The 143,661-nt window shown below is 39.2% G+C and overlaps 4 protein-coding genes and 1 long non-coding RNA gene across 15 annotated transcripts; 3 read left to right on the plus strand and 2 right to left on the minus strand.

The window, feature by feature from the left end:
* Positions 1 to 4,026: 4,026 nt before the first annotated feature.
* DCUN1D2 (defective in cullin neddylation 1 domain containing 2) lies at positions 4,027 to 30,045 on the minus strand. 7 transcript variants are annotated; one of them, XM_051623822.1, is made up of 7 exons: positions 29,939 to 30,045; positions 27,154 to 27,370; positions 23,597 to 23,765; positions 20,735 to 20,865; positions 7,739 to 7,821; positions 5,289 to 5,385; positions 4,027 to 4,577 (listed from the first exon to the last, which is right to left on the minus strand). In XM_051623822.1, exons 1-7 carry the CDS (start codon positions 29,939 to 29,941, stop codon positions 4,498 to 4,500), a joined length of 780 nt encoding a protein of 259 aa, XP_051479782.1. In that variant the 5' UTR covers positions 29,942 to 30,045; the 3' UTR covers positions 4,027 to 4,497. The 7 variants fall into 7 exon arrangements, with proteins under 7 accessions (XP_051479782.1, XP_051479803.1, XP_051479821.1 ...); XM_051623843.1 differs by having other exon boundaries at positions 27,154 to 27,550; positions 29,939 to 30,014; XM_051623861.1 differs by having other exon boundaries at positions 27,154 to 27,523; positions 29,939 to 29,955.
* A 589-nt stretch (positions 30,046 to 30,634) lies between these two features.
* Positions 30,635 to 64,852, plus strand: TMCO3 (transmembrane and coiled-coil domains 3). Of its 2 annotated transcripts, XM_051623729.1 has the most exons (13): positions 30,639 to 30,958; positions 33,366 to 33,908; positions 38,505 to 38,684; positions 42,319 to 42,510; positions 43,067 to 43,195; positions 45,049 to 45,141; positions 46,329 to 46,515; positions 47,449 to 47,566; positions 48,120 to 48,315; positions 53,955 to 54,105; positions 60,216 to 60,295; positions 60,765 to 60,914; positions 62,972 to 64,852. In XM_051623729.1, exons 2-13 carry the CDS (start codon positions 33,462 to 33,464, stop codon positions 63,083 to 63,085), a joined length of 2,037 nt encoding a protein of 678 aa, XP_051479689.1. In that variant the 5' UTR covers positions 30,639 to 30,958; positions 33,366 to 33,461; the 3' UTR covers positions 63,086 to 64,852. The 2 variants fall into 2 exon arrangements, with proteins under 2 accessions (XP_051479695.1, XP_051479689.1); XM_051623735.1 differs by lacking the exons at positions 53,955 to 54,105; positions 62,972 to 64,852 and having other exon boundaries at positions 30,635 to 30,958; positions 60,765 to 60,853.
* Positions 64,853 to 70,171: 5,319 nt separating this feature from the next.
* Positions 70,172 to 113,346, plus strand: TFDP1 (transcription factor Dp-1). 4 transcript variants are annotated; one of them, XM_051623762.1, is made up of 12 exons: positions 70,172 to 70,259; positions 71,716 to 71,800; positions 83,460 to 83,526; positions 98,134 to 98,240; positions 102,409 to 102,530; positions 103,859 to 104,024; positions 104,220 to 104,366; positions 107,076 to 107,144; positions 108,430 to 108,581; positions 109,301 to 109,467; positions 110,077 to 110,158; positions 112,011 to 113,346. In XM_051623762.1, exons 2-12 carry the CDS (start codon positions 71,789 to 71,791, stop codon positions 112,156 to 112,158), a joined length of 1,239 nt encoding a protein of 412 aa, XP_051479722.1. In that variant the 5' UTR covers positions 70,172 to 70,259; positions 71,716 to 71,788; the 3' UTR covers positions 112,159 to 113,346. The 4 variants fall into 4 exon arrangements, with proteins under 4 accessions (XP_051479722.1, XP_051479706.1, XP_051479732.1 ...); XM_051623746.1 differs by lacking the exon at positions 70,172 to 70,259 and adding an exon at positions 70,796 to 70,904; XM_051623772.1 differs by lacking the exon at positions 70,172 to 70,259 and adding an exon at positions 70,796 to 70,904 and having other exon boundaries at positions 104,223 to 104,366.
* A 7,723-nt stretch (positions 113,347 to 121,069) lies between these two features.
* ATP4B (ATPase H+/K+ transporting subunit beta) lies at positions 121,070 to 127,187 on the minus strand. Its single transcript, XM_051623880.1, has 7 exons — positions 127,066 to 127,187; positions 125,618 to 125,746; positions 124,382 to 124,495; positions 123,403 to 123,602; positions 122,038 to 122,094; positions 121,396 to 121,488; positions 121,070 to 121,231 (listed from the first exon to the last, which is right to left on the minus strand). Exons 1-7 carry the CDS (start codon positions 127,175 to 127,177, stop codon positions 121,070 to 121,072), a joined length of 867 nt encoding a protein of 288 aa, XP_051479840.1. The 5' UTR covers positions 127,178 to 127,187.
* A 2,036-nt stretch (positions 127,188 to 129,223) lies between these two features.
* On the plus strand, positions 129,224 to 134,163 carry LOC127386596 (uncharacterized). The gene is made up of 2 exons (XR_007889940.1): positions 129,224 to 129,392; positions 133,332 to 134,163. It is a non-coding gene; the product is annotated as an uncharacterized LOC127386596 (long non-coding RNA).
* Positions 134,164 to 143,661: the final 9,498 nt, after the last annotated feature.

Genomic DNA, 143,661 nt, shown 5'->3' on the forward strand with positions numbered 1-143,661 from the left:
CTTCAAAGGAAAACATTCCTTTAACACTGTAACATGGACTTTGTTCTTCTTCACCTTCTTGACACAAAGCCTGTTTCATGACCCAAAGCTTATAGTTTGCCTAACAACAAACAGCATAGTGTAGAGTGTTTCACTGCTTTTAAGAGGCACAAGAAAAAACACATGGGAGCTCATCAAACAACAAGAGAAGGTATCCTAATAATTATACTCAACTAAAATCTGAACACGCCTAAGCTTCCCCAGGCCTCTCTCATTAAGAGGTGAACATTGCACCCACTTGTCTAACCTGTGGAATTTTCTGCAGTTAGTTGCAGATGCAGACTCCTCCAACAACAATTTATAACAAAAAAATCCCATTTTAGAGGTGTGCCATCCTGACCTAGTTCTACCCATCAGACTATATACAGTGCAAAGTTCAGAAAACGTTTCACTGAGTATTTTCTTAAAAAAAGTTCTCATGGTGATAAAACATTTCACTTGTTCCCTTTCAGAAAGGCTGAGCCTTGTGGGGTGCCAGATGCTGGTTGGCATCAGCTGTGGGAAACTACTGCTGCTGACACTTCAAAGAAAAAGGGCTTGCCATGGTTCAAGTACCAGCATCAGCAGCTTTGCTGTTACAGAAGACAGACAGATTTGTGCGATACCAAAGCAGCCAGTGGCTGGTGAAACAATCTGCTTACAGGATAGGGACAAGTAGTTCCACCACTGTACCTGCTCACCCACTGGGATACTTGGGTGCCCTTGTGCTTACTAAGGGTGGGAACCACTTGAAGCACCAGTCTGGCTAAGAGCAGTATCAGAGAGGCTGGAGGGGGATGTCAGCTGGGAGAGAATCATAGAATGTCTTGAGTTGGAAGGGACTTCTAAAGGCCATCTAGTCCAACCTCCCTACAGTAATCAGGGACATCTCATACTAGAACAGATTGCTCAGAGCCCCATCAGGCCTCCTGGAGACCAGGTCTCCTGGGATGGGGCCTCCACCACATCTCTAGGCAATCTGTGCCACAGAGTACAGGGGACAACTATTTATTCTGATTCAAACTTTCAAAAGAGAATTAAGGACAGCTGAATACATACTTCTGAAGGTCTTCACTTCAGAACACACATCTAAGTGTGTTGCTTCTCCTAGACCTCAGAGCCTAAGACCAAGAATGACTTTCCTTGCAATTACACCTGTCATTGACAGTACCAACTAATGACACAAATTGCAGAGAGTTCACCTGCTAGAAGGTACGTGTAGTGGCTGCAGCAATGCAGCTAAACACAGTGAGCTTCTTCAAAGCCTAAAGGTGGCAAAGATGAGCAAAATAGACATTTATTATAACTGCTCAAAAATTAGTTGCATTCTTGCCCTCTTCTGACTAATGGAGTAATACTGCAAGAATCTAATAAACTAGCCAGGAAGGAAAGAACTCACCAGCCTTTGCAAGGCTTCCAAAGCAGAAAGCTGACAAAAAACATACAGACATCTTACATGACTGACTTTAATCCTTTTTGTTGACAGTCCATTTATTCCTTTTTCCATCGCCACAAAATGTACACACATACAGCTTACTCAGCAGCAAATCTCTCAGGTGCATTGAATGAGCAGATAACTGCAGGTTTACCCTCCTTGGCATGACATACATGATAAATTACATTTAAATTTAAAATTGGCAAGTACGAATTCCTATGGCTCAGTTTCAAACATTCCAGGATGTAAAACCAAACAACCTGGCACCAAGTTTAAAAATACATACAGTGTATCTATGAACTAATACTGTATGCACTGAACAACTTGAAGATGTCTGTACCATTTATGATTATAAATTCATCAGCCTAGGTGTTGCCACTGTACCTGCTTACCTAGAGAGCAAGTCACAGTGCCCTGTAAAGTGGAACTGTGGACAGCAGCAAAAAATTGTTCAAGCCTGAAGGTGTTACTCCATGCTACTATTTATGGGAACGTAAAATGCATATGTGGCTTCAAATGGGTAGAAGACTAGGAAGAACAAAAGAAAAAGTGTATTACAACCAGGAAAGTGGCTGATAAGGAACAACTCCTATCTTGCCAGTATTTTGCTCAGTCTTTCCCTGCTGGAAATTGTCTTCCATGAAGGATCCTCACAGGAATGAGGCTTAAGTGTATATACACAGGCAAAAAACCTCAACCCACATACATTTTCTTATGCTCTCTTTCTTTTAAAAGCTAGAAGGTTTATCAGGTTGATTTTTGATTTAAAGGAGTTCTCAGCATGAACAAATGTTTCACAAGCTCTGTTGCTATGAAACTATTCAGTTACGCCACATACCAAACTACTTCTGGTCACTTATAGCTATACATTTTAAGTGGCAATGGTGTGAATAACGAGCATTCCGCTGCTTTTGGCTGGACAAACACACTTCATATTACGAGATGTTAAACTTTTCTCCAAAGCCCTACAAGCACAGATATAGACATAGCTTGTTGTGAGAAGAGCAGGTAAAGCAAATGCATTAAAGAGGGCATAGTAAGTGCTTTTAAGTCTGTTGACTTCTGTAGAATACTTGGCCTTATTTCCACAAAAGCCCTTCTAAGAAGATGCATTCAGAAAAAAAAGAGTAATTTTGCTTCATATCCATTCCTAACGCTACACAGAAGAGGCACCTGAAGGCTGGGGCACTGACACCTAGTGGCTGCCATGCAAGAGAGAACATTCGCAAACTGCTCAGGGCAAAAAGAGACTAATACTAATGAAATCCCTCATGGGGGACTCACAACCTGCCTGCTATATTCTTATTAACAGGAAATTTGCTACTTTGTTCAAACTTGTCCTAATTCTGCTTTTTAAACATCATGCGCAACTGAAATTCTCCCGAGTGGAAGAGTGAAGGTGGTCTCTCTGTACACAGCATGAACATTTGTTCTTGGAGGTTGCACTGATGTAAATGAAAGCTGACTGCTCACATGAAGCTCTAAATATTAGAGTTTCAGAGAATACTGTAAGCTTTTATACCCTCACAGCTATGAAATAAAAGTGTCCTGTCATGCAATACCTAAACCATCTGATGCAATCCAAACTGATATAAATTAACTTAATGCACTATTTTTTCCCAAAATTCTGGCATCTATTCAGCTCTGATTACGGAAATTATATTGATCACAGCTATAGATACTCTTCAGCAACTCTTTAACAAACTTTTACAGTGGCTATGACACCCTCATTTTCATGAGGTAGCATTTAAGAGTCCTGCATGAAGATGTGTTGAAAAGTTTCTTGGTAACATTTTTTCGTGCTTCGGCCATGGGAAGACACTGTTGGGAAAGAGGATCCCGACCCTCGTACACTTCATAATCGATGGCTGGTGAAAGGGGAGAAAAAAAATGACTGAGCAAATTCAGATTTGGTGAAAACTGGTCCAATTCCACTAGCCTTGAAGATCAAGAATACTGCATTCATTTACTCTTTTTTTTAATTAATGAAGTTGAATGCACAATACATCCAGAGGCATGAATGCTTACCATTAGTAACAGTCTCCTTACCCCTAACTATTTCTCCTAAGTGGAAGCCAACTAGTTAAGTTTTTGGAATTATTCACATTTATTTTCTGTGAGAAGTGCCAGAAATTGCATTTATAACTATGGTGCATTTAGCTATAATTCATTTTATGTTTCAGGCTACAAATAAAAGTTATATTCCACCCATTCATTACTTTAAAATAAATAAAACACATAATTGAAGACCAACTGAATTATGATAATCAAAGATGAATTATAAAAGCATCTCTGGCTGTTTAATGTCTACTTTAAAATGGTTAATAAAAAAAGCTGGAGTTGCAACATAGCATAGAGCAGCAGTCTTTCCTCAGCAATGCTACTGCTACATGTCTAAGTACTTCAAGAAGAATAATGAGGCAGCTGAACACAGTGGGAGAAAAGACTGGATGTCATCAATCTATATATACATCTAGGACTTCAAATATAAATTTGATATTTTGGCAATAAGTAAAAAAAGCTTAAGTGTTTTTTGTTACAAGTCTATATTAGGACAAGTCCACACAACTAACTCTTATAAAAATACAACATAGCTCATAAGTTTTATTTAGGGATTTAATTTATATACCACAAATACTGCTTTTAATATAAGTACAATATAATACAGTTTTATTTATGTAACTGCTGGTGTTCACTTTGGATCATGAACTGAATGGCATGCTGTGCTGTCAAAACTTTAATAAAATGGCCTCTAGTTAAACTTCCCCAGAGTATAAAAACATGCAAAATCTACATCCTATATGATACAATCAGTATAACAATTGAAGCCAGTAGCCTACAAACAGCCTGGACTGAGTTTGTTCTTGAAGTGTCCACAAGTCAGCCACCATTTTCTTTAGGCTGAAAGGAAGAACTTCAGTTTTGTGTGTAGAAACTCCTCACAGCCACTGAAACCAGCAACGATGTGCAGCTATCTGTCAACAAATCTTCATTACCTAATGCAGTTCAGAGTGCACCTTTAGTCCATGTTGACAAGTCTGGGGTTAGGAAGTTTTACGTTTTCCTCCTGTGACTACTGGTCGTGCATATTCCACAAAATCATCTATAAGAACAGGCCACGCTCCTAAAGAGAAGTCAAGCGATTAAGAAATTAATGTATCATTGCCAGCAATACACTGATGCAGTCTCTAAACACAAAGGATCGACAGCTCACTTTAGCCTAGTCTGACTTTAAAATGCATAATGTGATAAACATTTGAAAAAAGCACTTAACTGATAAACATATTAATATTTTCTTGCAGCAATACTTCTTAGTACAAACAAGTATTTAAAGCATAATCCACACTGCAGAGTTTACAAACACCAGTTGATAGCAAACCTATGGCATTCCTACTAGATTTAGTCATAACTTATGTCCAGAGTCATTCCAAAATACGATTTGCAGGGTTAGTAACAGCATGTAAATTGCCTTTAGGGTAGTAAAAAAAATGGCCATATAGACATTCTTGCAAGTAGAAAAACCAATGTATTTCCTTGCGGTTAGCAGTACTTCTGTACAAAAAAATAAATACATACAGTTTTACTGAGACTCTTGTAGCGTAAGTTCAAATAGCATGTGCTATACCATGATATGACAGTATCTTCTATATGACAGCAAAATAGATAACCTTATCATTACTGCTTTGGCAACAAGTTGCCAAAGACACAACATTTGCAGCTAAACCTCTACGGGTAAACAAATTATGACAGAAGGTGGCAGCATGTTCTGTTGTTCATTTACAGCAATGCCTGAACTCTGCTGTACCAATTTTTGAAGATGTTCAATATTGCTTACCTTCTTCATCATAGTTGGACATATCATCTGCAATCATATTTCCAAAGTCTAACAAAAGATTCCAAGTATCTTTTGGAATTGATCTTTTATGATGTTCCTATAAAGGAGGAAAAACGGTACTCTTCAATCCAAACTATTTCCAAATTCCACAACAGTATTTTATACTGAAATATACAGAAACATTTTACAACTATTTCTTCTTTTCTCTCTTTTTTATTTTTTTTAAACAAAGTTCAGAGCTTCCAAAGAAAGCTACAAAACAAATTACAACTAAAGACAAAAAAGCATAACACGTCTTTGATAGCTGTTTTATTTCTTCTGTTCTGCTTTTAGAATATGTGTTCCTGACTTGCTATGGAAAAGAATAAACCAAAAGGACTTTATACTTTTACTTAATAGCATCTACTTCAGGTTCTGAAACGGTGCAATCGTGGGTTAGCATTCTGCCATTTCAGCTTGAGCCCTTTCTTCCTTATCCTTTTTTCTTACACTTAGACACTCTTTCAACTCTGCATTTGCTCCACTTATGCCCCATCTCCTTTTTCCCCTCAGTCTATCATTTCTCCAGTACCACCTCCTTGCTTGGCTTCAAGTGCACTTTTTCAGCATCACCCCATTCACAAATACTAGCTGCCACTCTGGCCAGTTTGAGCATCATGCCAAGAAACTTCAGCTCCAGTCAAAGCTCTCTCAGCTTTTTAAGTTAGTACTCCCAAGAAGAGAAGAGTGTGTGGAGAAACAAAACTACTAAGCAGTTGTGAGCTGCAGGATCAAATTAGACCATTCATTTCTCCCTTCCTTGTTTGACACTGCTAGATTAGCCTGAAGATAGAAGGTGATTAATAAGGAATTTCAATACCTAGTCCTGGTTCACAGTAAAAAGTTGCAAGCAAGACTTGCTTGGTGAAGGGTTGGGTTTGTGTTTATGGCTTTGTGTAGTGAGGTGGTTTTGTTCTTTTTTTTTTTTTGATTGGTTGAGGTTTTTTAAGGAGTAATACTCCAAAGTGTTGAGAAGAACAAACTCCATTTCGAAAGTCTGGAACTTGATCAATATGAGGTTGATGTCCAACACAACAGCAAACACGTCATTGAATCTTTTAGGTCACAAAAGACCTTTAGGATCATCAAGTACAACTGTTAACCTAGCACTGCCAAGACCATCACTAAACCGTGTGTCTAAGCACCACCTCTTACTCAAACCAAAGTTCATATCTGGGCTGAAAAAAATATGACAAGCAAACATACCTTCTGGAAAAGTTCCTTAAAACAAAGAAAACACAAACAAACAAACAAACCAACTCCAATCCTAGGGAGTTCTAACGTGTTTGTTTCTTAGGTTGAATTTTTTAAATCTAAACATTTATTCTCAAGGAAATATTCAGGTTAAATACTTGCAACAAAGACAATTGCTGGAAGTAGAGATCTGCAGAACTGTCTGTTGCAATAAACTTGATCATAAAGCCAAGTGGGAAAAACTGTTAAGACTTCTCTTCAGTTACATTTACAGATCTGAATTTGGACATCTTAAGCATATCAAGGCAGTTAAAATGTGAAATGTTTTCACAAGTTTTCTTCATTAAACCAGTACACTACTAAGTGAATAAAGTAAATAAACTGTGCAAAATTTAGAAAAAACTTTGGGAAATAATGCAAAAAGTATACACTTCCCCTATTAAGCACTCGTGATTATGGGACCAAATGCAGGAAAACTTCTTAATTCTCCTGAACTACAGATAGAAAGATAAACTGAACCCCCCCCGATATAAATGATACATTATGTAACATTATATAAGGTATTTTTATTGCAAATATATAGAAATGCAAATGCAGAAGCATGCAGGAATTAATTTGGTCTTCAATAGGAATACTTTTGCAATTTCTGAAGTTTAATTTATGCACCTTTACTGCACTGTGCACAGAATTGCACTGGCAATAGAAAACTGTCAAGATCAATTCACAACTATTATCTAAAAATAAATCAAAATAACTACTCAGACAAGAATTTTCACTTAAAAAGAAAAGTCTCACGGATTAAGTCAGTCAGAACCAACATTTTGAAGAAGACTGAGTTGATGCATTAAAACCTCAGAAGGCAGAGCACGGTAAAATACATGGTTGACAATAATCACAGCTGTCTTGATAATAAAGACAAGATAGGTCCAATCTACAATCACAGCTTCCTTTCATGCAGAAGCTTTTTTAAGTAGGAAGATACAGGACCAAGCAAGCAGAATGCTCTATCTGTGCTACATCTTTTTGCATTCTTCTCAATTAGAAAATTATATAGAGCAGATTTAATTTGGCTTGATTTAAGACTATTCTATGTCAGTTTTCAAAAAGGAAGAAGTCTGAAGGAAGTGTTCAGGCATCCTCTCTTTTTCTTTATTACAAGCACACAGTTTATAAGCCAAACTACTGTGGAGTAAGACAGGAATACGGTAGGTACTTACCAACAAAAATTTATTCCAAAGATCAAGAAATTTAAACCTTCCTGACAAAACTAAATTCCAATATGCAATTGCCATTTCTAGATCTGCAAGAGACAAAAGCAACACGTAAATATTACACATGTTATATGCAATAAACCACTTATGGTTAAACAGTTTGTGCTACATTCAGTATATTATGATACAAATGAGTAACAATTTAAAAATCACTATAAAATTTTAAGGAACTGTTTACTGTCCTCACTGAACCCAAAAGACAGAGGGACAAGCAGTAATGGTTTAAAATGCATATTGAATGTAGAAGTCATAAAGACTAAAATATTTTTGTCACCATCCAGAAGTGCCGGAAAAAAAAGGCTACTTTCGATCTACAGAAACAGAACAAAGTAGTTACCAATATTTCTGTTTACTAATGAGAGGGAAAAAAAAAAAAAAAAAAAGAGAACTATACAAACACAGCAAGTATTGATAGAAAATCTTCTGGAATAATTTAAGAGAGCAACACCTACACATAGTACCGAAAATCTAAATCCAAGAAAGCAGCCCGTAATCCTGCACCATGACCTGAAAGCTCATACATGCCAACAGGAGGATGCAGCACTATCACACATTCAAGTAGAAAAGTAGGAGCAACATCAGATGCAGCATAAGGGTAGAAAGGCTGTTTTCATGAAGGGCTGTCTTCATTCTCAGCAACTCGCAATACCTAAATGGCTTCTAGGCCTGTTCCCACAGGGAACAGCAATAAATGCATGCATACTGCTGTGCAACCACAAAATAAAGTGCCGCCTTTCTTAAACCACAACAAGATTTCAGTTTGTGCTTTCAGTGTAACGTATAAACAAAATATGAAACTTAACACATAGTATTTTCATAGCAGACAAGATGGGAGCTTGGCTGGTACCAACAAGAAAGGAGCAAAGTATTTGGAAATGTACATATCACATTACAAACCAAACGACGCTGTCACCCAAAATCAAGTTCCAAGCCTGAAAGACATGTTCCAGATTTTAACATAGCCAGCTCCCTAGAGCCTGTATCATAGAGGGCTGGGGCCCAGACAAAGTGCAGTAGTTATAGTAGAGAGAAATGCAGTTTATCTATACCAAGCTAGATAGAGACAGGGCTGCTGTTTGTTCTACTATGATCAGAGTGCTTTTCAGTACAGAACTTGCTTTATGCCCTAATAAACTTATTTCAGTCCTTCAGTCTTTGCCACCATGCTTACTTTTCACAGCAAATATGTAGAAGAGAACAGTTAATAACATTTACTTGTGTTTTAGGTAAGCAAATTCATCTGCTATCCCAAATGAAAAGCAAAAGAAATAGGAAGAAACTTAAATAATCTTAAGGGTTTCTAAATTTCACTGTGAAGTGACTGGGTCTCATGCCATTCATTCAGGTTTCATTATGAAGATTCAACATTTCCAAGCTGATCTTGCAAACCTATCATGTGACAACATTAATGCAAAATGCACTTTGAGAAAAAACCTCTTTAATAGTAAAAGAGTTTTTATACGGTGATGAAATATTTCTTGGAAAAAGGAAGAAGGTACAGGCAAGGAAATAATGATGGTGAACAGTGCCACAAAAAAGTTAAAAAGGAAAGAAGAGGCCAGACTTCCTTGGATTACTCAGGCATGTGTCAAGTTTAGTCGTGTGTTAAGGTGAACTGGATCATTGCAAAATTGTATTTAACACTAGGCATGAGAAATACTATCTTATTCAAATTGATACCTGAGGGATACATTACACGTGTGTGCAGATGAATTCTCCTGCACAAAGATACAGGAATTACAATGTACAACAAAAGCAAATCCTGCTGAGGATGCCGCTTCTGTAGTGGCTGAAACCAGTCCATGCTGCAGCTGCTCTCCCCACTAAGCACACAAGGGAGATTCTGATCTTGGTTAAAATCAGCTTGAAGGAAAAAAACCTAAAAAGTAAATCTCTCTCCTCCAGTTCATGTCAATCACACAAACTCGCATGAACTAACATTAGACACATTCGAACAAAAGAACCAGATGGAGCTATCACTTTTGGTAGTGGTGCCACTTCATGCAATCTTTCAGTGTTTGAAAAAACTAGGCCTTTGGATGTGCTACAATCTCAGGGGTTATGGCCACACTTTTGCTGGAAGACAATTACAGAATCACACTGGTTGGAAGGGACCACTGGATGTCATCTAGTCCAAGCCCCCTGCCAGAGCAGGTTGCACAGGATGGTGTCCAGGTGAGTTTTGAATGTCTACAGAGACGAAGACTCCACAACCTCTCTGGTTAGCCTGTTCCAGTGCTCTGCCACCCTCAAAGTAAAGAAGTTCCTCCTCACATTTAGACAGAACTTCCTAAATTCAAGTTTGTGCCCATTACCTCTTGTCCTGTCACTGGGCACCACTGAAAAAAGACTGGCCCTATCGTCCTGGCACCCATGTTCTAAGTATTTAAAAGCATTGATGAGATCTCCCTCAGTCTTGTCTTCTCCAGACCAAAACCACCTTCAGCCTGTCCTCGTAAGAGATGGTCTAGTCCTCTAATCATCTTCATAGCCTTTCCTATATAGGTTGAAAAACTTAGCACTGGAGGACAGAAGAGGGGATTTTTCTGCTTTAAAGGGAAGACCTAATTACACAGAGTTCCAGTTCAACATTAGGATGTTGACAGTAGTCTCAATAAACAGTAATGATGTGGAGTTTGTGTATATGCTACAATTAGTGCAACACTAAAAGATAGTAAAAAAAGAAAAAAGGCCTTATGCCATGAGAGTTCTGGATCCCTACAGGAAGATGCTTCTAGAAGGCATGAAATTCTTAGGCAGTCTTAGGGATATCTATTTCAATGCTAAATAGATATGAAGGCATTATTACAAATAAAATAAAATCAAACTACAATTATACAACCATGCTGACTTTGTACCAAAAATTATGTTTCCCACACTATAGACTAAAAATGCAGGTTTTATAAACAGAAAGAGAAAGGCAGATGCATGAAGGACCAGTTTAGAAGAGACCTCATTGGAAATGTTCATATTCAAATAACAAAACTGCTAAACAGCTAATGTTTAAAGAACATCATTAAAACAGCACATTATATACTGTACATTATACAGCAGTTTGAGCTTTCCCTTCACCTAATATTTTAAGTGTCAATACCTAGTGAGTGTTGTATGTCATGCAGCCCCTTCAGTATAATACCTGTATAGCCCAAAGTTTTTGCATACACTGAAACAAAGCTTCATTATCTAGTTACTCAGCTTGCTGGATATCTAGTCTAGTTGTGGCTGGATACAGCATCAATTAAACTTTTGGTAGGAAAACCCGAAGAACTGAGTCACCTAAAAGTGATACCAAGTGCCATGACACAATTATTACAACAAAAATCAGTATTTTAAAAAAAATAGATATACAGTATCCAAGGAAAACAAATTCAAGAAGGAGCAAAGGGTTACTAAAATAATGTTTTAATTATTTTAAACATTATTTTTTGGAATAACATTTATTATAGCAAACATGTTTTTGTATGCTTTAAAAGGATTTCTTTACACTTCTGAATTATTTAAACAATCAGCTTTTCACAATCAGAAGTAAAGCATTTTGCATGTAGTATGATCTATTCTGAAATATTAAAGCCTCGTTGTAAAATTGTTTCAAAATCCCCTCAGCCTCTCCTCTACCTTGTATGAACAGCAACTTTGAAGTGATAACAAATTAGCACAATTAATGCAGAAGGAGAAATACATTATCAGTTAGCCTATGTATTCTTTCAAGATTCAATCAAATGCTTATTTTGTCAACAAAAAAATCCTTATTAGATTCTTGCATGAATTAAAAAAAAAAAAGGCAAATTAAGTTCATCCCTTTGCAATGATTTCAGACAAGGGCAATGAAGTCATTGCACACAAGTCATCAAAGTGAGAAAACAGAAAGATAAATAAACAGATAGGAAGGAACTCTCTGGAGAGTAGGATTTATGAGGAACATGAAATGAAATTCATTTAGACCTGCTGTGCCAAAACAGCACTCTGGGACTGCAACACTTGCTTGTCATCCTCTGCCAAATCGAGCCTTCCAGCTCCCTGAATGCCCTACCAACAGAGCTGCTCATGCAGTCTTCTTTGAAGCTGTCAGAATATTAAAACTAATTCACCTAAATTACTGGTCTAACTTAAAAGGAAAAAAGAAGGCTACGGGCATTACACTGGCCTCCTAATGATATTTTAAAGTCTTTAAGTTATTTATAAGAATACTTTATTAGCTACTGTTGCCCTCATAATGCCTAGTTAGCATATTAACTAGATTCTGTACATTATGATGGTAGAATCTATCATGTTTTAGAGCTTGGAAAAAATTTATTTTAATCTCAACTTTTGACATTAACTGATTGCCCCAGTTTTGCCTTTTTTTCCTTCTTTATTGACATTCTTAACAGTAATGTCAAGCTTTGCTACTTTATATGTAGAGAGACTACAAGAGACTTGAGGTAGCTTGTTAGAAGTGTCAGTGGTCACTTAGGATGTTCATATGAGTTTTATTCAGAGTACTCTGTCAAACTACACAGGCAGCATTTTTTTTTCAAAATAACAGGTTGTGTCAGCCTTACCCAGCCCATCTACAGCCACAAACTAATTAATAAAGAACTGTTGGAGGAAAGGATTGTAGCTTTTAGGAGTTTGTAGGACAAAAGCTTGTAGGAGAAAAAAGGTCCTTTTATTAGTCCAGTTAGTAAGAACTAAAAAAAAAAAAAAATCAAGCTTTTGGAAATGAAAATTTCAGAGTCAAGAGCCCCTTAGTTTGAGGCTTTGTCTCCCCAATAGTTTCATCAAAACTCACTCTATAGCTTTGAAAACAAAAGAGTAGCCAAACTCTCTTGTTCCTAATACTGCACAAAAAATTAACCTGGACAGAAGTCAGACATCTATTTTATCACTCAATAGCTTTGTAAAAAAACATATGTAACCTCTGTAAGAGACTGAGCTTAAGATATAATTTGCCCTAATGTATCATTTGGTTGATATTCTTTGATTTCTTTCCTCTTGTTTTCTCGCTGTGATCACAGGCAAATATCATACCTCTGTAAAGCTAAAACAAAAGCTACATTGCACAAAATAATTTTGTTTCACTAAAATTCCTGGACACTATGCTGAAACTGGTGCAGATGTGAGAACTGTGGAAACTGGTGTTTACAGTACCTGGCCAACAAACATCAAATCAATATTGCAAGATTCAATGAGTTACTTGATTCCTTTTTTCCTCATCTCTGAATAATTTTAACAGTCTTCTTTGGTCTCCAAATTGAGAACATGGACACAAGAATTTGTTTCCTAATCAGAACGTTTTCTTCTTCTCCAAATAAAGAAAATTCACATACCAAATAACAAGAAATTACCATCAGTATTCAACCTAAAAACCCTTCACCAAACTGGCAGAACTTCAGAGCAAAATAGCCCTTATCTGCAATTAGGGGCTCCTGCATAGAAAGAAGACAGAAGGGGAAAAACAGATAAGGGGTACAACACAAATACTGGAAGTGGCTAAACTCAGGATCCCCCTGAGCTGGATCCATTTATCCCTGCAAAGCTGTAAGCAAAGAGCTTCCCAGTGCTCTGTGTTAGGGAACATATAGCGCAGTGTCAGAGCCAAGTCCCTGTGGTGGAAAGGCAAGGTGGTGAAGAACAGCAGCCAGATTTCAGAGGAGCTCTGCAGAAATCAGGCAGGGTCTGACTGTGCTCATTAACTCTACCTCAGCCTCTGCCATGCTGAAGCTGGCTGATTCCATGCAGAACCTTTCACGTTTATTATCTTGAGCATCAACTGTACAAAACTGGACAAACTGCTTCTGAATGTGAGCAAGCCTTAGAAGAAGATTTCAGTGCAGCCTAAAAAACTTGATTGTAGCTAGTGTCAAAATCCTTCCCTCTCTGCAAATCCCTTCATGTACAATTCAGATAAACTACAAGAGATTACTTAAATTTGACTGGATATATATTTCTCAAATAAGAGCCAAATGTGAGCAAAAGAATCAATGAGGCATTACTAGAACTGGCAGTTATGCCACACCTTTTGCTGCTACTATCGGCCTTTTTTTTATCATACCACCCTGTTCTACAGCACACTTCCCTTAAATTGCTGACATTTTCAGAAAGAAAAATATGAACAAAAATAAAGTAAGAACCATACACACTGACCAAGGCCATTGAAATACCTAAAATACAGCATTTACAGACCTCTTCCAAAGTAAACATGACATTAATTTATTGAACTGTCTCCATTTTTTTTCCATCTGCTTGCTCCTATGAGCACCCTAGAAATGGATCAATCCAATGCTGAGACTGAAAAAGGGTAGATTCAGATTAGATATTATGAAGAAATTATTTTCTGTGAGGATGGTGAGACAAGCTGTGGCTGCCCCCTCCCTTGAAGTGCTGGATGGGGTTTTGAGCAACCTGGTCTAGTGGGAAGTGTCGCAGGAGAGCTGGAACTAAAAGATCTTTAAAATCCCTTCCAACCTAAACCATTTTATGATCCCATGATTCATTCTATGAGTCTATGAAAGTGGAGGAAATCTTGATAACTACTTGGGGGGGAGAAAGAAGAAAAAGAAAAAAAAAATTAAGATATCCTTCCCTCATGTCTAATTGTCTCTTGAAAGAATCTTGAGATACTGCTATGATGACAGCCAAATTTGATGTTGCTTCAATTAAAAAGAGCACATTATACTCATCTGCTCATAGAAGATGCAACCTCCTTGAAGTCCACATACCAGATGCAAAGATAGTCATTCCACTGGTCTTGAAGTAATATTTGATTCAAGTCTGAATGCCCTCCTCATGTATCATCTCTTGCTTGATCCCACGAAACTGGCAGAGAGAAGGAAGCACAACCTTTTGAGCCAGCAAGCAGGCAAAGAGACCACAAAGGAGTGATGAAGGACCAAATCTGCTTTTTGTTCCCATGATGAAAGTTGAAGACCATGAAAGAATGCATTAAATTCCTCCATGGTGGTGAAACAAGCTGTAGCAAAAAGCTGTAGTAAACTCCCGAGCATGAGGAATCTCCTGAACATGTCTTGGAGCTCAGAGGGAGACCCATTAAGAGGATCATGGTTAATTATAAATTTAAAAAAAAAAAAAAAAAAAAAAAAAGATGGAGCTAAAACCTTATTTTGAGCTTGAACAGTATCCTTAGAAATCTGATCTTCTCTGTATGCAATGACAGATCTATAATCCTGTTCTTTAGTACACTTATCAACCAAGAGCTAGGATGCAAAATTTCACTCAGTCTGCAGTGGAAAAAGCTGAAACAGGGGAGTAGAAGGCAAGATTAATTTATCCAAATCTGCAGTATGCAAAATGTAAAGATATATTGTACTAAATATAGTAGCAAGAACATGAGAAAGCAGAGTAAACAGACAAAAATCAAAATTGCCCATAATAATTCTTTGTAAAAGCCTCCTGGCAAACCAGAGTGTAATAAACTGCACCTTTGATGCTATCTCAAAATACATAAAAAACACTCAGACAAAGTTCAGTGTGTCTAAAGATTACATCTGCCAGGTTCAATATACAGCCATTGAGATGGCACTGCTGTGGTGAAATCTTGCTATCTTTTTTCCTGAATTCTGGCCACCACTTAGAGAACAACTGTCTTAACAGTTGTAAGCATCCATCTTTTTCTTATACAATTAGAAAATCTATTCAGACGCATAGTTGAGTCCTGAGTACCATTAATCAGAACACCATTTTCTGCTTAAAGATAATCATGATAGATCTTATGCAATATGCTTTTGCCTCCTGCATCTCACTACTTACAGGAGCTACCATTACCTAGAGGGACTGGTATTACTTCTGCTTCTTGAAACAGCATGGGTCCAGACTGAAGCATACCACTTGACAACACTAAGCAAATAAAAGTAACCACTGAAGGTGGATGAGACTGTAGAGACAGAAGTCCTGCAGGTATAAAGAGAACAAAAAATTTCCTAGTATCACCACAAGAATTGTGGAAAAGAGACTCCTATAAAAGGCAGTTGTATTTCTAGGAATGAGTATCATTGCACTTAACTCTAGGCCTATTTTGGGAATGACAAAATAGCTGTAACCCCCCCTTCCCCAATTGCTCTTCTGAAGCAAAATTCACTGCATCATGAAGATGACTGTTGGGTACCACCGGAATTCTTCTATCACCAAAAGAACTTATAAAAAGGGCTTTTGTGCCTTATCACTCCCTCCCTTACAAAAGGCAGTCAGTGTAATAAAAGACACTATGTGTCCTCCTGGTATCTCCCAAAAGAGAAATGTTTGGGATACACAGATTTTTTTCAATATATGCTCCAAGCAAAAAGGTTCAATGAAAACCTGACAGTAATCTCAGAAACAACTGTTAGAAATTCAGTCTGAAAGCAGTGGTGCCCAAGGTGAAGCTAGACATGGTAAAATTAATCTCAGTATGCTGAAGCAACCTCAGACTGCTACCTACCATCTTTGAGACTTCATAGAGGTCAAAGGAGGCTCTAGAAAAACCTCACTGGTTCTTTGCCACACTGGAAGAAAGCAACTTGTCCATGGGCAGCAGTCCTGTATATAACACTGGTTCAATACTTGAGTAACTCTGATTATGCAACAAAGAAAACTTTTATCAAATCTGCAACTTACACAAAGCCTGAAAAAAGTGTAGCATGGTGGAGAACAGGATTAGAATTCAAAATTATTTGGGCAAACTGAAGAACTGCTTGGAAGCAAATAGGAAAGATTTCATCGAAGTGCAAAGTCACATAGCTACTGGGAATAATCAATGGCAGGAACACAAGATCAGAATTAATCAGGCACATTGCAGTTCTGCAGAAACCAAATAATCTAACAGATTACAAATCCAGGCAGTGTCAGTGTTATAAGCATAAGCAAATTTAACTGGATATACAACAAGGAACAAAATATCTAAGGCACATGGAAGATAGCTAGGTTGTTTGGGTACTGTAAGACAAGAGAAAGTCACAACAATAGGACTGCAAAGGAAAAGGGAGCTGGAAGATACGATTCCAAGATCAGCAAATCGGAAAATAAAATTAATCAGGGTAGTCTGTTTCACTCACTCTAGAGACTAAGGGAAGATGCATACATATTTGCCTAAGATGTAAAAAGAAAACACGAATTTTGCTTATTTACTCTGGATGGGTAAACATTCAACTGAAGAATTCCAGAACAGAAATGTAAGTTACATGCTAGGAAAAAAAAAATAAAAAATCTAGCAATAGGTTTGAACAAGAACAGACATGGATATATAAGACCTGCCACTGGGTAAAGATGATGGCTCCCAAACTTTTTCAGGTAGAACAAGGACCCTTGCCAACCAGACCTCAAATCTTGCTAATAACTACTGAAACTGAAAAGGCAAGTTAGCATATATTGCCAGCAAACCACTAAACATCTGGTAAGAAAAACATCTGTGAGGAATGGTGTTGGTAGACACTGATTCTTGTCTCGCACAGGGAATATACTATGTAAGTGTTTATCTTTTAAATTTAAAGACTAGCTGGCTTATTAAAAAGGAACCCATGAGTCGTGTTTTCTGATGTTCTTTAGAGGAGATGGGGCAAAAAAAAAAGTAATAACTGCTGCTTATCACTTCGTAAAACAGCAGAAATAGATTTTAAAAAAAAGTAATCTTAAACATACTGAAATACTAATAGAGCAATAAACATGGCTCATAACCAAAGCCCTGCTATTTGGACATTTTAGAAGTATTTCAGCAATTTCTTATGGTTTCAATATGTTAAGATACTAAACATGGAAAAGTAATTGCATAAATGAGTCTTCTTTGCCTGTCAAAGACATTTTTCTGGTGATCTCTATTGTCTAGTTATTTCTGTTAAAAAAAACATGTTAGCACTTACCCTGAGAATCCAACAGAAGGATCATTTTAATTGTCTTATTTTATAAAAAGTTTTAACAGTTTGCTAAGAATAAGAATTTCCCATTTGTCACTGGCATGATGTCAAATTTGCTTAGTTTTCAAAAGCTGCATTCATAGGTCATGTTTGTACCTGAGAACCAAGCATTTTTTTTTGCCCAAAAGATCACTCCCCTAAACAACACATGCAACAACTACCACAGTTAGTGATTCAAAGCTCTGAGCTTAATATTTTAATGTTTTGTAATTGAAAGTTAGGAAATAATTCCTTTCATTATTTCCACTTCATTAATTAAAACCATTCACTTTTATCCCTACTTACTGACTTCCTCATCTTCAAGTCAGAATTCAAATGTGAATGTAAGGGAAAGAGTAGGCAAGCACTATCATGGGAGCAGGTCACCAGAAATATTTTAAGGCAAGCAGTTAGGGCAGTAGCTTAGCAGCATCCTTTCCTTAGGTAGCACTGCATGCCATCTTACACGCATGTGGAGAAGTGGAGGTCAACACCAGAAGATGACCTGGAAAAAGCTAGGTAGAGATTTATACCAGCTCGTTTGGTAACAAATCTAATGATACATTCTGTTTAACTATCTGGCCTAAATTCCTAAAAGTATCCTGAGCCAAGGCTCCAAACTTAGTAAGAGAGAAACAGACTTTGTACATGAATGAGATAAATTCCAACAGCTCCTTGACAATAGGACTCACAATTATTGGGACACAAATACCAAACACCTCCACATTAGTTGTGGAGAGAAGGAGGAAAGATGGACAGTTTCTCATTCTAGGAAAAAATACATAGTGTATACAGGGAAGACAATGTAAAATAAAAAAGCACCTAAATCTATGTTAAATGTAGCTGAAACAACTAGAATTCTCAGCTCATACATAGACTCCTATGAGATGATGGACTGAGTATTTTTCCTTGCTGAACACTTTTTTGCTGAAAGAGAACAAACACACCTCTTAGAATAATCGCAGCAGGAATTGTAAATGCCAACCAGTAAACTTTTTTTCTTCCTCAGTCTCTCTGCTCCATTAAATATAATGGCCTTTCCTAAAAAGACTCCAACCCCAAACCTATACAGTGTTAATTTTTATTTGGATTGGATATCACTGACTTCAACCACTAAAAAAAGTGGCATTAGTCAATATGCTTGCTCAGCCATCTCTTGCTCCTCTGAGCTATAGTGATCCAAGTTCACACCAGAAAGAAAGATGATGTATCTCCACTGAAATAAGAGCAGTGGGAACTGCTTATATTTAATATCCAGAATCATCCTAGCAAAACCAGAAAGTCTTATGAAAAATGTCTCCAAAATGCTGCCATGCAAGAACTAAAGCACTCCTTGAAATTAAGAAACTGCAAGTATTACCAAAATTATAATTCCTGAAAACTGAAATCAGCAACAGTTCAAATCAACTCCTTCTACAGGTTTTTTTGAGCTTAACTTTAATTTTTGCACTTTTTACTTTCTTCTGCTAATATTTCAACTCCTAGTACAAGAAGGCACTTTGGTACTTTTTGGCAATAAAACACCTTTCTTACACAACAGAGAAGACAGCCTTACAAATGAAAGCGTCTCCATACCAAATAAAGAGATGTAATGGAAGACAAGTAAGTTTCCTTTTGCCTCCTTACGACAAATAAACAGCAAATTCAGTTCCACAATCTCAATTGGGCTGCCTTCCCTCCTCCTCCTCTCTTTGCAAAAGCTTTTGAGACATTACCCATGTACATGAGTTTCACATTAGAACTGATCCATTTTAAACAGGAAGCCATTTATAATACTTATTTAGGTATTGTATTCCTTCTTTAGGTATCCTCAGCTGTAAGTGACTTACCTTTTTCACAATCTGAAAGTACTAGGCTTTTTAATGAAGAGAGGAGAGGCAAGAAAATGAAGAACTAGTAAGGACTTGAATTCCAACCAGCCTCATGGAACCACTACAAGACTATTTCATTTCTGTTTCTGGAAAAGTGGCATGTGACCCATGAAAGAGTAACAGAAAATGAGATTGCTGAAAAAAGACAAAACAAAGAAATATGGGAACTGGCTAAAAGCTGCTCAGATTTAAAAAAAGGCAGAAAAAAAAAAAGGCACTAGAAAAGACAAGAGATACTATTCAAAGTAGTCCCCAAGAAAGAACGTGCAACAGATGTCTTTGGTTGAGAAGGTCTGAACCATTATTCTGTACCTCCATCTCACTACTCTTCCAACAATTTTTGAGAAAAAGTATTTATTAACATGCTTGCCAAGTAATGTAGACACAGAGTTAAAATGGCTATGCTAGGAAAAAACCAAAACACAACACTTCCTCTTATCCCTGGCAAAAGAGAACAGCGATGAAAGTATGGTGCTATTCTACACAAGGCCCTGTTTGATTCATTCCTCCACAGTGTCTTTTGAAAGTGGACATAAATTTGAAAGGATCTCAGATTTCATCTTAAAATTTTTTTCCTCTGTTCACAAACTACAGATATTTTTTATTGTAAGAGAATAAAACATTGGAATTTAAATAATGTATCCATTTTACTCTGGCAATAGAAGGCATGAAATGGAACAAATCTCAAACTTTATACAGAATAATAATTTAATACTTTACAAACTGTATGTCTACTCCTATTCACTAGCTTTGAACAAAGTCCATAATATTGTTATTCTAAATTTTACATAAAAACTGAGCTAAAAGTAAAAATTCTTAGAAGAAAAATAACTTCTACTTAGAGTTTTCTCCCTCTTTTTAAGCTGACATGGACATATTGCTTCAGTTGTTCTAAACAAAACACAAAACTCAAGGAGCTCAATAGCTCAGTCTTTTTAAAAACTATCTGACAGGTCTCTAAGAACTGCAGGAACTTCCTTTGACAAGAGGAGAGATAATATCAATGCTAGCAGAAAACCCCATTAAATTATCTGTACCAAGGGGACATTAAATAAGAGATTAATTGAAAAAATATGGGGAAGAGAAGTCAGTGAAAGAGATCAATAATGATTTCACTATACATAATTGATAAGAAAATTGTACTATTTGAAGTACTTGGAATTGACTTGACTGTCTGTAGATATTTTCTCAATTTTTTTTCTACTTACCTAAACCTTTTTGTCCAGGGTTTTTAGCAAAGTTAAAAGTAAACTGATAAAAATCTTTGAACTTTGTTGGATCCTTTAGCTCTTGTTCCAGTCTTGGTAATAGAGCTTTTAGTTTTTCTGTGGTGTCACACCTGTTCAAAAGAGGTTACATCATTTGTCAATATTTAAGATTTATTTTTACTTTTGTTATTTCTTTTTATTTTTTAAGGTTTCGTTTCAGAGCAAAACAAAACAGTAGTTAAGCTAAAAATAGGGTATCTTTCTGAATAGTATTCTTAACAACATAAAATTGTTTAGTAAAGGCATATGAGTGTTTAAGTGGAACATTTTATATAGGCATCCATTAAGCAGGCAACCCAAACAGTATTCAGTAGGCCTCTTCTCAGTCTCTTCATGAGTTGATGAACTCAAACAACATTATTCTGTTCTTGAAGAACATATAAACCTCACTGAAATCTGCTATCCTTCCTCCTTTTATAGATGTTGTAACACAGGTTGTAGGTTTTTCCTTTAGTCTAGATGTTACTTATTCCCTTCTCTACCTAAAGGAAGAGTTGCACCCTACTTTTACAGTTAACCTTAATGTTAGGGGACTTTTCAATAAAATTAACTATTATTTGCAGTCATCCTCTTCCCACATTAGATAATTTGTGGGTAAAACCTAGGAAAAAAAAATGAGCCTCTGACAATAGCCTGAAGGCTGACAAATCATTTAACAGCTTGGGACAGTATGCTAAGATAGAGTCAGGTTACTGGGATTCTAATAGAAACACATCCCATAACAACACAAGACTGGAACATTTTCAGTGAAAACGCCTGAGCTTACAAGACACAATTTTAAAAGGAAAAAAGGGTTCCCCTCACGCCAAGGAATCAAATGAATATTCAAGGTTTATAGAATATAATCAGTATTTTGAATTGTACCTAGAAACTCAAAGCAAAGGAAACAGGTTTCAAAGAAGCAGTAAGCACAACTAACACCTTGCATTTAAAATTCTCAGTAGTTGAATGTTTGTATTTATTCTAAAGATTAATTTTATTAAAGATTGGTAACTGCAGCAAAATCCATAAAACGTGGATGCAGTTTTAACTCTCTTGCATGGTACAGATGAAAATAAGCACCTTTCTGGCCTCCAGCAGTACCTGGTGGAGAAAAGAAAGAATTCTGCCAACAGTCTTCAACTGAGAACTTCAGCTTCATGGAGACTTGAACTAGTTAACAACAGGGACATACATCATGCCTTCCCACCTGTATCCTAAAGGTGCTGTATGAACTAAGCCTCAAGGAATTTCTTTTCATTCAAATCACCACCTTTTTTTTAATCTATTTTTTTTTAGGGCGGGGTGGGTTGACAGATGCAGTGATCTTAGAGGTCTTTTCCAACAGTAACAATTCTGTGGTTCTGTGTTCAACACTAGAAACCAGACACTTCACCTCCAGAATGTAACAAAAAAAATATTTTCAAATTCTCAATAGGCATTAGACCACTGGCAAGCACATAGGATCAGATTATGCTCCCAAGAATGCCATTATGTGTGTTGACCAGAAAAAGATAAAAATCACAGACCTCTGTGGAACTTATCTATCAGAGACAGTCATGAGGACATAGGAGCAATGTGACAACAAAATGATCAAACCAAACCCAAGCGAGAAGCCACAGGTGGTTTAGCAAAACCTTTGTAATAATTTAAAACCTTTTAATATCAAATAATGCCAGTAGCCTTACATAGAACAGCACGAGCACTTGATTGCTGTCCATGGCCAGAAAATTGTAATTATTCTTAGAGTCTCTACCCAAAACTACCGAAAGGGAAAAATAAAGCAGTGCACTTCAGATTATATCAAAAGTTATTTCATCACAATTTCTAAATAGCCTTAAAGGTTATTTAGAAATTTAGAAAAAAGGAAAGCTTAGAAAGAAGTAAATAACCAATGAGGTCAGTAACAACAGATTGCTAGGACCTCTGCTCAAGAAACAACCACCACATTTGCATGAAGCTGGTCTGTTGTAGAAAGGTATTGATAAGGTGTCATTCTAAGATAAAATTATTTAGCAACAAAAAACCCATGTGCAAGTAATAAGTGTAAGTCTCCACCTATCTAATGCAATCTTTTTAAAAAAAATTAAAAATCACAGACACCTCTATGTACTAGAAATAGAACTCTTCCAAGGAAAAGTGATACACAAAATATTACTTTATAATTACAAATCCTTGACTTCACTGCTAAGCAGAAGCCACATGGTTTAAGTCCAAAGTCTGTTACTCACAACAGCTCCATAAAACAGGAAGGAAAAAAAAAAATTATCAGTTACATCACAGACCGACTAAATCACCTTTTCTACTACCAATACCCTAATTTTAATTTCTATTTCTTATAGATATTCTGTACAAATGAAGTATCAAATATACAAGACAATAAGAGAAAACTATAATCTGCAAAACAGGTAACAAGTTTGGTGGTCATAAGGCAAAGAATTGAAGGTTCTCTTCTGCTTCAATACTGACAGAACTTTTCTCCTTCATACATCTCCAGTGATTTCCAGCTTTTAACAGCACTCAGTCAAAGTCAAAACCTTAACACAACCACCGTATGTTTGTTCGAATTACATGAAAAGATCAGTATATCTGTCTGTTTTCCTTGCTGTGCAAAGGAAACTATTTTACTTCACCATTACTGTGGTCATTGTTAAGGCTTTGCAGTAAAACACCAACTTAAGGAACCCGGGACACTGAAGGCATTTAGCACCAGCCTTATCTGCTTTTTGAAGCCTCCCACTTAATGCAATTAAATTTTTTTTTATACTGAGCTCAGGCCTTACATTTCAAAATACACAGAACTGTTCAGAAATGGATACTTACCCCAAGTCTGTCATGCCATCAACAAATTCCTTTTTACTGAATTCACATTGAGTAGCTGCCCTGAACTTCCATGCTACAACCAGAACACTGATACTGGCTGGGTCCAGGTTTAAATCATCACAGAACTGCTGAATCCCATCAATGCCAATTTTATTTTCATCTTGTGGGTCTACAGTTCAAAATACAGAGAGAAGAACTGTAACTATTTGAAAAAAAATAATTTACAAATTATCACCTGCACAGCTTTGATATGCTGCATAACACAGGCCTTCATTGATTTCCAGAAGCTTCACTAATGCCTTCACTTGAAATCTAGTTAATTTTAGAAGTACCTTGAAGAATTTCTGTAAATAGATTAAGTATTCTGCAAACTCCCCTAGAAACTGGTGTGCAACTTTTTCCTGAATTCATCAGCTAGTGTCAATGAAATAGCTTTGTCTTACCACCACAACGCTCTACAAAATGCCTGAATTAGCTTAAGAGATGCCCAATTATATCTAAAGCCAGTGAGGCTGATAAACACCTCAAAATATACAATATACTTATTGGTTGTCATGTATTAAACTTGAAAAGAAAAGAAAAAAAAACAACAGAAAAAACCAAAACAACAAAAGCACACTTAAGTAAGCCCACGGATTGTTTTTTTTTCTTGATAAAGATAGATGATAATCCACTATAACTGCTTAAAGACCACAATTAACTCAAACATGTTTAGTTTTTAATTATAAGTCAGAGAAATCTCCAAAACGTTGCTCAAACAAGACCTTAGCGTAACACGGTCTTAAGCTAAACAACACAACTCAGGAAATACCGTGTTTCAATAGTACTTTTACCACCATATTGGATGTCAGAACCACTCTTCATAACTATCTAATCTCTATGAGGACTGACGTCATTGTAACAAACTTCTCTCAAAAAAACCCCAATAAACCCACAAGGAAACAAAACCCTCTTCATGTAAACATAAATAATCGGAAGCAAAAAACCCAAAACAAAAACACCTTTTTTTTTTTTTTTCTTCCAAAGTTTGACAGTTTACTAACTACAAAACTCTCTTTCTTGGTTTTTGCTAGGAAATAAAATTGGTATTTTAAGTTGGTCTTTGTAAAAAAGTATCCCTCAAGTAAATTTAAGATTAACTCCTTAAACTGGTAAGCTTTTCAGTCATGCTATTTTTAAAATCCTTCTCCAAGAAGTTGATAAAAAAAATTCAAAAATCGGGTCTAAAGAAAACTAACTTTTTTGGAGGGAAGGGTGAAGGGGGGGGGGGGTGTGGGTGTGGGTGTCAAGCTAAAGATCTCTTCCACTTTTCCAGCTAATACAGTGGAAGAAATGCTAAAATGCAGAGAGGAAGTTAATCCAGCAAACCAAGATTTATATCCATCAAAGAATTACACCCAGAGATCTTGGAGCAGGAATAACAAGTAAACATACCTATTTTACTATATGCCAGATTTAGTTCTATGACATGTAAAATGCAATTCTTGTATATTTGGGGAGTAACTGCACATAAGGCAGAAAGTGCACTAATGTCAAAATCAGTGGAAAAATTCTGATGGATTTCAACAAAGACTATCTCATCCATATCACATTTCATGTCATCCAGGTAACAAGGAACAAAAATGAAATTGTTGTTTTGATAGAGCAGGTAAGAAAAACCTGTTTTGATAAACAGGTAAGAAAACTAACACAAAGACAACACAGAAAATGAAAGTCCTCTCATCTCAGATTTCAAATACACCACCATGTAGGTAGTATTCTGCGATCCCCTAGCACAAAGGAATTCCTTGTTGCTGTGAGGCAAATGATTCAGGTTTAAGCTACACACAAAAAAGGAAAGGTGCTTAGCTAAACCTTTTGTTGTTTTGTCTCAAATCTTGCAAAGGCTTTGTTCAAGTTTACAACTTCAGTTAAGCGTTAAAGTGGTAAAAGTGCAAAGGTGTGTTGCTAACCAAAACATGAACATGAAACTGACTAGACCTTTCACAAAAGTCAAGTGGTGCAGTTTGCCACTGCTGGGAAATTATGAATAATAAATTACATTTGTGATTTTTTTATTCATCTTAGATATTCTTTGAAGCATTTATCAATTTGTAGATATTTTTGACCCAGTAGTCTTTAAGACTGAGATGCAAGGAGCAAGCAAAAGATATAGACATGTATATGTATCTGTACACAAATAGATGTATTCATATATATATGTAAAACTTAACAAGTCATTCTCTACTTTTTTTTTTCCACAATGGGAATGCTATAGTGTTGGTGATTCTTCGTCCCTACACAATCCATTACCACATAATAATGAAATATTGAAGAATGCCTATGCTTAAAGTAAAACATTATGTAGAGGGTAACAAAATAACCCATGGAAATATTATAAGAACACGATAAAGTGTATTCAAAGCATGCCATATACTGCAATTAGAAAAAGTATGTAAAATCATAGTTAAGAGTTCATTTTTTAAAGCACGAGATATTCAGATTTCAGCAGGAGCTGGGTGTCCTGGTTTGGTTCCAGCCTGCTCTACTCCAATGTGTAACGAACAATGCACACATTCATGTCAGATGGAAACATTTCAGGAAGCACTGTTACCTAGATCACAAGCATTTTCGTATCTACGTGACTATCTATTCCTTTTACTCTTTCTGTTCTTTTTAACAATGCTGTAAAAGAAAAATAAATTAGAAAGAAACAACTCTGCCTTTAATCCACGTCCCTATGGCTTTCCCTCCAAGCCTTTCTGAACAGGCACCTCGTTTTTGCTGTAACATGCCAGCACAAAGAATAAATTAAGGAAGAAGTTTCCACTACTAGTTTTTGAGTCTTCTTATTTGACCGTTTTGTTAGACTTCTAGCTGTAATTTTATCTGAAATGTTTTTGATTTTCATGTATAGATATATTACTATCTTAGAACAAAATTAAGTCCACCAAATATTAGTGTAAGAATCATATGTATTATTTAAATATATGTACAATGCACCTTTGCCTGATGAATTGCCAATAATTAATATGAATATTGCCACTGGCAATAAATCAAATAAGCTGTATAATAAGATTTACTCTCCTTTCCACCATATATAGCTGACACTATTTCCTCACGATGGCTTTAAACTGGAAGACAGTAGATTTAGGTTAGACAGGAGCAAGAAACTCTTTACTGTGAGGGTGATGAGACACTGGCACAAGCTGCCCAGGGAAGTCCTGGCTGCCCTCTGCCTGCAAGTGTTCAAGGCCAGACTGGGTGGGACTTTGAGCAACCCCGTGCAGTGGGAGGTGTCCCTGCCCACGCAGGGAGGTTGAAACTACACAGTCTTTAAGGTCCCTTCCAACCCAAATAATTTATTTTCCTACTGTGAATTTACTTTAAACTCCACAGGAATAGCTACAGAAGTTGTGTAGCATTAAGAGCATTTAAAGCCTTTTCTCATTCTCATCTCACTATCAGAAACAGAGCGAGAAGCAAAAGTTAACTGTCTTTCCTTAAAAGTCCTTAAGATTGGCAGAGGGAGAAGCAGAAACACCAGCCCACAACAACAAAAAAACCCCAAGCCTTACCTTTGTATCGATTATACAGTTGTTCTAATTTCTTCCTGTCTACTGAATTTTTCATGGATTCTTTGTAGTACAAGTCTGGGTTCTGGAAGTAGTTGTCTGTTGCCACTTCTAGTTTCCACTCATTCTGCATTAAGCAGTATATAGCAGTCCTTTCACCAGCCTGGGTAAATGCCATAAACTGGCGGACCTTGTCCTTCTGAGACGATTTAAGCTTATGCTTTGGGATGCAAAAGAAGCAGGAAAGCCAATGAAGCTAATCCAGCAGTTTGTTTCAGCATTCTACTACTAACGCCTATCTTTTAAAGGTTTTAGTTTTCTCGTTGATGACAACTTTCACTTCAGAATTACAGGAAGACAAAGCCTTGTTCTTCTGCAGTTAAAAAGACAGCATTTTCTTCTGAAAATTGAAATGACAGCATCTATATATATATACACACACATTTTTAGCAGCACAGATTCGGACAGTAATACATTTGTACTTCTGCTTTATTGCTCACATATGCACAAGTTTTTCTGTTCTGTGAACAGCAGTAAACACAAGTTTCATCATGTAACAATATGGTTATCTTCTGAAAATGTCTAGTGGTTATACAAACAAGAAATTACAAAGGTACATCTTAGAGACTCTCAGATTCTGTGTAAGTCCTTCGTACACTGAGGAAAAGAGTTTTCCTAATGTTTTCTTCGCAACAACGAACAGCGCAAAATTTTATCACTTTAAGTGATCAGGTGAAAAAGGCAGAATAATTTCTTGCATTTTTGTTAGAAAAGATCAAGAGAAGACATAAGCCAAATAGAAAACAGATAAAGCAGACATGTCAGAGATTTGCCAGATATTTCAATGAGACTGTAAAGTTGGTCTATACATGCTTTAAAACTTCAATTAACTCTCAAAAAGATGTTTATACTATTAAAATGTTAAACAACAAGCCTGCCTATTATACTGGTAGACGGGAACCAGTAATATGTTTCTCTTAGTGGCAGCTGCTCACAGCAACCGTATCTACACAACATGCCTAAACTGGAAAACCCAGGGATTTTACAAGGGAACAAATTTCCTATCGACACAGTTCAACATTATTATTTACATAAAGTTGGAAGAAGGAGATAGCTTAGCTCAAACTCCGTTTTTTATTTTATTCTGATATTTTCCAATATTGTTAAACCATTCTTAATATCTGCTCTGGGCCAACAATTAAGCTGAAGAATGTGCCTTAAGCTCCTCAGTCGTGCTGAATTCATCAAGTATACCAGAAAATTTACTGGGCTCTTAAATATCAGAGGGGAGGGGGGGAAACTAAATCCTGATTGAGCGAGCAGTAACCAGTAAACATTAGACCATCTTTCAGTTTGTTATCTCTTGTACGCATATGGATGGTGACATCTTGACTACAGATGGTCCCTAGACAAGAAACACATCACGTAAACAAGATAAGGACTTTGGTCTTTCCTACAAGATTTTTCAATTTTATGGAAGAAGAAACGTGTAAAGTTTCTTTTTATACATGAAGAAACATATACAGTGGGGGGAAAGGCTGTGAAAATAACGACAATGCATTTTGTTGAGAAAATGCTCATTAATCTTTGGACTGCAAGCTCTCTGTAACCTCACCCCCACCCCCCATTTTCATTAAGGTCTAAACGGGCTCTCTGCACTAACATCTCCCTCAACTGCATAAACTTCAGCCACCAGCTCGGTGACGATCACAACAAAACAGAGGTCTCTGACCGCAATTCCAAAGTAAAACCCACGTCACCTTATTGCGAGTCTACTTACGCCAGGCATTTAGGGAGATGATCTAGGTTCAAAATGAAACACCGGGTTACGTGAAGAAACCAGGAGATCAGAAACGCATCGGACTGCCCAACCTACTACCCTGCGTGAAGTGTAGCTCCCTCCCACTGCTGCGGTCCATGCCCTGAGCAGCGGAACCTTCGCGGTCCCTGCAGGGCAGGGGAAGCTCTCGAAGCCGCCTTTCCAGCGCGACTTCTCGCCAACAGAACCCAAACAAGGCGCGGTGCTTCGCATCAAGCCGCGACTACCCGGCGTTTTAGAAAGCCCTCTGGAAACGGGAAGGACACCCAACCGCAAATCCCAAGGAAAACGCGGAGGCTGCGGTTGGAAGCACCCCTGGCGAACCCCCTTTCCCGGGAGAGCTCCCACCGCCACGACGCCGTCCCCCCGGGATGGCCCCCGCCGCCTCACCCTCACCCCCTCTCCCCTGCCCAGCCCTCCCTCACCCTCCGCCCAAGGAAGGAATTCCACACCGCACCTTTCCCGCTGCACCTGTCGCGTCCCGGGGCGGGGAGAGGAGGGGGGAACGGAGCGGGCGGGAAGGACCTGCCCGGTGCCGGAAGGCGGGAGCCAGGGACACGGGGCTCCGGCAACCTGCCCCGCCAGCCCAAAGCCCAAAAAAGGGAAAGGTACGCGCCGCGGCGGCTGCGGGCGCTCGAAATACCCGCGGCACCGCCCGGCCCCTCCCCTCCCCCCGCGCCCCCGGTGACCTTCCTCGCTCCCGGCACCGCTGGAGGCGGGAGGCCGGCTCCCTACGGCCTGTTCCCCTTCCCCCGCTGTCGCTCGGCGGGTCCCCCCGCCTGGCACCGTCCCCGGGCAGGAGAGCGAGACACGGCGCTGCGGGAGGAGCAGCAGCGGGAAGCCGCGGAGGGGGCGGGTGTGCGTGAAGGGCGGGGGCACCCAGCTGGCTGGCCCACTCAGTTAGGGGTTCTTTGGGGTCTCCCCCCCTTCCCCGATCCCCTCCCCCCCCACCCGCTCACCACAACCTACCATTTTATCACCGGCGCGTTCCCCGACTCCGCCGCCCGGCGCCGCCCCCCGCGCAGGCGCGCGCCGCTCCCGCCTTCCCCGCCTCCCGCGGCCGCGCGGGGCGGGACCCGGCGCCAGGCGGAGCGCGGGGCGAGGTGAGCGCCGGGGGGGGGGGCGGCCGCCCGCCCGTCCGTCCGTCCGTCCGTCCCGCACTGCTGGCGCCCCGCAGCCCCGGGGCGGGATGCCGCTTCCCCGGGGGACGGGCCGCGCATCTCGAAGCAGCGGCTGCAGCTCCCGGGCTGCCCTGCGCCGGAGAGCGGCCGGGAGAGGGGAGGGAAGGGGTGCGCGAGGTGGGGCTGGAATACCGGCTGGAATGCCGGCGCGTCGGGGGGATCCGCTGCTGGGTGTTCCGTAACGCGCCGTCAGGAGGCGCTCGGACTACAAGTCCCGTCCGACACTGCGCTTAAAGGTGCCGCGGCGCCGGGGGGTGGCGGAGGCGGCGGCGGGGACCGGGCTGCTCGGCGCCTCCCGCCCCTCCTTGCCCCCCGCTCCCCGCCCTTCCCGCGCTCCCCTCGCCGCCACCAGCCTCCCTTCCTCCCTCTCCGCTTTCCTCAGGTGAGCGGGGCCGGCCGGTGTCTCCGTGTCCTTCCCCTCAGCGGCCGGGCCTTGAGGTGGGCTCTGAGCGGCTGCCGGCGGGGTGTGCGAGGAGGCGGGATGGGGGCCGAGAGCAGGAGGAGGAGGAGGTGGGTCTGGTTCTACTGCTGCGGGAGCGGGAAGTTGAGTCCCGCTGCCGGGAGCGCCGGGCGGGCGGGCTGCGGGGGCAGCCGCCTCCCTCCTTCCTTCCTCCCTCCCTCCGCCGCCATGAGGGGCTGGAAAGGTGTTGCCTTTCCCGAGCGCTCTCCTGATCTTTCTCTCTTCTCCTGCTGCTCCCGCCCCCGCCCCTCGGCCTTCCCCAGGGAAAGGTACCGGCGGGCGGAGCCCGGAAGGCGGCCCGTCGGGAGGCGGCGGGGGGAGCTGCCCTCCGGCCGCCATCGCTCTCCGGTGGGTGCCGGGGGGAGCCGGGGCACCCCGGGGGTGACGGCGGCTGCCGGTCCCCCCGCCTCGGCTGCCCTGCGGGTCCTGGGAAGGAGCTCGGGTGGTGCAGAGGGGCGGGGGGCGGCGAACGGGCAGGCGTTTGGGAGGAGGGTATCGGGGCTTGCCTGTGCTGGAGGCAGGCGGTGGTGCCAGCCTGACGAAATCCGGTGCTGCCGTACCGCGTCCGGGGAGGGAAACCTCGGAAATGCGGACTGAAAGGCGTCAGAAAACACACTGGGCTTTAAAAGGACTCCCAACTACAGGAGTTCCCTCTAGTTTGATAATTGGTCGTGCACGGAGAGGGGGGAGTTTTTTTTCATCTCTTTATTTACACTCGGAGCACATCATACATTTTTATATGTGAGGTCGTTAGTCCTTTAAGAGCTTTTGAGCACTGGCCCGGCTGCCACTTTTCTAAATATTTTTTTGTTAGACGAGTAAATAACACTGTTAACTGAAAGAAAACTGTGCCGTGTCTGAACCGCGGTGGTAAGTTTACGCAGGACAAGAATGGGCAAACTTACTGGTGTAAATCTCCTCTCAGGACGTAGTTACGTGTTTTAACATTCTATGTAAGACATTGAAGCAGTTTTACTTCCCTGCAAACGGAAGCTTGAATATACACCAGGTGTATTCCTCTTCCTTGCAAGAATAGGTTGGAATGTATTTAGCAAAATCTCTTCTTCAGAAATGTTGAACTGGAAGAGTATTACTTCACACATGAAGAAATATTTCCTTAAATATCACTCTAAAACTTTGCCAGGTGGTGGGGGTTGTTTGGGGTTTTTTTCTGATCTCTTAAACCCTGTAGCTTTATCAAAATTCTGAAATATTTCTACTTCATTATTTTACTGAAACGAGCGTGCTTTTCCTGCTTTCATTACACTTTCCCTTCTCGCGTTTTAATGTCTTGGCTCTTCGTGTTGTTAACCCCTAGTCCACAGTCAACTATCGATGGCTAAATACTTCGGCTTGTATTTCATGCCTTGAAAAGTAATAAACCGACCCATAGACAGGTTTTCTTAGTTCTCACCGCAACAGAGGTGGGAGGGCATTTTAAATACCAAGGCAGCACATGGCTGTGCTTGCCGTCTTTCCTTCCCATTCTTCTACGTGTTGATGGTGGCTGACTTGGATGCTTGTGCCTGCAGCTGCAACTTGAGGAAAGAAGGTTGTCTCTTAGGCAGACTGCTTCCAGGTGACTGTGTCCCTGTGTTGGTTCCTGCGTGAGGCTGCTTAGGGAGCAAAGTTGCAGCTAAAGATTTGGGGCAAATACCTGCTCTGTTGATGATCGGCTAACACGTAGTGTGTTGTGCATTTTTTTAGAATGCCATGTTTCGGTGGTGGATGTATGTTTTTAACAAGCATTTGTACCTGGTTATTTATAGCTTTGTGGTGTATGGGTTTCCTGTGGGTTTGATTGGTTGGGTTTTTTTTTAAAGAAAATGTAACTTTATTGTTATATGATAAGGTCAGTATTTTCCTGTAGGAACTGGGGGAAGGAAATTGATTCGTAATTTTGAAATTCTGTCTTGTTTGGTTTTAAAAGCAAATATAGCAGTTTAAATATAGGTCTTCAAGTAGCTTCTGGGAAACAAACCGATGAGTGAATTGATTTTAGTTTTAGTGTTCTTATAACTCTACTTTAAAGTCCTGAGGATCAATAATTAGCTTTGAAGTCAAATTCTTCAGCAAGTTTGCTGATGATACCAAGCTGGGTGGTGGGATCCATGTGCCAGAGGGATGGGGTGCCACCCAGAGGGACCTGGACAAGCTGGAGAGGTGGGCCCTGGTGAATTCAAGGCTATGCAGCCTGTTTTTTTAATCAAAACTGGGGGTGCTCAGAAGTCCAGAAGTCTTGCTTTTCTGTGTTTCCTTCACAAGTCTGATTTTTTTAATGTAATCTCTTTCAGTTAAGCTTTCTTTCCTTACGTTTTGTAGGCCTGAGTGTGTTAATGCTTCTGAGGCTGAATAAATAATACATGATTCTGATATGATTTTTTTAAGATAAGTTTGAAAAAAAATACTAGAGTTTTACTGATGAGAAGAATGAATTCTGATACTAGGTTGAAGTACAGCCTATGGCATCATAGCTTACTATTTTTAATGGCTTTTCTGTCATCTAAGAGGCTGCTTAGATGACCAAGCTTTCTGTTCAGTGTTTTTAAAACAAGATGACCTCTAGAAAATAGTCAAGGGGAAAACAAAAATATATCAGTAACCTTGGGCTGTTTCTTGGGTTTGATAACTCTTGTCTGAAGAAGACCATGAACATTCATAGTGTAGGATGCAGTCTTAGGTTTGTTTTGTATGCGTGTTTGACTTATCGGCCTGACATTATCACGTTTGATAACTGATTGGTACTGTCTTGCAGCATGGTATGGGCACTGGAGATGCAGAAACCATGTAGCAGAAAGCTTTGAGCAGTTGTGGATTACCAGTTTCTCCCAGCAGCAATAAAAAGTGAAGAATGAAGGCGACTGGATTCATTTCCCTGTGGACGTTGGTTTCGCTGCCTTGTGCGCAGGTAGCAAATCCTGCAGAACATGAAGATGTAGTAAAGCATGCAATAAAGCTGCACCGTGGGAAAGGAGCTGTTATCACTCAGAGAAAGCAGTGGGTGTTGGAGAGCTGCAGAAAACTATCCGGTCTTCTTCGCCAGAAGAACGTTGTTCTCAACAAACTAAAAAGTGCTATAAGAGCAGTTGAGAAGGATGCGGGACTGTCAGACGAAGAGAAGCTTTTTCAGGTGCACACCTTTGAAATTTTCCAAAAGGAGCTAAATGAAAGTGAAAACTCAGTCTTTCAAGCAATCCATGGCCTCCAGAGAGCTCTACAGGGTGATTACAAAGATGTTGTAAATATGAAAGAAAGCAGTAGACAGAGACTGGAAGCCTTGAGAGAAGCTGCAATTAAGGTTAGTTCCCCCATGTTTATTACTAGAGGATTAATATTCTACTTGTGATTTTAATGTGATTATGGCATGTTTTTAAAGAAAATTTTTAATTAAAAAGTGGATTTACATTAATAAAATAACTTTACTTAATTTAATTAAAACTAATTTCAATAAAAAGGGGAGCTACATTAAACTTGCAGTGTTTTACTGTTTAAAATGGATTTTTAATTAAGTATTTGTGCTCTTTAGTAAAATTGGAAGTAATTCTGTTGTAGAACTTTAAACTTACTAGCAGTCAATAGTTTTTACATCAAAACAAAGCTAAGCATAATTGTGAGACCAACAGCAAATATTATGTTAAAGGGAAAGAAGTGAATCAGTGTACATAGCACAGTTGCAAACCACTGGGATTATCACAGTGGAAATAGTGCCATAAACTGGCAAAATACTACTTTTTTTTCCCCACCTCAAATGAGAATTGTGTAACCAAAATCTACAATTTAAACAGAATTGCTTCTTTTATTTCTATGTTTGTGTAGATGTGGGTAAATTGACCATGCAAAACAGGAGGTCACTAGATTTTTAATCTCATTATTGCACTTCTATCCTAAGAAGTGCAGGTTTTGGTTGAAAAACAGTACTTCCAAGAAAGAGTTGACTGGGATAACTTTACCAAGAAAAGCACAGATGAGTAATGGTTGAGCACAAGTCCTTAATGGAAAATTTGGGTTCCCATGTTAGTGCAGACCTGTTAGGGTGTGCACAATCTGTCACTGTCTGCTGGACTCAATAGTGCTCAGACTGTGTACTGAAAGTCTCCCATTGAGAGGAATGTGTTTTAATTGATTTGGTATTTAAATTGCTCTTCTCCTTGCTCTGCCTCATAACCACTGGAGGAATACATTAAGAATTTTTTTATAACTTCTTTCTTCTAAAAGAAGAGGCTGCCCTTATACAAGGGAAGGAAAAAAGTGTAATTGGGAGATAGCATCTGAGGTGGGACGTTCTCCAAAGGGCATTTGTGTGAGAGATGTGTGGATCTGAGCAGGTGAAAATGGCAAGAGGTTGTGTGGAGGAAAGGTGTGCAGTGAATTGTGCCAAAAAGGGTGGTGGAAGTAGAGTTAGGATGCAGACTTGGGAGGCTGGAGTGGTCTGTGCAGACAAAACAAAGATGAATTTATGACAAGTTTGCATAAGGAGTAGCTTTGACCTAGGTGTGTTCCAATTAAGTGCTCAATATGACTTTGGTATTGGCACTTAATGGTAGTACCAGCCTCTGCTGCGTAAAGCTATAGCAGTTCTCATGAGAATGACTTGTTTTTTCACCTTTTTTCTTCCCCCACCCCCCCGAGATCTTAAAATAGCAGCAGTAAAGCTGTCCAGAATCTTCTTTCTCATTTACCTAATTCTTGGCAGCATTACTGTAAAATGCTGAAGTAATCTGTCCTTGAACCTGAGAATGTTGCTTCTTCATCTTTTTCATTAAAGGAGGCCTGTGTGTATAAATATGTGTTTTAGAAGTGTGTCCTGTAAAAACTTTAATTCCACAGAGGTGGATTGTGTAGGCTTTTTTTCTATGTTATCACATCAGTGTGTTTATTTTAATGAGCAATCTTTTACACTCTTCTTTCTTATGTGCATGGTTATTTAAACAGAGTAATTGTTGTTCTAACCTTAACAATTGTTACATAATGTGAAACAAAGGATAGTGGGGAAATGCATGCCAAAAAGATGAAAATTAAACAGGATAATTTTTTTACTTATTTCAGAAGAGACACATTAGGTTCATTTTTGTTCCAGGTGCATTTTACTGTAATGGTTATTTTGTTAGTGTACTTATAAGACATCCTTTCCATTTTTAAACAGTGATTTAATGGAAAATACAGATTTCTGTAGAGGTTACTGGATTCTTCCCTTCATTTTACTACTGTTGAGTTCAAGTATTTGGAAGTCTTTAGTGCTGGGATATATATTCATGTCTGATGCCTTTCTTCTTGGTTCTGGTATTGGGAAAAGTACAGTGGAATCATTCATCGGGGGGTGGAGAAAGGAAGAAGCTCTGAAGCTTCTGCCTTTCTTTGCTTCACAAACCTGCATTGGAGGTTCAGAAAAAAGCAATAAAAGCTTACCTAATTTTATCAGATTCTCGTTTCTTGGGTGCCTACTACTTGTCAGTTATTTCTTCCATGAGTGTCCAAGTAGTGCAAAGGTACTTCCTCTTCTAAATGTGCCTATTTCATCCCTGATTAAACAGTAGGGAGCAACAGCAGCACTGTGTTCTTAACCAGTATTGTCATGAAGTTCTGCTTAATCTTGCTTAATTTTGCTTGTGTTTCTTGGTGTCCCAGTCTCCTGTTTAGCACACAATCCCTAGCTGTATTACCTTGCTTAAAAGACTGTTTGGTATGTACCTTGTGGTCAGATGTCTCAAATCCCAGCATGAGTTAGTGTTTGTACTGTGATGCCCTTCTGCTGAACATGTAGCAGGCTGTTTGAGATAGCTTGTCCTTTTCATGACACCATTCTCTGCCCTTGTCCCACGCTACTGCCCTCACAGTGGTCTGTAGGTGAAGACAGAGACGACATCTTCATAAACTATTAAAATCTTTGTCTTCATTAAAGGAACTTACAGTTAAAGTTAGATTTTTCAGAGCTCTTCTATCTTGCTATTCAGATAAAGTTCTTGCAAATTAGAGCCTTTTTTTTTTTTCCTGAAGTTTACTTTTCAGCCACTCTGTCACAACAGACAGAAGGGACCAATCAGATTCCTCCACCCGAAACCTGTTTCATTCTTGATGGCAAAGAATTGCCCTTACCAATTCTGTCTTGCATTGTAAGTTGTTCTTGTGTGAGACAATAATCTGCAGCTCATATGGGGGCTGTTTTTTACATCTTTCAAGCAATGTCTGCTAGCAGAGAACAACAGATAGGAAATGTTTTTCCTTGAGGCTGTAGGAGAGTGACCGGGACTCTTCCTTATGTGTTGCATAAGAACACAAGCAGTTGGCATTGAGCCAAACACGTTAATAGTTACCTTTTTCCTAACTGTGGTTATTTTGGGAAGTGGGTGATTTTCATCATGCCAGTGTAACTATGGTAATTCTAAACACCAACAGGCAGGAGCCAGCAATTCTGTGGTTTCATTGCAACCAGGAGTATTCGTCTGACTGACAGGATTTCAAGAGGGTTAAGCTACAGTTACAAGCACTACTGAACATATTCTGGTCTTGGCATCAAGGAGTTAGTTAAATTATATGCATGTTCTTGCAGGTTTCAAGGGCAAAAATGTAAGTTCGGGAACATATGGAGAAGGAGACACTTCAGTTACTTAAATATAGGAGTTTAGGACTATCTGAAGTGCTCAGGTTATCTAAGATACCTAACACACAACCTAAGGGAAACCTATGCTCTATCTGATTTGACTGGGTATGGCAGGGCATCTAAAATAGAGACTGAAACTTGTGGGGTTTGGAAGTTTAATCTGACCAAGAGATTGCTTGTATTTTTTTGTCCTGTCTAGTTTTTCCCTTTGCAATTAATATTGCCTCTCTTAAATGGTCTCTCTTGTTTAAATATTCTCAGCATCCTGACTCTTAACTGAAGGGAAGAAGTCTGCCATGGCTTATGTTTCCTCATTCATAGCTGTTCTCTCTCTCAACCAGCTCATCTTTGAGATAGTGTAGGCATGTAAAGTGAAGCATCTCTTTTTGAAGAAAAAAACCCCTCTAATTATACGCTATCAATACACAAAGTATTATATTTGTTTTCATTTTGGTAACTGTGTAGAAGGCGCAGTGTTAAGTCCAGTCTTGATCAGTAAATAAGTCTTTTCTTAGTTCTCATTTTGAACCTGAAACATAACTTTATCAGAGAAGCTACTGAAATACTTTTACACCATATAAAGCCACATCAGCATTTTTTATTTTCTTACTTCTGAAGCCTGGAAATGGATTTCAGAAATCATTAGGGCAAGTTCATAAGAGGCATACACTGAAAAGATGGACAAAGTAAAGTATTTTACTTCTGAAAGGAAGAATGTTTCTTGGGAAACATAAATAGCTCCAGCTCCACTCAGCTGGAGTGCTTCACTGCTCATCTGTACTCTCAATGATCAGCTTTTATTTTTTGTAGTTGTTTCCACGGTTGTAATTTTTTAAAACCATAAACAGATCTCTTCCCATGTTTATAAAGTGACTTGTAAAATTAACTGTGTTTTTCTTCCAATTTGTTTGTTGTAGCTAGTAAAGCTATGCTTTCAAGCTTACTGTATATTTCTTTACTAAAGCACTAAGCTTGAAACTTTACTTGGCTCTGAGTTTCTTAAAGTAATTCCTTTCATGTATTTTCTGGATCGCAACTTTGGAGTAGCTCTACTATTTAATTGATGAGAAAAGGCACTTGGTGGGTATTTTGTTTGTTTTGTTGTTTTTCTTGCCCACTTCCCCCAGTGAAAATTGGCACAAGGGAAAGCAGTCTTCAGTGCTGTTATAAAGTCTGTATTGCTTTTACAATTTCACTTGTAAGATTATTTATGTCAAAATAAGTGTACATTTATGTAAAATGTTTTCCTGCTTGAAGGCCTGAGTAGCTCTTCATCTGTGTTCTAAAATTCAACAGGAAGAAATGGAATACGTTGAACTATTAGCAGCAGAAAAGCATCAGGTGGAAGCTCTTAAGAACATGCAGCATCAAAACAAAAGCTTGTCAATGCTTGATGAAATTCTAGAAGATGTCAGGAAGGCAGCTGATAGATTGGAAGAGGAAATAGAAGAGCATGCCTTTGATGACAACAAATCTGTAAGTGAAGTTTCAGACTCAGTCATTTCTTTGGTGTGCATTTATTTTTTTAGCTGATAATTGCACTATGGGGGCATTTCTCTTGTGTTAAACAGTTATTAGGATTTTGGTGGCTATTTTGAAAAAAACAAACAGAAAAACTTTTGGCTTTATGTTTATTTTTGCTTCCCTTTCAACAGAAGGAATTTTTAATTGGAATGATTGCTTGCTAGGAGTGAGCAAACAGGAAAAATAGCTCCTTTTTGCTAGTGATTTCTCTGGTATTGATTTATAAAGTCCTACCTGCAGCTGCCACTTTGACAGGGACAGGTATAGTCTATCTCGTTGATACAGCCCACGAGGGTTATGACATCTGAGTGGTGGTGGTGGGGACTGTGGTATTTACACTTTGTAGGATCTGGAGTTACCATGTTAAGCATAGTCTCCACCTTTTTCTCTTTCATTTTGTTGAGAAAGTTATGGGAGAACAAGAATCCTTGCAGTTAGTTTTCTCAGTCTGGGAGAAGATACATTGTTCAAGGTAAAGACTTGAAATGTGTTTGTGCTGTTGATTTCTTCCACTTCTGACATTTCTGCTTTTTGTACCTTGGCCTGTTTACATTGTTCATTGTTTCTATGTTGTGCTATGGACAGTCTCCCTCAGGTAAGGCTGTGTATATTTGGAGCTGGGAGTACGTCAGTTCATTTTACTGTCCAGTTGTGCTGACCTCAGAGTCCTACTCTGCAAGTTGACCCTATTTTGCATAAACATGGACTGCAGTTTTATTTGGCTTTTGCTCTTGAAAGGTTTTTGTTGATTGCAGGTTGATTCCCAAGGCGAACATAGCTCATAAGTTCTGCTGAGGAGGAAAAACAGTTGCTCTGTAGTAGAGAGCCAGGCCAGTTTTCGTAATTTTACTCTACTGAGAGAAAGTGAAAGCAGCATTTTACTTTGTATACACCAGATCGAAGGAATTATACCTAGAGGAAATCCTACCCAGCAGGACCAGCAGCCGGTAAGGGATGAGCTAGCTGGAGTGTGACCTCTTCTGTTCCGCTGGGGTATAACCGCACATTTTAGAGAGAACAGCAGTGACGTTTCTTCTGCTGCACCTACCAACTGGCAAAACGCCAATGCATCCTTTTTCTCCAGTGTGTCTCTCTTGGTTTCCTGCTTGTATATCTGTTGATGGAAGAAAATAAATAAATAAATGCAACCTGGAGGACTGTTTACATGCCCATCTTTGCAGGAAACAGCTAATGTGTTTTCTCTTAAGCTAGAACATTTGAACTTTATAACACATAAGCTCTAATAGAATCACCAGTAAGCTGATAAAGATATAAAAGCTTCTGTTAGAATATAATCAAATAGAGAAGTGTAGTAGGTAAAAATAAAACCAAAAAGAATCTGAGCCCTCTTAATGAAAGACAAGAGTATTTACACACTGATTTCAGTTATGTACAGCCTGCTTTCAGGATTTGCTATTTTAGGAAATAAAATCCTGAGAACAACTGTTTTCTCTCATTATGTCCTCAAATGTAGTAGTATTTAAAAGCTCACCTGATGCCATGCCATCTACTCTTGCTCTTCTAGCACATTCTGTCTTTTGTCAATTCCTTTTTCTTTTGTAAAAATAAAAATGCACTGTAATATCCACACAATGTATTACACAGAAAAAAATCAAATTGTTTTTCAGTAATTTTCTAAATCTTATAAATATTTTTTTTTCTTAAAGTTTTTTTCTGATACAGATTGTGAACCTCACTAGATGAGGAATGTATTTATCCATTTGTGTTGCAGAGAAGTTTTGGTTTTGACAGAGAAGTTCCAGACACACAAGCTACAAAGCAGAAAAGAACATACAATAAATTTTATATTCATTTGGATTTCCAGAGCTTCAAAGCAGATGCTTCGCTCCTGATGTAATTGATAAGATAATTTTGCTTAGTGAACATGATTGCTGATGTCATAACACTAAATTCCCAAGAAGATACTAGAACAGATGTTGGTTTATTAGTGTCTTGTATTTTAAGCAAAATAATAGTCATCTGCAAGATGGGGACACACTGCACTGAACAGTGAAATAATTTCAGTGTGAAAGCCAGTGTAAATTTTAAATTGTAGAGCCAACATTTAACAAGAAGCTTCAAGGTCTGTTTTGAGATCCCTGGAGTGGCAATGAGGGTGAGGGAGAGAGGGGCTCAGGAGCAAAGATGACAAAGAGGAGGAGGACGACTGGGCACTTCTTGTGTATTCTGATTAGAAGCAGTTCTTCATGCTTGCTGACTGTAGAGAAGCCTTTCTTCTTGCTCCAGTACTGTGAGAATAGTTTGCGTGTACGTGGCATGCAGCTGCTCCCACTTTATCCCATCAGCTGAAAACATGGTTTGGTCTCTTAGACTTGGCAATGAACACCTCATTCTGGACTGCAAAATAGCCTGGTAAGTAGGGAGCTTAGGGAAATTAAGACAAAATGTATATAAAGTAACAGGTTTTGAGCTAAAAAAGGATGATAAGACAGCTTTCATAATGCAGGAATAGAAAGGGGTTGTCAGCCTCTCCAACAGCTAAAAATGCTGATGTTTGAATCAGCTAGTTTATGCTTCTAAATAATTCTGAAAACTGATTTGTTTCAAGTTCCTTTTTTCACCCCTCTCTTTGATTGTTAGTGACTACCAATTCTTTAGAGGCCCATCATACTGTATGATGTAAAAAAACAGGGGAAGAGGTAATTCCTACAATATTTTTTTTTATTTAATTATACACACAAATGTAAGGAGTGGAAGAAAAGGATAAAAATGGCAGTTTAAATATTAAATAATTAAAATGCAATATTTATCTTAGCTGTTTGGGGAAATATGCTGGGGAATCAGCAAAGAAAAATAAAAGCCTGTATTATAGATGGCTTATGTGGATGCATGTCTTCAGTAAAGAAATTCATTCTTCAGCATCCAGAGAAGTTGAATGTTTTGTAGTTAGTAATTGGAATGAAAACAGCCTACTCTCTTTACTGGAGTCTAAAAGAAGTAACAACCTCAACTGTTCCTGAATATTGGTAAAATTTACATTATTTACATAATGAAATCATCCTAGTGTCTTCCACTTTGTAATTACAGGCATTGAGGAGGGAAAGAGGCAGAAACAGTTCTAATTCTCTCCTTCAAATTTACATCACAATGTTTTTTTTCCTTGACTTGGAATGCAATCATTATTTTAGATTTTTGTGAACTATCACTTGGTAATTCCTAATTGGTTTGGTTCAAGGCAATAAAATGTTACATTTCAATCGAACCTTTTGTGTTCTAAATATGATAAAGCTGTTCTTTAATTAAATATTCACATTAGATGCAATTGAAAATACTGATTTTGGAATTTTACAGCTTTTAAAACCCTGGTTTTTTTTGTTGTTTTTTTTTTGGTTGGACAACTTGGCAAAAGAGGTCTGTAAAATCCCAAATTTCTTAAATGGGAAGCAAATGATAACCTTTTTAGTTATGGACATCAAGTTTTGATAAAAAGACTGAAAGACTTCTCTAAGAAGAAACTGCAGTATACTTAGTGTCAACAAATTCTGGAGCAACTTAAAGCACAGCTAATAGTCTTTCTCTTCACTGACCTCCTGATTTTTTGTTACCGGCTTTCCTTTTCTTACAGGTACGAGGTGTAAACTTTGAAGCTGTTTTAAGAGTGGAAGAAGATGAGGCCAACTCCAAAATAAATGCTTCAAAAAGAGAAGTAGAGGATGACTTAGGTCTTAGTATGCTCATTGATTCCCAGAACAATCAGTATATCCTTACCAAGCCCAGAGATTCAACCATTCCTCGTGCTGACCATCATTTCATAAAGGTGATAATTTTAGAGACGTTCTTGTCATTTGTTTTGGTAAAATTTAGTCCCACTAGTTTGCATGCCAGTACTGTTTGATTGTATTGAATATAGTTTCAGCATTTGTCCCTCCTGAAGTTACCCTAACATTCATGATTCCCCTGGCTACTGGTGATCTGGCCAGTGGGTTGCCTACTCCTAGTGTAGTCTTCACAAGACTGCATGAATCCTTTCTGGTTTTATTTAACTTGTTGCACCTTTGAGGCAGCATCTTCTCTCTGACTGCGCAGTGTTGGAGCAAGATACTGCTGTGACTGATAAGCCACTAGTGTGTTGTCACTAGAGTTTATCTGTTCATGTCTTTTGATGAAAGAAAAGATGCTGGAAAATACATAGACGTGAGTTTTTTTTATTGTATTTGTGCTTCATGAAGACTAACTGGATTTATTTTTATTATTTTATTTACAAAACCAAAAAGGATCTGTAGTGTTTGTCTTCTGAAAGATAATAGTCTTTAATTTCATCACAAATTTGTGTGTCCTTTATATTAATGCTTTTGTAAATATTAACTATTTAGGATATTGTGACAATAGGAATGTTGTCTTTGCCATGTGGCTGGCTGTGCACAACAATAGGATTGCCAACCATGTTTGGGTATATCATCTGTGGAGTACTCTTAGGACCATCAGGACTAAATAGTATCAAGGTAAGTGTGCAAATTGTTTCTTGACTGATTTCCTTTGTTGAAATCTTTTAAAGTAGTTTTAAAATAATACAATATTGTCAACATCAAATATACTAAAAAAAACATAAAAATCCCCAAACCTGGACCTTTGCAAAATGTGGCCTTAAAATTTTATGTCTTTGAGTCACTTTGTTTTCAAGTTTTCTTCTTTATAATCGTTACAGAAGCAATTGTTGAAAGTTAAAAGATGAAGGTTGTGTGTTTTGGGTTTTTTTTATGTTTGGTGGTTCATTTTGGTATTTTTTCTTTTTGCCTTTAATCGTAAAGCATCACATTTGAGAATAAAATTATTTAAAAGACGTCAAATATTCAGGAACTTGCAGAAAGTCAGTGCTGTGGAGTGGAGAAAGAGTTTAAAATGAGTAGTTCCCTGACTAGCATCTAGACAGTTATCTTGCATCTCTGTAGCTCTTTCATCCATCCTAGTCACCCTAGTTCTTTTCCAGTCCCCTGCGCACATTCCTGAAGTCTCTTGAACCTTTTTAGCTCCATCACATGTTCCCTGATTACTGGCTCAATGCGAAACTGTGGGCTGTGGTTGGCTAGACATTGCACATGTTTTGATTAGTGGTCTGGTGTGCATTAACAGATTGTTTAGCCAGAAGGCAAAACAGAACACATGTTAAAGTTGCATGGTAATGTCTGGTTAAGTTACATTTGTCTATTACATTGATATCTACATAACTGTTTGGAATTTTCTGTCTTTGTAACCTTTGCTCTTATGTGGTCTTCTGTTGAAAGTTATTGTTGGGCTCAAAAGTAAGTTGGAATGAGTAGAAATTGTAGGATCCCTTACTGGAAGGGAAGGCTATAAATACTACACTTTCAAAATATCATAGTTTAAATTGAGATTAAATAGTAACCTTCGTGTCGTTACATAACTTCTGAGTGGAGAAGGTCCGGAAAGCTTGACCACTTAGACTGAGAAACAGTTTGTAAGCTTAGCATTAGAAGGATATCCAACAATGAATTTTCGTTTACTTAAACTTGGGAAGATTGTGTTGTCATAATAGAGATGAGGGAGGTTTCTTTAGGACAGTTACTGAGTGAGTTGCCTGTTTCTTGTGGAGCTGTGACTAAAGGTTAGTCGTCTGGATAAAGTTCATGCTGACTGGGCTTCTCGTGTGTACTCCCACCTTTTGTCTCTTCTGTATTTCAAGTAAGAATTTCAATATCATAGGAACTGAAGAGGCAGGCAGATTCTAATCTCGCAGGGAAGATAGGTTCCATCTCCACTTTCCTATGATTGATGATAGACCCTGTCCTCTTCTGCTCTGAACTATAAATACGTAGAAAAGAAATGTTAGGTTTTTCTGCTGTGACAAGGAAGACAACTTTTCTTGCTGTTGTGCTCTTGTCTCAGAAGTGGAAAGGCTGGTAGTTGTACTGGTCTGAGAGATGGATGCATGCATGGAGTCTGGACAATAGAGAGTAGAACAGCAACTACAGTCTAGCAGAGTGATTATACCAATAGGCTAATCAAATAACTGGGCAGAAGTAACTTCTGGAATGCAAGCTTTGGAGGTTTAATAGCATGTGCATAAAATGTAACCTGTTTATTTTCAACGAACAATCTTAGGTCAACACGTGCATTTTGGGTGACCAGCACTATTCAACCAAATTACCTAGTAGCAGCCAGGTGAGAGGAATAATATTTGAACCCTAAAGATGCTGAGGGAATTTCTGGTGTCATATGGCCAGCAAGTGAACTACCTATAGAAACATGAGGAAAAAAAATTGTTTTGCAAATGGACTTACATATTATAAATACATTACTAGGCACTGATTTTTTTTTTTCTTTTTTTTTTTTCAAGTCTATTGTACAGGTGGAGACGTTAGGAGAGTTTGGTGTATTCTTCACTCTCTTTCTAGTTGGTCTGGAATTTTCTCCTGAAAGATTAAGAAAGGTACTTTTGTGTAAAACATCTGCATTACACGACTTAATCACCAATGTTCAAGTTATCAGTTCTACTTTTTTTTTTTTTTTTACATTCTCCCTATAATATGCTGGTATAATATTGTATGTTTTTTAAAAGACGAACAGGACATTTGCTTCTTCTCTTTAACTCTTTGGAAAGAACAGAATGCATTATTTGGTGTCTCAAAAAAACCCTTTTCCTCTTCATTTTAGTAGAACTTTTTTTTTTTACTAGAAAAATGTCACATGACTTACAGCAATCCATCTCTGCAATATTTTAACATGCAGTAACATGCAGTTGCTATTATGAAGTGTCCAGTAATGTCTGCCAGTCCTGTTATAAAAAAAAAAAATCAGTTTGTTACGTACTGTATCGATACATGCTGTAGTGCCTAATAAACTAATAGTAGAAGTATGTTAGCACAGTCTGGAATATTTCATGATACGGCCATCAGGATTCATCAAAAAGGTGCAAGTTTCTTTTGGTCTTAATTAAAAAAAAGTTATTGCGTAAACCAGCTAGGATTTTAATAGTGGAAAACACAAAATACTGCTGCAAAATATGTGAAGACTGTACATGTGCAAAGAGTTGCGTTATGTGATTTGTTCCTAAACTGATGGTATTAACTTCATGAGACTATAAAAGCTTTAATTGAAATCTGTTGAAATCTATGAACATTCAGCTACATCTGTTATTTTTAGTCCATCTGAAGTCAAAGATAAATGTCAGTAATTCAAGGGTTCGTAACTGTAAATATAAATTGCTACTTCAGAATTGTGCATACACTAGCGTGGAGTGGGCTGCTGGTATATTTATGGTCTTTGCCACTCCCATTTTTCCCTCACTTTGGAATCATGTCAAATAACTGGTCTTCCATTTGATGATTTGAATATATTTCCACCCATAGTGGACCTTTGGTCCTTAACTTGTCTGTGAGCTCTAGAAATTGTACCTAATTTCTGATAATGAGCCTTCTGGCATAGAATATTATCTACTAGGCATAGTAACTTCAGAGTTTTAGGATGTATAGGGTGACAGTCCATTACTTCTGTAGCCCAGCACTGCAGCCCCAAATGATGCCTCTTTAGCCGCTTATTTGCTCTGAAAATCATTGCAACTTATCAGTGGGAAGAGCCTCGTCAGACTTTATCATAAGAACTCGTTGTCTTCTCAAGGTATGGAAGATATCTTTGCAAGGACCATGCTACATGACAGTTCTGATGATTGCCTTTGGTTTACTATGGGGACACTTGCTCCAAATTAGACCAACACAAAGTGTCTTCATCTCCACTTGTTTATCTTTGTCAAGCACGCCACTGGTGTCAAGATTTCTTGCAGGTAGTGTTCGAGGAGATAAAGAAGGTAAGTATTATTTTCAAATCTGGACTACTGTAATATCTGCAATAAAGGGTGAAAGAAGTTGAGTTAGTAATATCACAAGAGAAACTAGTTAAAAAATGAAACAAAAGAACCCCACTGTTTAGCCTGTTAAGTTGTCATCCTCCTTTTACACTGGCCAGTGTTGTGCATATACTTGTGGTGAGGTGTACCTGCTATTTACATAGCCAGTCCTCTTTGGAGAAAGACATTGTAGCCCCAATTAGTACTCTTAATAATAAAAATTGTCTGGAATCCTTGTGCTTTTTAAGAGGTTACCAGGTTGCGCCATTACTAGCAGTCTGTCATCAGGGCAGAAAGGCTAACTTAAACAATTCACATCCTTCTTCAGCAAACTAAGACCAGCTCAGGTAGTCTTTCATAGCCAACAGCTCTTCACATTAGTACCTTCAAGTGCCATATTTCTACCTTCTCAAATGCTTCTAAATGTTTCCTTTCAGAAGTTCGGCCATCCTGCTTTCTTCCACTTAAACCTCCCTCAAACATACTGCATTAAAGTTCTTCCCACCCCCTAGAGTATGAATATTTTATGCCTAAATTAAAGTGGTATGTTTTACACATGCTGGCTCTTACAAATGCCTTTAGAATAAGACTGCATGTTTTCAGTAAAGGAGTTTCAGTAAATGCATAACTAGTGCTTAACTGCAAAGCAAAGTCTGTGGTTTGATTGCTTGGCAGAAACTTCATATAAAATATTTTATTTATAGTTTTAGTGTATCTTTTTATATATATATAAATAAATTTATTTACTGGTGGGGAAGAAAACCCAGAATGTTTTGTATGACCCCACCCCATTGAGAACTATACTTAGCTTCTATTTGATGAAGACGTTTCTGAGCACTGCAAGCTTTCACCGATGCTGATGGCTGTTTCCATGACTGCTTTGTTGGTGTACAGGGGATATTGACTACAGCAGTGTACTACTTGGCATGTTGGTGATGCAGGATGTGCAGCTTGGTTTATTTATAGCTGTCATGCCTACACTTATTCAAGCAGGAGTAAGCACATATTCCAGGTAAAAAAAAATAATTATTGTATGCATCTTCCCCCCACTCCCTTCCAACAGTAGATAGCCAATATGAATATGAGAGCTACAATTAATGTCAGTTCCTCTTAAAATACTCTGTTCTGCGAGTTTCCTTCACTATATTTGTATCTGTCATGTTGTGTGAGGATATTATTTCTGTTCTAGCTGCCCTAGTTCTGTCCAGCACTTAAAACTTGTAGGGAAAGGTTTGTTATTGTAAAAAACAAGTTAATTTCTTCAGTTACTTTTATTTTTTGAGACATTATTTTTGTAACAGTATTATTAAGCCTGATGGCTTACCTTGAAGATCAATCAACAAAAATATTTTAAAATCAACATGGAAGTAAATTCTAGGCTGTAAAAGAGGCTGCTGGTCACTCAGCAGATTTAGTATTCATCTTGTTTACTAATGTATCTAAATATATTTCTGTAGCCACTCAGTTTTGAACATCTGTGGAATTAGATCTTTTCACTAAAGGAGAACTGGTTGGGACGCATGAGAGCACTTGAAAGTAATGTTTTGTTTGTTCTTCTCTTTCAGCATTTTCAAGGAAATACTAAGAATACTGATACTGATTGGCCAAATACTCTTTTCTTTGGCTGCTGTTTTTCTTACGTGTCTTGTTATAAAGACTTATCTCATAGGACCGTATTATCGCAAGTTGCATGCGGAAAGCAAAGGGAATAAGGAAATCCTCATTCTCGGAATAACTGCATTCATCTTCCTTATGCTAACGGTAATCTTTTAAATTAATAAAACATTTTGCTGCATGTGGTAGTTTGCTGCATCAGTATCACAAAAGCCACTGCACTTAGTGTTGCTGCACATCTATGAACCTGTGTAGTTAATGACTCGGTTTTAAAATGTTTTAAAACAAATCCCAAATGCACAGATCATTCAGGCATTACAGCATAGATGAGTAAGAAGAGAGAAAATTTGAATGTCAATCAGATGAACTTGTGCTGGTAACTTTTAAAACAGGCAGCTAATGAGTCATTAATCCAGTTTTAATTTAGGGCTATTTCATGCATTTGAAAATAATTTAGGAAGTATTTTGAGATACTGATAATGGCTGATCGTGACATGTGCTCACAAGTTTATTTCCAATAGCAAATTCTAAAAATGTTTTTTTATTATAAAATAATTTTCTTTTTCCGTGGGAGATGAACAGTTTGGTGTGAAGTTGAGAAACCAGAGAAATGCCTTAAAGTAAATAGACTTTTTTGTTATAACTCTTGAGTTTTGTTCATTTTTCCTCTGAATCTTCCTTCTATTTGTTACTATCTCATGTCTCAGTTCTCCAAAAAACTGTTCTGTTGGAGAATAGAATGTGACAGTTGCTGATACTGTTGTGGATTTGAAACTCCATTATTCTGGATGTTAATCTTATATCCTCTGAGAATTTCTGAGAAAAATTATCCCAAAAAGTTCCTGTGCATGATTTTTTTTTTTTTTTTTCCCTGGGATATTTGCTTAATTATTACAGGTCCAACAGGGAGAGCTCATCTCCTTGAGGAAGGCAGAGCACAGCTTTACAATTTGTTGATTTCTGTTGTGTAGGTGAAAAATGCCATCCCTCTAAACAGCTATTCACATTCCAGAGGTGTGCTAATAAGCGAAGGAACTAAACTGCTTTGTTTTCTCCTTTTTACTTTCTAACATGCAGAGGTAACGTTTGTAAAACAACTTCAATAAAAAGCAACAAGCAAACCACAAAAGTTGCATAAAATATTATGGTATCTAGAAGCAGTTTTACTTTCATTAAAACAGGACGTACATAGACCGAGCTGATTGAATTGGGTGTATTGTGCCCAAATCACATATCAAATACACAAGGAGTTTATCTATGTGATTTTACATGATGTATGTGTGTATACAAACCTGAGGGCAAACATGTTTGTGTTGGATTCACACTGCAAAAACTGAAGGCTTCTTCAGCATGGGAAGCATTTGTGAAGGAGCAAATGTTTTGTGTACTTTTAAGTGAAAAAAATTTTCCTTTTGAATTTGATAAATAATGTATCAAAGGGAACAGTACAAAGGATACTGCATGTAAGCCAGTTGAGATCCTTGATACTCACTGACATGGATACATTAATAATACTAGTGCAGCAAGTTGTGGTTTCAGCACCAAAAAAACAACGTTAAAAAAAACCTATAATGGAAACAAAACAAAAAGCATTTGGTTGTCCAGTTGAACAGGTCAACAAACAAGGCTTTTGGAAAACAAGTAACTGAAACGCTCCCTTACTTTGTCCCTCAACTAGCTGGGCAGATTGGAGGGGGATCATGTCAACTGCCAATCCTCTAGAAATCTAGGTGACTTTGAGACACAGTTTTGCATCATTCAAACGTACTTTGTCAACAGTAACAAAAGTTCAGTAGATCATTATCACACTTCCAACAACTTTTCAAGATATGAGTTATGCAGATACTGCTTTTTTGTGTGTTTTTTTGAAAACTCTTCTTCTGAATCACAACATAATAAGCAAATCTAGTTTATGGTTTTAAATATGACCATTTCGGATTGATTGCCAAACTGGTACTTCTAGGTTGAGACATATTCCACAATGAACATGTTATAAGTCAGCAGAGCGTTCACTGGTGTAGTGTTGCTTTTTCATGTTCAGTATCTACAGAGATATTATTACAAGGAAAATTGTGTTAAAAGCTATTGTAGAATCACAGAACGGTTTGAGTTGGAAGGGACCATAAAGATCATCTAGATCCAACACCCCTGCATGGGCAGGGACACCTCCCAGTTGATCAGGTTGCTCAGGGCTCCATCCAACCTGGTCTCGAACACTTCCAGAGATGGGCCTTCCACAACTTCCTTGAGCAATCTGTTCCAGTGTCTCACCACCCTCACAGTAAAGAATTTCCTCCTACTGTCTAACCTAAATCTCCTCTCTTCCTGTTTTGATCCATTACTCCATGTCCTCTCACTACAAGCTCTTGTAAAAAGACCCTCCCCAGCTTTTCTGTAGGCCCCTTACAGTGCTTCAGCCCTCAGGTCATCTTCATGGCCCCTCTCTGGACTTTCTTCATGAGCTCCATGTCCTCCTTGTGCTGAGGGCTCCAGAATTGGACACAGTACTCCAGGTCTGGTCTCACGAGAGCCAAGTAATAATGAATTGCTGTACTGGATATCTGCAGGATGAAAGTAGTCACTTCTGTTTTGAAACCAAATTGCTGAATGTTATTAAGGAATCGAAAAAAAAAAAAATAAATCTGACCTGACAAGAAGGATAGCTGTAACATTTACATGCTTATAGAACTGTGCATACTCCATGGCAGGGTGAGAGGGAAGTGGCTTCCAGTTTGACTGCATTGTGCTTGACCTGGAATGATGACAGCAAACGGAGGGAAATTGCCTGCTTGCTTTATATACGAAAAAGATGAAAAGAAAATATAGCTATATTATTGTAGTACTTTATATATGAAAATGTACATCCTTTTCCTGCACTGTATTAGGAATGTCATTCCTTGATTGCTTGGAGTACTCCTCCAGGGCTCATAACCCGCTTATGAACTCTCTTGTATCAGTTAAAAGGAGAAGATTAAGGAAGAACTGTAATCTCAAATATTCTAGTTAATTATTTAATAAAATGCAGTTGAGATGGAGTTTTTACAAGGCGCACTAAAAATTGTTTCTGTTTCCATTGAGGTTTTACTTTGCAAGCTTAGAAATCACCTCTTTACTCTTGGGTAGATTTAAGTTATTAAAGCCTGAAATTCTAATACATTTATTTCCATCAGGGATTTCTTTAATTTTACTGGCTTACTATACTCATTAAGCTTCTCTGATGATTAAAGAGTAGCAGTAAGATACACAGTATTAGAGAATATAGGCAAAACAGCTGCTGAACAAATGGTTGAAATTCATCTGGTACATGTTACAGCAGTAATGTTTATTTCTTTATGGCTGTAGTAGAACATTTGAACATAAAAATCCAATATTCTAGTGAAAGCAAAGCAGTCCTTTCTGAATTAGAGTAAAATGGAACCTTTGAATACAATGGAAAACAAAATTATACTGGGAAGAACATGTAGATTGACAAAACTTTTCATTTAATTTTGACTGAAAAAGCTTTCTGTAATGTAGAGGTTGAGAAAGGCACATTGCAGAGGTCTGGGATTAGAAATTGTTAGAGCCCTATTTAGTAAAGGTAAAACATAAAAGATGATGCAAACAGAAAGGAAATAGAAAATGCAAAATACTTTCAAAATTTTGCTTATATGAGAAACTTTGCTGAGAATGCTTTCCTGCCACTAAAACAAATCCCCTCCAGTGTGTGTGTGTGTCCCACTATAATATCATAAATCCTGATGCTGCAGATTAAGTTGAGGAAATATATCCAGTTATTGGTAATATTATTGGACAATCAGAGACCAAGATGAGAAGAGTAAAAGAAGTCTCTGTATAGGTCTAGATAGAAATCTGAAGAACACATTGGGGAGAGGGGATGGGGTTAAGAAATTGATGTAATTTTTAGTTTTTTTTTCTTGCCCTCTCATCCACTTCACACTTGTCTGTGTGTAGAGCAACCTATAGATTTTGTACACATGAAGCTGTCTCGTACCTAGAGAGTAGAAAAGAAATGGCAAAATCTGCCTTTTAATCTGCCAGGCCCTTTAGCTCATACTTGCTGTAGAATGAAGGAATGGAATTCAGCTTTTATGTGGTGGAAGCAAACCCAGACAGACGTACGGTGTTCCAGTTATGTCTGATGCTTTTGGAACAAGTATGCTTCTTTCACACTTAAGTGATTCCCATAACAGCACAGTATCATGCAATTTCCAATACAAGAGATGCTAAATCCCTTCTTACATGGTAACCTAACCATTAACAATACTTAAAATATTAGCTATAAAAGTTTTGATCTGGAGCTCTGTTATCACTGATAACACTTAAATGTGGGGGGACTGTAGCTGAAGAGTGAATATAATTCCAACTTTATTTGAAGAGGCTATATTGGATCTTAATTATTCTCAAGAGGTTGTGACTTTCAAAATAACTACTGTGTGATTGAGAAGAATTTAAAGGTTTCCTCTTCATAACTGTTTCCTTTATCTTACTCATCTTTTGGTGATTTTAAAGCCTTTTACATATATTTCCTTCTTCCCTCATACAATTTCAAATTTTGGGGAAAAGCACTGAAATTCCTTTTCAATTGAGAGTAACATTATAATGTTGTTTTGTTGTTTTTGCCTGATTAGCATCTCTTTGCATTAGTTAATGGAACCAATTAGTTTTCTTAGTTGTCTTGCAATAAATTACAGACTTAGCACAAATGGAGTTATGTGATGGGTATTCAAACATTAATACTTCAATACACAGAAGTCTGGGGGTTATTTTTAGGTAGCATTTTATGCACAGCTTGGAGACATGTTTATTGTGTCTTTTGTTCTCCTCCACTAATTTCAAGTCACTTGAATTTTTGCGTCATGTCTTACAGTGAAACACTGTTGAAGATATGACAATTTTTGTCCATAAATGTACTATGGTGTATTGTTGCTTAATCCAAATGACTATGGAAATAAGTCTTCAGTTGTAAGTGTTCTATTACTAGCATTGCCCTTACTCAGCAAGGGGAGCTGTAGGGTTTTGAAGTAATTATTTTAAAATGTGCTTTATACCGACTAGAAGTGTTGTTTTTTTTTAATGTTCTGTGCATTGCCTTAAGCAGTTGCTTTGTTTTTAGTTCAGTCTCTTTACATGTGTTTGATCTCTTCCTTCTAGTACCACGATCAAATAATGAAAAAGAATGAAGCAGTCTGAATCCTTTCAAGCAGATATTGTGCTTCATTTCAGCAGTTTACTTCACATGCTTAAATGCCTCCCTAGTCAATAAAGCACACAGGCACATTTAAGTCCAATTTACAATAATAAAATTTAATTTATGCCTGGGACTTCTGCTACATTGAGACTATTCTTCCAAATTATAAGCTATGATTTTTATTTTTTCTCCTTGTGAGACAGCTGGAAAATATGCTGTTCTTACTGCTTTATTTCACAGCCTCAACCTATTATGCAATCATGACTCCAGAGCTGTTATAGTCTTTCTCTGTTTTGTGAAATCAGATGCTATCCTTAAGAATGACACGAAGCATTACCATGTAGATTAAGAAATTTGTTTTTGTGGGGAAGGAGGTAACATGGAGGGGAAACTGGTTTTGTGAGTCTTTTGTATAACTACAATACTGCAAAACACTGATTTAAATACACTGAATTCTATTTGTTGTTGAACTTGCGTAAAGACAGTAATTTCCTGCATTCAGAATAATGTACAGTTTTCTAATTTCACTGTGAAATGGTATATAAGTCACTGAGGCTTAGAGAACAGAAATAGATTCTCTGTTATTCCTTGACAGATCACAGAGCTATTGGATGTTTCAATGGAGCTGGGATGCTTCTTAGCTGGAGCTCTGATCTCTTCTCAGGGTCACATGGTTACTGAGGAGATTATGTCCTGTATTGAACCAATACGTGACTTCCTTGCCATCATTTTCTTTGCATCCATAGGTAACTTCTAAGAAAACTTATTTTAAAAATAGAATTAACCTACAAATGTGGGGGAGGAGAAAAAAATGGCGTCTGCAAATTGGGGGAAGGAGATTACTTTTATTTTGTTAAATAATAAACTGTTAACTGACCACAATATTGGTTTATCTTTGCTAGTATTTTTAAATGTAACATTCATTTTCATCAGCAATTTGCATGTTGTACTCTCAATTCTTGTTTTAATGTCAGTTTTTAATTGTTAACTCTAAATTCACACTATTTAAAATGTGTAACTAAACATTTTAAAGGAAAAAGGATTTTGTTTGGGTGCTGGTTTGTGTTTTGTTTTTTTTTTAAATGTACTTCTATCTTCACAGTGGCTGTATTTGTAATTTATACTAAAAATGTATTACTATTTTGAGTTAGTAGCATAGATTTCAGGTTCTTGTAGCTTGGTTTTCTTTAGAAGGATATGATAATGGAAACAGATCTTTTTCTACAGCATTTTGTTTCTTTAGTTAGGAAAATATGATCTGTCTGTTCTCAACACAGGGAAAAAAATAATTGAACAAGATGTATCTCAGAGTACCTCAACACCAACTGAAATGCAGCATTGATGCCTAAGACAAGGAGGCTAATTAATCATGCTTGTTATCCAAAACAAGTTAACTCTGAGAATACTTCCAGGGTATTGGTACCTTAAATTTTGAAGTGCTGCATCCTCTAGCTGTCCGTCCATGCCCCAATGTGCTTTCTCTAAAGGAAACAAAAGTGCTTAGGTACAGTGAATGAGACAGGCCATGTGGAAGCACTTGCCTCTCCCTGTGGATTGTATGGGAGATGCATGTCCTACTTTGGGTGCACTGCAGGGTCTAAAATAGAGGCTTGAATGTGGCCCTTCGCACAACTCTAACCTCCTTCAATCCATGCTTACTCATAAATTCTTGTGGCTTATTTTTTTACTTCAAGACCACACTTGGTCTTCTTGGATTTTCTTCTGGATTTATTTTTTTAGTTTTCTATTGTTCTTTTTACCTCCATATATTTGTTCAGGTAATGGTGAAGTCTTATCAGCATAATTTTAATGTCTTTCCTCATATACCTGTTTGATACTCATTGTTTTGTAACAGAAACTAAAGCTGTTTCTGCTGGTTGCTAAAAGAAAAATTAAGTAGTTTTGCCTGCCAATCTTTATTTTTATTTTACCTGACCCATGATAGTAACTTGTGCTGATCAGTCAGATTGCTTAGTAATAGATATGTTTATTTGGATAACTTATTTTTTAATAAAGGGAGGAAAGTGGTGGGGTGTGGTAGAACTCTTGAGTCCATGTAACTGACAAGGTTGGATTAGTAATTCCTAAATGCTCAGGGGTATGTTGTTTATGTGTTTCAGTAAAGGTGGTGATGAAGCAAATAGTGTTATCAGGGATACAAAGCATGACAAGTAATTATAAACCCAAAGTTAATTTTACAAAGGACTGAACAAGAATACTGTCCTACGCTCCAGTGACTACGTAAATTAAAAGACTAGAGATAAAGCTTTGGTAGAGTACAAAAAAATAGCAAGACCTTGGATAGCATGCTGACAGCACCCCATATAGCCTATGTTATACTGTAAATAAACTATTTTAGTAGTTCTGTTACAGAATTAAAAAAAAAAAAAGAAAAATCTTTTTAGCTGTTGTTACCACTAGACCTGCAAGAAGGGAATGAAACGAAAGTTGCCTTACAAGTTTGTATTGCTTGTACAGAAAATTGGTCTTATTACAATGCTTACTTGTAAAAAACAAAACCAAACCAAAACTAAAACCCTACCAAGAAAAAAACAACAAAAAAACCACCAAAACAAACAAACAAAAAAACCTTCCCTCCCAAATAAACATTATCCCACCCTTCCCCCTTTACTTTCAATTACTTTCCAATTTTGTGGTTAACAGGAAGTTTTGCGGGGTGGCAAGAAGGTAAGCTTTAAAAAAGAGTGATGTGATGTTGCAAAGAAAACCTGAGTAGGATAAAAAGTATTCCTTAAACTTTTAAAAAAAGAAATACAGTAAGGAAGTACTCTTTCCTTGCTCTTTACTTGTATATATATGCATGCAAGTGACATGTATTTATAAACAGAGAGATATTTGCTATGTGAAATTATGTAAGGGCCCCAGGGACAGATTCTTCCCCCTGCCTAAAGAGAAGGCTTGTTGCTATGGGCAGCAAGTACCCTATTACAGAAAGCAGAAACACTTGAGATCCTGAGGTAGGATGGGACACAACTGCAGTAATATAATTTCTGTTCCTTTTAGAATAAAGGACTAAACAGAAAAAATTTACTTAATTGAAAGGCGACTGTAAACATGTCATTTGGAAAAGTCAGTTCCTATTTTGCTTCATTAATTGCCTGTCTTTCTGTTCTTGCTACAGAAATCCTTCTGGTTCCTAAATGCTGAGCTCAACAGTATGTGTTCATGTAATATATGTATGAGTGGCCCTGCCCTGAGCTTGACCTGTGTAATGCCCCTGCTTTCAAATCCATGCATGGGTGCATTTGTGGGAATAATACACCTTTGCAGTTAGGCATTAACAGCAGCACTTTGAATTACTCTCCATCTGTACATTAATTTAGGTCTGTGTGTGTTCTTCAAGTTTTCTGGCTGTCTGTGCTACCTGCTGAGGTTAGCAAGTTCCTTTTAGTCTCGTTCTCTCAAAAATACTAGTGAGGACAAACTAGACCAAACCCTCAGAGCCACATTTTGAGAACTTTATCCCTTATTTCTGTTTTGGTACCCAGTGCTCAGAACCTTCCCTTTGCTCTGCATAATGTGATTATGTTTTGATTGCTTTTTAGAAAGGTGGAAGGCATATTTGTATAGACTTGTTTTTAAAGGCTCCAATATCTCATTGTCAGTCTTCAAGGCTTATGGAGTTTCAAATTGCGCATCAGGGTCCTATCTGCCACTGGTGAGGAGGCAGATTACTTATGCTGCCTGACAAAGATGTGTGTCCTCAATGTGCTGTACGGATCTACTCACTTGCTAGGCTCATTGTTTCCCTTTTGGGTAAATCTTGTGGTCAGTGTTGGATCTTGAATATGAGGTGCTAAAAACCCTTTAGCAGTGCAGTCTTTTTTCCTCAGAAGGCAGGTGATGCTGCCATGGTCAGCACTACCATTGTCCAGAACTAACACACACCCGCTGTTTCTCTGGTGAGCCTCTTGACATTTCTGTTGAATTTGAGAGACATCAAAGGAGGATTCCAACTGGAATTCATTAGGTCACATACTTCACCTTTTCCTTATCCATCCAGTTATACTGCTTTGTTACCCTGCTTGGAAAACAATAAACTTTGAAGGATTCAAGCTCTTAGAACTGACATTGAAATCAAGAAGACTCTCTTTGGCAGAGAAATTGAGATAAATGTTGGGTTTGCCCTCTGCTACTTAATCTAGCTGAGGCTATAGCATTTACTACATTTGCTGGCTGTGATCCTGGATTCAATAAGACTCTTAGTAGACACAGCATCCCAATCCATCACTAAAGTGAGTATCCTGAGTCATGTCCTATCTTGAGGATGTGTCAAAATTAATTCTGCTTGCTAAAATTTGACCACCAGAGTTCTGGCCTCTGTAATCCTGTTTGCTGTCAAGGATCTCCAAGATCCCTTTTCTTAATGCTGGAACTGCCAGGATGTGGTCATGACTTTTGGATCTTCATGTGCTGCTAAGTGGCCATCCAGCAAATTGGTGGTCTAATCGGGGGAGGGAGTTTACTTATTAAGAAAAAAACACTTATAAAAAGAATGTGCAACATTTTGCCCATAATTGTCTTCAGAAGAACACATACATGAATGAACTGTGCTTTCTGGCTTGACATTGATGCAAGATCATCTTCACCCCAAGGCCTCCATTCCACCTGTTACACTGCTTAGAATTGAAGTTGAGTGGCTTATGCTCAGCTCTGTGAAAATGTACCTAAGTGACATCCTAGTTATTGGTGGCAGGCCAACATGCCACCTGATGATGGTGCTGAAGTTCTTGAATTATTTGAAGTATTTCTTCCATCCATAGTGACTCCTGAGCTTAGTCATAAAGTCTTATTAAAACAATTGAAATAAATGTCCATGTTCATGCATTTTCTGTCTATTGAGTTAATCTTTCTGATGACATTTCTGTTGTTGGGAAGGCTTTGTGTGCTTGTATAGCAGTCTGATATGACTTCTAGCCTTATCCTAAGTTTTCATCTAGGGCTGTGAAATCCACTGTGGTAGGATTTATTTCCCCCAAAACATGCCTGTCTGCTGGGATGTTTATTTGTTTGCTCAGAGTAGTGTATGTAACAAGTTTAGGCTTGCTTCACCTTGCAGATGCTTACCTCCATGGGATTGCTATAGAAATCTGCCTCAGCTCTTTGGAATATGGTAATAATCTCCATGTCAGCCAACAGTTCAAGTGGACTTAAGACTGTCTGCTCCAGAACTGAGAAGCTGGCTCCACCAGTAGTGGAGGGAGCACTAGGCTATATTTATACCCTCCCCCTGAAATCTTCAATTCAAGATGTGGAAGAGTTGGCCCTTTTACCAAACATGACATTGTTACAGGCTGTATTTCTCTACTTGCTTTCCATGTCTGTTTCTGAGACCAGCCTAAAGGTGAATGTGCCCATGATACACAGAGGAGGGGAAAAAAAAAAACGGGAGGGAAAAAAAAGTGCTACTTGTCCCCCCATGTACATCTGTGCGCACATTTGGATTTCTTTTTTTGGCATGATGTTTCATTCTGCCATTTCTCCCCTTATTCTGATATTCTTCCGCATTTGCAGTTCAGTACTTGGAAGGGAATTAAGAAATAAAACGGGGTGTGTACCTGCTGACTGGGTAGTACTTGTATAAAAATCTGATGTATTTGAAATATGTTTCCATTGGCAATGGAATGTGCACATGGATAAAACATTGTGAAGTTACTGCAAGTAACTTCTGGGCACTCAGGAAGAGAAGATGACTCTTCGTTCTTTACAGTTGTTCTGGCTCTGGAGTGTTATGGGGCAGGGAAAATTAGTGAAAACTTGTCTTGTGTTCAAATAAGAAGTTACAGTATCCATTTACATGCCTTATGCTTTAGAAAGCAAACTCTTGTCCTTCATCAGAAAGAAATGGGTTGGAGAACTGCCAACTATTATGGATTTATCAGGAACACCACCACTAATTTTGTTCCTCTTTTTAAGACCTTTTATGAAAAAGGAATGAGCTCCCAGACATAGTTATGTTTGCTTGCACAAGTTCTTCATATCCTAGGAGGAAAAAATGGACATATTCAGCTGTAAGATTCTTCCTCACTGACTCCAGGTCTTCTCTCAATAAATACAATTTTAATAATAATAATGATAATAATTATAATAATGATGATGATAATAATAATAATGATGATGAAAATATAGACACTCCCTTCCCCCACTAAAAACAGGCCAAACCAAAACAGAACTAAACAAAAAAAATCAACAGCAACATCATAGCAATGGGGTTTGATAAATTTCCTTAATTATTAGATTATACTCAGCAGTATTTGACTTTACCTGATTCCAGTCTAAGTGACTTTTCTAGTTCAAGTGACTTTCGGTGTTTGCAAGTGAGAGTCATGTGATTAAAACTTACATTTTCTGTTGTAGCTATGGTCTGTGCAAATACTGAATATCATGTTCCTCCCACACTGATAGTCCCTTACCATGTCATACAGAAATGTTAAATGGCTAGCACAGTGTATTTTACAGTCACTGTGCAGAACACTAGACTTTTTTTTTTCCCCCTGCAGTATTTTTATGGCTTTCATTAGAGGTGTGTTTTAGTTCAGATTCTGGATTGTTGGCTGGTGTGGAAGGAAGAGTTTATAAATTGAAGTGCTCATGCATTGGCCATATACAATGTAATTTAGTTGGGAATGTTTTTTGTCCTAAACCCCTCCAAAGGAAAAATTGTTGGGTAATGCAAGTGCTGTAATGATCAAGTAGGTAGTGTTAGTAGGTATGTTAGGGCTTTTTGTTTGTTTTTGAGAATACGGTCTTGCAATTAAATCTATTATTAACTCAGAAAGTTATCATAATAAGATAGTGGCTTTAACCTTTGAAATACTGTTTTCTTTCCTCCTAGGACTTCATGTTTTCCCCACATTTGTCATATATGAACTCACAGTCTTACTATTCCTTACATTGTCTGTGGTCATAATGAAGGTATTTTCTCTTTTTTATCCTTGAATAGTCTAAATAATCTTTGCACTGTTTGCCCTAACAAAAACTGTGCAAGAACTGAATATCTAATGTAACAGAGAATATTGGACATTTAATCTAAGTGTGTATTTGGAAGAATCTTACCAAGTAGAATATGGTTTGATACAATGTTCTTAGATTTTTTTAAGTTTGTATTTAATATTGAAAGTAAGTTATGCATGGAGAAACTTCTATTTATCTGGCTTGGATTTGTGACAAAGTTATCAAGTGTTTTTGTTATAATAAACACAATACTACTTTTAACTGTGCAACTTACATATTTCCCTTTTTGACATTAATACAGAAGACCACTAGTTTATATCCAGAATTATTGTATTTGATGCTATGTATCTTACAATGTTCGTACTATTTTATTTATTGTACTTCCTGTATTTAAAAACAAATTCACAACAATCCAAAAATGTTTTTACAGTTTGTCTTGGCAGTGCTTGTCCTTTCTCTAATTCTTCCAAAGACCAGCCAGTATATCAAGTGGATTGTCTCAGCAGGACTGGCACAAGTCAGTGAATTCTCTTTTGTTCTGGGAAGCAGAGCACGCAGAGCTGGGATCATATCTCGGGAGGTAAGCTGGTCTGTAGTTATTAACTTTGGGTTTTTTTGCACCTGAACAACTTATTTGGAAATACCAATACACTGCAATTTTGGTTCATCTCTCAACTGTTAACAAATAGAATCAGCCTATGCAAAGAGAGACATGTATGTCCCTGATGGGGTTCTTAGTTCTAGTTTTTACTTGTTTCATATTGTACTTTAATATTAAATACTGGTTTTACTTTTAAATAGCTTAGTTATAAATGGTTTACCTTAACTGCTCTCATTTACTTCTTTATTAACTGAGCAGTAAGTTGTAGGTAGCACTAAGACTGTGAAGCCTTTGCTTTCAAAATCGTGATATAGCTATAGAAGGTGGTAACTCAGAGTATCATAGAATCATAGAATCCTAGGGGTTGGAAGGGACCTCGAAAGATCATCTAGTCCAACCCCCCCTGCCAGAGCAGGGTCACCTAGAGTACATCACACAGGAAGGCATCCAGGCGGGTTTTGAATGTCTCCAGAGAAGGAGACTCCACAACCTCTCTGGGCAGCCTGTTCCAGTGCTCTGTCACTCTCACAGTAAAAATTTTTTTTCTGATATTCACCTTAAACCTCCTATGCTCCAGTTTGTATCCATTACCCCTTGTCCTATCACTGGTCATCACTGAAAAAAGCTTAACTCCATCTTCTTGACACTCACCCTTTACGTATTTGTAAACATTGATGAGGTCACCCCTCAGTCTCCTTTTCTCCAAACTAAAGAGACCCAGCTCCCTCAGCCTTTCCTCATAAGGGAGATGTTCCACTCCCTTAATCATCTTTGTGGCTCTGCGCTGGAGTACAGTATCTGAATAAGGAAACACCAGTAAATAAGAACTAGAGAGTAAATACAGTAAAGTGGAAATTGTCTTGATATTTAAACAAACAAACAAACGTGTAATCTTTATCTGCAAAGCTCGTTCATTTAAAATCCCCTGCAGAACAACCAGCTTTTCCAGTAGTCATGGAAAATTCCCCTAGGATAGAAACCTTAAACTTAGTTTTATATTGAAGTTGTGAGAACATTGTTTTTTTCAAGATGAAGTCTGCTTTGTGAAATGAAATAAATGATGGCTGTAGAGATACAACTGACTTCACTTTCTAGTGCCAGCTGCCTTCCACCCCTGTATCTCAGCTCACAAGAATACTCTGCTGGCACACTGACATTCCATTGTGTGAGCAAGTGGGCTGTATAACACTGGAACCAATTCCCAATAGACCACATGTGAAAAACTTACACAATGCTGTTCACTTGTATAGGTAAAGGTGATTCATTTTCGTGTTCACTCCTGCACATAATTAGGAGTTATAAATATTGTATGTTTGTATAGCGTTTCAAGATACCCGTACATGATCACAGAACCAGTTTAGGGGGACCACCCACTACGCTTGGAGGCCTTTAGGCTTTAACTTTTTTTTTTTTTTGTGACAGCTCTCACGTTATTACCTACTCTGTGTGTTCCTAAAGCTCTGAAATTTTCAAAAGTAATTCTTCTGACACCTCAAAACTACCTTCTGCTGCTGTTTCATAAGACTAATTCAGGCTACATAATTAAGATCTTTCCTCAGATGATGTATGTATTTTCAGTATGACTGAAAATTATTTTTGTGTGCTTTTTTAGCATAAGAAATAGTATTGATCTTTTCCATTATTTCATTAAACTAGAATAGTTTGGGTTGGTCTATTTTCTTCTTGTTCTGCTTTTTTCTTATAAAGTGGTATTTGACTTTTGACCTTTTACCAAATGTTGCACTTTCAAAATGTAAATCTTAAATACATGTGTAAATAATTTTTTCCCATAAGCTCATAATGTTGTTTTTGCAATTGTGTCTTCAAACCAGGTAAACAGAGAATTAGATTGAGTGTGCTTCAGATTAGCTTTTGATTAATTAGATTGAGTTAGCTTTTGTAGCTTTATATGTAGATGGCTAGGAAGACAGGTGAAGCCTCCTGAAAATACTGTCCAGAGAGATCTCCTCAAACTTCTAGTCACTTAGTTTAGCGTGTAACTAAGAGAATTAATGGCTTTTGTTTGCAATTTTCAGGTCTATCTTCTTATTCTGAGTGTGACTACTCTAAGCCTTTTACTTGCCCCTGCCCTGTGGAGAGCTGCAATTATGAAATGTGTTCCGAGACCTGAAAGACGCTCAAGTACTTGATCAGATTTGCACATATACAAGAATACATCATTCTGCAAAGAATACCTTCATTGCTCATTGCATTTCTATGCACTCAGAAAACAAGAGGTTTTGAGTAGTCAGTCCTCTTAATGTGCACTTGGTTATAAGCCTTATGCTGACCTTCAAGCAAAACAAAATTCAATATTAAAAGGTAATTATATCGTTTGAATTGCACATTTACAAAACTTACTTTCTCTCTGACGGATGAGAATATGCCAGAATGTTTGTCCTGATCCAATCAATTATTCAGAGCATAAATTATTTTTTTAAAATACAGCATCATGCAAACTGTGTTGATTATTTTTTGCCTGAATGTGCCTTTTAATTTTCATCCTATTTTGTTACTGCTGGTTCATCGCCAGATTATGTTTAAAAAAAAAAAAAAAAAGAGATAGATATATTATGGTGCCTATGGTATCTTCTTTCACTAAATGACTTGAGTCATTTTCACATTTAGGAGTTTAGTATACTAGTATAAAATTAATCACAAAACCCACATCTAACAGTGAGTAAAAGTGTAGTCCTCTACACAAAGAAAAGGTTTAACTGTTTAGCATCAAATTGTTTAAAGCAGTCAAATACATATTCCAAATGATACAGCCAATATTGTATATTTTATTCCAAATTGCAGCATATAATGTATTTTCTTATAGTGGTAACTTTTATTTGTGTTAGTTCTTGTATTTATTTATAAATTTGACTAAAAGTTGACAATAAGAAAGGGCATAAGTTATATTTGAAGACTGACAGTTGTCACCCATTCTTTTTCTAACTGCTGTTGCAGCAATTTTCTACATTTTTTTGTGTGTGTTTTAAATCAGTAATAAATTTGGTAAAACTGGGAAGTCTAATTTCAAGCAGACGTGAAAAGTTCTGTAACTTTGGATATGATTTGACACTATGCTACATTGGAAATTATTTTAAGTAAATTAATTTGCACAAAACTAGGTATGACAGACTGGATGTGTATTTGGAACTTCACTACTTTATACGTTGCGTTTACATGGAATAAATTGTTAGTCTCTTTAACATATCATTATATTTTTAAAAACAGTGATTTGAATGTGATCTTCAATGTAAGTGTTTTGTTCTTTAAAACGTTATATGTAGCCAGATAAGCCCTGTAAAAGCCCATTCTCTAATTGTCATGGAGAAGGCTCATTCATAGACTGTAGTCTACTCTGATAAACAATTTAAAAATAATCTTGAGATTTATCTGCTAAAAGCAACACTATTAAAGGTATATTAACTCTTTAGACCAGTGTTATACAGTCATCTGAAATAACTTTGATACCCACAAAATGGTTAGAAAATGCATGTTATGTAGGTTTAAAATGCTAATTAAAGTGAAAGCTGTCCTCCAACTAGCAAAACGAAGCTTTGGATGGATTTGTGTTCTTTATAGCTCTTTCCTCTACCATAGTAGCCTCAATTCCCTCCTGTGTTTTCCCTGGCACCTGCTGGGTTTGTCAAAATGCAGTTTGGACTTACCTGGAATGTGTGTATACTGTTAGGACAGGGTAGGGTTCATCATACTTGAGTTCCTGCTCACAGGATGCAGGGCTTTCTCTCCAAGCACTGATGCTTCATAAAGGTTACAGGAATCTATGGCAATTCTGTCTTTCCTTGAATGGTTTCAAAATGTATTGAGAAACAGTGACAAATGCAGAGGAAAATGCTGCCGTATAAATAAAATAGTTTTTTTAATAAAATTGATCTGTAACAGAAAATAAACTTGAAACTGGTTTGTTAGTGTATTTAAATATTTTGTATTCAAAACACGGAAATAATTAAACATCTTTATGGTACCTTTTAACAATCTACTAGCTGAGACCATTCATTCTTTTTCAGGTGCCTCACTAAAACAATTTGTTTCTTAACTGTACTAGGGAGAGAAATCTGACTCTATCCACTGACCTATCTCATAGTTTCTGCTTGATATACAGACTTCTCTCCTAAATGCCTCATTTTGCTTTTGAAAGATGCTTATTTCACATGTTGTGTACCACCTGTGTTTCAGGGGGAAAAAAAGGTAACTGTGACAGACTGTGGTAGAGACTTCTGTATGGTTTCCATGATGTCTCTTAGTTAGCCCTTGAAACTATTACACCAAGCATTACAGCTGTGATGAGTAAAGATTTTGTCAAACTAAATTGCTGTGGCTAGTTGTACTTCTCTGGAAAATTCCAGTTAGGACAGTAGGAAACACTGATGGTTTGTGTCTCTTAAAAGAAAGCAAATACTTTCCTGATTACTTTCTAAAGAAGTTGGGTGAGGAGTCCTTTTGGTACCATGTCCAAAAAGGAAAGCAAGTATCTAGATATCTTACTGGTTGCCTCATCTCTGTTGCTTCTTTCAGAAATAAATTCTGCTTCAGTCATGCCTTGGCTAGGCTCGAGGAGAACTGGGGAAAGAGAAATACGAGCCTCATCTGAGTATTAGTGTTCTGTGCCTCTTTGTTGACATAGACTTAGATTGCCTGATTGAATATCAGGTGTAAGTTCAAATTACTCATCTTATTGGGACATAGCTCATTGTAAACAAACTTAACATGTTTGCCACATAGAAATCTAGAACTATATTGAGGTACTGTAAATGTTTCCTGAAACACATAAAATGGCTCCATGCATGATTCCGTGTCAAAATGGGGTAGTCTTATGATACAACCTTAGGATAGCAACAACAAACTTTATTCCTGAATGATTGATCAGTCATTCCTGTATGGAAGATGAGGAGAATCTTTCACAGTTGGCCCACTTAGATATAATTGCAGCTTTTCAGGAACCTTATGCTTTTACCTTGGAATATTATCTTTCTGTGTCAAGTGCATAAGATTAAAGCAGAGATAGGGAAGCCCTGAAATCTACTGATGTGTTGAACGTTTGCTGAAGACCAGGTGGTCTATTCTGGAAATGTTTGTTTCGGCTTGATAAACAGTGGTTCTATCTCATTAATTTATCTAATGCTCAACAACATTTAAGTACAGAAAAGCTGATACAGGGCAGAAACTTTTGAAGTCATGAAAGGATATTTCTGCAATGAAGTTGAGCTTAAGGGATTGGAAAGGAAAGGTCTGCTCTGTGCTTGAGCAGCAACTCATTCAGCATACTTGTTTTGGGGTGGTGGGTTTGTTTGTTTTGTTTGGGGGTTTTTGTTGGTTTATTTCAGGGATGGGTGTAACTGGTTGCTTGTTTTGTGTGGCTTTCTCTCTGAAAATTTGAGTTCTTGCATGTTACCCCTTAATTGCTACTCTGGTTATGGTTCCCTAGGAGGGTGAAGGAACCAAAACAGTTTAAAAGCTGGCAGTGTCAGCTACGCATATAATTTGTGAGTAATTTCCCTGTCCTCTGGGTCAGTTTGGTACATGTGGACCCACTGCCACCCTGTGCTCATCCTGTACGGCTCATCCCATATAGAGCAAGCTGCTTCAGTTCTTCAGAAGGAATATGTATCTCCTGGAAGCTGTGAGGTAGCTTCTTGCAGTTGTGACTGACATGGCTCTAGGACAGCTCAGAGAATGCTAGTGGCCTGGTCCATGGGGCTGCATAGCTTTTTAAAAGCTGTATGAATTCATATTTCCTGTAATCCTGGAAGATGAGGAGAGACCAGCCTCAAAATACCTTGTATTTTACTTGTTTTACAGTTGGACATTCTCTGCTTTGCAGGCAGTGAGGTATGAATCTTGTGTGCCAAAATCATGCTGTATGATGATGCCTGATGGAAGGTTTAAGAAACCTAGTGTGGTCTAGCTGCCTGTTGGAGTGAACCCAGCAACAATCTAACCACAAAAGCACTCCTGGGGTTTGTCTAGGGAAGGAATCTGTAGTTCTGCTCAGCAAGCAATCCTGGCAGGGCTCCAGCACATGGGCAGTACTGAAGGTGGAGGAAACTGGACCCCTGAGTGACAGGAGGCAAGCCAGGCTAACAGTGTTAACAGCTTTGTGGGAAGCAGCAATAGCTGATGAGGAGCAGCAAGTAGCAGACATCCACTGTTAAGATGACCTGACAACAAGGGAGCCAACACAACTAGTGAAGCGAGAAGGAAGAGCAGCAAGACGTCCTCAGGGCTGGGAGATGTGTGGCCCACCCCACCCTAAAGATAACAAAAGGCAGAAGAGAAAGACATGCCTCTACCAGCTTCACTTGGTAGGTGGTGCTGCTTTGGTTCTCCCACTGCCTCTGTTGAGTAATTAACTACTGTTGGGTGGGAAAAACTTGACGGTAAGGACAGTGGAGACTAGGAAAATCTCCTGACTGCTGGAGACAAAGAATAAACTGGACAACGGTGTGAGCAGCTTAGGGAAAACTGATCCTGCCTTGGGGGACAAAATCTAGATCAGGGAATGGCAACACTTTCAAGGTCACAGTTCCAAACTGTATTTTTTATTTCCTAAAATAGAGCAGGAAATTGAGAATTGGGAGATGCTGCCTCCCAATGAGGCCAGATGCTGACAAGCTTGTCAGCTGGTATTCAGGCTTTATTTAAACCAGGAGCTCCAAAGAAGGCATGGCTTCCAGTTCTGAAGCAGGTAGGTCAAAACATGACCGTGTGCATGTCCTCTGGCACTTGTGATTGGTTTCTCTTTATATACTAGCTCACCTCTGGAAACAGTTTCCTTGTGCCTGTCCCCCAGTTCTGTTGCACTGATGCTTGTTTAAAGGTGTGACTTGTTCTTTTCAAGCTCTTCTTTACAAGGAGGAGGTGGGTCACAGAAAACAGTCACAAACTGGAGTAGCCTTTCACCATTACAATCACAAAAGTAAGTCTGGAAGCTCCAGAAGGCCTGAGAAAGGCAAGCTCAGACATCAGAGAAACACTGAACATTTTTGCATGGGTACAAATACTTTAGTTATGAGCACCTCTGCTAAAGAAAAACAAAACACCTGGGAGTGAGTATGCTTGGGCAGTTAGTAATGTGTCAAAATAAATGCTACCAAACCAGGATGCTCCCTCTTGCTTGTAGCTTGTTCAGGTGTCTCCTGAGAAGCACAAGGAGAAGAGAGGTTTACAGGGAAGCATGGGCAGCACAGCAGTATTATGTGACAAATGTAAATAGAAGAATTAGAGGAATTTTAAAAGGTGCTCTTCAATCTCTTTACTGACTAGGGTCAAGAAAGCATCCATTTGGATTTTTGCAGAGAAGCTGTGTAGTTTCCAATAGCAGGTTGTGACATGGGGTTCATATTCTGTCCTTTGCTTGCCACTGGCCCTCTGTTCTGAAAGTTAGTACAGTTACCTTAGTTCCTACACATCACAGTTGCTAATTAATTTTATTTTTTATGTCTATGTTTCTGTCAATTTTGCTTTGTATTAGAGAAGGTAGAAGGTTTCTCTTTAACCGGAGACTTTTTCAAAATGGCACTAGCATCATTTTGAAAAAAAAAGCGCGGAGCAAATGCTTTGTATCTTAGTGCAGTTGTGTACTTCTACCTCTATAAAAGCACGTTCACTTTCTTGTAGTCCCTTCATTCTGGGACAGACACACCCTGTTTAGGGTGCATCCCTGGAGACTGCAGGAGCCTGTGGTAGTTAGGATAATGGAACTGTTTCTTGCTACAAAAATTGATGTAAAAAGGGGGAGGAGTGTGGGGTGTAGACAGGGACTTGAGATACATAGACGGTTCAAATGCACAGGCCAAGGATCTATCACTTGGAGTGCAGAGAGCAGCACCACCAACTGGAGGAGCTGCTGCCTTTTAGGAAGCATTTTTTCCTGCAGCTGAAGTGCTTCATGGTTTTCGGGTGTCAACTTCTTGCCTCTTTCTAAAAAGTTAAGCACATTTTCATTATCATCTTGTTTTCCCGATGCGTACTGCCATCAAGTTTAGTCGAGAAAGAAGAATGGGGAAATGAGCTAGCAGCTGTTGTCAGAGCAGGGTACTGTGTGAGCAGCCGTGGAACCCCAGAGCAGCGAGTGAGGAGGTTATTATCAATGAAAAACTTCCAAGATCGCCGTTGATGAAGAAAATTAAGGTAGCTCGTGTTTCTTCACTAATATAAAATAGAACTTCCCCAACATCTTAAAAAACATATATATAAATAATTAAAAAACGGAGTCAGGTATGAAAGTAACAAAATGCTTAGTTGACTGATGAAACGCACCTTCCCCATCATCTGTGCCTTTCGTTTTGCTGTACGCTGGCTCTGCTGGTCACGTCTTTCTTTCCTGACCGGCCTTCCTTCCCAGGCATCACCAGGAAGCGGCATGACTTCAGAGCAAGAGCAAACCTTTGGCTTCCTTTTCCCCTCTCCGTCGAGTTGCGAGCAGCCCCGTACCGCGCGGGCCCGCGGCTGCCCACGGGAGCGCCTCAGCGAGCCCTGCATCCCCTCCTGCGCAACCCGCCGCTTCTGGGGCGCGGGGCTGCGCCTTCGCTGCGGTTCCCACCAGGGCAGCTGCGCCTTTGTAGCCCCCGCTACGCGCGCGGGAAGGCTTTTTTGGCCAAGAATTGCATCATTCTTGCGCAATGACCTCGCCCAGCCCCGCGGGACCCAGCCCGCCGGGGGGGGCAGCAGCAGGCCCCGCCGTCCGGAGGCCCCAGGCGTGGGGAAGGCTGCGCCTTCCCTCGTGGGCCAGGCCCGGCCCCAGCCGGACGGCGGCGGCCGCTCCACGGACGGTGACACCGCCTCGCCGCTGCCGCCCGCCTTGCCCAAGCCGCGGCCGGGCGGCACGCGAGGGGGAAGCGCGGGCAGGATGCTGTGGCAACTCGGCCGCGCCGCCCCGCCCTGCCCCGCCGCCACCGCGGCCCCCGCGCCCGCTACAGCAGCGAGGGCGGCAACCGCCCGGGCTGGCCCGGCGGGACCCAGGTGCGGGGCTCCCGCCAACCTGCCCATCCCCGCACACACTCCCCCCCCCTCCCTCCCTCTCCCGCCTCCTCCGCCTGGCGGGGCGCGGCAGGCAGCTCGCGCCGGCCCGCGCGCGCCGGCGAACACGTGCCCGGCGGCGGCCGAGCCACCTGGCGCCGCCGCTTCCCGCGCGCCCGCGACGGGCGCCGCCGGGCGGGGAGTCGGAAGGCGCGAAAGTGCCGCGCATGCGCGGGGGGCCGGCGGCGCGGGCGGGCGGTTGGCTTGGCCGCCCCGCGTGTGCCCGGGCCAGGCACGCTGCACCCCCGTGACGTCAGCGCGCAGCGTCACGCCGGGGGGACGCGCAAAAGTGTAAGTTTCTATTTATTTTTTATTTCCCTCCCCACCCCCCCACCTTCCGCACGGCGCGGGGGGGGGGGCAGAGGGGGGAGATGGCAGGAAGGGCGGGAATGGGGAAAAAAAAATAAAATAGGAAATAGCGGTGGGGTCGCGCGCGCGCGCGGGGAGGGACCGCTGCGCTCGCGCCCGCCGCCGTCGCCACCCTTACACCCCCCGGGCAGCCCCGGGGCGGGCAGGTGTGCGGGGCTGGGAGCCCGGCGGGCTGCCGGCCCGCGGGGGCAGGGGCGGGCTGGGAAGTGACAGCCCACCGGGGGGAGCCCCGCAACCCCCCCCCCCCCGCACGCCCCGCAGCGCGGAGCGGGGGGCGGTCCCTGCCGCTCCCCCTCCCCCCCCCCCCCTCCCGCGCCGCTGCCGTTGGGGCCGTTGGTCCTCCCCCCCCCCCCCCCCCCCCCTTCCCCCTCGCTGCCGCGCGCCGGCTGCCTCCGCCCCCTGCCCCCTCCCGCCGGGCCCGCGCGCGCCGCCGCACATGTGCAGTCGGGCGGCTCCGCAGCAGCGCGGCGGCGGGCGGGGGGTGCTCCCGCTCCGCGCTCCGGGTCCCTGGCTGCGGGCGGCGGCGGCGGGGGATGGAGCCGGCTCTCTCTGCCTTCGGCCGCTCAGGTGCGGGCAGCCCGGGCCGGCCCGCCCCGCAGCGGGAAGAGGATGAGGAGCAGCGGGAGCGGGGGGCGGGGGACAGGGGGTGCTGCTGCCGCCGCCGCCGCCGGCGAGGCGCGGAGGCTGGGGACGGAGGCTGGACCCGCCGCCCCCTCCCCCCGCCGCCGGCGGTGCCGCCTGGCGCGTCCCCCCTTCCTCGTGCCCCCGCCGCCTCTGAGGCGATTAGCGCGGCCCCTCGCTGCCGGGGGGAGGCGGCGCGGGGCTTAGGGCTTCGCGCGGGCGGTGAGGCCCTGGGCGGGGGGCGCGGGGTTCCCGGGGCGCGGTGGCGACTGCCAGGCTCTGCCTCCTGCCGCGGCCCGAAGAGGAGGAAAGGGGGCTTTGCAAGGCCCCGGGGGAAGCTGGCCCCTGGGGCCTACTTGCGCCTGCTGCTTGAAATGGGGGTGGGGAGGAGGAGGCCAAGAGAGTGATCTCTTCCCCCGCCGTATTTGCCCGCGCCCTGCTCTGCGTTGTTGCAAGGGGCGCAGCTGGACAGGGGCCCGGCCCAGCGTGGGCTGCCGGCTGCCCTGCTGGGATCGGGTGGGTGCGGGGGGAAAGGCTCCGGCCGGGGAGAGCTCAGCCCCGCTGTAGGAAAAGGAGTATTTCCCACATGTGAGCGTGGGGTGGGGGGCCTTAAGGGGGTGAATTGGTGATGACAGCAAACTTCTTTCTCTTAAAAAGGTTTTTTTTAGAAACTAAATTGCTGGTGTTCAATAATTTCAGTTGTGAAAACTTTTCCCTCTCGTTTTTACAGCTGGTGTTGTCTTTCCTTGCTTTCTAGAAAATAGCATCGTTGTCTCTGTGTCCTGCAGTCATCAAGATTTTAAGACGACTGGTTTCTAGTCTTTGGTATCATGGCAAAAGATGTGAGTATACTTCTAGCACATCATATGTGGAAGCATAGCTCATTGAATATTTTTGTTATTATTACATAAACCAGGTCATGCTTTTTGATAGCTGGCATGAATTAATATATGAAATTTACTTTATTGATGTTGTACGTCAAGCCTAGGCTATGTTTTCCTGTAATACTACAGCATGAAATAGCTTCATATCTGCAGCCATTTTTTTCAGAGTAATTAATCTGAAGAATTCACTATGATCATAAAAGCACTTGAGCCATTGGCATTATGTGTATTCACACTGAACACTGAAAGAACCTGGTTTTGAGTTGGATTTAAAAAAAACTGCACATCTTGTTCAGATCATGGGGTTGGTGTTGCCTACTGTTGTCAACTAGCATTGCCTTTCTGGAGTTCAAGGAGGCATCGTACGTTCAAGGGAGTGAAGATGGTTCTGCCTCCATGTGTGTTCATTGTTTTGTCTCTGTCTCCCAAAAGGTGGTAGTTATTGTCTGTAAAAACAGACTTTAATCATAGACTTCCATTACCATGTACATTAAGGTTGGTGACTTTGATTCTACAGCCTACCTCTTGAACCATCTTTGCTCTATACCCATTCCAGTACTTTTTTAAAAAAAGTAAACAAGTTCTGCATTTTAGCTGTAACTCACTGTTAGTAGCTAATATAATTTGGCTTTCATGTTTTCTTAAAAATAAGACAAGATACTGCTCTGTATTCAAATTAGAATATACCTCCCTTTCAAAAAAACCCTAAAAACCGACAGCATACAAGCTAAGGAAAAAAGATACAATTTCTGTTATTTAACAGCAGGCTACAATCTAATGTAAACTGTTGTAGTTTTCAAATAGAATTTCCTTGAAATAGTGGTTGCTTTAACAATTAAATCTTCTAGCGAATTTTAGTAGTTCTAAAGCAACTGGAAAACATCTTAATTTGTGGTGAAGCAACTGAAAGTACGTAGTCACTCAAAGCTTGCTTGGAAGAGATAAGGGTGGCCAAGTACGTTACAGATAGCAGAGTTCAGGGAATGAAGCGCCATATAAGTGGGAAGAAAATTAAAGACGAATTTTAGACTAGGAGATGAAATTGGAACACTTGGAAGTAATTGAGATACTAAAGTAGGTTTGTTCAGTATTAGCTTCTGGGAGAAAGATTAACTAGAGAAGTTGTAGCACCTGGAAATACAGATTAATATCCTAGAAGGTCTAGGAATACAGAATGAGAATAAGACACTTAAAGAGTGAGCATAGTTTTTGAAAGCTTCAGCGTATTCTAGAGAAGAAGGTAGTTAAGGGAAGAATAGCGTACATGGTAATGAACTTCAGAAATAGAAGAAGCTGCTACAGATAGGAAAATAAATTACTTTTAGTATCATTATTACAAGAATTAATAAGCTGAATTTGGAAGAAGGAAAATCTAGGTTATGTTTTAGGTAAAATTTAAAGTGTACTTGAGCACTGAAACAGGGTAGCTAGCAAGGGTATGAATCTTAATTGAAGGATTGTCTAACCTGTTCTTAAAAACCTCTACACATACTTAATCATGCCTCAGGGCGGAAAGATGAACTGCTTACCTTTTTGCAGACTATTACATACCCACCATTACATGATGTCTAAAATGTGTAGTGAATGCTGGGAAATTTTTTAATTCCAGGTCTGATTAGGGCCATGTTAGGTTTGACTGAATGCTAGAAAATAGATACTAATTGATATAATACTCTCTTGATTTTCAGAAGGGAAAATAATTTTTCCCATATTTTGTATCCAAAATCTCAAGTTCTTTTCCTAGCAAGGTAATGGAATTAGTCGTGGTAGAAACAGTATCACTACATTTCTGGGCACTGAATCTATGACGACCTGCACTGGTATAAATCTAAACCCTCAGACATGGAAATACTGCTGTGATTAATGTTCTGTAGTTCTGCCATGTCACCTATCAAGTACGCTAACTGACTGAAAGGTAGTGAAAAAGATAGCATAGTTGATGAATGTCCCCCACCCCTTCCTTCCCTTTTTCTCAGCAGAGCTGAGATAGCTAAACCATGTTAAGCGCTGTGCTGCTCCGATGCAAAGTTTGGGCTTCAGGGAGGCATTCACATGGCCAAGCATGCTTTGGTGTGCTCCGGGTTTGGTGTGTGTCCCCATTCTTACTCAGTGCTGCTTGGGGCCCGTGCTTGCTCCAGTGATAGTGAAGCAGGCAGCTCTGCAGAAGAGTGAGGTATGGAATCTCTGCAACACAACAGGCTTCTACATAACCCTTCCACCTGCTGGAGAAGAGCACTTTTCCTTTTGTTGCTCACTTCCAGCTCTTCTGATACCTTTTTATAAAAGCTATAATTTGAAAAGACCTGTTTTAAAAGTCAAATACATGTAAAAACTCGCAGAGTGAGACTTTACTGGACAAATGAACAAATGGGGAGCATGATGGAGAATACTGTCAAACCCAATCAAATGTTTTTGTAAAGGATTAAATTATAACAGAAGTGCTTATCAGGTAAGCTGACAAGAAAATGCTTGTGAGCTATTTGACCCAGGTCTAAATTCTGTTAAATACTACTTTTAAGTGTATTCCTCGAATGCTTTTCAGAATGTACAATAAAGAGAAAATAAGAAACAAAGCACTGGTTTTTTTGCAGAATACTCTGATTTCCTTGCAGTGGTCAGGAAGCTGTGAAGTGAGGAAAAATATACATTTATATGTAGCACCTTAATTAAGGGCCTGCAGGTGGAGTTAGAGAGTGTAATAATAAGTGATATAACTGGATAAGCTGAAAAATAATAATGGAAAAAGAGAAAAACTAGCTTGTGAAAGTTAAAGTATCTGGGTGTATATTTAGCAAAAAATTATATAAAGGGTAGGGGATCTGGAACTCAATAAATGTAGAGGGGGGGAAAAAGAAGCGAACTTATTTTACAGTGTGGTCTGGTAGTAGTAATGAACATAGACATCTTGGTTTTATGCAAGTGAGCATTTTGTGGAGCTGAGAGGCAATTCTAATGGCAAGAGACACATTGGCCATGGAATATTGCTATCAATTCAGGATATTTTAGTTGCTAGAAAGACTACTTTTTTTGTAATTTAAAGGAACAATGAAAAAAAACCATGTATGGACAAGTGAACACCCTATTGCATATCTCAAGGACTTTTGTATTTTGGGAGTGGGATCATTCTGTTACTTGCCAGAGGTTTAATGACAAATTAATTGAGGTCGATAGAGTTGGATACAGTTTGACGTGTACATTTGCACTGCATGGGAAGTTTCTTGGTGTGAACCTGGTAGTCATCACATGCAGACAATCTCCAGAAACTCCAGCTCAACCAGTATTCCTCTTTCTGGTTAATCAGTGTCATTCGCTAAGGCTTTGCTGAGTCTGCTGTAAACTCTTCCACCAGTTACAAATGTGGCACCTTCCAGGTATGGGCTGGAGAAGCCAAACGTATGTGCTGAGATCCTTGGCTGCCTTGTGCTGCTCACTGGATTCATGGAATTAATAGCCTGGTGGGGGGTACAGTACCCAAGCTGAAATTGTGACCTGTCCATCCTCGACATGCTGAAAACTAGGCAGGATGCACATCAAAAGAACAATCAGGAGTCACTGTAGAAATAAAGTAAATTTGGTAACTTAATTTTTTGTCTTCTAACACAGTGTAAGACTGAAGTTTGCTTGCTGGCCACTTTTGTATTAAGTTATATATTGGGAATTATCTGTAAATTAAGACAGTAAATACTTTTAAGTATCAGTGGTTAACATACCTTCCACCACTAGAATAACAGCTTCTGTAGTGTAGCTGAAGATCCAGCTTGTGGTGTTACTGTAGTTCTCCTCCTCTTAGTTATTTCTGTTGCAAATAAACTGTTGAGGCTTCTCAAGCAGGCATAAAGAAAGATAAGTTTGTGGCTCTTTCCTGAAAGATCCTCTGTTAAACAGAACTGAAGAAGCATGAGACTGTTGCAGGGACTGGGTCTATTAGAGGGGATAGTCCAATGTGTAGTGTTACAGCAAGTATTGAGGAGGAAGGGGCTAGACAACAGGAATGAGTAAGATTCCTTCTCATCTGGAAAACTGTATCTCTCAAAATAGGTGAATTACCTAAATGAAATAATCTGTGTAGTGGTAATTGCTTGTGATTGTTTCAGTTATTCACCATTATTGCATGGAATGTTTCCAGTCATTAAAATAAAGTAAAAAATTGTTCATGAGGAACATGCAGTTAAAAGCTAAGTTGCTTTTTCAGAGTTTTTAAACTGATACACCACTTTTAACCTTCAGAATTTATCACAGATTAAAATATATTTCTTGAGAGGTATTTACCTGGTAAGCTCATGTGTTTTACTTTTCATAGGTTGCTGATGATGGCATTGGCTTTTTGAAACACTGTGTAAAATTATTTTTTCATTTATGTTTTATTCTATCTTATATTTTATTATCTTCGCCTGGATTACTTTATGACATTTTTCTTTTATCTCTAGTTTGCATAAAACTTACTGTATATTTTTAGTATTTCGTGGTGCTTATATTAATCCCATTGAGTAGCAGCTATGGCCCGCTTATCTAACTTTGCAAAGGAAGCCTTGTGTAAATCTGAGGACACTATGTAAGAATTCCTGTGTTGCACAAAGTTTGGCACCTGATCTAACACAGTGTTTAAAAAATCTAGAGATGTAGGGATTAACATTGATGGTTTATTTTAATTGACTATTCAGAATATGTTCAGATATGTGGTTTATTCCAATTCATTTATTTAACAGGACTAATAGGCTTAAAGAATATTAAAAAAAAAAACACACATCAAACTGATCTACTGCAGCTTTGCTAGGTAGGCCAATAGGTCTGCTAAATTTGGGGAAAGACGTAGATCTGTGCTTTTGTGTATTTTGCCAGAGCACTACAAAAGTTGCTCTTTTTGATAGCTTTTGTGTGGTGGTGCTTCATCATCCTTGTGTGGTCTGAAAAAGTTGCGTTTGGGATGGGTCAAAAAGAGACTAATGGAAATAGAAAAAAGAAGTATTTTGGATCTTTTTTACGCAGTGCCCTTTCAATGCCTAGAAAGTGTTGCAAAGTCTTCAAAACATTAAGACTTTTCTTAAAATACCAGGATGTGTTTCTCCTTTTACATTTATTTTTGGTTATGTACTGGGAATTTCAGCGAGGCAGAGAAGTTTTCAGTGGATCTCAGGTGGTTCATGCACGTTTTTTGATACAGTTTTAGTTCAGCACCTCTCAGTAGCTTGGTCTATTTCCATTAGCCTTTGGTGGGTTCTAACAGGTTCAGAAGTTTGCAAACTGGAGATTAAATATTGTGCAACTAAGTCTTTTAAAATGGCATCACAGTCTGGGATTTTGAATGCAAATTTTTTTAAAAATATGCTTTTTGGAAGAAGACAGTGATCTTTAAGCTGTCCTTTTTACGTTCCAAATACACAGTTTCCCCTTTTTAAACCCTTGTTTGTGTGTATTTAAAAGTCCAAAACCAGCAATTCAGACGTTGCCTGCCACCTTCGCAATTTATTTGTGTAAATTAAGCATTTTCTAGCAGCCTTCAGGTGTTGTAACTTCTTTATTAATTGTATGTGTAATTTAATAGTAGTGGCTCTATATAGATATATATTTGTAATATTATTGAGTAAATTCACTGTGCTGACAACACGCTAAACAGAAATGCAGCTTTTAGAAGTTAAGTTACTCTAGGGATCACTTATTTTGGTGTTTGTATTTGCTTGGATAAAATTTAATGGGGATTTATTGTAGCTAATTAGAAGTGGGAGGAAAAATGGGCCAATCTTTGCTAACCATTGTCTTTATTGAAGTGGTTCTCGGATAGTGAACAACTTGATTTTAAAGGTTGACAGTGATCCATCTCCCCAAAAGCACTGCTGGCTACTTCTCTGGTGTTACATTACATTTGCTAAGCGTCTCAATATTGCATTACGGGTTACACAGACTTGCTTGAAAATTACATTGTGGGCTCCTGTAGTCTTATAATACACTGATAAGGAGGTTGGTGAAGCAGATGATTTCAGAATGAGTCCTGTTCAACATTTCTTGTTGATGCTCAGATGCTGTTGAGTAAACTACTATAAAGATTGAATTTGACTGGAAAAAGAAAAGTTTATTTAGGTAAAATTTAGAACAGCACCAGGAGCTAGGCAACTGTTGGTACCTCTCTGCATAGGAGTATTTAGTTCAGGAGGACACAAATTTTTGTTTGGTAGAAGTGGCAAACCAGTGCCTTGGTCATATTGACCCTAGGAATCTCATATGCAATTTTGCTTTATTCTTAGAGCTTTGCAGTTAGTTTTGGGAACATAATCTTTAAACTTTGCAGGACTGTATCATTTGGGCATCTGAATTACTGTAAGAAACAACACAGTGTAATGATTTTAACCTATAGTATTTTTAATCTTTGTGGCAGCTTAGACTGGACCACTGTTTGACTCATCTTCAAAATTAATTCTTCATTTAATTTTTGCTAAATTCTAGATGTCTTGCTCTGTTCAGAAAGGACAGCCAAGAAAGCTAGTGATCTCGACATACTCAGCAATAAAGAGACTTCAGGTGTCATTCTGTGTATACTCTGTGTCCAACGTTTTTGCAGTATCAGTGGAGCCTGTATTCAGACCAAGGATCGACAGCCAACTGAGCTACCAACCTGTATTTAGTTTTCACCTTCACAGTTCTGTATGATCTGAATCTTTAATACATGGTACTTTGGCTATGTCTTGCTAGTTAGGGTGCTAGTAATTCAAACTTATTTTTTGAAAGCTTGTTTCTATGGTATAGGTCATTGCTGAGTGGTTGACACATTAATCTTAAAGATGCTGCCATGAACTGAGGATGTCGTATGATCTCTGTTTCAGAAGAAGGCTACTGAGACACAGTAAAATAACACATCTAAGATAGGTTTGGACTACTATTGCCTAACTTTGAAAGTTATTTTATATTGCTTAATACAGTAAAGAGGAGTTCTCACTGACTTCATTGGCAAAATGAAATTCAAATGTTTTAAATTTAGAGACTTTTTTCATGCAGTCCTCTACTTCATATCTTAATTGTTTTTTAATTTTTGCAAAAAGTGAATTATGTGTCTCATAAAAATAGTCTCCTGCTGTTACATGACGATTGATTCCCAGGGCATGTTTGTTTTGTGAGAATCCAGTGGAAAAAATAGCATATTATCCTCTCGTTACAAATTACATTTGTGTATTCATAAGCGTGAAAGAAGAATTAAGGTTGTTTAAGCAGCAGTATTTCTGATTATAAGCTTTCTCCACTTTGTAGTTGTGCTGATTTTTCCATTGTGTGTGTTTGTTGCTTCCTGGTATTAAAATAAGGCAAACAAAAAAAATCCCTACATTGTTAGTAAAGTGGCAAGTAGTCAAATTACATGGCATAGGGCCTTTATATTTATTGCTTACTCTTAAGTAAGAAAGTGGTTGGGGATTGTCATTCTGTATGGATCCAAGTTAGGTCCAGTTTGCACAAGATGTGTGGTTGTTTGCTTACAGGCTTTGCAAACACCTATAGACAGCTGAGGCATCCTCCTGATGCTTTTGGCAAGCTCTGGGAATACTTTCCCTTCCCAATTTCATTTTCTGGTTCTGTCTTTATTACTTCTTACCAGATTTATTTTGAACTCCTCAGTCTGAGTCCCAGTTTATTTACCCTTTCAGTCATAATTTAGAATAAATTGTATTCACCTTTCCTGTTCCTGTGTTCTTCCCTTCTCCCCACAGGATCTGATCTCCTTGTCCTATTAAAGCTCCCTTTCCAGTTTTGTTGTCAAACCCAGTTCTGGGCCTTAGTTGAGTGGGCTTCATCTCCTTTTGGCAACTGAAAATTTATGTTCTGAGAAATACCTTTTGGCAAATTCCTCAGTTTCCATTTGTCTGCCTTTTTACTCGTTTCAGCTCTTCTTCAGGAAGCATACTTAAAATGGGCTTGCTACTTAGAAGCAAGATAAAAGGTATTTCTGTGGCACAGAAGCACTCTTCTTTTCCCCCTATTTACGTATCTCAGAGTGCTGGAGGGACCTTCCTTTCAGCTAAAACATCATAGACAAAGCACATGTACTTGTTCAGTCTCATTTTACTCAAACTTCTTGGTCATGCTGTTATAGGTTCCCTGTCCTTCAGTCCAAATTCAGCTTGAATCTTTCATTTAGTTTAAAGGTTTAGTGAATAATTTTATGCCAATTTTAATTAAGAAATTGAGTTCCAAATCTGGAAAGCTGTGGAAGAAATGATACTTTTTTTGTAAACATTTTAACTTTCTAGTTCATAAATTCAGAAACCACAAATACTAGCTTGTTAGTAAGATACTAAATTATTCTATGACAGTCTGCACAAAAGGATTTTTTTAATAACCAAAATTATCTGCATTCTTAGCAAGCTTTGTTTCAGATTAACTTTAGACCCAGCTCAAATATATTTCCCAATTTACTGACTTTCAGGCTAGAGCACTTGCAGCACTTTGCAGCTTTTACTTGTAAACAAAACAAAAATAGACTTCCCAGTCCTTATGACTGCTGATGATCTCATAGCATGCCAAAGCTAACTTCAGTTGAATTTTTGATATGTTTAGCCCAGCAGTTAATTTATTTTCCTTATGAGTTCTGAATATGATGAGACAAAGCCTAGGTGATGGTTGGGGTTTTCCCTCCAGTATAGTTTCTGCACTTAAAATTACCAGATTTACTAATTTGTCTAATAATCTTTATCCTTTTTCCTCTGATCTATGGAAAGGAGTTTAGATGCTCAGTGGTGTATGTCAAAAGCTATCTTTTAAAATAGTTGGTTTTGTTGTAATGTGGAAAGGATAAAGAGAGTGTCTGTCTGGGACACTAGGAGCTTCTTTACGCAGCTGTGCAGAAGTGTACATAGCCAGTGTGTCTCTTTGAAGAACAAAAAAAATACTATCTGGTGAAAAATAAAAATCAGAATACCTTGTTAAATGTAGCTTGATAAGGCCTGAAAACTACATATACTTTCCCCTCAGAAGGTAGGATTTCCTTGATGTCTAAACCCTCCTTGGCAGAAGGCTTCTTTTCCACTGGGGAGAAGTAGATTCTTCTTGCTGGTGTGGGTTTTTTGTTGGTTTTTTTTGTTGTGAACCTGTGACTACAATATACCTAAATGGGATCTAGGGTCACATTCCTCTGTAATTTCTTTCTTACTTTTGATCACTGCACTGTGCTGGATAGGTTATGGAGGTTATCCTGTTCTCTCCTCCAAAATAACCTGGCTTGAAAAATAGCTGGCATTTCTTCAGAATACACACTGAGATATTTTTTTTCTGCGGAGTATTTCCATTTTATAACAAAGACACCGGAATTTTGTATGGAATGGGAGTTTTGCTTTTCAATTTTCTCTCACCAAGAGCTTGTGTCTGTGACTGGGTAGTCTCAAAACTGTAGATAAATTCTGATAACCTTTAGTGTATCCAGAAGTATGAAGAGCATACTGAGGCTGAAATAACTGAATTTTCACTAGAAATCAGTTTTCATTGTGAATAATAACAGCAGGGGGTGGTGTGTGCTGTGGGATTTGGTGTTTCTCTTTCCAAATAGTTTTCTTGGAGTCTTTCCTAGGCATACTCTTACAAATTAGTTGAATATTTACCAGTCATTTTAACTGCTAGAACTGAACCTTTAGTAAGACACGTGTGGAAAGGTGGTGGAGCTGTAACTGCTGTATTCTTCATTAGTGTCATGTTTCCTGAGGGGACTCTTGTTGTTCAGTGATTTCTGTTCTTTGATTTTTCTTCCAGTTGTATTCTCTTATGGATTAAATGCAGTGTTTTTCCCCAATGTTCTCCAGTTTTTCAGTGACTTGTGTAATTTCAGTCCACTGACCACAAACTCAATATATTGTCTTTCCAGTCTCATTGCTATCTTTTTGATACTCATGGAAAAAGAGAATTTGCAGGAGTCCTTGAGTACAAGGCCTTTCTGCTGTTGAATTGAAAGTAAGTACTGCATTTCAAAAAAACTATGACAATGAAACCACTTCCTGTGTGGCTTGACACTCTTGTGAAATGAGGTAGAATGGGAGGACAGTGTAACACTTAGAATTCATCTTTGTATGGCACATGGGGTTCCAGCTTTCTGGAATGTCACAGAGTGGCTCTAGTAATATCTGTGCACGACACCCATTTCATGTTGATAAGTATACCTTCTTTCTTTGAAAGTGTCTGATATAGTCTGTTGCCCTTCTGAATTACATAGTAAGTGTTATTAAGAGTTAGGCTTATAAAAATCTCTGGTGTCTGGGAATAGTGCAGTAGAACTGCCATTTGCTCAAGTGAACCTTTTTGAGTCCCTGCTGTTGGGCAAGATGGAGAACAGGCAGTGTTTGTGTACTGGTAAGTTGTAGCAGTGTCCTTAAAACAGTGCTCTGTCATTACTTTTGAGTAGGAAAATTAGCAGAATTGAGGATAGAACTGCCACTGGCTTTTCATTCTACACATTAGTTCCACTGTCTCCTCACTTAGGATTTCTTTGTGCCACCACCAGGCCCTCATCGCTGCTATGGCATTAGCCACTGCTCTTTATGCTTCTCTGAGCAGAACTTCTCTTCTGCTCACTTTCCAGCCTGTCCCCGGTGTTTGGGCATGTTCTTTTCCCCCATTCCTTTTCACGGAGGAGAGAAAGTATTGTGAAGTTCCGCGTCTTAGGAAGTCTCTGTTGTCATACACCTGGATAATAACAGCACCACAGCAGCCTCTAGTGGCTTGCTTGGTTTGCTGAACTTCGGGAAAATCCCAAGTCGAGCTCTTCAGCTAGGCTTTTAGGGGAGAAGTTTTGCTGCTGACTGAATGCAAGCCACTTCATTGTCTCTTGGAAGATCGGCAGTAGCCTGCACATACCAGCTGTTCACAAAATGCAGCTAGGGACTTCTCAGACTCTGTAGCACCATGTGCTGAACTATATTTAAGTCCAAGTGTTAACTTTCTTGCTGTTCTTTTTAAATGGAAACAGCCATTATGTTCTGCATTCTCATTATTTTTTCAGAACTGTTTTGCCTGGAGATACCAAGGAATTAGTGCATCAGGTGTTTTCAAGCAGAAAATTAATAGTATTGTTTAGAAAAATAACTTCTGCGGTGAGCTTTCTCAAAGTATGGTGATTATTTATTAACTTGTATATAATCCTATAGCTGTTTCACTTAAGAGCTTTACATTCTGATCTTTCAAAAATAGTAATTGAAACGCTCAGGGTGTTTCTTCCTAATGTCTTCTTTTCTGATTAAAATGTCTTAAGGCATTCTCAACCACCTCTACTGTTTTTGCTGCAATGTTGTTAGCTTCTGTGGTAGGTGAATAGTATTGAGACAGAAAGGTGTAGTTGCTGTTTTCAGTGGTTCTAATTAGAAGGATGTTCAGCTGTCTGTCAAAACAATGCATGTACACTGTAAAAGCTTAGAACACAAAATAGCAAGTTGGCAAAAACTAATTATCTGCTTGTGCTTTAAGAGTATGTTACTTATAAAATAAAGATTTTAAAGTTTGTCAAATATGTCGCAAACAGTGCCATTACATAGTGGCAGATTTGTGACAAAATGTGAGTGGTAACAGTAGAGACTTATGGTGTGATTTCTTCCATCCTTAACAATAAAAGGCTGTCTGTGTTTGTAAACCTAATAAAAGTTACTTTCTTCAACAGGCTGGACTAATTGAAGCCAATGGAGAGCTTAAGGTGTTTATAGACCAAAACCTAAGTCCTGGAAAAGGTAAGAACACAGTTTTTGTAAGACTCAATTTTGTGATCTTTAGTTGTTATGCTTATTAGTCACTTTAAACTACATTCTTAGCATAGTTTTTTTTAAAGCTTTTCTGAAGTTGTATATTATATAATCAGAAAGCAAACTGTAGATTTTCTGTGGTTTATAGTTGTCTGTAAACTGCATGTGAAGTTCAGTGGAGGTTTGTCATACCATACGTGATTTTCTTGTTAGTGTAACTTGTGTATTTTATAAAAGTGAGAGTGGTCTAAAACATCTTTTGGGGCACTGTATTTTAGCAAGTGGGAAAAATGCAGGAATGTAGCAGTTAAAAGTGGGTTGTGACGGTTTTTATGATAGTACATTTGCACTGCTGTTAGCCTATCTGAAACTATTTGGGACAGAACTCTCTTGGACTTGTAGATAATGGCTGTGCATGTGTGATAGTATAATGTAATCAAGCAGTTTAATAAAACACAAGCTGTAAATGTGAGTTTGATATGTAAGCTCAAAACCTACGTATCTAAACATTTGGGGAGTTATTGGCTGTACTTTACAGTTAGTATAGTTGGGGGTGGAAAATGGAAGTACTACTGAGTTGCAGTTGTCTGCACTTTTAGACAACTATATCATATAACGCCTTTTCTGTAAACTGAACATGCTATATGTGAATATTAGATTTTTGTCCCCTGTATTCTTAGGGAGAGGCTGTTTCCATAGTGAGACTAGAACTGTGCTCTGATTTCCAGTTAAGCATCTTATTGCCAGTTTATGAATTTTGCTGGTGGCAGTGTTGGCTTTCAGCTGAATAGTCTTCTCCAGTGTGTTTACCTACTCTTTATAAATAATTGTGTATGTTAATAATCTTTAGTTTGACAGGCTAACTAGTCATTGTTAGATTGCTGATCAGATCAGCTCTTTGTCCTCTGGATTTTCCTTGTAGACAGCCTTTGAGCCTGTGTGATGGTTTTAATCAACTTTAGTGAATGCAAGGTATGAAAATAGTTTATATGACTCCAGTCATATCAGTAGTTTTTCTATGCAAAGTCATGTTTGTGGTTCACAACAGATTGTGGTGAAACGGTTTTTTTTCCCTTGCCGTTGGTTCAAATTGTGATAGTCTGGTTTATTCTTGTTTGTGACAGACAGTGTGCTTTTATAGCTGTACTAAGGGTAAAATTTATTAGGACAGTCACCTATTTCTTCTTGTCTAATGCTTTCGTAAACCTCACTGGTGACAAATCTGTTGACTTCCTGTGCTATTGGGTTATGATAGTACTCTCAGATTAACCTGTAGTCCAGGTCAGCTGAACTCAATTAGTACTGTTGCTCTAATATTTTCTATACTGTTTCAGGAAAACCTGTTGAGCCACCACCAATGTGTCTTAACAGTTTTTCTAAGTACATCAAGTATTTAATAGGAATTTCAATAGGCTCTCTCTTTGACATTCCCTTGTCAAAAATACACATTGCTTTACAAAAACCCGACTAATCTGCCATGATCTACTCTTGATGGAGAAGGCACCAATGGTTGAGCAACTGACATTTATTAACTGGTCCACATGTATATTTATAAGCACAGTCACACACCCTGGAACAAAAAAAGTGTACAGGTAGATTAACCTGCTCCTTAATTGTTGTATTATTTTTCCCTACCCTCTATGGGCATTACAACTGATGTTTTTGTTAGGGCAGATAGGCATCTGTGTCTAGACCCCTGTTACAGTCAGTAGAGAGTTAGTTGAAACACCAAGAATTGGAAATGAGAATCTTCTATTATTTAGCTCTTAACATAGAACTAGGCAAAATAGAGAACATTTAATTATTTGTAGAGCTTCTAAAACAAATTCAGGTGATTTAAATAGTTGATTATAGGCCTGCAGCAGAGTCAAGCTCTATTCTTAATGTATCCTGCCACAAATAATGCAGGCAAACTAAGTTAATTTCTGCACTTCATTGCTTTTAGGGGAGTTTTGTAAAGTTAACAGACAGAAATTGGTTCTTAATATTGAGAAGAAACAACTGTTTTTCTTGGCTTAATAATTTTGTTTCTTGCATCTAGCTTGTCTGTGTTTTATATGTGAGCTCTGTAGCCTTAATCAGAGTTTAAGACAAATATTTTATCACTGATGTATTCTGATATGCATCAACATTTTTTCACTGAAATAGTACTTGATTTCTGTTGCCACTTATAAAATAATTTGTAGGCTTTTTGTGTAGTCTTTAAATGTTGGAATTTTAAATGTAACTACTATACACAAAAGTACTATGTGCTTTCTAAAAGTAGCTGTCTACAATACATGCCATTATATTAAGAAGTCCAGTCGTCTGCTGTCTTGTGAAGGTTGTGCAAAATTTCTCTATTAATTTCACAATGAGGAGGATTCAATCCACAGCAATAGATAAAAAACACAGAGTAAGCTTTCCACAGAGTAGCAGAAGTGTAGCTGGTGTACTTCAGATAAATTGAAGGAATCTTTCTGTTCTTCTCTGATGGACATAATTAAAAGTGGGTTTTTTTCTTCTTCCCCTTTGAATTTGTATTTCTTAAAAGGAATGGTTTTTTTTCTGGAAGTTGCAGGTCAATCACAAGGAAATTTTGAGAATACACTGTTACTTATTTGGGATCCAATCTCGGTACTGTGTCAGATGAGGGATTTGCTTTGCCCAGTCTGCTGACCCCAACAGCAGTACTAGGGCAGGCTCATGTACTTCAGAGAGAATGAAGAACATGGCTGTTTTTGAAATTCGTTCTCCTTGTGCTCTCACAGCACTCAAGGTCTTTGGATCAGTGATATAAGAGGGTTCATTCCAGCATCTTTTCAGAGTAGTCCAACTTTGAGACCCTCCGCAAATAGAGAATGCAACCTCTATGACTTGCTTCAGTTTCCACATGTTGCCAGCCAGATGTAAAAGGAGGAGAAGCTCAGCTGTCAGAGAAATAAAGCTCTTATGGGAGTTGCAGAGGACTTGTCTGCTGGGTTATAAGGACATACTTGCAAAAATATGTTTTGGGAGAAACAGAACAGAATACTTTTCTTGAAGTGGTTCTGTAACACTTCATCAAAGGTCTATAAAGTGAATATGGGACCAACTGGTAGGTATATGTATCATGTATGAAAGATAAGCAGAAGTTGACTCTTTTGGCTGAAACAGGTTGTTCATGCAACCTATTCTTTATAGCCTGAACAGCTTCTGCTGCACAGAATAGCCTGTGAATGGACTTTAATCTGCACTGGCAGAAATCTGGGAACTGTGCACAGGTTATTTTTAGACTTGTTTTGTTACGGTATGTAGCTGTTGTTTCTTAGATGAATGATGACAAGGGAGTATCACTTACCTTGCTATACTGAACAGTTAGGCTGTACAACCACTTCTTGCTCAAAAAGTCCTAAAGCTGTAGAACTTGGGGAAGAATGAGTGTGTTAGGGAATACTGTCTGTATGCAACTCCTGTCCTTATATCCAATAATATCTGCTGTCAGAAACAGGTTGCCAATCTAGACAGACTTTTTTACTTCAACTGATGGAGGCATGCTTCAATCTAATTCATTTTGGACAGGCTGGTCTTAACCATGAGCTCCAGATTAGGATTTTTGTTTTGAAAAAAGACACTGATTTTATTTAAGAGGAGAAAATAGTAAAAGAAAAAAATAGAAAATTGTGGAGTTTATAATGCATATAATTTTGAGTAAATTGGTCATGGGCACCAATTACCATTCTAGAAAATGTTCTAGAACAGTTTTCAGGAACAGCTTTACTGTGTAATAAGAGAGTATCAGTATTTATATGTGGTAGAAATTAGCTGGAAGCTTGTGTGTTCTTCCTCCACTTCTTGTGCAACCTCCAGAAGAGATTGGGTGTAAACTCGCCTGTGTTTTCTCATACCCCTGTGTATTTCCATTAACGGAGTGTGACACCCCATTTAGCCCTGTAAAAAATAGTTCCATGGAGCTGCTGAAGCAAGGTGCAAGTTTTCCTTTGTGTTAAGGTGACACCATTAGCTCTGCTCATTGGGGAAGATTTTCTCTCTGCCTCCTTCTGTTCCTTCACCACTAAGAATTTAGTCTAGAAGCCTAAACCTTGAAGGTAAGTTAAGTATCAGTGGAGCAATACACCAGTTTTATCTAGCCCTGTGTGTTCCAAGGTCATATTATTTCCCAGATCTTAGAAGCATTTAAGAAAGTGTACCATCTAATCAGTTTTTCTTAATGGATAAATTTGTTTACTGTTTGAGTATTTGCCAGTTCTTGGATTAGGAAACTTGAGTAATGCAGGTTTTCAGCATGTTTGTCTGCAGGGTGGTGCTGTTGAAAAGCTCTTAACTTCGGGGAGGTATGATATTTATTACATCTTAGTGCAGCTTTCCTCTTAAGTGCAAGGTCTGTGGAGTTGATAGTCTGGTAATGTCTAAGTGGCAAATCCCCAGATTTTGTCTAGAGTGATGTGGTGTACTACAAGTCTGACTATGAAAGGTTTGGTGTATTTGTTAAGCAGAGAGATAGTTTTCTGGTTCAGGAGATAATCAGAGATGTATGTAATGTGCCGAAAGTGAGATAGGAAGGTTTTAGTTTCAGGAAGTCCTAAGCAATGCCAGGTGCCTTTAAAATGTTGTTCTGCCCGTGAGTTAACATGGACAGCAAAAGGTAGCTGTATATCCAGATGTCTTTTCACTGATGAATTCTCTTAAAGCTACATGGTTTTATATCTGCCACTTGCCCTGTGCTGTGGTATCTACTTCAACTGTGACATCGTGGAATAATGCTAAATCCTGTCGGAAGCAGTTGGAAGTTTCCTTCGCTTATAATAAAATATTCATTTGCATTTTTTTTCCCTAAAGCCTCCATTACTGAGAACATCATTACATGGGACCCTTTCAGTTGCTTGTTACCCTATATTCAGGAATGGGTTTTGTAGAAACTGTGACTAAATTAATACTAGCAAACGTTGAAATTATAATTGGAAGGAATGTTTATAAAAATGTCAAAGGTCAAGTAAAGGGCACTCAAATAGTGATTTACTGCTCTCTTCTTTTCCTGGCAATAATAAAAAGGATTAATTGCTTTATTGAGGACATAATAAGAGCAGTTTATTGTGGGCCAGAATTTCAAATTGATCGTAGTAGTTTGCTTCTTGCATACCTGTGTTACAAGGCAAGGATAATCTCATTTGGATATTTTATTATTTTAGTTTGTTTCCCAGAATCACAGAATTGTAAGAGTTGGAAGGGACCTCTAGAAATCACCTAATCTAACTTACCCAGTTAAGTAGGATAACCTAGAGCACTTTACACAGGACTGCATCCAGGTGCATTTTTAGTATCTCCAGAGATGGAGACTCTACAACCTTCCTGGGCAGCCTATTCCAGTGCCTTGTTGTTCTCATTGTAAATAAGTTTTTTCTTATGTTTAAATGGAACTTCCTAGGTTCCAGCTTTCCATTCTCCATGTTTCCATTCTGGGATAAAAAAAAAAAAAAAACACAACATTGCTAATTCCTGTCTTTGTTTTGGAATATTAACCTGGGTAATTGCTCAAACCTGAAATACCTAAATTCACTCTGTACATGGACTTTGAGTGATAACTATAATTAGAATTAATCTTGAAGGTTGGAGAATATGTATGGGTTGGAGAGAATTTTTAATAGGTGCGGAACCAGTAAAACTTTCTCCCAAGTTTGAGTCTTCTAGAAGTTATTTGGCAATTAATTTGAGAGACTTAGAAAATTTGCTGTTCGGGGAGGTTTCAGTTTGAAGAAAACGGTTACATTTGGGTCCTTGTTAAAGTCAGGTTAGTGTTGAAATATTAAATAGAACACTGTTCAGTTCTAATCCTGCCCCTTGCTTGTGAAGATATTTGAGGGAAATAAATAATCTGCTTCAGGTGAGTGCAAGTGAAAAGATAACCAATGATACTTAATGTTGTATTGAACTTAATACTCTTAATTTAAAAACTACTCAGAAGGAAAATTTTTATCTTCTGACATGCCAGTAGGTGGCATTATTGGTACATAACCTGAAAATACTTTTTAAAGATGTCTAGCTCTTTTCACCGTTTAGACTTTAAAATGTGGCATAAAGAACATTTTCATTTCAGATTCATTTCAGATTTGGTCAAATATCTAAATTTTTAAGATGTATTTAGACTCTTACGTTCCTACACTGCGTAACTTTGTCTTGTTCTCTTTATGACAAGAAACATTTGCATTGTGATGGTTTTGTTAATCTTATTAGCAAGATCAAACCCTCTCTGAGTTTTGGCACTGACTGGAGTTGTTCCTCTGGAACAGAAGTGGAGATCTCTTTCAAAGCCTGTGATTCATACTTTAGAAAACAGACCTCTGTCTGAACATTGATTATAAAATGCTTGTTGTATTATTGCAGCAGTGGTAATTCAAAAAATTACTAATATTGAAAGTTAAGCTGGTGAAGTAAAACTTGCAAATTGGAGTCGTATTTGGAAAAGTCTAAAAAGATTTTTTTTAAAGTCTAAAGGTAGATGATACAGTTTATTTCAACAGAGTTTCACAAAGACTGATTTGTAATAGAGCAAAGTATTACTGGTATCTAAGGATAAGAGTCACCTAAAAGTTTGAGTTGATACAAGAAATTACTTAAGCACTTACTAGTACCACACACTGGGGAAGATTGATGTCTTTGTAAAAGTGCTTAGAATTGCTGTATGAGCACATTTGTTTTCTTAACAGGGTGCTGTGACTTGTTCAATAAGCAGAAATATTTTTACTTGACTTGGCAGAGAACTGTATGTTGTCAAAGTTATGGTAGATTGATAACCTCAACAAAGAGTTCAGTGGGTTCCAATTCTAAAATGTCTGTTGTTTGTAAGAGACGTTACAAACTGCAGCTTCACGGACTAAGACATAATTGTCAACTCAGTCTGCTTTCCCAGATCTTCTAAGTACACCCTTTATATGTATTATCTTTGTGTGTGTGTGTGTATACACACACATGTATGTAATGTAATAACCTGAAAGTAGTCAAGTTGATGCTTTTGTGCTGAGGAGTGATTTTCTTCATAGGTGATGGGGGCTGGGGGCTTACTGGATAAAATGCAGTCTAATGGCATCTTTACACTAAAGTTTTATCATAGGTGCATCTTCAGGAGTCCTGTTGCATTTGGAAGAAGGCAACAGTTCAGGCTCAGTGTTTTAGGGTAGTTTTTGTAAAGCAAAATGCACAGGAAACACTGAACAGTCCTGGAGGTAACTGCTTGGAATTTAATTTCACCTTCACCTTTATTTCGTGTTGGGGTAGAATGAGATTGTTGCCAAGCACTGCATTGGTCACTTGATTGCAGCAGCTTTATGAGTTTGAGGCTTTAGTTCACTGTTTACTGCTGTCTTGATTGAGGTAGAGAAAGAAGGGGAAGCCTAGCCCATCCTTCATACAGAAAACTTTTCATGTAATGATTTTGGTATGATACCTTGTTGTTTTGTCACCTCTTGTTCAGTGATAGTTCGCGTGTAGAGAAGTTGAAGACTACCTGCTCAGCTTATCTGGTTGTGTTCTGACTGGGCTACCAGCTTTCTACAGCTCTGCAATTCTCGCTTTCTCCAATTGAGTCCAGTTGTGACTACAGATGATGTTATGAGCTCTGCTTCACTGCTGTCCAAAATAGGATTCATTCTCATCTCTATCTTGACTTCAGAGATTGCAGACCTGTGTTTGAGCTGCTTGAAGATTGGGACCATTTTTAGAACTCTCGCTCTCCAGGGAGCTTTTTGGGTTCCGTTATTTGGAGTCTTTCAAGGCCTTGAAAATCATTCAGAAAAAGAGTTGCAAGGCATCTTTAAGCCTCTAGTTCTGAATTATTTGAAAATTCCGTTTTTCTTTCTGTTTGCGGGAGACACAGATGCTTTGCTCTTGCTTTATTTAGGAAAGAGGTTACTAGTAAAAACACACTGATCTGTCAGCTACATGGCCGAACTAGACAAATGGAAATTCCTTGAACAGGATGGTAGCAAATAAGAGCTAACTGAAGATGGTATGAAGACAAGTAGAGGCCATGACTAAAGATTAGTGAATCTAATAAAAGTTCTTCTAGAACACTCTAGCAGTATCTGTAATAAGGCCTGTGATTTGCAGAGACCTTGAGAGAAATCTATTCTGATAACCCAGAGCTTTTAAATTGAAAAAACAATTTTGCAAAAAATTAGGTGACCTTAAGCTACTTTACATTCTTGTAAAGAGAGACTGCTCACTTTTTAATTTGAAATTTGATAATTTTTCAGGCAGTTTTCTGCAGACACCAATTTGGAGTTGTGGGTCTGGGAAGAGAGGGACGTATTGTGTAATTAAGACTAGTTTGCCTTTTTTAATTTAGGATTTTGTTTATTATAGGCAGTAGGTTTGATTGACAGGCCTAGACCTGGAATTAGCTTTGTTTGTGTTTGCTTTACAAAATGGTCATAGTATGGAATTTTGTTAATGATGTAGACATCGGATTCCCTCTTCTTCCCCTCCTATCTTTTCTTACCAAAAAGAAGGAAAAATCCACATACATAAGACTGCCAAAACTGAATCTACAACATTTTCCAGATAGTTCTGAGTTTTCATGTAATCTGTATCATATGCATCTTAAGCAGTACTACTTTATAAGTACTACTATAAAGTAGTACTCTGTCTTTATAGAAATTCTATTCCTATTGACATTTTAATTCCTGAAATAAGGAATGTAACATTCTGAATGGCACTTGACCTCCTCAGAAGTGACAATCACTAGTGTGTGTCCCTTCCTTATACTCCTCTTGTTACTTGAAAGTCTTGCTGGTCTTTTTTTGGTTTCCCAAAAGAGACTCACTGGGCTCTTCAACTGATGCTCACTTAGTTTTGAGTTTTATCCAGTAACCGATGATACTGTTATCTTTTTGAGAATGTAAGTCATGTTTTACATGTATTGAGACTGCCTTAGTATTGCTGTGTTCAAGTTGTGTAGCAGTTGTTAAGCTAGATTCCAACTACTCTGTTTTAAAACCATCAATTTCAAAGCTTAATGTAATTACAACAGAAGTTTCTGGAGTTCATAAGAGTGGTTATACTGCAAAATGGCATCTGCAGGGTTAATTTTCTCTTAACTTTCTCTATTCTTCAAATAACCCTCTAACTTTCAGTCACATAGAGTATTTACTTACAAAATGGTCTGCTGGACAGAGTTCGGTTGAGTGTTTCAGGAGATGGTAGGGGGGTTACTTTTCATTCTGACAAACCACTGTCTTCTCATTCTGCACATTCTTATTTTGGGACATAATGATTGCCAGGGTGCTTGCAAAATTACCTTCTTATCAAATCCTGTTCCACTATGTGCTACGTTTCTTCTGTGCTAAAAGACCCAACTGACAATACTTAGTTTGTTAGAGACTGCATTATTGGGAAATTGACTTGCTTTTCTGTTGCCTTTTGTTGTTGAATTGCTCCTATTGCCCTCTCTTCCACAAATAAAGAAAACATAAAGACAGATTACGTCAGAAAATGGTACTGAACCTAGAAAGGGATTTCTGCTCTGGAGGCAAGGAGTACCTCAGCCCAACAGCTTTGATCTGAAACACAGGATTCAAAGGTAGTGCTGTCACACGAACCGAAGTTGTCAGATTTTAGACAGATCTGCTATTTTGTCTACAGAGGGCACTCCTTCCTCTAATTTTAACAGTACTGTGTCTTTTTCTGTGCCATGTCAAGTTACTTAAGATGTTCATACTTGTCTGTATCATCAGTCTGGTTTACTGCTAAAATTCTGCAAGGGGTTATTTCTTTTTGGTAAATTTCTTGGGTTTGTTTTCATGTGCAAGCAAAGGACCGTTTCCAGAGTTCTGCCCTAAATGCAATCAGTAACCAAAGAAGGCTATTTACTGCATACTCTGTATAAAGAGAGCTTTTACTTGGAACAGTTTGTAGACAGATAAAGAATAGATTTTGTTAAAACATGCTGCTACTTCTGCTATGCAAGTTTTAGATTGCATTACTGCTTGATCCTATCAGTATAATTATCTTTTGTTTGGCAGCATTCTGGAACTTCATATTGATGTTCTACTTTATTTAAGTTTAGTGATTGCTTTTAAGTTACTAAGGGTAGTCTTCCAAACTGGTGATGTTTGGGAGACTGAGATTTTAAGTAGTAGTTATATCCCTTGGCATAATTTTTTGTATTCTTTGTGTGGCCTTTTCCATGTTCTTAAAGTATTTAGAAACAGGAAAAAATAAAGAAGAAAAAAATACAGTGTCAGGAACTATGTTTACTATGTTTGTTTTGAAAAAGAACAAGAGTTGGTGCCAGAAGAGGAAGGTGTTTGCAAACTTGTGGTTTAATTTTTACATGTTGTTATTCACATCATATATTGGCCACAATATATTTGGATTATTTGGATTGTAGTGATTGCTGTAAGAGTAACAGTAATTAAAAATTACTCGTAACATTCCTTTGAGAAATTGAACTTTCAGTCACTTGTGAATCTAAGTTAATTAAGTTATTTCTGCTTATACGCTTAAAAACCAAACAAACCACACAAACCACTGTGAAACCAGAGCATTATGAGCCCTTGATGAAAATGCAGGTAGGTATGCAAAAAATGTTTGTACAACAGGTAAATGAGAAAACAGTAGGATGCACTTGAGCAGTGATAAATTGAAAATACTCTCAAAAAAAACCCCTCCATTTTTTCTCTTATTTTCCCCTGTTGTTGAATATATATGCTCTTTCCTCTTTAGTATGATGCCTTTTATAGGTTGACTTTGACTTTGCTTCAGACTGAAGTGTGTGCTGCTGTTCTTCCTACTACATTTGTATTTCCTTGCCAGTTTGTGTCATGTAGACAGAGGTACCTTGTAGTTTCTGTTCGTTCAGTTGCATGAATTAACTCTGGCACAGCACCACAGAAATGTAAATGTAATTAAAAACTTTAAAGAAGCATAGTGTGTACTCTTCCCTTTATGCAGAGGTCAGGAAGGCCAAGGCGCAGCTGGAGCTGAACTTGGCAAGAGATGTAAAGAAAAACAAGAAGGGCTTCTACAGGTATGTAAACCAGAAAAGGAAGATTAAGGAAAGTGTACCCCCCCGATGAGCAACAGTGGTGAACTACTAACAAGAGATGAAGATAAGGCTGAGATTCTCAACAACTTTATTGCCTCAGTCTTCCCTGGCAACCCTTCTCCTCACAGCTCTCAAGTTGATGGCCCACAGGACAGAGACCAGGGAGACAAAGTCCCTCTCATCATAAGCTAAGACAAGGTTTGTGACCATCTGAGGAACCTGAACAAACACAAGTCCATGGGACCTGATGAGATGCATCCCAGACTCCTGAAGGAATTGACTGATTCTAGTTGCCAAGCCACTCTTCATGATACTTGAAAAGTCATGGCAGTCAGGTGAAGTCCCTAGTGACTGGAAGAAAGGAAAGATTACACTTACTTTTTTAAAAAGAGTTGAAAGGAGAACCCTGAGAACTACGGACCTGTCAGCCTCACCTCTGTGCCTGGGAAGATCATGGAACAGATCCTCCTAGAAGGCACATGGAGGACAGGGAGGTTATTCAGGACAGCCAGCATGGCTTTACTAAGGGCAAATCCTGCCTGACCAACCTAGTGGCTTTCTGTAATGGAGTGACTGCATCAGTGGACAAGGGAAGACCTATGGATGTTCGTTTAGTGCTAGAAGGATAGGTGACATCCTACACGATTTTTTTTAAGGACTCGGATAACTGTAGAGTAGTAAGTCAGACTTGTGTTAGACACATTAGTTGAATGCTGAAGAGAGGAGGGAAGTTGTAAGCATATGGATAAATGTAATAATGGACAGGAGTTAACAGGACTTTTCTAGAGGGAGGTGGAAAGGAAAGCTATAAAGTTATGTCTTTTCAAAGTCATGCTTGGAAAGAGTCAACAACCATTTGGATAAGAGTTATCTAATCAGTGCGATGTCCTTGAGTTTCTTAAAAATAACAATAAACCCCCTTGATTATCAACATCCTTAATCAGCCTATCAAAGAAACTAAAGGTGTCATAGAATGGGACGGTCCTCCCGTAGGTTAATAATTGGTCAAAACTAAGCTAGATATGATGAGGACCCCAAGTGAGCTATTAGTAATCAAGAAAGATCTTGAAGTTGTTCTAGGTTACATTATGAAAATGTTGCATTGGTGTTTGGGGAAGAAGCAAATTGAATTTTAAGAATTATTTGAAAGAAACAGGGAATAAAATAGAAAATGTGTGTCAGCGTTTGACTCGGGTCCGACAACAATGCTCTTGATCCCCCCCCCCTCCCACCCAGGTAGGGAAGGAGAGAGAGAGAGAAAAAGAGAGACTTGGCTGGATTGAAAACTAAACTACACAGCTTTAATTAAACACTAATGATATAAGAAAATATATAAAATTATATACAGATATGTTCAGGTACGAGCAAAAGCCTCTCACCTTCCCCCACCCCCAGCAACTCCCACAGCACTCCCCTCAGCTGGAGCAGTCCCGAGGAATCCCGGAGCTGCTGCTGTAGAGAGCTCAGAGTGATGAGGGTCAGGAGAGCTCGAGCCTAAGGGTCGACGGTGCTGGATGGACGGAGTCCTCTCCGGATGCTGACCATGAACAGAAGAGAAGGGAAGAAAAGGCAGGAAGGAAGTTGTCTTCTGTGATCTCTGACCTTCCTCTGAGCTTGTGTAGATACATGGAATATCTCTGGCCAGTTTTGCTGTCTAACTCAGCCTCCTACAGGGAGGTCATAGATCTCCCTGTAATGTCTGAGCCAGCAGAGTGAAGGTGCGACCTCGAAGACCCAGCAGTTACAAAAACATTCCAATGTCTTTATCAGCCTAGCTAGAACAGAATGTTGCTAGTTAAAAGAAAGCTCACTGAAGAAAAAAAAAAATCAGTAAAAAGGGAAATTGGCTTCATCCTGGCTCAAACCAGGACAATGTGCCATGGAGTTATACAATAGCATACAGTGTTCTTTGACACAAATAATCTGTCCATCCCTGTCCTCTGCAAAAATAGAAGGTAGGAGGACTAGAAAAAGTGTATGGGCAACAAGACCTGTCAAAAGTATGGAAGGGTGATTAGTTAAATGAGACAACTTTGGAAAGCAGTCACAACTCTTACTTCACACTGGAAATACAATGTTTGAGTTGTTTTGTTGGTTTTTTAAAGCAATGAGGAAGAGGTAGTTAAAAAAGACATGTTGAACTCCAGGAAGCTGAGAAAAGGACACAAAGCACTAATAGTCCAGATAGTTTATATTGCTTTACTGCATTCTGCAGAGGAGAAGAGCACAAGGAAACAGGCTACAATAGTGATGGGTGTTTTTGAAGGAACAGGAAGGCATAACAGACTTTACGTTACAAACTAAGTAGCTGCTGGTTGTCTGAAAGAGCTCTGGAAAGTTGGTTAATAACAGAAGAATGACAGGCTAGTGCATCCTGTTCAAATCTGGGAGACTCGGAATAAATTCTTGCGTGAAGCTATCAGTTTAACATGGAATAGTAGTAGCAGCTGGAGAAAAATGGCCTTTGGAAAGCAAGGTTTTAAACAAGATAGGAGTTGTCCCCGACTTCTGTAGACGATCTAAATGCATAAGAGGGATAGCAGGCATCAAGGACTCAGTAGGGCCATTTCCTGATACACCTTACCTAATGCTTCTGTATTGGATAATGGGAAAAAAAGGAAGAAGAATGGAAATTGTGACAAGTTGTTCTGCCTCATTGGTTGCTATAAAAGTGAACTGAGGAAAAGGACTACTAAACCTTTCACCTGACAACCAAGTGACACATTTCAGCAAAATGTCTCCAGTATTTTAGACATGTTTGCCCCATTATTCTTCTTTCTGTAGTCAGTCTTTGTTTTCTCTTTTTTGTTTGTTTGGTTTGGTTGTTTGTAGTTTGTTGGTTGGTTGGGTTTTTTAACTATGACAGTTGTTTGGTTTTTTTAAAAATATTTTATGTTAGAGGATACCTGGCTTGGTATTTTTGTAGTTGAGTTTTTGTTTTACAAATCTTGAGACTTGCTGTGACCTATAAATGGTGATAGTGGCTGGCTTATGAACATGAAGAGAGCAGCTTTCCCTACAGGTTTGGTATACTGTGTTTCCTGTCTTTTGGTCAAATACTGGATTATTGAGGACTTGTTCTTTAATTCTCTGTTTTCAGCTGGGACAGGGCACTTAGAAAAAAGTTGAGAATGTTCTTTTGGAAGGACCTGTGCTAACCAAATTTTACCCTTCTGAGGCATGTTGCTCTACAGGAGATAGGTCATATGCTGCAGCTTTGAGTGTGTTTTTCAGGTGAAAATATTTCAATAGCCAGCAGAAGATAGGGGTAGAAGAGGGAGGGGATTATGCTTTCTGTCAGATGCCCATCATCTCTCACTCTTGATTTGAGAGATGAATTGGAATACAAGGAATTAAAGCACGTTCATACTAGATCACTGACCTGTAAGGTTACATAGGATGAAGTTTGAGAGAATGTATCATGCATCTTACTTTTTTTGTTTCAAATGTGTTTATATTAACTAAGTGCAGTTCAGAGCTAGTTTCTATTAATACGCTTTGCTAATATAGCTGAAACTGGAATTGCTGAAATAATAAGTGGCTGACCTGAAGGTATTTATTTGTATTTGTTTTAGGGGTTGTTTCTCTATTGGCTGTTCATCCTTCTACAGTAAATACGCTTGGAAAACAGCTCCTGCCAAAAACATTTGGACAGTCTAATGTCAACATTGCACAACAAGTGGTAAGGAGACTGCTGTGTTTTTTGGTTTTTAGGCTTTTTAGATTTTTTTGTTTGGTGTTGGTTTTTTGTTTTTTTTATTATTATTGCTTGCATATACTGTAAATCTGACTTGCAGCTTGCTATTTGGTATCACTTGTCACTGGCAGATTGTCTAAGCTCATTTCTAATTTTAATGCAAATGTTCTTTTACATAAAGAATGCAAGGATTACTGTCAAAGTGGATACCTGAATATTAAGATGGCTTTACCTTTTGCTAGTCTTGCCAGTTAAAATCAGTGGCTCTTTCAGATTCTGCTTTGAAATTCCCTCATAGGTCTAATGGAGTCCATTAGCACATTTTTATTGAGATTAAAGTAAGATGGAATAACATTGAAAACAGAGCTGCATTTCTTAGTGCTTAATTTAGATTATCTTTTGCTTAAATACTTATTGTGAACCTTGTGCGAGGTTTATAAGATATTTCAAATAATCTAATACTTCATTAGGTAATACTTAGGTTGTGAGAAGTCACTTTTATAGTGATCAAAATTAAAACTTGGTGATCTGAAAAGAGTGGGGCTCAGTTCATCTTCTAGAAAGCAACTGTAATATGTAAGCAACTGACATGGAATATGTTATATTTGGTTTTCTTGATAAAGCAATTTCACATCTGCATTTCCCAACTCTTAAGCTCTAAGGAGTGTTTTGCAACTGAGGCTACCTGAATGAATAGCTGTAGCACTTCAGTTGTGTGGCTGTTTCAACTGTCCGGTCACACTGCAGTAGGCAGTGTTAATTAACTATATTTGGAAGTCGTTACCATTTTCAGATAGTTGGTGTGGTATAACTGTCAGTTTGAAGCAGGAAACAAAGAGAATAAAATCTTCAAACCTCTATGTCCTTCCATGTTCTTAATTGAATTGTGTATTGAGTATCACTGTGTCTAAGTCATAAGCTTCATATAGCTTGAAAAGACTGTGTACATACTAGAGTTTAATGTTGAAAATGAAATGTTCTGTTTTCTTTAAGTACCAAAACTAGGGGATAATAATGAAATTACAAATTACTGTTTTTCTTTTTAAACTTTTATCAGTGAGTAAATTAATGTTTATAGCAGTGTTATTATACATATAAAATAAACTTGTATATCTTCCATCACAAGTTCAAGTAGACAGATCTTCATCAGTGTTGCCTGTGGTTAATTTTACATGGTTACATTATTTTAAAAATACTATTCCAAAGAATATCTGCTCTTAATGGTGATTTTCTTAGTATGATTTACATTTGCAATAATATTTTTTTCAGCACTTGAATTCTTACTCTGAACTTATTAGCATTATTTTTTTTGTGAAAGGGCCCATATCAGGGTATTTGTATTGGCTGCTGTCAGCCAATACGTAATTAGATGCTTAGTTGTATGGTATTAAAGAAGAGGTGAAGGTTTTGTTTTGTGTGTATAAAGGGAGAAATTTTGGGTAAGTTTCTGTTGACTTTATAGTTCTGAAGGGGATAGTAAGAACTATAAAAAATTACCATTAGAACTCTGAAAATTACGAGGAGATAAATGTTTTACCAGTGTGTAAAATGTTTTTGGGAAGCAGAGTTGAGGAGCTGGCTTGCGACCCTGCTCGACTTTCTAACCTTTGAGTGGTAAAAACAGGCTTTCAATACTCAGGTACCTAATTTTCTGAGCTTGTGTTCTATGTTGAGGTAGTCCGATTTTTTTAATACTGTTTCCATATAAGTTTTTTCTGTTGAGTATAGTGAAGGGGACTGTGTGGGTCTCTCTTGCTGTTCTGTTCTGTTGCCCTGATCTTACTCATTCTTAAGGACCTGAACTGTAATCTTGTTCTTTTTCGAAATCAGGAAACTTAAGAGGAACAGCAGACACTTCTTTTTCTATTTTTGCTTCCCCCACCCCTTCCCAGTCCCTCTGCCTTTTCTAAACCTGTCATCTCTAATTCTGTCTACCCGCTTTCATTTTAGGGTATTCTTAGTGACTCAGTACTACTTAGCTCTTTTAATTTATGCACTTTTCATTAAAAGTCATGATTGGTTTTGGACTTGTGAATAAATTTAGGGGCATTAACATTTCTATTAAGGAGCCAATAATACTAAGTAGTTCCTTAGAAGATCTGCAACTCTAGACTGTAAGGTCTATGTTAATAATGATACATTAAAGCACATAATTCTGGATAGTTTGCAGACCTTTCTGAGTTAGAAGGGGAATGCAGAGAAGGTTTTGAATGTACTGAACAGACTTCACTTTTCCACTTCAGAAATGAGCCTGTGAATTTGTACAGTCTTCTGTTTATTCCTTTGTACTGTTGAGTATTTCAAGACACAACTGAGCACAACAATGTCTAGGCTTTCCTGCTGCCAAACAGTTTGTTTTTCTCCCAGCTGTAATTCCACTCCCTCCCCTGTACTAATTTGGCTTTAATCTTACTGCAGTCATACAAAGTCTAGACGTGGTACCAGGGTGATGGTAGGTCTGTTAGTGAAGTTGGGAAGCTGGAGAATAGAGTGGGACCTTCTAATTTTAGGCTCTGCAAGCAAGATGTTGAATCATCTCTTCCAGTACTCCTCCTTATTCCTCTTAAGAAGTAAAAACTAGCTCACAGCTTTCCTGTTCTCTGTATTGTTTACAAAACTTGCATAAGCACACCTGTCATTTTTTTGCAGTGAGATATTTGGTGAACCAGACCAGTCAATAGTAGAACTGATAGTATTTTTTTCACAGAGAGAAAGTGAGCTGTTTCACCTACATCCTGTGCATATTTGGCACCCCCCACCCTCATTTGGTTTCCCACAATCAAATTTTTGGCTATGAAGAGTAGTAAGGGAGATTAGTTGACTTTCCATAAGAATTAGAAACACTTTACATGGAAGTAAGCTACTGGAAAGGTAGAAGGGCCCAAGATTTTCCAGCTGTCAGAAGTGGATGTAACAAACCTGTTTGTTAACTAGTGAGAGAGCTGGCATAATACAGGGTGACAGCGGGGAAAAAGCACAGCTGTTTTTCCTTCCAGGCAGCTGGTATCACAACAATGTAATACTCACTAGACTGGCTCTTGCATTCTACATTTAAAGGTTATTTGAATTTGGTTCGTTTTAATTGTGTTTTGAGATGTTCTACTTCATTCTTGTTGGGGCTGAATTATTGAAGCTAGCCTCAGCAAGAAAGAAAATTTTGTTGGTGAGGCAGAATGTCACTGCAAGAAAATACAGCAGGCTTGTAGGTTGTTATGAGTTTATGTTCATTTGATGTTTGTTTCACTTCCCTGATGTCAGGAATGCAACCAGCTGTTTCCACTGAGAGGTAAACATACCCCCCAAAAGTGGGTATATGTTTCTATACAATAGAAATTTGCACAGTATAATTTTGTTTGCCTAAACAGGTATTCTCTAGAAAGTTAAATTTAAAACATTTCAGAGGTTAAAAAAATAATCTGCAAAAGTGGGAGTTCTGCTTCAGCTAGTGTTCACAGAGGAGGGAATTGTGGCTTGGTGTATGAATGGGTATATTACTCATGATCAGATTAGCACATCTTCAGGACTACTTACCTGTAAGCTGGATGACTTTGATCAGCTCAGTGTGCGCTCCCAACATGTATAGAATTAAATGGTTTTGCCTAAATTGGTCTTACTGTAGTGATCAGGAAAGTTGGCCCATACTCTTCATCACCAGTAACATAAATGTATTTTGATTTTGACTTAAGTGATAGAAGCAGACTGTAGGAGAGAATTTTGCCTTTCTTGAATCAACTCTTCATTTTCTCTGCTTTTACTGATTTTTCAGATATTTTTGTTTCATATGTTAATATTTTAACTAATTTACTGCTGCTTCTTTATATGTAGTCTGGATTTCTTTCCTTTTTTCCTTTTTTCTTTTTTTGGGGGGTGCTTTGATATAATCCAAGTTAGTATAGAACAGTATTAAAAAATAAAGCAACCGTGAAAAGCTCAGCTAAGAGTGATAAAACATAAGCACTCATTGCTTGGGAACTGCTCTGACTACATAATACGTATTCTGAAGATTTTTCTGGTAGTGTGGATAAATTTAATGCACCTAATAAAGTAGGTAGAGAAGTGTTACTCGTGTGGATAATGCATCATTTGAATAATGCAGCATCTGAAGATCTTTGACTACTTACAATTGTTTTCAGATTATTTTATCTTTCGGTAGGTTATTGGTACACCTCAGAGACCTTCAGCGCCAAATACTATTCTGGTAGGAAGTCCACATACACCTAACACACATTTTGTGTCACAGAACCAGACTGCAGATTCTTCGCCATGGTCTGCTGGGTAAGCAAAATAAAAGTTCCAAAAGATGAATTGCATTGTGTTCACTGTGATAGTGTATGTACTCTTGAGGCTAGCAGTGTGAGAGAGACAGTGTGTTCACCTTTCCATCAAGAAGACTTAAGCATTAAAGTATACTGTACTAAAACTCAGGTGTAGTCACACAGGAATGAATACTCCCTCATTTGTCATAAAAACAGCCAGAGTATTTTCTGTGAACACTGATAGATAGTTGCATGTTACTTACCTTTAGAGAATTTAGCTCCTAAAAGAACAGAGGAATTAATCTGACTTGAGTCTATGATTCAGTTTTTAGTATGGCATTTCTCTTTTTGTGGAGTATTTCCAAACAATAAAAAACATTTCAGATTGAACAAATGTATCCTGAAGTATCATTTGAAAGAAGAATGAAGTTCTTACTGGAAAAAAATATTAGATGCCATGAATGCATTCTTGTGGTGTCTTTTCTCATGCAAGCTTGTATTTAGGTAGGGGTCTCTTGTTAATTGCAGTTGCTTTAAAACTAAATTTATCATCAGTGCCTTGTTACACATAAACACATCTCTACTTCAGGGTTATACTGCAAAATGAGATGTAGAGAATTGAGAGGTTTCCTTGCTGGTTCTAATTTTGTTGATACTTAAATAATTTTCCCCCAAGTTACAAGGAACTTTTTTTTTCAAGATATGCAGAAAACTTTTCTATATTTCTTTTATCTGTTTTAATGAGTCATTTGTAATGACTTCACACACTTTAACTTCATATCTGTGCTTTAGTAACAGAGTAATGTTTAGCAAGTTCAAACAGTATCAGGTTTTGTCCAGTGGTCATTTGATATATGTAGAACAATGCTCAATCTTATTTTTTGTGGTCAAACTAGATGGGGTATTTAAATTTATAAATTTAAATTAATAAAAAAAAATGAACAACCAAACAAAACCTGAAACAAACTCCAAAAATGTTATCTCCTGTAATTCACTGTTCATGTTTTAGCATTTATCCCCCTATCCTTTCTTGTCTTGAAGATTGAAAGGCATTATTTGCTGACTTCCTCCAGGAATATCCCTATTGTTAACTTACTGTCTGCTACTGGAGCTACCAGAGTTGCCAAAAGGATGAATTTTTACTGTATTTCAGCATCAAGATATTAGAATTGTTACTTTTTGTAAACTCTAGGGGAAAAAATTATGGAAAAAAATGTTTGGAAGGGGTAAGAAGCAGAATAAAAGGGAAGGTTTGGTTTTTGCAGCAGTGTGCCTGTATTTGAAAAAGAGACATTAAATATTCCAAAGTTCAAATCTTCTTAAAATATATATTATACATATATTTAGGAAGCGGAACAAAAAAGGAGAGAAGAATGGCAAGGGTTTACGTCATTTCTCTATGAAGGTTTGTGAGAAGGTACAAAGAAAAGGAACCACCTCATACAATGAGGTGGCAGACGAGTTGGTTGCAGAATTCAGTACCACTGATAATCACATTTCACCAAATGAATCAGTAAGTATATGGGAGGTCAATTACATGTGAACTGAATGGGGGAAGAGAACTTTCTTTTGAGACTTTTGTATTTCTTTTCTGACTGCTAAGTGAAACAGTTCAGATGTTACCTGAGCTTACGCATTTACTGTCATATGTTTATTTTCAAATATTTTTATCACAGATGCGTTTTTGATTAATGCACTATGTCTACAGCAGGCTTATGACCAGAAGAATATTAGACGACGTGTCTATGATGCCTTAAATGTCCTTATGGCCATGAACATTATCTCTAAGGAGAAGAAAGAAATCAAATGGATTGGTCTACCTACTAACTCGGCTCAGGAATGTCAGAATTTAGAGGTATATGTATTAGGAAATTCAGAGCGGCTTTGTGTTTCAGTAAATGTGTTATGATCCAACATTTGCCTGTGATCTTCTGAGATAGCAAGGAAAAATAGTGTGGTCCCATTTGGCTCATTCTTTTTTATATGTATTTACAGAACACAAATGTAAACTTCCAGCTTGCTTAAATATATATATTTTTTAGTTCTTCTGTGACAAAAATACAGCTCTGGCAGAAGTTTTACTGTATACGTGAAATGGTTCTGAGTGAAAGTTAATCGAAATGAAAGATTTATGTGTATTTCCAACACTGCAGTAGTGGTTCTCGAGAGTCAGGAAGATTTGTTTTCTCCAGATGCCAGACAAATAATACGTCTGTGATGACAGGTGTTGCAGGCAGACCTGTGTGTATATATGCATTGCTCTTACCTATATCTGACATTTGTCTTACACGAGCACGGCAGACCTTTTTACTGCATCTCTTCGATAAGAAGCAAAATGCCTTATACTGAAAGGCATCTGTAATTTCTGGCAGGATTTTTTCATTATTATCCTGAGATTTGCAGGATAGTAAAACTACCAAGGTTTACTGAAATAAATTTATCAGAATAGAATGAGACTTTGTGTTTATTCTTAATAACTGTAGATTTGCTTCAGCAGGACTGAAATCAATGTAGAAGCAGGCAAATTGGAAAAAAATAACTTTGGAATCTATCTACAGAGGACTAATTCTGTGGAGATTTTTGTTTGATATTGCTAATTGATTTTTCAGTTAGTACTGTAATTGCTATCTAGATGACTAAAATAGAAGGTATCTAATCAACCTGAGTTTTAATAATACCATCCCAAGTAAAAAAATGCTAGTTAGGGTAAGAGAGTGCTTATTGGGACATAAAAAGTAGGGTGAGTGTGGATGGTGAAGTGATTTCAAGATGACAGTGCTGTGTGTTGAATACGGAACCAGGTGACTGGAAGGGTTTTAAAAGCAGACCTCTTTGGATCCATCTCACAAAGTATGGTATTGCCAGTAATATTAGAGCAAAAGAAAATGAATGTGGCTAGTTCAGCTGGGTTTGATGTCGTGACTGATAATGTCCTAAAGGAGAGTAAAATAATTACTCTGTAATTATCTCTGTAAGATAATTAACTCTGTAAGATAATAACTGAAGTAAAAACAAAAAGAAACAAACTGAAAAAAACAAATCAAACAAAAAAAATTAGAATGTAGTAATGCACAGCAAAAGTTCATGCATTTAAGATGGGAACAATGACAACTTCTGATAAGAAAGTGAGAAATTGTTAATTGGCTGTCACAAGAGGAGGAAAGTTTTATGTTAACCTTTGAAAAGTTGAGCCACAAGTAATCTTGAAAATAGTATTCTTCTGCTTAATAGCTGTTTCTTTTCCAGAAATGTTTACTTTGTACAGTTTCCTTTTAACATTGCGTCTTTTGTGGTAGTGAGTTTCAGTTGCATAGAGAACTTCTTATGAAATACCTTTTGGTTTTGTTTGAGCATACTTTGTTTAGGACCTACCCTCTGACATATTTTTAAAATTATTTTTAAAAATTCTTTTTATTGTAAATGATTGGGACCTGGTCATCACTTTCTCTATGCTATTCATGGGGTTTTTTTAGATGTTTTCCATGTTCTCCCCTGTAACTTCATTCTCCTTTATGTAGAGTCCTATTTTATTCCTTATTCCCTTGTATAGAATCTATTCTGTGCCATTGATTATCCTGATTGCTCTTTTGTATGGTCTTTAAAATATGAATACCAGACCTACAGAATTCAAGATGTGAATGATGTGGGTTTATACACTGATGTAGTGATAATTTCTGTTTCGTTCTCTGTTCTTTGCCCACTAATCAAAATTTTTGGCTGCTCTGGTATACTGACTTGATGGTTTTGTAGATACTGAAGTTTAAGATCTCTACTAAATGTAATTACACTTCTAAAATTTGCATGAATGGGATTGTGTTTTCTCACACAACTACATTACATTTACCAAAGTTAGTTTTGGTGATCTTGCCACTCAATATTACAACACACTTCAAGTGTGCTTTGTGACAAGCTTCCTTTTTACTATGCCAGATAGCCCAGTGTTGTCAGCAGATTCTGTCATCTTGCCCTTCATCCCCTTACTCTAATCCTCCATAATCTGAATAACAGTCTGTAAATTAAGTCCTAGTGGGAATCTGCTGGTGAGCTTCCTCCACTGGGAAAGCAGTTTATTTTTATTACCATTTTGTTGCTTTTATGTTATTATTTAGTAAGTATTTAATGCTGTAGGGACTTAACATTTGGTTCCATAGCAGCTTCATTTCTTTAAGAATTTTGAATGGGTCTTTTCCAGTACTGCCAATATCAGTAGACTACATCAAGTGCATCCTTCTTGTCTACATGCTCTTTGACTTCTTGAGAGAATTTGGATAATTCTTTGATGCATATCTTCTGTTTGCAAAGATGGTTTTACCCTCTTCCAGTATAACGTAGTTTATTTCCCAGTGTTCTAATTCTGCTCTTTGTTACAGTTTCCATCAGAGTACTACTGAGTACTATCAAGTACTACTTGATAGTTAGATCTCTACATTATCTGCAGAACCTTAATGATTGACATCATACATCCTAGCTTTTGTTCTCTGCTATTGATGTTAAGGGGAGAAAATGTTGATATAAAAAGGAATTTAATACCAACAAACTAACAAATATTTTTTTCTGTCTTAAGGTGGAGAAACAGAAAAGACTTGAAAGAATAAAGCAAAAACAGTCTCAACTACAAGAACTCATTCTACAGGTACAGTCAAGGTACTCTTGTCTATAGGGCAAGGTAACTGTATTCCTGTTGGTTTATCCCACTGAGGGAAGGGAAACTTAGAGTTGAATGTCAGGATAAAGGTGTAAGCAGTTCTAATTCAGCACTGTAGTTTGACTGGAACTGTGCTGTTGGCCATTGTTACTGGGGAAGCCAGCAACCTTCCATGAGTTATGTTGAATTATTTTGCAGTTTCAAGTATGTTTAAACAGAATTTATGCTGACAAGAGATGTAATTCACACTGTACTGTCTGAATTTTCCAATTCAGTTCTTGTCTCTAGCATGTTTTTCTGCGTTTGAGTCTGTAGATAATTACATGACTGTAGAGGTCATCTCCTAATGATGCTTTGTGTCTTGCCTTTCTCGGACTTTGCTGCCCCTGCTCTGCAAGTGGGCAGCAGAACTGCTATGAAGCAGTTGCTGAAATCATTCCCAGATTTCCCCTAATAAGCAGTAGCCTGTCCCCTAAGTCACTGTGCTGCTGGTTTACCAGAATGTTTCTCTTAGTAGCTGCATTGCTTACACCATAGGAATGAGAAAATGTCAGGGAGGGTGTGCAGAAACTTAAGTACAGACAGCTGTGGGACAGCAGTCTCAACAGCTGTCTGATTTATATCAGCTTCTGTGTTGACTTTGGATTTTGTTTTTCATTCCTGTTTATTTTGTTTGATTCTATGACCAGAAAAATTATTTTTTTCAGTTTGATGCCTTTCTGTAAGATTTTTAACTTCAGTTTTAATAGTTAACTTTTGCTCATCTTTAAAATACAAACATTTTTTTCTGAAAAGCAGTTTTGTTAAGATATGAGAGTAGAGTCACTAATCTTAGTTGAGTAATTCAGGAACCTAACATCAGATGTTCAAATCCCAAGCATTAACTGGTTTTTATCATAAAATTTCAGCAAAAATACAGTCTTAATCATTCATCTGTTCTTCTGGAGTGCAGTAGCTAGCAGGGAATAGTAAACAGAGTGGAAGTAGGATGCTGTATGAAAATTCCTTTTTCCAGTCATTGTTATCTCTTTGTACTGTCAAGGATCTGTCCTGATAATAGTTATTAGAATGTGCTGCTTTTTTTCTCAGTTAAGTTTTACTGTGTTGAATTTACAATACTATCATTTGTGTCTCTTCTTGCATCTTAACATGCGGGAATATGGTGAACACTCTATTCTTTTCTGCACTTACTTGCAGCCATTGCTGGTTTTCTTGACCTGACAGGATTTTTAAAATTTAATTCATACTTCCATATCACTCTTGCTTTTTCTAGCAAATTGCCTTCAAGAACCTTGTTCAGCGAAACCGTCAAGCAGAACAACAGGCAAATCGACCACCACCTTCAAATTCTGTCATCCATTTGCCATTTATCATTGTGAACACCAGCAAGAAAACAGTGATTGACTGTAGTATTTCAAATGACAAGTGAGTTTAACAAAGTTTGCTGTCTGGCTTTTTGGTACAACTAGGAATTTTATGTCCATACTAAAGTATTCATCTAGATTTGCTAAAAATGAAATAAAAATAAATTTACTCATGCCTTTTATAGATTGAGAACGTGCATTTCAGACAGGAAAAACTTATTAATGTTGAGTAGAAGCAGAGTTTTATAGAGCTTTTTAATAAACAGAATAATTGTACTCACATTTTATAACTCCTTTAAAACTTTTTAATCTAGACGTTTTAGAAGGAAGGTAAGACAGCATACTTTAACAAGTAATGCTTTCCTTTGGCTTTAAGGTGGTTAAATACAGCCAGCAGAATTGAAACTGAATTTTGCACTCAGAACTGCTGTTCTCTACTTCTGGTTGAAAAAGCTATGTTTTTCATCTAAATGAAAGCTGAGTGGCAGTGGTTTCTACTTGAACTGTTACCTTACAAGAAAAACTTAAGAATATCCAAAAAAATGACACAGTAGGCAGAGGAGAAGGGGATTAAAGAAAAAATTAATCAAACATGCAAAATATTTAATTAACACTCTGTATTTGTTAAACTTGTTAATGATTTACATAATGTGTATAGTTGCTGGTTTAGTCACTTGTGATGTATCACTAACACTGTTAAGCTTTTGAAATCATGCAATTCTTGAAACTGGAAAGGTAGTTAAAGTAATTGAAGCTAATTGAGACATTTTTCCTCTTCAGGTTTGAGTATCTATTTAATTTTGACAACACTTTTGAAATTCATGATGATATAGAAGTACTAAAACGAATGGGAATGGCTTGTGGGCTAGAATCTGGAAGCTGTTCAGCAGAGGACCTAAAAATTGCAAGGAGTTTGGTTCCTAAAGCTCTGGAACCATATGTGACAGGTTAGTTACTCCAAACAGAGTTGTTTTGTTTTCCTCCTTTTAATATGGGACTTAAGGAAAAAACATCAAAATATTTAAGATCAGTTAATTTCCACTAGTTCGTGGTGAAGATTTCCAACCAGTTGTCCAATATGTGTGCTTTTTAGTGTAACTTGAGGAACAAATAACATACAGAGATTCACAGAGGATGGGATGTTGCTCTTCCCAGAATTATGTTTTGCATTATACCATACAAACAGGTCTTTGCAGTGTGTAATTTTTTAAGAGAACAATGTTTATAGTTGATTCACTTGAAAAGGCAAAAGGTAATAAAGTGCAAACATGATAATGGCTTAATTTTACATTGCTTTATCATTTTCATTATGTAAGAATACTGAAGATGTCTGACTTTATCACTTCAGAATAAAATGGTTTCTAATGTATTTTGAATTTTGCTGTTCCGCTAACTTCTAGCTTTTTAATTATGCTATTTGGGAATAGTACATCAATATGTTCTGTTATTTTGGTTGTAGTACTTCTTTTCTGGAATTTAAAAGTATTAGGCATTTCCACTGAATTGGATGAATGTGTTTTAACGTGTCTTAGAAATATGTATTGTTTGTTTTACAGAAATGGCTCAGGGATCAATCAGCAGTGTATATGTCACATCTTCATCAGGTTCTGCATCAAATGGCACAAGATTTTCAGCCAGGTGAGATTAAAATACCAATTATTTTTCAAAGTCTGTGATCTCCAAAGAACATTAATCAGAGATTGAATACTTCATGAAACAAATTCTGTTCTGATTAAATGTGGTGTGGATATGTGTTTAGGTTTATTCTCAGACTTTGCTTTTACTTCAGTAGTTGTGATTCACAGCAGTGTCATTAAGGAGATCTTTTCTTATATAGTGGAAAATAATGTGTTAGGCTGGTGTTAATCTTGAATGTATTATTTTTGCTTAGCTTTGAGTCTGTGACAAGAAAACAGGTACTTCCCTAAAGATAAAATTTGGACAAGATTATTCTCCCTTGGTGTCATTAGTGTCTTAAGTTAAAAACATATTTTGATATTTGAATTTTAAACAGCATCAGAAGCTGGTAGAGTAATAACCTCTAACTTTTATTTAACTTTGTATGGACATACGTAATTTCTGAACATAACTATTATTTTTGTCTTGCTGTGTAAGACACTTTTTCTTAAATTGTCACTACTCTAGCTTTTTGCTGTTGCATTAATCAAAAAGATGCCCATCTGTGAGCGCTTCTAGGTTGTAAAATGAGTGGGATATCATTGAAATGTTCAACATTGTTAAAAAATATTAAAACGGAGCAAGCTGATTAGCTGAACAAATTATCTGCAAAAGTTTTCATTTTACCAGTTGTTTCTGTTTTGTCCAGATATGTAACCTTATCTGAAAAGTTGTTAAACTTACGTTGTGCATGTCACACAACTAAGCCAATCTGGGTGATTTTAAAATCACAGGATGGTTTGGGTTGGAAGGAATCATCTAGTCCAGCCCAACTCAGTGGGCAGGGATGTCTTTCAGTATATGAAGTTGTTCAAAGCTGAAAAGGCTGCAGTAAGTTCTCCTCAGAGCCTTCTCTTCTCCAGGCTGAACACCCCCAACTCTCTCAGCCTTTCTCTGTAGGAGAGGTGATCCAGTCCTCTGACCATGTTAGTGGTCCTCTTCTGGATCTGCTCAAACAGATCCATGTCCTTCGTGTACTGGGGATCTCAGAACTGGACACAGTACTCCAGGTGCAGTCTCACCAGAGCAGAATAGAGGGGAGAATCATACTACTTTTGGTGCAGCCCAGGATATGGTTGGCTTTCTGGGCTGCACATGCACATTGCCAGCTCATCTGATTTTTGGTACACCACTGTCCCACATCCTTCTCCACAGGGCTGCTCTCAATCCTCTCATCCCCCAGTCTGTATTGATACTGGGGTTGCAGTACAGTAGAAAACCGAAGATGTTTTGATTTGTTGTTTAGTTTAGCTTTGGTTTGTTGTTTTATTGTTGTGGTTTGTTTTTTTTTCTTACTCTAGAAAAGAAAAGCATAACGGAAATAAAACCATTTCAAGCTAAAAATACAGCACATGTAGCAATGTTTGACATATAATAAGAAGGAATTAAAGAGAAGCTGTTAATTCCCTGATTTTCCAAGTCCTTAAATCAAGATTAGTGCTTCTGAAAGGCATGATTCACTTGTGACGCAAGTGTCCAGTGCTCCATAAAAATATTAAGGGCTTAGGTAGCTGTGTAGCCTTTAGCACTAAACATTCTTTAGAAGAAACCTGGAAAGCATACTTGTAAAGCATCTATGAAAGGATTTTATCTTTATATTAAACCTAAGGGAAGAACTATAAATAAAACCATTTCAGAATTACTTCAACTCACTTTTTGAGAAACATCTTAGACACATACGTTACAGTTTATGAAGCAGCAGTGACATTAAAGAAATGGAATAGATACATGATTAAATTTAAGAGCACAACAAAATGGGAAAAATCATTAGGCAATGCCAACTGGCCTCTTTTTTTTTCTTTTTTCCCCCCAGTGAGTTTTCCAATGGTGGAGATGGGATGTTGGCTACAAGTTCTAATGGATCTCAGTACAGTGGCTCCAGAGTTGAAACACCAGTTTCTTATGTTGGGGATGACGATGATGACGACGACGATTTTAATGAAAATGATGATGACGACTGATGCCCTTTGCTTGTAGACTATTTTTTGTTAAAATTCAGCAAGCTTCAGGAATAAATTGTTCTAGGGAGAAGTGTCTCAAATTACTTTGCCCCATCCCTCGAGGAGAATATTGGTAAGCAGTTCTGAGTTTAGAAATTGCACCTCTGATAAGCAAACAAGGATTGTTTTATGTAGGATATTTTTAAATGTGGTGTGGATGTGTGTTTTTGATACCAGTGTGTTAATGCAGAGCCTTTATTTACTCTTGTTTTAGGGGTTTTTGGTTTGTTGGTTGGTTTTTTGTTTGTTTGTTTTTTTTACTTGAAGGAAAATGGATTTTGCCCCAAATGTTCTTGCAAAGTTTGCTAAAGAAAATGTAGACACATCATTGAGAAATAAAATGCTATCCTTCTGTGGAAAATGAATACACTGAATGGCAAGTTATTTGGAGTGTATTTTGATTATGCCACTTTTTGAGGGATAGTGAGCTAATGTAGTAGTGTTTTTTGTTAATTACGCAGTGTCCAAAGAACCAAACAAGAAAGATACGTCCTACTTTTTTACGTGTTAAATTCCAGAAATGTTGTTGTGAACTTACTTTCCCTTAAATTATATCTAACATTATGATTCCATCAAGTTTATATGCTTTTCACTGTATGTTGGAACATACGAATTTCAAAGTTTTTGGCAAATGTTTACTGCCAGTTGGTGCAGCTATATAAAATGTCTTGAAGGTTTGGAATGATTTATTGCTTATGGTAAAATTTGCCTGATTTCTTACAGGCAGACTTTGGAAACTTTTTATTATATAGTTGTTTACATACTTATAAGTCTATCATATAAAGACATGTACTGAAACAAATGTTTGTATTTGTTTCATAAGCATCTTCCTGTAATCTATTATAAAGTTGAAATTAAATATAGAGAATGTTTTAAGTTTTCTAACTCAAAATTTGTCAATCATTTTTAATAGCTCATTTTTATAAAAGGAATTCAGGGCAGGTGGTAGTCTTTTTAAATTTATTCACAAACAATTAACTGCACAAATACTGTCAGCTGCCTATTCTAAGACAGTAGTCTTTTTATTGAAACACAAATAAACTTTTCTGTAATATTTTATGGAATATAAAGAGACTATAATTGTTTGACTTGTTTAACCTTGGCACTGTTAGTTTTTATTAATAAAACGCGCATGGGCATTTTTAACAAGCTCTGTTGTTTTTCTAATTTTAGGGTTGTTTTAGAACATTTCGCTTCCTTTTGTCTGAAGACCTAGAATTAGCTGTCTCAGGATGCGGCATATGCACCACAGAGGACCCAGTTTTTGTGCACTGTTGTAGTAATTTGTCCTTATAGCTCTTGGTAACTTAGGATAAAAAAAGCAGTATCTCACCCTGTATACTGTCTTCTTTCACATCTCCTGTTGCTCTTTGGAGTCTCAGGCCAATCTTAGTACTCCAATCTAGCTTCTCTGTTAAAAGTCCCTTTCTTACTACTCTAACTTTTCATCTCATATTCCTCTGTCCTGGCTTTCTGTCATATATTTCCATGTGCTTAAAACAGGTCTTCATCTGCTTCCTCTATACTTCTGCCTTAAACCTTTTTTTGTTAGATCACATCCTCTGCTCTCACCTGAAAGCACAGGTTACCAAACAGGCTCAGTCACTCTGCAGGCTGCTGTCAGAGTCGATTTGTTGCCTGCGCAAACTCCAGGGAGTCACCGCAAAGACAACTTGCGGTTTGATAACTGTCTGTGGTAAGGGCTTCTGGATGCACTTGAACCCTGTGGTAGATATTAAGTGTGTTACATGGTTTTACTCTTAAGGGATTATGCTTTGACAAATCTGTAGTAAGGGGATGTGGGTGCTTACTACAGAGCAGTTGGTACACAGTGAATGTTTTCTAATTGTATCTAACACTGTAATATGAGTGAACCAAGCAAATTACTTAAGTTTTGTGAGCTAATTGAATGCTTTGCTTCTCACTGAAGAGGTCATCCTTTGCAATGCTAATGCTAGAAGCAAGGTTCCTGTTGCACTTGAGTCAGCTGATTGAAAATATCTTTGCTGTTGAGTAGCAGTTTCATCTGCAGAGTCCAACAACAGTAATCAAGGAACTTTTGAGTCCAAGGTGGTTATTCCAGTTTTCCCTTAGGTTCTAAATCTCCACCAAATGATCCAAAGTTTACCTGCAGAGTAAGTATAGGGGTGTTGAGATAAGGAAAGCTGAATGCATCTGATAGTTTCCTTTTGGTTCTTATTAGTGGAATGGACCTCAGGTGAGACAGGGTCACAGTGAGACTGAAAGTAAGACAAAACATACATTTCAAAAGACATTTATTTCTTTGCATTTGGTTGCTTATGGATCTATGAAATAGAATTTGAGACTTTAAACAAGCAGCATTGCAGTGGCTTGGGGTAATGAATCTAAATTCCCTTTTTTTCTGGAGATCTTTCTAGTAAAGGCAAGAATCAACAACTAGAAAAAGTCTATTGCTGCTTTAATTACTTGCTAAAAATTCCAGTAGTTACCTGGTCATAGTGTTTAGGTGAAAGAAGAGGGAGGAAAAGAAAGGTAAGAGAGCAACGGTGAGGGAGGGGATAGAAGAGAGGAAAGAGAGACTTGAAGAAATCATTGGAGGAGGTGCGTGGTTGGAAGGATGAGAAACAACACACACAAGCTGAAACAAAAGCATTTCTGACTTGGTTTCAGAAAGAACCTAGACAAGCTGTGGAACAGGTTGCCCAGAGAGGTTGTGTTGACTCCATCCTTAGGGTTTTCAAGACCAGACAGGAAAAAGCCCTGGGCAATGTAGTCTGACCTTATGTCTGATGATACTTTGAGCAGGAATCCAGCCTGAATTTCATATAGATTCCATAAGAGAGGAAAAGAATAAAAAAAATTACTAGAAAGCACCATCTATCCATATCATGAACTGAGCAACAAATTGGTAATTTGGCTTGCCTGTATGCCAAAGTCATCAGAAAAAGAATGGAAGCTCAGCTCATCTTCAGAAGCTGTCAAAAATTACCAAACCCCTATGATGGGAAAGGGAGATGGATGAGCAGGTTAGAGATGAAGACTGTCTTCCTTTAAGATGAGCTTTGTAAGAAGCAGAAATACAAGTGATGCTGAGAGCAGAATAAAGAAGGGCAACAACCAATATGCATGGACGTTGCCTATTTCCAACATTTGGTTACACTGGTAATTCTTTCCTGGTGTGATTATGGTTGTCACCTAGCTACATCTGCCTCACACAATTGGAGAGCTGCTGTCCCTAGAGAGACATTAAAAGTATGTCAGCAGTAACAAGTAAAACATTAACCATAGAAAATAATGATTATTGATTCACAGCTTTGCTGTGATAAGGGCAGAGTGTCCTGATGTGGCAGAGAATAAAGGAGACTGGTGTTAATCAAAAATCAGCAGTGTATTATCTTTACAAGTGCTTTTCTTTGTTCCTCTAATACCACTTTGTTAAATATTTGGATGTTTTGAACAGGTTGAAATACAAACTTAGGCTCCAAGATTTTATCTTAGAACACATCACAGTATATAGCTGTAATTACTGCAGTGATACCAGCACTAACCCATCAGGAGGGCTGGACAAAGCAGAATGGAAAGCCTTCTACATTGTAGCATGTTAAAAGACAGAAAAGTTGCAGACTTTGAACAAGGCTAATGTTCTTGTATCATGTAAACTTGAGAAAATTCTTTAAAACAGAACATTATACACATACCTGAAGCTTAACTCTTTTAAAACAGGCAACTTAGGTACTTTATGCTAACTTTGAAATGGTGAGTAGATTCTTACAGACTAAAATGACACTAGGTTGTCGATTTTAAAAAAACTAATTTGGGGAAGTCTTGTGCAAATGTGGTCTCCATCGGCCTTGACCCTCATAGTAGAAAAACTGTTGAAGATAACAGCTAAAACAATTAAAAGTCTGGAAGGTTAATTATTAATGACAGAGTACAGAATAGGTCTTACAAATGCACATGGCAGGAGACTGCAACTTTTTAGCTGATTAAGGAAACTATGGATATATTTCAGCATCTTTAAGCCTTTTCTGTTTAATTGCCTTCCGATTTTTAATGCATGTTTTACAGTATGAACAGATTGTACATTGAAGGGTTATGAACTGTTAACTGCTGAATAAAAAAATTTTGTGGCATTATCACTGACTGAACAGCTGTGTCAGGTAATGTCTTTCTATTTAACCTTTCAATAACCCAGAAGAAAATAAAATTTAAAAAACGGTGAATGATACTGGTTAGAAAATAAGTTACGAAAAGAATGTATTAGTGTGGATTGCTTGGCAAGCAGGGCACGTCAAAAAATGTTACGGTTAAACTACACATCTTGAACAAAGACTTCAAGTTATACTTGGAGGAGGTAAGACTATGTGCTGAAAATGTGGGATCCTTATAATGATCTGGGTGTCAAGATGGACAAGAACTGCACGTAAGTCTCCTATACAGTGACTTAAGGAACTAGATAATATGATTTTGAATGTGTAAATAAAAGTAATTGTGGATTGGAAAGTGATTTTACATCTGAATACATAGAGTGGGACCAATAGTTCGCATCAGTGTATTTGTCAGCATAGTCATTTTAAACAGGTATTGGAGAAGTGGGGAAAGGCTCAGAAAAAAGCCCTTCCCCCGGTTATTTGATACTTAGTGTCAAGATCTTCTAGTGAGAGATTTAAGAAACTCTGTAAGAAAAGAAATATGGGGAAGTATTGGATTTGTGTTAGGTCACACGAAAAGATACCGTTTTAAAAGGCTTATAAATATAGCCCAATTAAGGACTGGAACTTGAAATCTGAATAATTAAAATTAGTTATGTAGTAGATAAAGAGGGTGATAACACTGGAATATGTTTTGATTGAAATTACAGAATTCTCTTGTTGGTAACAGTGAGACTACACATAAAAGCACACATTAATGATGTCTCAGGTATCTCTTCAGAATTCAGCTCTTCCTCATTTTAGGGCAAGCGAGAGATGTAGTGGGAGCCTAAAAACAGAAAGTGGGCTGAGAAATCCCTTTTTAATTTAAATAAGAGGTGCTGTGCATCTGCTGTCAAGTTGAAGAGAAGGGAACAGTCTTTGTCCCAGTGAGGGAGTTTTTCAAATTAAATTGAGGAAAGGAAAAGGACACCGTTTCTTTAATGTACATTTTTATTTTATGTTAAGCAAGATAATCTTGTTTGAGCTTGAACTTTTGTATCTGAAAGAGATTAAGCTTGCAAAAGGAGTATACGTACAAAGCATAAATATTTTCTGCAAGCATTACAGGGGCAGCTGTTACTCTGCATCCAATTACAGAAAGTAGCACATGGATAGACAGCTTTATTTGCTGCAGAATCAATCAGTGCCTGACTTTTATTACAGGTAGGAGATGCAAACCAGTTACATGAAACAATGAGAGGAATTCCCAAGTGCAATAGCAATGACATGTGAGACCATTAAGCAGAGACGTAATTACTAATATATAGTACTTGGCAATTTTGAAAGGTAGAGGGCAAACTTTTTGAACTTGTTGTAGTCTCATAATCATAGCATGAAAAATTCCTTTAAGCATCAAGGAGCTTGTATCTATCCAGTGTTTTTCTGCACTCTTAATTTTTCTTCAACATTTTTAATAATAGACATTAAGGACTTTACACGTCAACTATTGGCTTTACCGGTCGCATGAGTATCCATAAGAAGAGATTGAAGTTTTGAGAGGAAGATGCATCTCAAAGCAGCTGCCGTGTTTCTGCCCTGATCCTTGAGTTTTTTATAACACGTAAAAGGGTAAAGTCTGGAAACTATAACTAATTGAATATACAAAAAATCATGGAGCCAATGATACTAGTTTCGTGGCATGTTACCTTTCCTATGCCTCTTCTCCCAGCTAACCCCTTGGTTGCACAGCTGATAGGGAACAGGGCAGGCAGTCTGACATGAACAGCCACCCTGTGGCTGTTGTCTCTTCTGGCAGTGCCTGCCTGTGCTCTCTGCCACTCCAGGGACACAGGCTAACTGCCTGCTCTTATCAGATGTTCTAGATAATCAGCCTCTCACCAAACTCATTCGTTTTTACTTGTATTTCGCTCTTCAGTGTGCTGCTTCAGTTTCCTAGTAAAAAAAAAAATGTGGATAGCCTGACAGGTTTTTTTTCCTGTTTATATTGTTTGATCTGTTTTTCCCCTTTGTATTGCTTGGTCTAATCAAGTCTCTCAAATATTGAATCTGAATTTATATGTGTTGCGTATATGTTCTTGTGTGTGGGTATATATCTAAAGGAACTGGAAGTTTGCAACAACAGTGTTTAAAAGACTGATAAATGAAGCCAGTTTAAACTTGGAAACAAAACTACTAAACTAATGAACAATGCAGCCAGTGCCAGTGGCTAGTTTGTGTACGTTATTAATCATTATTGCTTTGTATATAAGCCTGTTGTCTGTAATTCTTGTACACTAAATGAGCTGTGACTGTACAATAGTGTGGAGCTGCTGCCACTCTTGGCCGAGCTCCTGGTTAGTCTCCAAGGTGAAGGCAATCAGGCTGGAGAGCTCATCCACCAGAGGAGGTGTCTGCCTTAATTTCTCCTGTTGTTGTTGGCATTTTATGCATCTTGCCTGTCCCCTTCTCCCACATCCCCCCTAAAGAGGCATTTCAGCTGCTCCTTAACTTGGTTTTGCTTTTGCTAGTCACCCCTCTTGTGCCCTGGGCAGGATCCCTTGCCCAGTTTCCTTCCCCTGTGCTTATTTTGGTCTTTATCTTGTAACTTCTGACACTTGGATGTCTCCAAAGTACAACTGTGTAAGCCTGTCTTTGCTGCTTGAATAGTTACATTAATCTTTACATGAAATGCTTGCACATAGGGTTGGACTGTGCCATCACAGTACTACAAAATTTATTACTTGTATGCTGGTCCTTACGGTCTTTCTGCTATTTAGGTGTGCTTGTATTTGAGTTTCAGGCAAGTTAGAGCTTTCAGTGGGCTTTTCTACTTTGGCTACAGTAGCCACAAACCTTGCTCTGGATTATTTGTAATTGCAGTAAAGAAAGAAAATAATCTCAGATGGCAAAAAGTTGAAGAACCATCTATATTCAAGCTGTCAGTCTTCGTAGTTAAAGAAGCAGATCCATTGACCCTCCATACCCTTTTTTTGACCTCAGGACCCTTTGGTCGACATGGAGACACTTCAGTCTTTCAGTTTTTTTACCCCATCACAGCTCTTTTCTGGAAAGTCAGTCTAGGCTGTCATTCCAAAGCTATGGCTGATGCCCAGTCTGTGGGAAATGGCATCTTCCTGTGTTGTGCTGTAGTGCTAACTAAAATGTGAGCTTGTAATACCTGCATGGTCTGATTCAGACGTGCAAATTTTAGATGCCGAGTCAAACGCAGCCAAGCAGAGTAGCTGCATTTGTTAGAGACACCATCAGAAGAGTTCTTTGTTTTCTTGGTAGTATTTAAATGTTCTGTTTATAGACAACATTGAATTACTTTTGAGCATGAATTACTGTCTTGTTCTTAAAAATATTTTATTATTTATTTTCCGTATTATTATGGAAAGGTGCCCCAGGGGAGACCTGTGTTTGCAACAAAGATATAAAATTCATTTTCATTTGGTCTATTAGAAGAGAAGAAAAATCCCACTAGAAATTGAAATAGGAAAGGCTGGGAGAAAAAAAAAATCTTATGAGGATGCATTTTTCTTATTCTTTCTGAAGTGTAGAATGCCCAGAGCATTCCAGAGTAGGTTCCAGAGCAACCCAGAGTAGTTTTTTTTCAGAAAGGCTCAAATACCGTTTGTGATTGTGAAGGAAAAATAATTTCCCTCCAACTGTCTTCTTTCTGCAAGCTGGCTTAATCTCGCTGTAGTAAAGGAGGTTGAATTGTTTCATCTTCCCACTTCTTAAAATGCCCAAGTAATGAAGGTGTAAAAAAAAATCAATATCTTTTTTCTGTGCAATGTTCATTCTCTGGCTGAAGCATCTGGGACTTCATCTAACGTAAACATACTATACAGACAGAGCAATCCTGTGTATTTGTATCATATGTGGTAGAGTTAAATGTCTCAAATTTCACATTCATTTAATGATTTTTTGTTAGTTTAGCATCTTCAAGATTATTCTAAGTAACCTAAAACTCATAATTGCAATATAGGGCTAATTCTACTGGAAAAAAACCACAACTAATAGTTAAAATGAACACCAATTTCCTGGATGTAACTGAATTTTACAGTTTCACTAGTAATTTTTATTAAGTTATACACATACAGAAGTTGTAAGTGGTACAGTAAAATCCCTAAGCTAGAGGACAGAGTTCAGGTTCACTTCTTTTGCAGTCATTGATCTGCCAACTAAAAAAAAAATGTCACTTGGCTTACTAGTGCAAAAAAGACAATGCACTGGGGTACAGATCATTTTAATACACTTTTACAATTTAGACATCCTATACAAGAGAGATTGAGAATTATATTACTTGCTAATATTTGAAAGTATTGGGGTTTTTTTCTAGCAGTCTTAATTATTTCTCAATATCCAAGGTTTGTTTTATACATCAGTTTTTTATTATGGTTTGGGAAGTGACTGAAAATGATGTTTTCATCCTACATTTATTTTCTTTGAAGGCACAGCTGTGCAGTTTAGAGGGAATTTGTTTTGTACAATACTTGCACGAAGGCAGCAGCATGCCATAGTCTTGGAATAGCAAGCTACTTAGTCAAGATTATCTCTGTCTACTTCGCACAGTGAGAGTTGTATCTTGATTTTTTTTTTTAGCTATATGGGTCATTTTTTTCAGTAGAAAATGTCTCTTTGCACTGTAATTTGCATAAATTTATACAGAAATCATAGAAAATAAATATGGATGAATGTGATAACAGGTAACTCACTCTTCTTGTGTATTTCAGAACTGTCTCTGTTGCTGCTCAGTCTTCTATTTTCAATTTAAATTCCACTTTTCCTTCATATGGGTCATGAACATTATCAAAAGTAATTCCAGCTCCAATGATTTTGCACACGATTGTAACTTCTACATTCCTTGTAATGTTGAGAAATTTCACAGCTACCAAAGGATTGCTGTAGCTTGGCTGGGAGGAAAGAAAAAATACTTGAGTAATTTGACACTACCAGTTTAAAAATAAAGTCTTAAAAATGGCCTTCTCTCCAATTATCTCCTGCAGAGATACTCCATACTTTCTGTCTTATACAAAGAGGAAGGAGAAAAGTGGTATTAAAATACATGAGCACCCACCTGTGCCTTTTTTCCATAGTAAGGGAAGTAGTGCAGGTTGAAGGTACCATTCACGGGGTAGTAGTCCACCTCCAGTAGGCCAGACTTGTCACCCTGTTTGTAAAGCCAGAATAAGCAGCTCTGTGGGCTGGGCAATCATGAGCCAGCCCCAGGCAAGTGATTTACTGCTGCTAAAAGCTGCACAGCAGGTATTAAAATTCCAGCTCAGAAGCCTGTTTAGTACTGGTCTTATTTTTATTTTCTTTCAAATAAAAGTGAAAATGGCATGCTGTTCCTATTACCAAGAAAAACAGGCAAGTGTTGTTCCATAGCAGTCGGGATTTCAGTGAAGAAGAACCTGCAGGAATGTGCAGAGAACCTGAAGGAGCTGCTCTGAGGTGTGAACTTTGCTAGTGGGAGCTGAAAGCAAACAAGTGTTCTTTGCAGGATGGGCAAACGATTGGGTGATTTAAAACTAAGCAAGTACTTTTTTGCTGTTCTTAGGATGTCTGCTGATGCAAGAAATTGCACAGAACTGAGTATTTGGCCAGAACTACCTGACTTCCAGAGCTGCTGGGTAATCTTTCTGGTCACACCTGCACTTCACTTGCTTTCAGAGCTGCTGTGCTTGAAATTTTTGAGGCCCAAGCCTCATACACTTACCACATATGTGCAGTCCACTCTTGGGGCAGTGCCATTGCCAGGCAAAAATTTTATAATCTGAAACAGAATGCACATGTTCGGTTGTCTGGAAGTTGTTTTGAGATAAAAATGAGCAAGTGATTAACTGAGCTTCAGATGCTGCTTAAGAAGTTTCTGCATAAGGCAAACGGATCACCTCGTCTTAAGTACCTGGGTGAAAAAAAATGTGTTTGGCTATTGAAGAAGCAGAACTCAGTGCTGCCTGGGGTGGGCATTGCAGGTGGGCTCTGTCCAGGCATCACCTCCTGGCAAGTCCAGCTCACACTGCTTCTTCAGAGTTGGGTGTTCTCTTAAAGCAGCTAATTGCAAGAAAATAAAGGAGAAGCTGAATCCCTGTGCCTTTAATCATATGCCTGGGCTTTGGCTGAAGCTCTTTGTCCTATCTGATCCTGCCAAAATAGCAGGGTCACACCCTGTGGTGGCAAAGGGGAAAGGAGGTAAAGCCACCCAGGCACTATTTGGCTGCTTTTCCCCTGCCCGGGCAGGTGTGCAGCCTTGCTGAATGAAGGAAAACTTTTTTGGGAAAAGCCAGTGTTTCTTATGCTAAAATCAGGGTCTCAGCTTTCCTTTCAAAGCTGGACCTTGGGCAGATGCTTGAAAATACTCGTTGCCCAAATCTAGGGTGCAAGCTCAACTGAAAATGAAATGGTTTTGTCTGTCAGGAGCTGGTGGAGCATACAAATTCTTCACTTTGTACTGAAATTGAACTAGAAAGCTCACAGTCTTACCTGAAAAGGAAAATAAAATAGTTATGCTTTTGTCTATGTCCTGAAAAAAATTAAGGAGGAATGGAAGATTCCCCTTTTTCTCTCAAATAAATAAATCAAGTGTTGCTGTTTTTTACTGAAAAAAAATTAAATCCATGTTTGGATTTTGTTTTTACAAGTGCTGCTAAAGATTTTCTTTGCAGCGTGAAGAAATAAGATGTGCAAGTATCACCTCTCAGAAATCAGTTACTGTCACATCTTAATGCCTTAGCTGAAGGCACAGGATTGTGGTATTGCTGAACAAAACTGTTTTACGTGCTAGTTTGTTGTATGGCAGCACCACGGATATGGTAACAAAGCTAAACAAAACCCAAGGCTTTAGAGAGCTGGTTTAAATATCACTTTTCCCCGTCTTCTCTCCTAGGGATGGTGACCAGGTCTCACTATTTCTTGAGTAACTCCAAGTCTGGAAAAGCACATAAATTTGTCTTCCCAGAACAGAGATTAGAGCCCGTGCCAGCAGACAATGTAGCAGGTTCCCAGCAGAGACTTGAGTTCTTGGTTTGTTTGATGTTTTGTTTTTGTGAATTCCTGCTCAGCACTTTGAGCTTGTACTTACCCTGTTCATTTTTATAATAAAACAGGGTTTTCCCTCTGGAAATCCAAAAGTAGGGTCAGTGATGCCGGAGCAGTTTTGAAGCATATCTGAAGTAAATTTACAGGATAGTTTTGTTTTGTTCGGGCCGTCAAAGGTGTCCTGAATGAAGTATGTGTCGCCGGTGCAGTTGATGTTTAGATGCTGAGCAGCTGGCGTATATGCTAGATGTGTGAAGGAAGAAAGAAAAATTCTCCTCTGAAGTTTTTCATGTATAAATTATACCTCCCAGTATCAGGCTGGAGGTTATATCAAGGGAAACTGTACTTAAGTGAAGTTTAAATTGCTTGAGTTTTCGTTGTTTGTGGCTTTTATTTAGAATACCCAGACAAAGAAAATAAATTGATCAAATTGAGTTAAGGCTGGCAGTTTGTGTTGATAGCTCCATCTAAAGTCCATTTAAAACATAATTTTTCTCAGTATGTATATGAGAAACACAGAAATATGATATTAGCATTCACAAGGAATATAAAAGTATTAAGATATGAATAGGCAAATGGAGCACCTAATCTGCTTTGACTGTACCCTCTGATGGCCCTATGCAATAGCTTCAAAAGACTTATTATGGCACTTTGGTATTTGTAGTCAGGTACAATATTACATTAATTAAGATGAGACTAGTTTTGAACACCTTTTTTATCCTCTTCAAACTTTGTATTAGCCTATTTTATTAAGGCTAATCAAGCTTAAAAAAAAAAAAAAAGGTAAAAGCTTGGAAGCAGCAACTAAAAGCTCTGCTTTAATAGACATATTTACATATGTTTGATTTATAGATTCATTAAGTGATTTGCTTGTCCCTTTCAGAAGATGCATTTTCCACTCAAAATCTCTGATACCTGAAGGACAACTAGGAAATGGAAACACTGACTTTAGGTCCTCAGATCCAATGAGGGAGATGCAACAGAATGTTTCTGAAATACAATGCAGGAAACCTCATTTTTACCTCTCAGAAAAGTCTGAAGAGTTGTCACTAAACCTTCCCAGGTTTTGTTGTCAGATACGTTGTAATAAATTTGTAGTCCTCTGTCTCCGTAAACGTCAGGTCGTAACGTTACACCTTCATGGGGGAAGAAGAGGGAAGGCAAAGCAGAGGAGAGGTGCCAGGCACAGGTTTGTTTAAGTTGTCAATGGTGGTTATGCTGCATCAAGGCGCGTTATTGTAAATGTAGGAGATCCCCAAGCTTTGCTGGGGAAGATTTAACCACGTACAGAAACCATCTCAGCTCTGAGTTGTTCAAAGGAAAACCTAAAGTTTCTGCTGCTGCTGAAACTCTTATTTTTGTGTCCATCTGTTATCAGAACAGCTTGCAAAATTATTACAGCAATCGCACTGGATTTCCCCCGAACTTGTTAAAAATAACAGTTACAATAGTCACATCAGCTTAAAGAAACAGATCATACTGAAGTGTAGGAAACAGCTTTTGAAAAAGCCACGCTTAACATTTTACAGGCATTATTTTGCCAGCAAACATTAAGCTTACTGAATAGCGGAAAAAGGAACTTCAAAATTCATCAACAGGCAGACAGAATAATTTTTAGGACTACAGCTTCAAAAAATTCATCTTTTCCATCCCATTGTTTGTAAAAACAAGCCATTAGATGGGTGAAATTTTAAGAGTATGCACTGATGATCTCTCCTTGATACTGTGATCCCCCTTCCCAGTCTCACTTCATGTCCCACAATTTTTTATTTCTAACCCTATTGTCTGATTTTTACTTGCTTGGTTACTTGCATAGCATACCCCATCAGGGAGGGATTCCTGCTCTTCCAGGCACTTTCTATTCTGCCAGCACGTGTGGAAATACCCACCCCAGGTTGCTTGCCCCACCACCCCTCTGTCTTGCCAGGCACCCCAAAACCCTCCAGGGTGCTTGGGAGGCTGGAGCAAAAACCAGTGTTTCCCCAGAGGCTGATCCCTGTCTGTGAGGAGAGGAGATAGATATTTATACAGAAAAATATTTAAATGAATAAATTAAATCAATACTTTTTTTTAGCCTAAAAGTGTTTTTAAGCAGAGGCTAAATTTTGCAGGGATCATTCGGGGAGAATCGACCTGATTTATTCCATGTTTGTTCTTACACCCAGGCTGTGCTGATGCCCCTCAGCTCAGCCCCATGCAGGAGCCAGGGGGGGCTTAACTCCCCCCCAAGGCAGCACCTGGCTGAAAAGTGGCAGTACCTGGGGATTTCAGCTGGTCTTGGTAATCCGGCTCATATGGATTAATTGTCCTCATTAAAGAATAAATGGAGAGTGCAAACAGCCCCGACATCACCACGTAGAAAGCCAGGTAGTACAAGCTGATCCACACTGTGGAAAAAAAATGGGGGCAAAGTCTTATTTTTTGAGCAAGGTGATGCAGTGATCCCTCCATGGCTGGGATGTTTCCTGCAGCAGCAGTCATCTCCTTTCCATCCTTGACCCTGGGGAGATTTTCCCAGCAAACAGACTGGTGTTCTGAGTCTTTTTCTGTACCCTCAAAACCTTCTAGAAAAATTTGGAGGTGGACATGCTTTTGCCAAGAAATGTTGGAACAAATTATCTTTGAGGTCCTTTCCAATTTGGTATTCTGTGATTCCATTACAAAGCAACACAGCCAAAGTATTTCTTCAACAAAATCAAGTTTCTCCTTGTGTTATTTGGATGCCAGTAATTCAGGCTTGTTGATTTTAGACCCCTATCGCTTTGCTGCCATTTACTGCTGAAAACAACTTCAACAAAGTGTGTCATCTTGCTGTTTTGTTCTGGTGTGAGATGCAGAATAATGTTGTGTTTCTGTCTGTATGTGTATAATGTGTCTCACAGATGGTTGGTGCCTTACAAGCAGCCAGAGGGTATTTTGGGGGGGACATCAGAAACCACTTCCTCTAATCATCGGTGCCCTGCATCACCTTCTTCTCTCCAAACTGGAAAGACTCACATTTTGCTTTCATTTTCTGTAAAATTCCATTTTTAAATGTGGCAAATAAGCTAAATTCATGGTCTTCACAGCAGAAAAAAATCACTTGGAAACTTGCAGCTACTTTTATGATTTGTAGGAAGAGCAGGGACCTCCCTTACAATGGTCAGGACTGCCCTACCCAGAATGTAGATCAGAAAATACGTTGTAGATACAAGGGACATAGGGAGACTCAGCTGAAATATGCACTAGGGCATGGTTATAAGAAAGATCTGCTGAGCAGGCAATAACTTAGAAAGGAATTTCAGAAAAGGAAAACACGGTCCCAAAGGATTGGACAAAACCCACCAGTTAATCAAAATTCTCTGTATACCAGAACCCACCCCCCTTAGTCAGCAATGTCAGAACCACACTAACCGTGGCTCTTAGCTATTAAGTTACCTGTAAATGTGTTAAGTTTTGTCCTTTTGAAGTATTTGTTCCAAAACCAGTTAAAAGTACATTTGCAGGAACTACTTCAGTCAAAGTTTTTATCTGATTGACTCAGCTTATAGGGCCACCCTAAAAGTGGCTCAGAGGCATGTATGAGAATTGTTGTTTTCAACAATTGCAACACATCTATCACAAGATTTTGTCCCATTCATTAGGACCACCCCTCTGCCCCCTCTACCTCCCCAAGATTTTTAAGCATACCAGAAGGAAGAGAAAACTCTTGCATGTGGAAACCTACCCCAGTTAATTAATGACCTTCCCATAAAGAGCTTTGTTTCTGGATTCCAGACAAAACGCCGAAAATTTTCCATCCGCTCGCTGCAAGTCTTCTTTTCATTTAAAGTTGCCATTTTCTCAAAATTTTCCCCAAAATGTATCCTTCTCAGAAACTAAGATGTTCAACCGGTGCCCAAGCAGTCACCCAAGAAAAACACTTTGGTTTTTATACCTTCGTCTCCCCTGAAGGTCACTGAGATTACTTTCTATACCAATGAAAGCCCCTGCTCACCATTATCAACCTGCAGCAGATACAATTCTTTATAAAGGGTGTTGATAATGTAGGTGTTGAGGCTGGCAAAGAAAAGTTAGTTTCTTTCAAATGCCCTTCTCCTTTCTCTCGGCCACCTTAGCTGATCAGCAGTTACGCATTTTGCCAAGTGCCTGCGGGGCTTGCGATTAACTGAGTGCAATAGTTGTTATCAGATCAGATAAAGCAAAGGAGAACCTGTTTCTCTCTAGGCTTTATCTTCTGTCTTTTCTTTCTCCTCTCCTCTCCTCTCCTCTCCTCTCCTCTCCTCTCCTCTCCTCTCCTCTCCTCTCCTCTCCTCTCCTCTCCTGTCTTCTCCTTTTTTTCTCTCTTTCTTTGGTCCTTTATTTTTCTTACTTATCATTCTTTCTTTTCTCTCTCTCTGTTTCTTGCTTGACATGTTGCTTGTGAGCAGAAGGCAAGCAAAATAGCCAAGCTGGTGGAACTTTCAGATTTAGTGAGTTCATGTCATAAACAGGTGTCTAGATTCTTTAGAAATAGATGCTGAGTCTTAATCATCTCCTCCATTCCTGTGAATAAATAAATAAAGTGATAATGCAATAATATAATAATATAAGTTTTGCCATAAAGTTATATGATGCAGAGAACATATGGATGTAATTTAACTACCTTTTTTATCTGCTTTACAGTCAAAGGCTCTGGTATCTTCAGAGGGAGATGTCCAACCCTGAACTCACTCTGTGCACAGAGGAGCAGGGCTGAAAAGTGTCCCCAGCAGCTCCTGCAGATGGAAAAGCGAAGGGCACAGGTCAAGTGGCAGAGCCAAGGGGGTCTCTAAACACCCCTGCTGCAAGGGAAGCTTGGGTTTTAGGACTGCCCTTCCAGGCACTCTGGTGTCCTTGTTGCTTGTCAATGGTGTTTGCTAATGCTCTTGCTCTCTTACAAACCTCAGTAATGTAAACCCCCCAAATTGCCAAGTGAATGCAGCAGGGTCAGAGTTCTGTCCCTTTAAAATGGATTTATTGGTGTTCTCTGCCTTTCACTCACTTCACAGCACATATTGTGGAGGTGAAGTCTTAAAAATAGGCACATATATGACTTCAAAGCAGCCTTCCAGCACCTGAAAGGGGCCTACAGGAAAGCTGGAGAGGTACGTTTTACAAGGGCTTGTAGTGACAGCACAAGGGATAACAGTTTCAAACTGGAAGAGGGGAGATTTAGGTTAAATACTAGGAAGAAATTCTTTACTGTGAGGGTGGTGAGACCCTGGCACAGGTTGTCCAAGGACATTGTGGCTGCCTCATTCCTGGAAATGTTCAAGGCCAGTTTGGATGGGGCTCTGAGCCTGGTCTAGTGGGAGGTGTCCCTGCCCACGCAGGGGGGTTGGAACTAGATGATCTTTAAGGTCCCTTCCAACCCAAAACATTCTATGATGATTCTGTGATCTGGACATTAAGATAGCAGTAACTGAGCCTGTCAGCTGGAGTACTATGGCAGTGTTATTGTCAGCTAACTAATGCTGAGTTTCTGAACAGAGAGATTTATTGTGGTTTTCTGCCTCAGATCAGGCAGTGTGACAGTTTAGCAGAGTAGCTACCAATTTGGGATGATTGAACTCGTATTCAGATGATGAAATAAGAGCCAGGTCAAGCAAAAGAAAAGTAAGATTTACAGACATTTGACCAATTTGCGTGCCCCATTGAAAGGAGAGGAGGGTGAAGAAAAAATTACTTTCAGTCATTGCACCATGAGCTGACTGATACTCAGGATAACTGAGGGGGATTTTTTAAAAGTTAAAAGAAGACAAGAAGGTTGAACAGTGGCCTGAAAATGACGAAAATGAAACAGCTGCCCAAAGGTTAAAAGGCTTGTGGAGGTTCCAATGTAGTGGTTTCAAAGTGACAGCAGTTTAGGGGGAAAAGCAGGGAGGGAAGTAGCAGGTCTTCAGCAGGTTTTAACCATCTTTTTATTGAGCAGGAACCCCTGAGGATAATCTGATTGAGGGAGAAACTGAACTGGACGAGGTGTGGAGTTAGAAGCTTTCTGAAGAAAGAGCACTGTGAACTGCCTGCAGAAAGGTGAGAATTTAGCAGTAAAAAGACTTCAGTAGACAACTAAACAACACATTGATGACTAATAATGAAATGAAATCCCAAATTATGTTCAAAAGGAAATTGTTTCTTCTGTTTTCACACAGTGAAGATGATGTAGAAACCAGAAGAGTGCGGGTGTCTGCATGGAAAGTGGATGGAGCCTCACAAAACTTAGGAGTTTGTACTCTAAAGAAAAATAAGGCCAAGGATTTCATGTGCTCTTCCCTCTTATATTATATCCTGTCTGTTCCAATCTATCACTGTCTGGGGAACCTAAAACTCTGCTGAGTTCAGCACCACTCACCCAGGTGTGGCCATGCAGTGTGAAGGAGACCATAACACAAGAGTCATGTGCTGGAGGGAGAGAAAGGCACCGGGCAGCTTAATGGGAGCATGAGGGCAATGGGAGAGGAGCCCCATCAGCTGCTTTCATCCCAATGGGTTAAAATAAAGTTTTCCTGAAGGAAAGCAAAGCCAGATTTCAAATGGGGGGAAGGCCTGACTGCTTTTAATGCTGCCTGTAACCTGTACATTATCTGCTAACCTAGATTCAACAGTGCCGGTTGTATTAGGCAAGAATAAGGAAGCTAAATGATTTAAGTGGATGATATAAATTAAATTTCCTTATTTCTAAACTGGGGTTAGTAAAGTTCAGTGAAAACTGAAAATGCAAATATACAGCAGAATAAAAGGTAAGACTAAATCAGAACAGTATTACAGATGGAAATCTGCTGTGACTAGAAGCTCCAGAAATACAAATGACATAAATTCAGTAACAACATTAATATAAATGTGTAAATAGAATTAGTAGAATTTTATTATATCCTTACTGTACACAATTTCAACTGGTATAGAAATTAAATACATAAATATATGAGAACCTATAAATTACAAAACTGCATTTACATAAAAAATCAAGTAAGAGAAAGTCATATAACAGTGGGTGGTTATATTGAGATGGTTTATCTTTCAGATGTCTCCTTCAGTATTGCAAATTGTTAATGAAAATTACAGATATTTGTCTGTGCAAGGGAAAGATGTCAGCATATGGAGAGTGATGCATCAGTAGATCTGAGCTGAGAAACCTGAATTTTGTTGAAGAAAGACAAAACTTGCTTGTGGAAGTGATGCTGTCTGTGCCACCAGCCAACTGCTTGTGGCAGTCACCTGGTGCTTGTGAACTTTCTATTTAACACTAGGTGGATAAGTGCAGAAACAGTTTTAGTTAAAAGCTGCATTTCACTTACATGATTTCTAAATATAATTTTAAAAATGGGATTGGTTAGAAAATAAGTAGCTACTGATAAACCATGTAACTCCTCTTGGGAGCTATTTGCAAGCACATGAAAGACAACAAGGTGGCTGGGATTCACCAAGGGTGCACCATACCCACCAGCCTGGGTGTTTTATCTTGTGAGATGAGTGGGCTGATGGGCAAAGCAGAGGCTTTGCAATTTGATGTCATTCAATCTGATGTCAGCAGAGCTTGCGACATGGCAACCAGACAGGGAGCTTGTGTGTTGGCTTGGTGAAGACCAGGAGGATGGATGGCGACTGGGCAGCTGGGAACATGGCTTTTTTGTCAGCAGGTAGACACCCAGCTGCAACCAATATGGAGTGGTGTCCCTCAGGAGGCTGTTTAGCATCTTTACTGACCATGGGCACCATGGAGGGATGGTAGACACACTGGAGGGCAAGGCTGCCACTCCAAGAGATGATAGCTAGCTGCAGAAGGGCCCTCCAGACCCTCCTGAGCTCAGCAAGGGCAAAGGCAGAGTCTTCACCTGGGACAGCACATCCCTATAGCACAGGACAAGTGGGCCCTGCTGAACAAGTTGCACATAAGTGAGTAGTGCACCTTTGTAGCAAAGACACTGTGTCACACACCAGGCAGCATGAAGAGTGCAGCTGGGAAGCTGAGCAACAGGGTATTTCCCCTTCACCCAGGCTCACCAGGCTACATCTGGAGCCCTGTGTCCTTGCTTAGTGGCAGGGGAAGGCTGCAGGGACATTCTACTGCTGTCTTCAGTGGCCTAAAGGGAGGTTATAGGGCCAAGCTCTTCTTTGAGCCACAAACATAGGTGGCAGCAAAGGAAACTCCAGCAAGCTAGGAGAAAGCTTTTTTCCATGAGGGTGGTCACTGCAGTAACAGGAGTCCCTAGAGGTGATGCAGTCTCCATCCTTGAAGAAAAAAACCCAGCTGGATGCAACCCTGCACAACCTGCTGTACCTTCAGGGCTGGCCCTGCCTTGAAAGAGGGCTGGATTAGCTAACCACCAAAGGTCCCTTCCCAGACAGGCCTTCCTCTCTATCTACAGTCCTAATCTATTTTTAATTAGCAGGATGCAAACCAGAAAAGGATACCTAACACAGAAAACCTGTGATAGTGTTCTTTACATGGCAACACTTGGCATTTCTGTGTTGGTCACTTCCAGCTCTGTTGCTGGAATCAATGAAAATGAGCATATGCTGCACCCTCTTCAGTGTCATGGGAAAAAACCTGGAGCTGGATGTCCTACACATCCTGGTGTGGGATTCCTGGTGGGAAACAATAGAGAACCCTGTGACAACCCTGAGCAGCTCTGCTCCTCTCTGCCTGAGAGTTCTTGTATTGTACTAACTCTGCACAGCAGCAGCTGTCAAAACTATTTTCAGGCAGAAGGTGCCTCAGTGAAGGGAAATCATACCTTCTTTTTCTGGCAGCTTGACTCCAAAATGGAAAAGTATGAATTTTCCAGGTTTATGTTTATTAAATACCTTACCTTAAAAAACAAAACAAAAACCCCCCAAAACCCCACAAGGCCCACAAATCCCCAAAAAACCCCAGTGTATGTAATTCACATAATTAAGTATAGAGATGAACAACAGGACTTAATTCCTTAATAGGATTTTAGGGACTGGAACACCTGTTTTATGAGGAAAGGCTGAGAGACCTGGGGCTGTTTAGTCTAGAGAAGACTGAGAGGGGATCTTATTAATGTATATAAATATCTGAAGGGTGAGTGTCAAGAAGGAAGGGCCGATCACTTTACAGTCGTTACTTGTCATAGGATGAGGGACAATGGATACAAACTAGAACACAGAAGGTTCCACCTGAACCTGAGGAAAAACTTCTTTACTGTGAGGGTGACAAACCCTGATGCTGGCACCCAGAGCTCCTCACCCACCATCATCACCCACCAGAGCTGCTGTCAGTGTGCCCAGCACCGACGTGTTAATAAAACATTAACTTTGTGATAACAGCACTGATTCCTCCCTCCCTCTGGTGAGGGCTGTGCAGGAGGTGGTGGTGCTGAGGGAAATACCCAGAGGGACAGGTCACTGCCTGCTGCCTGAGCGTAGCACAGCCAGCACCACGCTGGGGCCCAGCCTGCAGGTGTCAGGTGGCTCCACCATGCTGCTCCCTCTCCAAATGTAAAGCCATGATTTCTGCCCAGCTCCGCAAAAGAGGGATGTGTGGTGTGCTGCAATACTGCCTCCCTGGTCATGGCATAGACCAGCTGAGAGAAAAACCCACCCTGGTATAGCAGGAGGTGGGGTGAGGCTCCATGGGCTGACATTTGAAGTGCATCTGCAGTGGGAGAAATAAGGTTTATGCCTTTCTCTTTGGCCAGTGGCTGTTTTCTCTATCAAATGGTCAGTAGGTGATGGGATGTTCCAGGATTGCTCTGGCTTTCTCATGAAGATGGTAAAGGAAATTTTCTGACAATTGCTGTAATCTGAAGTTTAGAACGTACGAGTACGCAGCATGGATCATTGCCAGCACCTCAGATGGTCATGCATAGTGAAGAGACACTTGTCATGTTCAGGATTGTATTTTATCTAGGAATTTCTGGTTCGGGGGGATTTTTTTGCAGTTTTTTTAGCTGTAATGTGTGTTTCAGTAGCAATCCCTCTCATTTGCATCTCTCCTGTGTTTCACAGGTTGGCAAAGAGAAAACGTGTTGGCACTTTTCAGACTTGGGAAATATAGTTATGCTGAGTTTGAGAATAAAGACATCAGATCTGCAGCCTGAGAAAGTCAAGGGAAGAAAACAGTGACAACATCTTGGAGTAGAACTCAACTGATGTCCCTGCTGTTTCCAGCTTCAGGGCAAGTGATAAGAGGAAGCAGGGGGGCTGGCAAAAGCATGATGCTGGACTCATGATAGCACAGCATGATCAGGGCTGTGGAAAAGGCAAAGCAGCCTCTCTTCAGGGCTGAACTGCCATTCACCCCAGTTCTCCGGAAGGAGCTTGGCAGGTGTTCACTTTTCTGTCCTTCTCTTTTTTGTCCAAGGGCTGCTGACCCCACCATGAGCACAGCCAGCTCCCTTCACACCTCCTCCACCTCCTGAGAAACTAAAGGAATTTATTGCTGTGAAAACCTGCTAAACTGAATGCAAAAATAAACCTAGCCAACCCTACTGATGTTCCTTTCAGACGTGGTTGATTGCCAGAGTCTGCTGTTGTGGGAGCAACACACTAGTGCTCACTGTCATCAGACGATGAAGAATAGCTGGGTCCTTGGGAACATGAACCATCCCATGAAACAATTCCAGCAGTTCTGGCTTTATTAGCTTTCACCAAAGGGATTTCTCCATCTGCACAGACTACTACAGGCCATAGAGTTTCATGTGGTGTTACAAGGAAAGAAGCCATGCACCCAGCCAAACACCCCCCCCATCTGCACCCTGTCTCTTCTTGCACTCAAAATCTTGCTCATGGACAAAAAGTGTGATCATCAAGTAAAGCAAATAATTTGTTGTTAGTGTAATTTTAAGAGTCTAATCCTTATTGCTCCAGCTCTGTTGCAGGAAAGAATCATGATGCAGTTAAAGCTATACACACACTTTTTTAGCCTCTACCCCTTTTTCTGGTCTTATGTTTCCCATTCTCCTGCTCCTTGGTGTCCTGAAATGAGTGGTGTCTTGCTGGTGGGTCTGGTGGGGGCTATGGAGAGTTGTGAGTATCTGTAATCCTGCACCAGGAGCAAAGAGATGTCTTTGTTGGTGGCTTCTTGGGCTTCTTCACTCAAGGAACCACGCAGGATCATTTTTACATTGCAAACCTGCTTTTGCACCTTGTTCTTCACTGGTTTGCAGCTTCAAATTCCATCTGAAATTGCTATGCATGGTTTGTACTGTCTATGTTGTTAAGAGTTATTCCACCTGTCAGGCCTGGTTTCACAGAATCATGGAATCATGGAATTGCCAGAGTTGGAAGGGACCTCTAGAGATCATCCAGTCCAACTGCCCCACTAAAGCAGGATGCCCCAGAGCACATTACTCAGGGCTGCATCCAGGCAGGTCTTGAATGTGTCCGGAGATGGAGACTCCACAACCTCCCTGGGCAACCTGTTCCAGGGCTGTGTCACCCTCACAATAAATAAGTTTTTCCTCATATTTAAATGGAACTTCCCATGTTCCAACCTTTACCCATTGCCCCTTGTTCTGACACTGGGGACTACTGAGAAGAGCCTGTCTCCATCTTCCTTGCACCCACCCTTTAGTTACTTGTATACATTGATAAGGTCTCCCTTCAGCCTTCTCATCCCCAGGCTTCTCATCTCCAGAGTCCCAGCTCTCTCAGCCTTTCCTCACTAGGGAGATGCTCCAATCCCCCACTCATCTTTGTTGCCCTCCACTGGACTCTCTCTAGTAGTTTTCTGTCTCTCTTGAACTGGGGAGCCCAGAACTGGATGCAATATTCCAGATGTGGCCTCAGCAGGGCAGAGTAGAGGGGAAGAATGACCTCTCTCGACCTTCTGGCCACACTCTTCCTTATGCATCCCAGGAATCCACTGGCCCTCTTGGCAACATGGGCACTTTGCTGGCTCATGGATAATTTACCATCTACCAGGACTCCCAGATCCTTCTCCTCAGAACTGCTTTCCAGCAGGTCCACCCCTAACCTATATTGGTGCATGGGATTCTTCCTCCCCAGGTGCAGGACCTTACACTTGCTGTTGTTGAACCTCATTAGGTTCCTCTCTGCCCAGCTCTCCATCCTGTCCAGGTCACACTGGATGGCAGCACAGCCCTCTGGAGTGTCAGCCACCCCTCCCAGTCTGGTATCATCATCAGACTTGCTGAGGATACACTCTGTCCCCTCAACCGGGTCATTGATGAACATGCTGAACAAGACTGGACCAAGTATTGACCCCTGGGGGACACCACTGGCTACAGGCCTCCAACTCAACCCTGCTCTGTTAATCACAACCCTCAGAGTTCTGTCTTACAGCCAGTTCTCAATCCACCTCACTGTCCACTCACCTAGCCCACACACCCTCAGTTTCTAATGAGGATGTTATGGGAGACAGTATCAAAAGCCTTGCTGAAGTCAAGGTACATGACATCTGCTGCTCTCCCCTCATCCAGCCAACCAGTTATGTCATCATAGAAGGCTAGCAGATTGGTCAAGCATCATTTACCCTTGGTAAATCTGTGCTGACCACTCCCAATAACTTCTTGTTCTTCAACATGTTCAGAGATGACATCCAGAACAAGTTGCTCCCTCACCTTCCCAGGGACAGAGGTGAGACTAACCAGCCTGTAGTTTCCTGTGTCCTCCTTCTTGTCCTTTTTGAGGTCCCCTGTGGACAGGGTGACCATCTCTCTTGCATCGGTAGCAGATGTGCATTGATCTTCCGTTTTGAACTGAGTTGAAAAAGTAGAAATGCAGAGTCTGGGTCTTAATTTTAATGTACCTTCCTAAGTCCTTGTCCAAACATGTACAAAGAGCTTCATTTTTAAAGGGCACCCAGCTCAATTTCTAGGCCTGGTTTTCAGAAATGAACTCTGCACCCAGCAGAGCAGAGGTGAGCCACTTCAGCATTTGCTTACATGTAAGGACAAGAGAAAACTGCATGTAACAGCACTCAAGCAACACCTGCCATCATGCTGGTGCATCACTCCCTTGTTCTGGTGCAGCAGGTCTCTATATTACAAATTATATCCTTGCAATTCATGACTGCACTCTTCACCCAGCCTCTGCTAGATAATTAATGACACTATTCAATAAATCCATCACTAACTCAGGTAGCACATTACCAGAGATGTAATGGTAAGGAGGTAATGAAGTGCCAGTTCCTCACTGAGTCTGTAGTATGTTTCTGTGGAGAAACATTCCTTCATTCAAGAATACCCTCCCACTTTACAGGAAAGCATGGATAAGTACAGATAACTGTTGAAAGTCCTCTTTGGGAACAGGTTTTCAAACGTTTGTGAACTTACCCAATGGTTGTGTCACTTAGACCCCATTATCAAAGTTTAGTTGGAGAAATGCTAAGTGAAACCATTTAAAACCTTACCTAAACCAAGATATACCAAGTTTACCACCTGCCCTCCTAAGCAAAACAAGAAATGAGACTGGTCTCGCATTTCCAGCAAGACTTTTATCACCCTATGAACTTGCAGGTGTTTATAAACTGATTGCGTAACCCTTTTTCTAGCCTCTTCATCTGCATCGAAGTGGGAGTGACTCACCTGCACAGGTCCTTGCTGTCTCTCTGTTTTTAAACAAAGGTGGTGTATCTACCTGTCTTTGGGCACCTGGAAAGGAGGCTGGTCCTCAGAAAGATTTTGAGAATTTGCCTTGGCTCATTGCTGTATTGCTCTGCCCTTGGTCAGCCGGAAAATTCTTGTTTATCTACATGTTCTTTAACCTGATCTGTTTTTTTCCTGGCCTGCACCCAGTCTTGGCTTTGTTTGATACTTGGCTGCTGTTGCCTGCTTATTGCTAGATTAACTTTCCCTAGGCAATGGGTGAATCAAAGTATGGTTTCCCCTTCCCTCCCAACCAAAACAGATGAAGGATGTAACCTGGTCAGCCAAAGCGGACACCCCCTGACCATAGCGGGGCCCTGTCTGATCCAGGTGAAAAGATGATTGTTTTATTTATCACATCTTCAGAGCTGGGTCCTCAGCAGGCACTGAAGGCACTTGCCCTGCCCTACACCACACGCAGCCCAACAGAGTTAAGGATCAAAGCCAGCTGTAATTGCCTGGAGGTGTCAGGGGTTGTCAGGGGTTGTCTGCACACAGTGGGTTTACAAAGCTTTTGGTGCGCTTGTTTGGATGTGAACTTTCTGTCGGGTTGGGCAGGGAAAGGTCAGCTTCAGCCAGGGGAGAAATCAATACTGAGTGGAAAGCAGCATCTCAAGTCATGGGTGTTAAAATACCATGAGGAAAATCTGCTTTTACAGATGACCTTCATACTCACTGACAATTTCCCTCAAATTGCATGGCTGATTCCTCCTTTTTTGTCACTCTGAGTAACACCATATTGTTAAGAGCTAAATCCACATAGGCCTTATTTCCTCTGCTGGTGCCAATGATATATATATATTAATATATACATATAAATACTTATATATGTGTGTAAATAAACCTGCCCAAGGAGCCTGTGGAAACCCTGTCCCTGGAGGTGTTTAAGGCCAGGTTGGATGAAGCTTTGTGCAGTCTGGTCTAGTGTGACGTGTCCCTGCTCATAGCAGGGAGGTTGGAAGCTGATGATCTATCTTTAAGGTCCCTTCCAACCTTAACCATTCTATGATTTATTCTATGATTCTATGATTCGTTCTATCTTCCATTACAACCACAGTGTCTGTTCAGTGGTTAATGAGCTCACTTTTCATGCAGACATCCTTCAACACTCCCTGTCCCTCTGGAGCAGCTCAGTCATCCTCCTGGCCTTGTTATAATAACAGACTGATGCTGTTTTAACTGATGTGGCTGCTGTCACTGCATAAAGAGATACTTGTTTGTGCTGAATAAGGCATTCTGAGCTGTTGACATGCATGATGTAATGGTGCTATGCTGTAAGGGACTACAAACTCAGGCCAGGTTGTTTCTTGAAAAGTCAGCTCTCACCTTCTCTTGCTGCAGTTGGGGTGATGGTGGGGCTGTGCTGCTGCTGTTCTGCATCCATATAGGCGGCAGCAGCAGGGTGCTGGCATGGGCAGCCACCTTGACATCCCTCCTGGGCTGCCCAAGAGGATGCAGTGGAAACAGCCCTCAAGGCACTCCATGGTGAGCTTCATATTATTGCACAGCTCTGGAAACCATTAAAAATCTCCCTTTGCACATCTCCTGAACCATGTATGCTGAAAGGCTTTTAAGAATAATGGTGTAATGATTGAGGAAATGGCAAAAATGATGCATTTGGTCTTTATCCAGAGGTAGAAGTATTTATCTCGTTCCAGCAAATGTTGATAGCTGGGAAAAGACAATGAAGTTTTTCTTGGTAGTGGGACTGTAAGTGCTAAGGAGGGATCATCAAGAAAAGAGGATGTGGGAGAAATCTGATGACAAGGGCTGAGCACAAGCAGGTTTTAGTATTAAATGACCTCTGTGTGCCTACTTGTGGAGCTATTAAACCCCTGGTCTAAGCTACACTATTTTCTGCAACAATTTTATATTTAGTGACCTGGCATTAAGAAGGCAGATGGCTGCAGGTGAAATGGTTCAACTTTTGGCTATTTCATTGCAACACTTAGAAAACTCTTCAGAGAGACAAAGTGAACAGTTTCATGGAGATGCCACTAATACAAATGCTGGCTGAATCAATGTTTCAAGGGAAGGCCAGATTGAAAAAAAAAACAACCATTTTAAAACTCTTTCAGTAGAACAGGTTAGGAGCATTTATGACACTTTTGCATCTAGCTGTCACCCTGCTGAGATGTGAACAATTCAAAATATGGCTACACATCAGAATTTATGTATCAGTGAGTATATGAATCTGAGTGCTGAAATCAGCATCCATAATGGATAATGAAGCTTGTGATGCCAAGGCACCATTATGAAGTCCTGATATTTGGAAGTAACTACTGCTACAAGCAGAAGTTGTGGAGATATTTATGAATAACAGGCCTGGCTCTCAAAATATATTCCAGTTGATATAAACAACTTGTTTGCCCTGCAAATCAGGCATCTCAGTGGCTTGAGGAGAGCACCCCAGGGGTCTGGTTCCTACATAGGAACCCTTGCATGGCACCCATGCTTTGCCAAAAGGGAGGGTGTGTATGTGCTCAGGGGTGTGGCAGAACTTGTGTTTCACAAGCATTAGATAAACCATGTGCTTATAAGCATGAGGTCACACCATGTCAGCAGGCTGCATTTGGTCCCATGGCAAAGCCCCCCCATTGCCTTCATAAACCTGTAGAGCACAATTTGACCTCTTTGATTAACGAAGCTTCATCCATCCTACTGCTCTTAACAAGTAACAGCACTTCACACACAGCAACAGAGATCCACTTACCCAGGACCCTAAAGCACACTCTAAAGGAGAGCCAGTGCCCCTGTGGTGTGCTCACAGAGAGAGACACAGAGATGGGAGGCATGAGCCTTGCCAAAAACATATTTTGGAAACATCCCTGTCTGATAATTCTAGACAGGCTTTTTCTAGCTCTGAAGCACAAGTGTCCAGAAATAAATTTTATCTGCTATTTTTATTTTCCTCCCTGGCCAGATTTTCAACTGGGTGTGGAAATGAATAATAAATTTCTCTTTCAACTTCAAAATTATAATTTCAAGGCTTTGGATGAAACTGTAAGAGCTTATTTATTTGCTGCGTAAGTCTGAGCAGGTAGTTGTCACATTTTCTGAGGTTAGTGTGTTTACATGGGTATTTCTACTTTATATTCCAGGATACATCCAGGCTGAAAAAAATATCTTGCAGATACAAAACTGTGATGAAGACCTCAGGCTGCAGTGTGGCAGTGAATTAGATGTTAAAGATGGAGTGATAACCTCTCAGAGTCTGTACTGAATACCATTTCCGTGGGAAGAAAATTGAGTGGGAAATAACTAACTAAATAACTGATTTCAGCAGTGCTGTAGGTTGCTGCCCAGAGGCATAACAGCACAGGGTCACTGATATGATTGCTCCAAATTACTGGCATACCTACAGACGGTGCCCTTTTTTGTTGCCTTTGCCATTTGTGTTTAACAATTCATGTTCTTCCCCCTGCCCTTTAAACTCCAGTCTGCAATCCACAGCTGCGAAATTGTTACCAGCGGAGTCTGGCTTTGCACTTGAAATGCAGCTTAGGAATAATCGATCATTGGGAAATATAATGTAATAGTGCTCAGCTAAAAACAGAAGGAGTGGAACAATGCACAGCAGAACCAGGGAGAAACTGGTGTAATAAGAGAGGACGTCATGAATAATACCTACAACAGGAAACAAGATATATTCCAATTAGAAAGCCAGGGAATTAACAAAAGAGTTTCTTTCAGCTTAGAAAGATACTAAGGCTTGTCTGAAGGGTAACCATATATACACAGAAATACAATAAAACACATCTCTTCTTCCATTGCTAAAGTGCAGGAACACCTTAATAAGGCCGTGGGGGATTTTTTTATAAACCTACTGTAGGATAGCAGAGAGGATTACAAAAATTCTCCCCATGCTCCATTACAGACTGATGGAGAGACATCTCAAAGATGGCTCATGGGGAAGTCTGGCTGCTCAGTAACATTTAGTAGCCCTTTCTCTTCTCAGCTGCCCGTGATATATCCTTGGCTCCTCTTACTCATGTGGTGGATAAACAGACCTCCAAGTGGTCCAGCACAGACTCTGCTCTTATTTTGTCATGGCCTTTTTTGTATCCTGCCCTTGCTCACCGCTGTGAATGTACACTGCAGTGCTTCAGTGAAACTTATGTTCTTAGGTATCTTGGAGGATCTGGACCTTAGGCATGTAGGTGCCCATGCCTTATGAAAGTGGATAAAATGTGGATGGCTAGGGGATGCAACCATGCTGCCTGCCTGCTGCCACAGGGATGGAGAGCCTACATGACCAGGCAGGGCTGCCTGCAGAGTCAGCAGAGAAACAACACCCAATTCAGCTTATCTCAAGCTGAGTACGAATTACTTATTTGGGATCATTTCTGAATTCACAAGGCTGGATGGAGGCCATCTCGGGTGAACCCTGGGTATGCTGCTCTGCTCACACAGGGTGTGCTGGGGCAGGAGGGGAGCTGTGTGTACACACACAGAGTGGCCCCACAATGAATATCAATGCTATTGCGTTGCCCGGGCAGGCATCCAAAGGGAGAGCAGCAGTAGCTTTATTCATAGGTCTCCTTAGCCAGATTTGGAAGTTTTCAAGTTCCCACACTGGGAAGCAAGCTCAGCCTCAACCCAACTTGGATCAAGGTGGGATCCAAGTACACCTTCATTTGGTCTCCCTGTTTTGACAGAGCATGAAAAAGCCCTGCAGAGACTAAAGGAGGGAAGCAGTAGGCTGCAGCTGGACCCCAAAGAGGCCAGATCCCTTGGGCACATAGCAGTGCACACTTTTAACTAAGCAAAAGTGACCTGTGAAATTCAGATCTGGGATGCTGACATATCCCTTCAAGCTAAATTTAGACTTAGATGAAAATCCTGCAAAGCTCATGCCTATTTGTAGTCAAGCCCCATCATGACTTTGTTCTGAACTCTTGTCCTATGGCTGAACTCTCAAGATTTGTACATCCCCAAGAAATCCTCTTTCCCATTGTCGGGACTCTGTACTGCAGTTATGTATGTCAATCCCACCACTGTGGCATCTTACCACCTTGCAACACTCCTGTGAAGGCAGTGGGGAAGGTTTTTCATCACCATTTTCAGGTTGGAAAGGGAGGCAGACACAAGCTCAGAGATGTGCCCAATGTCACAAAAATAATCAGTGGCAGAGGAGGAAATGACATGTTCCTGAATAACCCCTGCACTAACGGCTGCTCCAGCTGGTCATATGGGCAGTCATGACCTCAGTTATATGTGGAGCACCAAAATGTCCAAAAATTCAAGCTCAATCTCCCTTTTTCAGCTGTGACAGCAATTGCATCCTGCAGTGCACAAGGGTAACACAGCTGAGAGGAGTGTTCCTTCCCATGGCCCCAGGACAGTTGCACCCTCTTAGATGGGGATGTACGGGGCAGAAGAGCTCTCTGGTGATTGTTGCCTTCTGCCTGCTTTGTGACTGTGCCCCTGTAAGCAACTTCTCTTTCTTCACTCGGTAAAGTAATTTTAAATGCCAATATTGCAAAATGCTGTTATTGATAAATGAATTATTAGTGGGCAGCTCTGAGGATGGGCAACAGGATACGGAGACTTTCAGTGAGAGGTCATCAGACCTGAGCTGAGGCTAGGGCACTCTCAGGGACACTTAATACTTTGTGGATGCCTGCTGGGTGTGGGGTGCAGCTGGATGGGTGCCAAGGCTGATGGATACTTCCGGAAGGGAGGGCTGGGGCCGGGCACAGGCTATGCTGAGCTAGGGCCTGAAGTTCGCCAACGTTTTGCTGCCCTCCTCCAGTCAGCCTGCACAACTGCACACTAGAGGGTTTCCAAGCCTTCTTACATCCCAATGACCCAGTTTATCTTAATGCCCTTAGCTACCAGGTTTTTCTAACCATGTATCATTTCCACATTTCTCCTGGTGGAATCAGGCGAGGCAGTATCTGACCATTGTTGCATAGGTGGAGGTGGTGCTCCCCTAGCCTTTGGGGCAGTAACCTGGCCTTCATCCCTGACTGCAGCTTTGGGGGCAGTGTTGGGAGTTGCAGTTGCTCTAGGGCCTCATGCTTTAACTCTGCCAGCATTTCCTCACATCCTCTCATCTCTTGTACCTTGTCCTTCAGGCACTGCAGAGCCATGGAGGCAGCTCCCTAGGGCCTCTTGCAGCAAGAGTCACCCTGGTTACAATGAACACTTACACCCGCATGGCCACAAAACTGGGGAAAAGTGGGTAATTTCCAATTCCACCACTTCCCATCATCAGAACACACACATCGTCATGGACGAGGATCTCTGGCACTAGAGAGCTGGATGAAGCTGATGAACTTTGGGAGAGAAAGGAAAGCTTTTGATACACCTTGAGGATAACAAATAATGGAAGTTTTCCACCCTGCTGAAGCTGCTCACACTTTGTCTCTCTGCTGTCTGCTGCTCTGTTTCTTGCCTGCATTTCACCTTCTACTTCCTCACCTCTTCCCTTTTTCAGCTGCTCTGAGATCCTGCTGCTCACTCACCTGGATGCCTTCCTGTGCGATGTGCTCTAGGTGACCCTGCTCTGCGGGGGGGTTGGACTAGATGATCTTTCGAGGTCCCTTCCAACCCCTATGATTCTATGATTCTATGATTCACTCAGTTTCCTCTCCCACCGCATACCCCACTGCTATTTGCCTCCATTGTCTGTGCTGCTGCCTATGGGATCACAGAATCATTCTGGTTCGAAAAGACCTTTAAGATAATGGAGATAATTGAGTCCAATCATTATCCTAACTCTA

Source organism: Apus apus, chromosome 1, assembly GCF_020740795.1.
Source record: "Apus apus isolate bApuApu2 chromosome 1, bApuApu2.pri.cur, whole genome shotgun sequence".
Classification (NCBI taxonomy): Eukaryota; Metazoa; Chordata; class Aves; order Apodiformes; family Apodidae; genus Apus; species Apus apus.

Coding starts and splice junctions, on each gene's coding strand:
- DCUN1D2 (XM_051623811.1), bottom strand. Junction 20,866..23,596: donor GATGGCATGACAGACTTGGG/GTAAGTATCCAT, acceptor TCTTTTGAACAG/GTGTGACACCACAGAAAAAC. Junction 7,822..20,734: donor CCCTGGACAAAAAGGTTTAG/GTAAGTAGAAAA, acceptor TGTCTCTTGCAG/ATCTAGAAATGGCAATTGCA.
- TMCO3 (XM_051623729.1), top strand. CDS start 33,462: ATGAAGGCGACTGGATTCATTTCCCTGTGGACGTTGGTTTCGCTGCCT. Junction 42,511..43,066: donor CTGACCATCATTTCATAAAG/GTGATAATTTTA, acceptor TTAACTATTTAG/GATATTGTGACAATAGGAAT. Junction 60,915..62,971: donor CTGGGATCATATCTCGGGAG/GTAAGCTGGTCT, acceptor TGCAATTTTCAG/GTCTATCTTCTTATTCTGAG.
- TFDP1 (XM_051623762.1), top strand. Junction 104,025..104,219: donor ACATTTCACCAAATGAATCA/GTAAGTATATGG, acceptor CTATGTCTACAG/CAGGCTTATGACCAGAAGAA. Junction 108,582..109,300: donor TGTAGTATTTCAAATGACAA/GTGAGTTTAACA, acceptor TTTCCTCTTCAG/GTTTGAGTATCTATTTAATT.
- ATP4B (XM_051623880.1), bottom strand. CDS start 127,177: ATGGCAACTTTAAATGAAAAGAAGACTTGCAGCGAGCGGATGGAAAAT. Junction 124,496..125,617: donor AGACCAGCTGAAATCCCCAG/GTACTGCCACTT, acceptor TCCCCCATGAAG/GTGTAACGTTACGACCTGAC. Junction 121,489..122,037: donor GAGTGGACTGCACATATGTG/GTAAGTGTATGA, acceptor CTTTACAAACAG/GGTGACAAGTCTGGCCTACT.